The sequence below is a fragment of the Crocodylus siamensis genome, chromosome 3, assembly GCF_052110815.1.
Source record: "Crocodylus siamensis isolate JL-2025a chromosome 3, ASM5211081v1, whole genome shotgun sequence".
NCBI classification, from domain to species: Eukaryota; Metazoa; Chordata; order Crocodylia; family Crocodylidae; genus Crocodylus; species Crocodylus siamensis.
Window position 1 is genome coordinate 11,295,859 of NC_143397.1, and position 143,632 is coordinate 11,439,490.

Sequence of the window (143,632 nt, forward strand, 5' to 3'; positions counted from 1 at the left end):
ATCTTTGTTTCCTTAAGAAGCATTACTGGAGTTACAGTGTACAATACTGTCATGGTTCAAATTGTCCACTGCCAACAGCCAGCTACTTCCCCCATGTTGCTAACCGAGGTGAACGAACGGAGAACATCTGACTAATTTTATTGCTAGATCTCTGTGTTTCTGATGACTAAAGCCTGCATATGCTTTTGAGACACTGGGTGCATCTACACGTGCATTAATGCACTTTTCCTAATGCACATTAAATTTAGTACCCCCAACGTGAGGTACTACATTAATGCACATTGGGCTGCTCTAATGTGCAATAGCACAGGCACACTCTTTTTAAATGACACTTAATCCTCAGTAGCCTACTTTACTGTGCATTAGTGTAACTGCATGTTTTCTTAGATGCCACTTTAATGAGCAGTAAAATAGGCTACTGCTCATTAAAGTGCATGTGTATGCACTGTCTATGAAATTAAAATAATTTTCTTGGTTCTCATCAAATCCAACTTGGGTAATTACAATTTTGGGGGCTCAACTACCTAATGATAGTTATTGGGAAGGGTATGCATTACTTCCTGGCCTCGGCTGTCTTGGAGGGTTGCTATGTGCTGTTGAAGACTCTCTGCATTGTGATCCAAAAAACTGACACTGCAGGTGGATGAAAAAAACCTTATTTGAATAAGTTGATAAGTGGCCTGGGACCCTTTGGGATCCTCTACTTCTTCTTCTCATGTCTCTAAACCATAGTTGACCTGTTACACATGCTTGTTGGGCTGCTTTGTTTACTGTGCTTGGTGAGGTCATTCAAGCAGTAAGCATTGCAGCAGGCATTGCATAGTCTGAGGCTTTGCGGCAGTCACCGGTAGTTGAACCGATTGCATAGCCCCAATTCTTTATTAGTTCCTTGGAGTGTCTGACTCAGGTGTGTAGGCAGTTGAGCTACAAACCATGGCAAAGGTGGCAATAAGCCCCTGGTGGTTAAGATTCAGCTGCTGGAATATCTACTGAGATGAAAGTCACCATGCAAACTGAAGAGTCATGTTATGCTGCAGTCAAACATGGAGAGAGAGATCCTGTCCCAATTGATCTTCCTCCTCTTGGGACTACCTGCTCAGAGGACTCTGAAGAGAGGTGAATACCTGACCCAGCACCGTTCTGCTTCAATTAAAAGTTTCATTTCGAAAGCACTGTTCCTGGTGGAGGGAGCTGGAGGTGGAGGTGGGCTCCGTTCCATGGGGCTGCGAGCTGCTGGGCCCGGCGGCTTGCAGCCCTGTGGGGGGAGGCGTCCACAAATCAAACCGTCCACTTGCCCCCTCAAGTTCCTCCCCGTGGCCCCGCACAGTTTACTTCAAGAGACCAGTGTGTCCTCTTCCCTCGGAGAACTAAAAATATGCCAGCCTGGTTCCAGTTCTGCTAGGTGCGAGACAGGCAAGAGATGAGATCTGCCTCTCAGGGCATGTGACAGCTCATAGAAATTCAGGGCTGGGCTAGTGAAGCAAGGAAGCGTTGAGTCTAAATGCGTCACGCAGTGAACAGAGCACATCTCCTGCCCTTGCCGAGAAGATGAACTCTGTGAACTGCAACGTCTTTTCCATCCCTGATTTTGCTGGCTGGCGTGATGTCACTTGCTCGTTCCTCTCTCTTGGACTGTGCTGAGGTCTCCTCCCCTTTTTTAGGAAGTTTCCAGTCATTAGATTTTCAATCCCATAACCCTGAGACAGGGAAATGACATGCTAAAAGTATTGGAGGAACCGGGGACTACGGTCAAGGGGATCCCCCAAATCTTGCAAGGGCAATTACTTTCCCCCCCATTACCCATTTTGCAAGGAGTTAAAATGCAGGGATTAGAATTGTGGTAAAATCCCCTTTTTTGGCCCATTAACATCAGGTGATGAGCTGCACAAAGAGCAGAGATTATTAGGTCTAAGGAAATACCTTAACTGGATGGCACAGAATCCATTGTGAATAACACACCAGGAAAATGACTTCTACTAATATAACATGCCCACCTCTGGAATGGAGCCTGACAGCTGCTTAGCAGCATGGGGCAACACCACAGCAGAGTCGGGCAGGATGCGAAGGACAGCAAAGCCACTAGAAACTTATTTCAGCAGACAGGAATTGCCCAAACTGCACAAGCTTGCAAGTGACAGCGAGTGCAATGTGCTCGCAACTCAAGCGCGCTCACTCAGACCCATGCTCATCAGCAACTGAAAAAAATTCCAACTGGTTACTACCACTTTTAATGCAAGAGGGAAGTCGCATGCTGCTTAGTGGGTTATCAGTGGCTCGGGTATTAACGGTTCTCTCTCACCAGCTTAAATGTGGCATTGTTCGGGTGACCCATTCTGAACCGTTCTACCTTCCCCACATGCACCCCACCCTGATGCAGCACCCAAAATTTTTAATAAGGGGTTCCCAGAAAATAAATAAAATCCCTTAAAGCCAAAGGTAAATACCATAAGACAAGACAGGGACACTCAGAAAGGCGTGAAGGACTATTTTTCTGGCCATTATTTAAACAGCAGCTCAATTGTAAGCAAGGAAGGAGATGCTACCATTTCAGATATGTTCCTTTGTAGGGCATTATCCTCGTTTGCAAAAGCAATGCTGAACACGACAAGGATCTGGGATGGAAGGAGCTTTGCATCCTTTGTGATAGCAGTCACTACCATAACAGGAGGAGCATGCTGCTGTACAGGTTGAAGGGGGAAGACGGGAGTGGTTCCAATGCTCGCCTCTCCTTTAAAAACCACTTGGGTTGCGGTGAAACTACAGGTCAAAAAAAGTTCTGTGCAGAATGGCAAAAGATCTCAGGAATAATGTGGTTTAGTTGTCAGGGACACAGATGTGGTGATTTTGGTGTGAACTAAAGAAAAAAAAATATGGCGTATGCTCATGAACTGGCCTCTTTACAGAAACTTTGCCCAGGAATTGGTAGACCCTGTGCTCCTCTCTCACCTGATACATATGGCACTTGTTTGTTGCTATAAAAAGGATTGCCCGAATGTAGGCGTTTCATGTTTTCTAGGGTCGGAAGGGACCTGAACAGATCATCAAGTGCGACCCGCTGCCCTGGGCAGGAATGAGTGCTGGGGTCATAGTACCCTGGCTAGATATCTATCCATTGGCAATAGCATACGTGGCAAGTTCTGCTGCTTTCCCCCCCCCCCCCCCCCCCCCAAGCAAACTCGAATCAGTGCTGCCAATCAATAAGTCTCTGTATTCAAGACTAATGTAAATCCTCAAGATAATTATGAGGAGCTGTTTATCATGGCGGTGCCTAATGGCCAACGGACACCGTAGCTGTGCTAAGCTCTGTACTTGTGCAGTGCCTACCATGTACAGACAGGACAGACACTGTGATGCAAGAGGAGGATACACAAGCAAGGAGAACACTGTAATAGCAGCCACTGTTATGTTTAGGATTTCCCCCTCTGGCCCCTTTTGGACTTGGGTATTTGTTTCCCCAGCCACCTTACCCTGAATTCAGTAAGTCTGTGGCCAGAGAACAGGCTTTGAACTGTACAACATGACTCGCTGTGGACACCAATCGGTGAACAGGGAGAAGAGCAGATCAAAAGGGACAGTTCTGTGCTCAGCTGTTAGCATCTCCTGTACTTTGGAGGAGATCAATAAATCATTTGAGCCACAAAGGGCAGGAACTCCCATTGGAGTGCACAAGGCAGGCACAGATCTCAGTCAGCCACTGATGAATCAAGGCTGCTACCACACAGTATTAGTCAACCCAATCCCCAATACTGTGTTAGACTCAAGGCCCCCCTCCATAAAAAACTTTTACAGATTGAGTGGTACCCAATTTCAAAAAACAGTTCATTTACTATCATGCTTACCTCCTTGCAGGGGGGGTTAGGCAGAAAGCAGCCAAGCAGGAGAGCCTCAGCCTACCCATATCTACTTATCTCTTCACACCTCTCGTCTCCTCATACTTCCTGCTATACACCTTTCAAAGGATCTCCTAGTTGAGAAGCCTTGCCCAAATAGCACTGCACATTGCTGGAAAAAAATGTTATCTTAACCAACTGGCACCATCATACGGACAAATCATCTCATTACAATTCATATCACTCCCTGCTAAATCTTTCAGCCCTTCTTTTTACGGCGCTTAGCAGTTAGCATCTACTTTACTCACATGCTCCCCATACAGATGGGGAAACGACCAGCTTGCCCCAAGGTACATGGCAGTGGGAGAGCAGAGCTGATGAATTTAGGAGCATCTGACTTTTACTTTAATGCCCATTCTTATCATAAGCCAACGAACACTTGGCATACGTACACACCCATTACTTATTTGTCTGCAGTGCCTAGGAGCCTGGGTCTTGGACAAGCTGCTGTGCAAGTATAAATCAAAAAAGTTTCTTCGTACCTTCAGATTATGAGGAAACAAAGCTTAGGCTTACTTGCTCTGTGGATACCCCCTTCGTGGGCCGGACAGTTCTGTTTTATTGTCTTTGCCCCCATCTACACTGGGGAGTTCTGCCAACCTAGCTTTCTGGCAGAACTGTATCCACACAGCAGGCTTTGCCAGCGGATGACAACCAGCAATTGCTGCTGTTCAAGAAAACTGGGGAACACCTGGCAGCAGGAACTCTCTTCTGTACAGCAAAAAAAATAACAGAAGCCCCCAAAGCAAATACAAAGCAATGGGGAAAGAATCTAGGAGTAAGGCTAGAGCACTAGACCCAGTGCTCTAGCCTTACCTCGCTAGAGACGTGCTACCTCACTGTATGGTGCACTACTGCAAGATAGCAAATCACACAGGTCTACACATGATCGCCAGCTATGTCGCTGTAGTGGCGCTCTCCCCACTTGTAGCAAGCTGCTACAGCAGCGTAGCGGGGAAATCTAAATGTACACAGCCTGAATGGCACAGTAGGGATGGTTACTGCACTGTGCTTTAATACTGCCAAAAAGAAGTACTAAAGCACAGCACAGTAACAAATCGCCATACGGAGACATGTAGATGCGTCCAATGATTGAATTCCCTTTACTAATGACTTCCTAGGGATACTGAAACATTTGCAAGCAAGGGGAATACAATAGTTGCCATCACATTGCATTAGCACCTGCCAAGTTAGCAGACTTCCATGCTACTAAGTAGCACTATGTATTAGATCTAGCAGATGCATTCAAGAGGCAGGGATTGTTGTGGGCAATGTGTTTTATTGGACCAACTGCAGCTGGGATACACTTGCAAACTTGTCCAAGTCTAATGCAATGCATTCCTCTTCAGGTCTCTTGCTGGCAACTCAAGTTACTACTTCACCATAAAATAGGCTTGACTTATCTTCAGTCCATAAATATTCTGGAATTCACGACTGAGACACCAAAAGTAAAGCAACGTTTACATCATTGATGCAGAACTAGGACACTTAAGAGCCCTTAGAGGCGTCCATCAAGTGCTAAAATAGTAGTACTGATACCAGACATCAACGCCCCTTCAGCAAAAGTATTTACAACTTTCAGTCTGGAGTCAGATGCTCCAACCTGTACTTTTGGTCTTAAGTATTAGCTCTGATCTTGATTCAGGTTTGGAATCCTCTTAAGAGGGATGCCTCCAGCCCTTTCTTTCAAGACCTGAAGTCTGGAACATGCCTTCTATCTAGTAACAGAAGAGCAAGTTTAGGTTAGGATTTGCCCGTGATTGTAGGGCTGAGTCCTCATCTTTCTGCCCTCGCTGGGAGAACTCAAGCCAGGAGCATCTATTCATCCTAAAAAAATCAGGAAAGAAAAATTCAATGCTTCCTTTTGAAGCAGTTCTAGAGAACAGTTACACAAAGTAGGTTAAGGAGGCTGTAGCCAAAATTATCAGGCCCATGGAAGCAGGAAAACTAACCCAGGTTCCAACTGATAATCTAATGATCAAATACCATCTTTACCTGAATCCAAGACTACTTCAGAATAAACACAACTCTCCAATAATGATTCTAGACATGGAAAATGTTATAAATTTTCCACGCCTAGAATCTAATTATAGTAGACTCATCTTAAAATTCACTCCCCTCCCCACCCTAACCCACTGCAGCAGAAAGCCAAACAGTGGCAAGGAAGCAATGGTTCTGACCCCCACCCCCACCATTGCAGCCTGCTCTGCTTGCCACCCCTAATGGGATCAAACCTTTCACCATTACTGCCTGACTAGGGGCCAAAGCCTGTATCTGCTCTGTAGCAGAGAAGTCAGACCTGCTGGGTGGAGGCAGCCGTTATGGGAAAGGAGATGTTCCGGGGTCTGCAGGCAGAAGCTGAACTCTGACTTTGACCCAGAGCTTGTGCAACAGCAGCCACCTGCCCCTGCACCTTATATTCAAATCCAAGACAAGGGTCCTCCTCCCCCATTCAACATAAATGAAAGGGGGATGGGACAGACAACTATTTACTCACATCTGAAATTAGGTTGTCACGCAAAGTGGAACAGCTCCAATGAAAAAAGCACTCCTCCTTGCACCCTACCCCCAGCCAATAAAGAAAGATGCTGGGAAATAGGATTCAAGTAGGGAAGGAAAAAGAAGCCTGGATCCTTCCACATCCCACTGTAGTATGACAATGACTGGCTGGGAGGGCACATCTCCTGCACCATGTGCACGTCTCCAAACAACCCAGCCAGGTGGACCCTAGGGGATGCTGCAGTCAGATACTTAGTTGGTGCATAATGGCACTAAACATGGGCCAGATACCCAGCTGCATGGCAATATTGAAGTCTCTGTGCTAGGCATGTATAAGAGTAGTTTGTTGGCTGGGGAAAAACTTTATTCAAATGTTGGAAGTACCACCCCCCCCCCGCCACACACACACACACACACACACAGGGCTGGATCACCATAAGGACCCCAACCTATAGTCTAAAATTAAAACAAAGTTTAGTTCCAATAATTACCTTGCTGAATTATTTAAGTAGTTGAAACACCTTTGTTATTTCAGGCTCAAGTTTACTGAGCTAAACAAAGCTGAACGATACCCAAAGTTTTTTAAAAAGAAAAGTTTGCTACAATATTGCCCAACTGAATCAAGGTAGCCTTAAAATATTAACTTCAGTTTTTTTTTAATTTTACCTCCTGCTCTTTAGTTTTGTTATTCAACATCCCCTCCCACAGAAGAGGGAGGTTGTTCAGCATTTGAATGCTGAACAGGTGCTGAAGCTAGCTACTTCCACACTGTTCAACTCCTACCTTCAGTTAGTACTGCTGGCAGTACGTACAGAGCAATTTTTTCCTTCTAGGAAGTTATGGAAGAAACAAGTGGATTTTAGAGTACTCTGTTTGCACTTAGTTTCCTGCTGCATGCCCACTGAAGCTTGCGCTATATGTTTACACACAGTCTGCGAAAGGCACATGTGCAAACCCTTTCTGCCTTCCATGAGAAATCAAGCATCCCACTACAGAGACTCTACTTGTATTAAGGTGAGCATAAACCAAGAAGTCTTCATATTTGGTATTCTGATACTAGGGACAGCATTTTCCTTTTGGAAGCAAGCATGATTTAAAATCTAAACACTTAGACAGGAACACCAACAGAAACAGAACTTTGGTGAAAGTTGGGGTATTCTGGGCATGAGACATCCGTCTAATCATGTCATGTCAATTAAAACAAATCCTTAAGTGAAGCTAAGTGTTAATTAAGACTAGACTACTGAAGCTTATGTACATGGAACATTTTATTCAGCAAAAACCTCTGTACATGTGGAGTCACACATACTTTAAGTCTCTAGAGAATGGAGCTGAGCACTAGACGATGATGGCATATTAGAACAGTCAAGAATTTATGCTTCAAAAGTAGCCAGGAAGTTCGTAACTATTTCCTTCAGCTTAGCTTCTGTTTGTTCAGAAATCTTCCCATCAGTCCTGTCGAGAGACAGATCCAGGTGCAGCAGTAAGTAAGAAAGAAGTTTTAACTAAACAGTTTGCTAGTTTAGACCCAACTAGAGAATGGCGATAACTCCCAGTTATTAAGGCATCCAACTGCTAGCCAGCAATGAATTAAACAAGCTTCTGCAAGAACACAGGAAGCTGTACACTTTGAATTGGCATCTCAGTGGAATTTGTATACAGAACAGGGACTAGTGGGGCATGCATCTGAAGCCAACCTTGTCTAGGGAAAAAAAATGGAGGACTCCTGTACACTTTAGTTTTCGTTGCGTTTTTTTGTTTTAAGGTGTTCTTAGCAACACAAGAGCTGAATTATGTCCCAGTCAGACTGGGGGGGGGACAGCACGCAGGGAAACTTCATTAACTGGATACATTAGGTATCCGCCCAATTGGTAAACCAAAATACAGACTAGAAGAAGTCTGTGAAGATCAACACAGTAACAAACACCACAAATCAAAAGCTGACTTAAGGAGCTAGATTCAGCTCCTCATTTGAAAAGGTTTTCCAAAATCAAAACAGGACACCAGACAGACAGTCTTACCTGATTGTGGCAAGGAGGGCCTGATGCTGGCTCAGGACATGGGCCAGGAAAGCACTCTCAAATTTGGTGATTTTGCTGGGCTCCAGTTTGTCCAAGTGGCCTCTTACACCGGCATAGATGACTGCAACCTGCTCCTCAATGGCCATGGGGACTGCACAAAAACAAAGCAACTTGAGTTCACCTAGATTACTCACCTCGAGGGCATTCTATGTCCAGCAAAATACAAGTAAATAAAGTTGCTGGGGTGTTTGTCACATCTACTTTAGAAGGATCACAGAGCAGAGCATGCAGTCTGTGTTTAGCCTGTTCATGTTTACTCAGCTGTCACTGTTGCTGCAGACAAATTGATCCATCAGTTCCTATGGCCTGCCAGACAATTAGAACTACAGGGCGGCCAATAGGAAACGGTAGCTGACGAGTCTCCGAACAGTCAGAAGTAAGACTTCTGATGTCACCAGCCCAGGGTTCTGCAACTGGCATAACTGCCTACAGAGCATCTCATGTTCTCTGATTAAATGGGTACATAAGTGAAAGTGAACCTCACCATACTGTCCTTGTTTGAGCAGCTCAGTTAAACGAACACCACGATTCAGCAGCTGTTGAGTAGCAGCATCCAAGTCGGATCCAAACTGAGCAAAAGCCGCAACTTCACGATACTGAGCCAACTCCAATTTCATGGTACCAGCCACCTAAAATGCAAGAGAAAATGGTTCTGTATAGTGTTCTCAAGCTCCTGCTTTACGAGAGGCCTAGGAACTACTCAAAGTCGCCTGCTACTGCTCAACTATAATGGGAGCTCAGTAAGTTTCACTTCTATATAAAGCATGCACTCATTTTATGCATTTGGAACTGCTGCTCTATTCCAGGTTTTTTGTTTTAGAGAACTATAATATTCTGAAGCACATCCAAGCACCAATACAAGTTTGCTACTCTACAGATATGACTTCAGACCCCTTCCTACAGATGGAAAGGATGTTTTTAGCCCTGGAAACTGCATACCAATTGAAGTGGCAAGGATGGTAGTTCTTTCAAGCAGATGGCTGCATCCTGATGTACGCATGAGGCAAGTGTAGGAAGCAAGCAGAAACACAGACGGGGAGAAAAAGAGAAAGAGAAGAGAGGACACACACACACACACACTTGTAGGCCTGATCAGCGCAGGACCGGAGTTCGCAAATCTAATGCTAGCTTTTAGATCAGTAAGTTTTCAACTTTTTAAATAACCATAGCATGCAGGAAAGCCACATGTTATGGTTGACTCCAGCAAATCCCCGTGTAGTGTTCACAAGCATAGTACTAAATCCCCTTCTAGAAATTCTGCATTAGCATATCTAGGAAGTCAACAGTCACATGTTTAGTCTTAACCAGAAAGACAACACCAAAGGGAGAAAGAGGCATAAAATACAAGACTTCAAATGGGCAGGGGAGACGAGAACCTGTGACTCTTACCCGACTGCTTGCTGCCTTAGAAAATAGTATTGTTTCATTCTCACCTGCTTCATAGCCCTAGTCTGGGCAGCAGAACCTACACGGGACACAGATAGACCAACATTGATTGCAGGTCGGATGCCTTTGTAGAATAGTTCAGTTTCCAAGAAGATCTGCAGAAAACAGATTGCCATGGTTAGCTTTGTTGACAAGACTGAGGCACTCGAAGTAAGCAAGTTACATATTCTTAAAGACTACCTGTCCATCAGTGATGGAGATGACATTAGTTGGAATGTAGGCTGACACATCACCAGCCTGAGTCTCAATGACAGGAAGAGCAGTCAGGGAGCCACCTCCAAAAGCATCATTCATTTTGGCTGCTCTCTCCAAGAGACGGGAGTGCAAGTAGAACACATCACCAGGGTAGGCCTCACGACCAGGTGGGCGCCGCAGGAGCAGAGACATCTGACGGTAAGCAACAGCCTATATAATACAAAGAAGCCTTTAGAAGAGCAGACAGTTTCTCCAGACTTCAGTCTATAAAAGTTTTGATGCTTTAAAAAATTGCCTATAGTCATCCAAAGTCATCTTCTTTAACTAGAGTGTTGTCTAACCTGTTTAGATAAATCGTCATAGATGATCAGTGCATGTTTCCCATTGTCTCTGAAATACTCTCCCATAGAGCAACCAGAATAAGGGGCCAGGTACTGAAGGGGTGCAGCATCTGAGGCTGTGGCAGAAACCACAATCGTATACTTCATGGCATCTAGAAGACATTAAGAGAGAAAAACGTCTGTAACTGTTTAGTAACCTTAGACACTTCCTTCCAGTTACATATAGCAACATGAATGACTTGATATCTAAGGTCTTATCACAAGACTAAACTAGCTGGTAAAGGCAGGAGGGCAACTCAATTAGCTACTTCCAAGCAGAAAGCTACGTAGTGTTAAATCCAGTCTTGGCTGGGATTTAGAAGGCTGCATTTAACTAGAGCCTATGGGGAACTTTTAAAAATTCTCTTTAAAAGCTTAAGAGTTGCCTAATTTGACCGCAAGATTCATATAAACGAACTAATGTTTGGCCTCAAATCTTGGTGTTATTTTCTCCTGAATGGAGGAAAATAAAACCCACTGGACTTATTATGGTAGCAAAACTTCAGTCCTAGCTGCAATTCTCCTTTTTCATAAGTTTTCAGTTTATGACAAACTAATGTCACAACTGACTGAGTTTTTTTTTTTACTCAAATACATACAAGCCAAGGGACTCATTTGGGAAAACACCAGAATAATGGAATTTCTCAGCTTCTGCACAAAACACACATAAATATCACTCCTAGACTACCACAAGAATGCTGCAGGGCAGCAGTCTTTAGGCCATGGACCAGAAGCAACTGTGGACCAGCAAACTGCACTCCAGAAGGTGACCAGCATACTGTGGAGCGGCAGCCAACCCTTCTTTATATTAAAAGGGTTGGCTGCCAGTCTGCAGTATGCCAAATCACTTCTGCACTTCCAGTCTGGCAGCCAACCCTTTGCAACCCAGCAGTTGGGAACCTCTGCTGTTCAGCACCAGTATGCCTACAACACTCAAGTTCAGATTCTAGTCTGCTCTGCCAGGCACTGAGGCCATAATGCCTTATTACATATTTGAGATCCATTAGATATAGTCTTCCTCTCCCCCGCACCAGCAAAAGTAACCTCTAATCTAATTTCAAATGCAAGTAAAAAAAAGAAAAAGAAAGCCACCACACTGACCCAACCTCTGTTGTCTGGCGACCAAGTGCCTTTCCTTAACTTTAGCATCCCCATCCACCATTTCATTATTACACCACTGAAGTTACTTTGTACAACCTCTATTTTTACAGTTGAATTTCAGACAAATTTAGCGTTTATGTTTACTTCTGAGGTGAATGTATCCTAAAGCATAAACTGGAATTGGAGTTCTTCCCCGCAATTAGTTATTAAGTATAGTTCTGCTTTGGAAGTGATCAATTCAGTAGCATTCTAGGAGCCTCAAGCCTGCTCAACCAGGTAGTTTCAGAAGAAACTTGCTGATTCAATTTAGAAGATCTGCTTGGAGAAATATCAAACTATTCTCATGAATCACCACAGAGGTGCACCAATAAAAACCCCCCCCCCAAAACTGATCCTTATCATATCAGTACTAATAAAAGGAACATTGATATTATTGGCAATTGGCCTTTTTTTGCCCGGTGTAGCAGATACTGTCACTGACAAACACCTTTTGCACATATGCAGCTGCATGCATGCGCGCAGCCAGGAATGTAGTGCAGCAGCTTGGAGAGCAGCTTTGGGCCAGTAAGGGGATGGGGATGGGGGGGGGGGGGCCAGTCAAGGCCCCCCCACAGTGAGAGAGGGAGCGGGGCTCGGGTAGGAGCAGGTGCTGGCCAGCTGGGGCAGCGAGCGAGACAGATGCAGCAGCTCATCTTGAGAGCATGGGGAGGGCAGGTGGCTCCCCACCACACATGCACCCCTGGGGAGAAAGCGTGGGGGGCATATGCACGTGCCTCCCAGGTTTGTGTGCAGGGCAAGGGCAAGCTGCCCGCTGCGTGGCCTCTTCCTGCTGTGGGGGGAAGAAGGTTGCCTGGGCAAGGCCTGTGCATGGGGAGGACAGTGGTAGTGCTGCGGGGGGGGGGGGGGGGGGGGGGGGGGGGGGGGGGGCCTGCCCGCCCTCCCTCCCCACACATCCCTGACAAGCCATCTACAGCTCTCACAGCCAGCCCTGGCTGAGGAGCACCCATTCCTGCCACACTCCCTCCCTTACCATGTGGGCTTGGATCTGCCCCACTCACACCCCTTCCCTACAGGCTTACTACTGACTGGACACTGGTTTCCAAGCTGCTGAGCTGCACATAGAGAATTGGAATGGTATGGGCTGATACGGCTCATTAATAATTGGCCATCAGCATCAGCCAAAAAGTCTTTAAAATTGGTGCACCCCAAACACCAGTGGGTTATCAAACAAGCAGAGTTCCACTCTGTGCCCTCCTGTTCCATTTGTTGATCAAGTTACTTGTGTTAGGGGACTGAAGGAAGGAGATTCAGTTTTATTCCTGTAGCTTCCTTAAGTTAAGTAATTTCAGTGTCTTCAGCTTTTTGTACCTGCATCAGTCAGCCTCTTTACCAGCTGGGCAACAGTTGATCTCTTCTGACCAATGGCAACATAGATACAGTACAGTTTCTTTTTCTCATCAGTCCCATCATTAAACCGTTTCTGGTTGATAATTGTATCAATAGCAATTGCGGTTTTCCTGGAGAAAAACAACAACAAAAAAACCACACTCTGCTGGGTCTACCCGAAAATGTTCTCCAACTGTTACCATGCCTCCACATTTAAGAAGAGTGTCTGAATATGCAAACGTCAAGTATCAACAGCAAAATGCCCTTGCAGTGTCTTACCCAGTCTGTCTGTCACCAATGATCAATTCACGCTGGCCACGGCCAATTGGCACCAAACTATCCACAGCCTTGATACCAGTCTGCATAGGCTCACGTACAGAGATCCTGGGAATGATCCCAGGGGCCTTCAGACCAACTCTCCTACGCATCTTGGAAGTAATTGGACCCTTTGAGGGGGGGGGGGGGGGGGAGAAAAGTAAGTAAAAACATCTCATTTCCTTTCAAAAAATTTCCACAACACAATTTCAGAGGGAGCAAGTTTGTCTGACACTTACCTTTCCATCAATGGGATTACCCAATGCATCGACAACACGGCCCAACAGTTCATCACCAACTGGAACATCTACGATGGCGCCAGTCCTCTTCACAATGTCCCCTTCCTTGATCAGCCTGTCATTACCAAACACGACAACACCAACATTGTCGGGTTCCAAGTTCAGGGACATACCCTTTTAAGAAAAGAAAGGCAATTATCAGCAAGTAAAGGGATATAACCAGGAACAGGCCTATCCAAACATGTTATTCAGCCATCAGAAAAGACTACTTTTTTTGCAGTGTGTTCAGTATCTGTTAAGGAATTACTACTAGCAGTAAGTCAAAACTGTAAAATTTTTTGGGCCTGCTCCAAAACAAGGTGACAAGTCATTTTTAATTCAAAAGAAGTGGCAACAAGCAGTTTTAGAAAAGCCAGGGAACTCCTTTCTTTTAATAGAGTTTGTGCGACTGTACTACTTTGACAGCACTGCTCCATTTTCAAATTTCATTGTGTAAAAAAGAATAAATATTGCTTCCTGGGAAGACGCATCGAAGACATTTACTTTCTAAAAATTCGCAATACTCCTTCACTTTAAAGTTCTAATAGTTTAATATCAGAACAGATCTACAGAACTCAAAACAAGGAAAACACAACGAATTCTCTGCTATCCTTTAAAAAGAAGGGATTCAGCATCTAATGTAGCTTGTCTTCAGAGAATTGCAAAAATAAGTTCCAATGGTGAAGAACCACAAGAAAGAACTATTAAAATTTACCTTCAGTCCAGAAGAAAATTCCACCATTTCTTCTGCCTGAACGTTCCTGAGGCCGTATACACGGGCAATACCGTCACCAATTGAGAGCACACGCCCAGTCTCCTCCAGCTCAGCAGAAGTGTCAGCTCCCAAGATACGTTCCTCAAGAATAGAGGACACTTCAGCAGTGCCTATCAGGCAAGACAAATTTTAGATGAGAGTTGAATTTGCTAGATAATTATAATTAACACAAGCTTAAAAGACAACTGTATCTAGGATCTTGATTAGCATATGGATTTAAATATAAGACAAGTTTGCCAGGATGAAAGGTAGCAAGTTTCCCTGCTCCTGCAGCCAAGAAGGGACTCTTATTAGCCAATATCTATGTTTCTGCAAGGCAGCACTGTGATGTTAAAAACCAAAAAAAGAAAGCAACCAATCTGAAAGTATTAGGAGCCTCTTAGCTCACAAAGAGGAAAAAAAAAAAAAAGACTAGAATAAGACTCCCTAAAACAAGAAATTAGATGTTATGAGGCCCTAATATGGATCCAAGCGAAGATCTAGCCTCAGGGAGGCTTCTAGATCCCCATCTCTTCGAACAGATGACTAAAGTCCTTTAAGCGTGGGAAAGCTGAGTTTAAGTCAATTTTACAGCATTTACAACCTAGAATTACAAACCTATATGGTGTTGATGTTCAGAAGCACAAGTGAAAAATGAGAGGAACCAACTGGTTATTTACAAAAAAAAAAAAAAAAAAAAAAAAAAAATCTTGCTTGTAAGCAGCAAAATAATCTGTTCAACTATTTTACTTGACTTACTGGTACTCTGTTACCTGTGTTGACAAACAACAGCGGGGGAGGGGGGGGCGTAAAAATCGATCACATTTCCAATACTGATGAATTCTGAAATTCTAGCCCAAGTTGTGGCAAACCACTTCATGAACTATGCACTGTTTATGTGGCACCTAAAAACAAAATCACCTGGCAGGGAGCAGCAACCAGATGGCGTAAAGCTAAAAGACAGGAACCTGGGCCAAGGTCAAACAAGCACTTCCGGGAAATCCAAGTGTCCCCTAATGCCCCTACCGAGCAATTAAGAAGTTGAGACTTCAGTTTTACGTGGGTCAAGTTAAGCATTTAGCTCCATTTTCCTGCACCAGATTTCATACTGATGGGCACTTATACGCATACCTTTTCATCCCGCAACATGCCTGAGATGCAGCGAGTTGGAGCAGACTCGATTAATCGAATCTCCTCTGCACAAAGCTCATGTGCACTGCGCTGTCTCATGTGCAGATGTGCATTTTACCACTTGTACATCAGAGCATAGAAAATGATGGTGGCGCTCTTTTGAACTAAAACACCTCAAAGGGTGTTTTAGTTCAAAGTGCGCCACCATCATTTTCTGTGTGCTGGCGCACATTTTGCCATTTATACAACTGCATGTAACACTGCCAGGTGCTTTTAAAAGCTCCTAGTGCAAGCGTGTGTACAAAATGCCCTAAGAGCCCTACATCCCTGCCCCCAGGCTTAAGAATGGTCTTGCAGGCAAGCCAATCACTCACAAATACAGAATTCAGCTTAACATCTGTGCACTAATGTGTAGCCAGAGATCAATACGCACAGACCAAGAACAAGTGCCATAATACAGTACAGTATACATCCCCATTTTTATTTCCTGCAGTTCGTGACAATTAGCATATCTGCAGCTTTAAAGTAAAAAGCACAAGAAATTTAAATACTTTTTTCGACTCACCGGTTTTCTGAAAAGATGTTTGGGAGGCATGAATGTTTCTTGAAGCAACAAATGCTGCAGCCAGGGCATTTCTGGAAACCTAGCCAAAAAGGCATTAAGTCAGCAATACCCTGGTATATGCCCGACAAGCGTGCAAAAGCACGACACTTCGCAAACCACCGTGACCTTGCAAGTCTCCTAGACAGAAATACAACACCCAGAGGCTCCAATTTATAAAAGGTTTCTCTACAGAGCAGCAGCACTTTCAACAGGCCACCTGCTGACCATGGTGCATCTACACCAGATGCTTACCAGGTTGACTGATCAGCTGCATGGTAAACATTGTGCATCCATACACATGCCTATTAGGCCAGAAATAAACTAATTCTAATTACCATTGTCAATACAAGTAATATCCCGCTGCAGAGTAAAAGACTGTGGAGCAGCACACACAGTAGACACTGCCCCAACTGACTGGGGTACAAGGGTGCATTAGTGCAGGGGCTGCCTGCAGGCTGGCCCCGCACTGACACACTGCCATGCCCCAGCCATCCCCTCTGTGGCACAGAGCGAGGGGCAGCAGCCCTAGACAGGCAGACTGACCCCCTGGGCTCCCGGCCAGCCAGGGCTGCTCCAACTGGGCTCTATGGCAGAGGCTCCCAACCCCAGGTTGCGACCCAAACCAGGGCTGCCGGGGGGGGGGGGGCGGTCTGCCCCTCTTGCCTACGGGGCTCTTACCACTGCTGCCTTCCACGATCCAGGCACAAGCAAGTTGGCAGCAGGGGGTTGCAATCTGGATTTAGGGTTGCAGCAAGAACAGGTTGGGAGCTGCTGCCCTATGGGTTATATATGAATAAACTCGGGAGAGCTCTTTGTCCGAGTCTATTGCTCCCTGGCACATGTGGGAGTATTAACTGCATGTGCAGACACACCCACAACATACAAGACTGAGCTTGGCGGTACTAGGGGGGAAAAAAAAGTTCTCCTATTTTTTTTCAGTTCGATGCATTTTCCACCTGGGTTTTACACTGCCCTGCAAACCACTAAGCCTCATTCAGATGCACCCAGAGAAACATGACCAATGTCTCCGCCTTGCAGAAAAAGCATCAAAACTATTTCAGGGTTTTGGGGTTTATTTGTTTTTTACTTTTTAGAAAATATTATTTCTTCCAAGATTTTTTTTTCCCTTTTTTTTTTTTAAATGATTATTTTGGGGAGATGAGGCTCGGGACCAACTCCTTTAGCAAGAACAGGGTCAAAAAGAAAGCAGAAGCATTAAAAGGATACTTCAGTACTTTCAAACTCAGTTGACTGGAGTTTCCTTGCCCCCCAAAGGACCCACCACAATAAGGGAACCCCCCCCAGTCAAGGCCCCACATCCTGTCCACCAGCAGATCCCGAGGGGCAGTGCGTCCCCCGGCCCGGCCTAGCCTCCCTCCGCGGGCCCCGCTCAATGTCACCCCCGGCGCCAGCACCAAGATGGCGGCAACGCCGGGCACCCCGCCACCCCCACACCGCGCTTACCAGGACGGCCTGCCGTGGCAGGGAGCGCGCGAGGGCCGCGGCCACACGGACGGACAACATCGTGCGGCGAGAAGAGCAGGAAAAACAGCGACGGCAGCTCGTGCGGTGGCAGCTCCCGGCGCCTCAATAACCCCGCACAAAATGGCCGCCGCCCCGCCCCCTCCGCCGGTAGGCCCCGCCCTCGGCTGCCGCCATTGGGGGAAAGGTCTGCTTGCCCCGGAAGTGCTTCCTCCATTGCCCCACCTCTAGACAGCCAGTTTATCACTCATTTTTCACGTTTTCACAGTTTCCCTCAAAAAGAACGCATTCCCTGCTTTTTTATCTAACCAGAATACGTTTTTAAATTATTTTTTGGTACATCTGTATCGGTTGCCCTTGACACGCTCCCCTCAGGAGCGGCAGGGGTCAGGCGGAGGAGACTAGGGGCCGAGTTTGGTTTTGGCCCCGCCCACCCGCTTCACGCTAGAGGGAGGTGGGGGCGCCTTGTTCTCGTCCGGGAGCAGTTATGTTCTCGCGAGACTGTCAGCTCAGCTCAGGGCTGTGTGAGCTACGCTGAATGCAGAGCCCTGGGGCTGTGCAGGGTGCCGAGGTAGGAGGGCAGCAAATAGCGACCCCATTGTTATTAAATAAAAAGCACTTTTTATTTTTCAGCCAGTCCCATGATTTTTTTAATAATGATTTCTAAACTCTCAGGATTTTTGGCATTCAAGTCTGTGTTTCAGGAATGTGAAAAACTTATATAGATAAATAAATAAATAAATATGTGTGTATATAAAATTAGGCGGGTGTGTATGTGTGTGTGTGTGTATATATATATATAAAAAATAATTTACATATACCTAATTATACACACATGCACTCTGTGTGTGTATAGATATAATTAGGTATAATATGTATATAATTATATATAAAAGATATAAAATTAGCTATATGTTTTTCACATTCCTGAAACAGAGACTTTAAGAACGATGCCAAAAATCATGAGTTGGCAATACTGCAGCATTCATAGATTGATATCTAAATCGCACAGCCATTCGACTGCTTCAGGGGTAGCTGCACGCATTGTTGTTAGATTGCCATGAAGTGATCTAATTGGGCAATCATTCGCAACGTGTTGCACCACCTGAAAAATCGCACCACAATTGCAACCTGGTCTGTGAGGTGGCAACGTTTGCCCAGGGCTGAACGAAGCGTGTGGGCGTCTGAGGTGCCGTGTGCCGAGTACAAAGGGTGTTGGCTGTGAAATGGGTCCCCAGATGTTCGGCCAGCGTGCTGCTGCCTTCCTTCCATAAGGCCAAAGGAAAACGTGAAAGACCCAGGAGCTATTCCTAGTGTCTAAAAGGGACAAAGAATCTGCTCTGCAAGCCACTTTGCCGATTTTCACAATTTTGCATCCATGCTTCATGACCTAGTGACAGGCTTTTACTTTGCGGGGGACTGATTCAAATCAGAGAGTGACATTCTTCATTTTCATTATATTTTATAGTTTATTTACACTGACATTATATTTTACTCAGCAATCAGAAAATTCTGATTGGAAGGATTGCTTTGAATCTTACCGCGTTACCTTTCGGTAATTTGTCTAAAAAAGGCCAGCTTGTTGGGAACCTGCAAAATGTTGATTTGCAACAAACTATCCTTTATACTACATTTTGCATGTGTCTTGATTAACCAGGAGGACACCGATATATTTCTATACAGTCATTGAAGCAACCACATACTTCAAAATACATTCAGACTCTTAATTTTTTGTATGTTCTGCTAGTAGACAAAATGATTCATTCTTTTCCACGAGATGTTTATTCATTTATTATTTTGTTTCAGACTCTTTGAGTCGAAAATTGAATTCAGATTAAAATGCGCAACAACTTTAATGACAAAATTCTGTGGTTAATTCTTTTATTAAACCGACTGAAATAGTTGAAAAAAATCATATTTGCGAGCCTTTGGGGGCAAACAGCCTTCTTCAGGCTGAAGGGTGTTTATGCCTGAAAGTTTGCAAAGAAAATAATTTCCAACTATTTTAGTTGGTCTAATAAAAGGTATCAGATTGACGCAAACAGCCTGGTCTGCCAGCGTCCTTAGACCAACATGGCTACAACCAATACCCGCTTCAGCTTTTCTTAGCAGGGAAGATTCAAACCAAGTTAACAGTGATAGAATTAAAGAATGATAGAAAATGACGGTTGGAAGAAGGGACCTCAGGAGGTCACACCTAGTTCAACCCCCTGCTCAAAGCAAGACCAGCCACAAATAGATCATCCCAGCTGAAGATGTGTCTAGCTGGGTCTTAACAACCTCCAAGGATGGAGATTGCAACACCTCTCTGGGTCACCTGTCCCAGTGTTGTGCTACCCTTGCAGCCATGGCTTTGTCTAGCCAAGTCTTAAAAACTTTCAAGGCAGGGTGGCCAACCCTCCAGGACTGCCAAGGAGGAATTAGAGATAAATCCCCAGAAAGACAGCCGAGAGTCAACCTGGTCATAAGTGAAAGAGCATTCATTAAAATAAATATTAAACATTGAATCTGTTTTATACAGTTGTCCAGTGGGTTTTTTAAATACACCAGTCACGTGCATTTGCCTTCCTGCCATAACATCGCAAATGCTGGGACATTGCACGGCAAAACCTCCCGGCAGAGATTTGAACCGAGTCAGTGACGCTGCTCGGAGGGTGGAGAGGCCTGGAGTTTCCTACGTCGCCTTGCCTCAGACCAACACGGCTGCCGAAAGTAAGTACACCCACGAAACGCACAGCGCATTGAAAACGGGTTTATTAACCGGAGCACGGTTTATCGAGCAGACCGTTTCAGGTTCGCTGTTTTCTCCGAAGCGTTAACGTTCCCCCATCTTGTGTGGACCGGAAGAGGGGAGCGTTTTCCTGCTTTTACAACGCAGGCCCTTCACAGGGAAGAATCACGAAGATGAATTCAATTTAAATGGGGACAGCAAAAAGGACAGGGAAGAATCACGAAGACGAATTCAATTTAAATGGGGACAGCAAAAAGGACAGAGAGAGAGAGACATGGCCTTTGCGGAGGAAGGCAGCAGCGAGCTATGAGACCTCCGCCTTTTGATCCCACACTTGAGGCGCCAAGGGGCGTCTCTCAGCCCGCCGCTACCCCCGGCACGCGGCGGAGTGGGCGGGGCCTCGCTCCCGCCGGCCGGACTACACCTCCCAGAATGCACGCGGCGGAAACATCTTCGGCACGTGCCGGCCCCTCCCCTTCGGTCGTTTAAGGCGGGGCGCGGGGGCTGCCGGGAAGGAGGCGGGAGGATTTCAAGGCGGAATGGAGGCGAAGCTGGCACGGGTGAGGGCGTGGCGTGTCTCGGAGCTGCGGTCTCAGGGCAACGAGCGGAGCGGGGGAAGGCCAGGGAAGGGTGTGGCCGCCCGGGCCCTTGGGGAGCTGAGCTCAGGGCCCCGCTCTGCCCCGTGGGGAGTTGCTTGAGGCCGGATCTGCCAGGTTAGGTTGCTCCCCGGGTCCTTGCTGGGCAGCGTGATCCAGCCCGCACCTGGTGCCTCGGTCGAGTTGTGCCGCTGCAAGGGGCTGGGGCAGAGCCGCGATCCCCTGCTTGCGCGCGCCCTGCCCGGAGCCTGCAGGCTACAGGCTGCGGCCCTGCCCTGCGAACCCCCCCCGGACCCCATAGCGACATCCCAGCCGCTCCGGAGTGGCTGGGGCCGGTCTCCATGGCAACCCTAGCCTCGGGCTTTCCCGTGTGTGGGGACTCCACGGAGACTGGCTCCAGCCCTGCGGGCAGGGGCTGCTGGGAAGTGGAGTCCGGCTCTGCGCCGGATCAGCTATTTTGCCCACCTCTGGTCTTGCCCCTCTGCTTGCGGTCAGAGCGGTTGCCGCGTTTGGAGTCAGGAAGGTATTTTACCTCATGGCCAGATGTGTGTGGACTGATCAGACTGGTTTTGCCTTTCTCTAGTGGCGCGCTGCGCTCACTTCCTGGGATCTTCTGAGCATTTGTTAAGAACCGTTTTTAAAAGCAGGACCTTGGCTGCTGTGGCCTCCCTGCTTTATCTATAGCAGATGAAGGTGTTGTTTCTTGTCGGGGCTGAAAGCAGCTGAATGAAGCGTTTTAGATGATGGATTTGTATAGGGTGGTTTGGATAAGGATATCCTGCTTCAGGCAAAGGGTTGGACTAGACCTATGGAGGTCCCTTCCGCTCTGACTTCTTTGTGATTCACAAGTCCTGCAAGCTGCCTGGATACTGTGATAATGGGGCCCTGCTTGATGTTTCAATTGTTTGGTTCGCTAGTCAGAGCCCAAACGGACTAGATTGTTACACCTGCCTGCAAAGGTCATAGTATCATAGGAAATTAGGGTTGGGAGGGCCCTCAAGGGGTCACATCTAGTCCAAACCGTGCTCAAAGTAGGATCATCCCCAATTAGATCACCCCAACCAAAGCTTTGTCTGTCCAGGTTTTGAAAACCTCCAAGGATGGAGCTTCCCCCACCTCCCTGGGTCACCTGTTCTAGTGTCTTCCTACCCTCCTAGCGAGAAAACTCTTCCTAATATCTAAAACTTCCTTTGCTGCAACTTGTGTCCATTGCTCCTTGTTCTGTCATCTGCCACCACGGAACAGCCCAGCTCCATCCTCATCTAGTTTTCATCTGTCCATATCCCTCATAGCATAACCATTTCTCCAAGGCAAGCAGGCTGTCACAAACTTTCCTGCCACCTAGTAGCAGTAAGAAGCACCTACTGCTCTGAGCTGATATGTAAGAGTCACTCTTTACTTACTCTGGGATAGCTGCACATCTGCCCATCCTAAAAATGATGCAGGTCATGCAAGTATATGTTTGTCTGTCCAGGGCCTAACCCTGCTTGAACCCAGATTGTGCCAGTGCTTCTGTCATTGCCTGTTGTTGGCCTCTTATCACTGAAGTAATTTTCTCTCGAAGTGTGGGCAAGATTTGACAAACAGGACTAGGATTCATAAAGGATTCCTGTTTTCTCCTCTGCTGTTTATTTCCCCTGCATTATGCTGATCTGATTACTTCCTTCCACGTTCCTGGCAGGTTACTTTATGGCTAAAAAAAGTGTATGGGGACCAGCCCGTTCCACAATACAAAGTGAACGCACGGGCTGTTGACATTTTGCACGAACTTGCAGAATGCAATGAAACCAGGGACCGGGACATCTCTCTGCTGATAGATGACATGAAACAGAAGACGGCAGAATATGAATTAGAAGGTGAGCTTGGAGCTTTTGGTTCTGATTACAGGAAATGGACTTATAAAGTTGTTAACTCTTTATAAAAAGATGCCAGTAAGCTATGATTTCACTCTAGTACTCTGTACTGTGTCACACACTACATTTTTAAAAAAATGCTTTCCTCCCAAAAAACTATCTGATGATGCCAGGCTGCCCAATAATAGTTTTTTGGGCAGTTAGTTGTATTTACAGTCAGCTCAAGCAGACTGTAAATACAGACCAGCAGCTTTAGACACTGAACTTTCCCAAACTGCAAGGCTGGATAGTGAAGCTCTGAAATAGCAGTGCTAAAAGCAGAAGGGTGCTGGTGATGGGGAAAATGGTGTTCTCAAGTGCCTGAAACAATGTAAATTTCCTACTAGTTGGAAATGCTTCTGGATTTTTGAAAGAGCAATGCTGCTATTCACTAATTTCTCAGGTAATTGCAGGGAGTGTGTTTGGTAACATGCAGAGCATATATCTCTTAAACTGAGCAGATCAGGCTGCCATCCTAACTTTATTTTAACATTTCCAATGCTAAAGAGACATCCCTTGCAAGGTTTTTACTTGATACCCTTCTCAGCCTAACGGATTATAACAGCCCCTACAGGCAAGTACCCTTTCTACTATCTCATGGCAAGCCAGAGCCAGGCTGAGCCAGGGAGACTGTTGTTCCCCAGAGGACACCAGAATGAAAGGACTGGAGCAATTTTGCTTTCAGGCCCTAGAAACAAGATCCGCCTCAGACCCCAGAATTCTGCAGTCAGGATGAGATCTGGTGTGAAGGACAGTTGGGGAGTGGAGAGAGGGACAAACAGCTGTGAGGATGCTGCAGGGGTCTCTCTGGGGGGCCAGAGCAGCATGTGTGGGAGGCTGCAGGAGCAAAACCACTTGTTGTGTGAGTGAGGGAAGCAAGCAGAGCCCAGAGGCGAGCCCTCTCTCTGATTTAAAGGGGAAGCACCTGGGACTGGGAGTTGGTGAGTGGGCTTAGCCCTCTCCCCTTGTAATGGACCCTTGCATGGGGATTCCTGAGGGGAAACCAGCCTCAATTAGTGAGAGTGCAGCTGAGGACAATGCAGGGGGCAGGGGTGGCATACTAGAGAAGCCTTAAGTGTCAAAGAGGGCCATGGGAATAAGCAACCAGGAAAGTAGACCCACCAGCCTTGTCTGAGGGGCAGAAAGGGGTGTCGTGGGACAGGCTGTTTGTGTTGCAGAAGGCCAAGCGGGGGCATGGGGCATCGTTGGGAGCAGAACCCCAGGGCCATTGAGGGAGCTCCCATTGCACCCACACCTGATTATGCTTGCATGAACTAAAGTGACCTCAAGGCAACAGCAGTCAGCTGAAAGACTGTTATTCTGGGCATCTATGACAGACCTACCTAGCCTGTATCATTTTTTTACAAATGAAGGGGTGGAACTGTTTTGTTTCTTTCTGGCTTTGGACGCACATACAGTTGCTTTACTGTGTGGGGAATAGATTGACTGTCGTTCTATGGGGTGTGTGATCATCAGCATATACGTGTCCTTATGTTGTTACAAAGTTGCATGTATTTGTAAGCATTAAGTTAGTTAGTACTACTTCATAAATTAATGGAGTCATGGATTAAACCTTAGAATAGGTAGCAGTGTATGTATATGAATATAAATGTATGTATGTAAATATTTGAATATAAATTGATGCATATCTCTTTTGTGAATAGTTACCTGTTGTGTTGGAGTGCCGTTACAGGAGGTGTCCCTGCACTGGGATCCTGAGGTTCCTCATTAGCCCAAAGGACTTGTATTGCAAAATAATACACAGAGTACCAGGCTCTTTACTGCATCTTATCAGATTGTGGTCAGGCTCTTTGCTTCAACAAACTTGCAGAATAATGTAGTGTTCCACATCTTTGAAAGAAGAAGGACAAATTTGCTCTGGGGAGCAGTCACTAGCTGTTATATCATAACTTGGATTGGCACACTTCTGTGGCAGTGTAGATAAGCTAAAATACTGAGTGAAGCAGGGTAAAATTGCAATGGTTTGCAATGCATTCATTGCTGCAGGAGCATGTAGAGGTAGCAGTGCTCTTGTAATAGTTTATACCCGTGTAACTGTTAAATCTGTCCACTGTCCTAGTATTGAGTGTGTACAATGCTATGTATGACTTAACAAATAAGTGATGACTGTTGCGTTTTTGCAGCCCACTATCTACAGGATCTTCTAACACAAAGCGTGAACCTTTCCTTGACCTGTCTGTCCAAGATGGGCACCCACTATTTGAATGCACTGGTAGATAGTGCAATGGCACTTGAAACAAAGGACACTTCCCTAGCAAGGTAACTCTTCCCACAGGTTTTGGTGTCCCTAAAAGGACAGTCTAGGTCAGTGGTTGTCCAACCTTTGCAGACTAGAGGCTACAAGCAGAACTCTGGGGCCAGTTCTCTGCCCCTGTACCACTCTTATGCTACCAAAATAGCATCAAGAAAAGGAATGGAAACCATCTGCAAGTCTCGTCCTGGGAGGTTCTGATATGGGGGAGCCTTAAGAGCTGTAGAGATGGCACAGGCTTTTCCTGTGCCTCTCTCTCTGCAGCCCTTGCTTCTGAAGATAGAGTGAAACCAGGCAGGAGGCTGCAGTATCTGGCACTCTGACTATCTCTATCTGGCATATGGTTCATTGGGGCTGTTCTGCCAGCTGGCATATGACAGTAGCTCCCAGGCTGCTCTAACATGGGTTCAGGCAAAGAATTGGGAAGCTCTAATTGACTATTTATTCTCAGTTGCTTCCTTTCCCTCACCCGAGTTGCATTGCAGCGCAGGGGAACGGGAGCCGTCCTTGACCAGTAGGGCTGTGCGAAATGGCACTATTCCGTTTTGCCTTGAGTTTTGACGGAACAGCGTTCAGTTTCGAATTTCAGTTTGATTCAAAACAGCTGTTTCGTTCTGTTCTGCAGAAACAGGCTGTTTTGATGTTTTTGCTGGGGATGGGGAGTCAGCCCAGGTGGGCTAACTCCCCATCCCCAGCGCCGCCATTCCCCCTGTGCTTTTATCGATTTCCCAGCCCAGCAGTGGGAGATGGGGAGAACCAGGGCTGCGCTCCCAGCTTGGGCTGGGAGCGCAGCCCTGGTTCTCCCCCGTCTCTCACCACTTCACTGAGGGCTTTGAAACGTGAAACATTTTGCAGCCCTTCATTTTGTTTCTCAGCCTTTCATTTGATTTGAGTGTTTTGAGCTCAGAATGAGTCTAAATAGTGTTGAATTGAAACAGCTGGTTGAATTTCGCACAGCCGTACTGGCTAGCCCCCAGTCTCTATAGAGAAGCAGGTAAATTTGTATAGCCTGATGTAGACTTAGTTTCAGCCAAGTCAGGGCCTGGGGCCCAGAGATGGGTGGAGGCTATAAGGGGTAAAGCCTGGGGTAAGGGACTGAAGCCCAAGAGAGTCTGATGCCAGAACAGGACCAAGGGCCCAGAGACAGGGTGTGGCCAAGAGCCTGGTGGGCAGATGGCCAGAGGACCCCAAAAAATGAATCCAGAGTAAGATCTGTGAGGCATGAGCATGACAATGGGGGTGGCTGAAAGCCACAGTTAAAGCCCTAAGGCAAGCTAGTGACCAAAGGAACAGAGGGCTGGCAAGGCCTGTTAAGTTAGACGTGCCAGTGAGGCACAGAATGGGATAACAGATTTTGGATGTCGATTGCCAAGAGCCAGACCAAGGGGGTCTGGCAAAGCGGGAGCAGTTGGGTCAAGTGCAGCCCCAGTAGATACTCAGGAACTCTGGGGAACAGCCTCCCAATATAAAATACAGTTGCATCAGGGTGTACCAGGCAGAATAGTGAGGTTGCCTTGAGCAGCAGGAGTGGGGATAGGTTCATGTACCTGGAGGTGCCACAGCTGCCTTCAGAATCAGTCTTGCTACAGACCCCTTCTTCCTTTGTTCTTCTTTTCCCTCCTTCAGCAGTTGTGCTTGGGCTGGCTACCAGCATCCACCACAACATGGCTGCTTTTCCAGTGCCTGTGCAAGTTTGATCGTAAAATACATTGAGATGAAAGGAGCTAGATAAATGTAGAATGCATCATACAGCTATTAAAATGTTAGGCTGTATCTCACTACAGTATTAAGAAGTTCTTAGTTATTTGAGAGGTATTAGGTACCAATCAGTCTGTTGAAACAAGGTAGTTTCAACAGACTGATTTAGTGGCAAACCCAATGGCTGTCATACAAGAGCAAACTCGAGAAATAAAAGGGAGAGAATAAATGATTTTTATAAGCTTCAGGATCACATGATACCACTTTCTAACCATGCCCCTGAAATCTTTTATCTTGTTAGCTTTATCCCTGCTATCAATGATTTGACCTCAGACTTGCATAAAGTGGAATCGAGGAATAGAGAATTGGAACTTGAATTGACCACCTTTAGGGAAAAGCTAACCAAAGCACTGGTGCTAGAAAAGCGTCTTCAGGAGTGAGTAAGGGGAAGCAACGTGGTGGAGGGGAAGGAGGTGGAAATGGGAATTGTTTTTATTGGTCTCTGAAATGTTGTATGTTGACTGTGCTCAGTAAAGAGATCTGAATTTTCAGTTTTAAAACATGCCTGTAGTTTACAGCAACTTTTAAAATGTCAGTTGCAGGACCTTGCAGTAAATTGACTTCAGATAGGACCTAGACAGACAAACATAGTCTAGTATAAAACCAGTTCTGTACACTGTAGCTTACTCTAGAATTGCAGTGGAAAAGGGTGCAGCCATTATAACACGTTAGTAGATGGTAGAGAAGCAAGTCAAAGTTTTTGTTGCTCTGAGAGAGTGTACAGGTGTCCTGGCTTTTCGTGAAGACACCTAGAGATCAATGGGACTATCTCATGACTTTGGGAGTCTGTGGCCATGGAAATATCGTCTTGCTGATGGAGTGATCTGTTGTGGACTGAATTAAACTTAGTTTTCTGCTTGACTTTGGCCCTCTGGGATGTTTATGTGAGGGCTTAATTTAGAGGAAAGTTGGTCAACTGCATACACTGACCCTGGTTTTTCTTTCTGAAAAGCAACTATTTTCTCTTTCTTCTGAAAGCGACCTTAAGAAAACAGAAGAACATGTAATGGTGGAAAAAGCAAAAGCTGACGGCCGAACCCAAAATATGAAGTTCCTGAAGAACAAATCCGAGGACTTCAAATTCAGGATCAAGGCTGCAGAGGTTGGTGTAAAGGAACTTGCATTGTTATTGTGAAAGGTAGGCATTGCCTTGTCAAACTGGGCCTTAACACACAGATTTTTCACTAACCTGCAGATGCATTCCTGGAACTTCTCAGCCTCCCACAGTGGGGAGTCTGCTTCAGCTGTCACACTTTATTTAATGGGGGGGGTGCAGTGTAATGTGCACTGTATATTAGTTCCTTAATTGTTTCTGAAACCCAGTTTTGAGCTAATTAAGTGTTTTTTATGAGACTAAGCTTCCCAGCACTGCTATAATTTTGTCACCTTCCTTTGGGCAGACTGGTAGTGTATGATAGTTGACATCCTACTCGCAGCCTTATTAGATCTTGAGTCATGCTGACTTTTTTTTTTTTTTTTTTTTTTTTTAGAAAGGTATATTGCTTTTCTATGAAGTTTTGTAACAACTAACTCTGTATGTAAAATTGCATCAATATTTGCACTTCACTATACGTTCCTGCTGCCATAAACCATTCTTGTTTCTCTCTGTGCTTTACTTTCGTAAGTATGCAAGTAAGCTGTAACGCATCTCTGTGCACTTGGTGTAATGGAGCCCCAGACCACAGGGCTCCTTGGGGGCTGGATCTTTCAGTAAGGTGATTGGTGGTGGCATTAACTTCCCATTGCTTGTGTCTCTGCCAAAAACACACATCCTTGGTAGGGCTTCATATGCCAGAATTTGATAGTAGGGCTCTCCCTCAACTTCTCAGCTCCTCCAAAAGGCCCGTATGCCACATCTTTGCCACCCATAGACTACCTCAGTGTGTGTGTTTCCATAAAAGAGCAGGATTCACTGCTCAGACTGAAGGAACTGTTGTTTGTTTGTTTGTTTGTTTGTTTGTTTGTTTGTCTCTTGTAGGAGCAGCTTGTTGCAAATGGGATGGACCCCTCCCTGACACATGAGTCATTAGTGAGCCTCTCAGAGGTGGGTGTTTTTGTGATAAGATGGAAATTTGGTCCTTTGGGTAGTTTAAAGAAAGATTGTTATCCATGGGGATACACGCTGCTTTGTGATCAGTCCAACACAATGACACATTCAAATGCTTGTAAAATTGTGGCGGTGTCCTTTCAAATTGCGATCCAAACTTTACATCTCAATTCCTCATCTAGTTCATTTGCATATAATGGTTTTAATGCAATGTGAGATCATGAAGGGCTAACTTGTTAAAAGGACGCTTTCACAAATCATTTTGTTTTTAAACAATATGCTTCCTGTGTTACTTATTAACAATCCTCCAGTTCTGTGATGATGAAGCACATAGGATGTGGCTATTTCTTCCTCATAACAGGACTATCACTATTTAGTACTGTAACACATTTTCAAATGGGTGAATTACTTTTTACCATTCTTGATGTATTATTTCTTGTGTAGTTTGAACAATGAAAACAGCCACATTATTTTTATGTTGTTGATTTTCATGACCCAGTACCCTGGGAAAATATTTGCACCCCACAATATGTCAAGCAAAATTGATTTAAAATGTTTCCATTGGACTTAAATCTATCAATAACACTTCCTCATAAGGTATAGGTAGCTTTTTAACTATAGGCAACTGTAAAATGCAAGTTTGAATCCAGCTTCATAATGCATAATGGTTTCATCTTTTTTTAAAGGAAATGACTGCTCTGAAGAGCTTTGGCTTTTCATTATAAAAAATTAATTCTTCTTCATCCTTTACATGGGTACAGCCTCAGAAGTAACAGCAGATGCTTCCCATGCCACTACAATTATCACTTTGGCCCCGTCCTTTTAGGGGTGTGAGTGAAACAGCACAGTCTTATTTAGTCATTGGCCTCCAAGATTGCTGAAAAGGGGTTGCAGAGCCAGTTGTAGTGGGTTTTTTTGGTAAGAAGAATATCTGTCCTCTGGGCTTTGAACTGAAATTGCCATCTCCTTTCCCAGAGATCAGGAAACTGAGACTGGCTGGGAGTGCTGCCTGAAAGAGGATTGTATGTTTTCATAAGGGAAAATTCCATTTTTCTACCAGTGTCTAATTTCCACTGAGTTTGACTAAATAACGATTGAAGACTTTTAGATTCTTAATAGGACACTGGGCCTCCTTGAAACTTAAACAAAACATCTAGGAGTTCAGCAATGCTTTTGTTAACTTAATGGCTGTGTAATTGATCTGCATCACTAACTCTAAATTAGACTGTAATATAACCATCTGCTTTCCTCTGTTCACAGAAACTAGCTGAACTAAAGCAGCAGACCAGGCCTTTGAAGAAGAAACTGGAGTCCTACCTGGACTTAACGCCTGTAATTACTTCACTATGTTCTGGTTTTCACGCAGTGTTTTAGCTAGATATAAAGACAATGCAATAGCTCCATGTTTAAGTGCTATACTTAGCAGAAGTTTCACTGTCTGCCTAACTTCTGCAATGGCATTTATGTTTAGAGCTGCAATATTATACACATAATTGCTTATGTGGAAGTACATTTTGTTACAATGGCCTTAACAGACTCATAGTTGTGCTGTTTCCAAATCTCTGTGAAGATTCCATAAATAAATTGTCTAGACAGAGGATTGTGCTTCAATAGAAGGTTATTTACACATCGATCGAGGCACATGGAAGTAAGTGGCTCTGCTGGAGTGATTTTCAAATCCTGTTACCATAATGCATAGGAATATGACCCAGATAAAACATTTGGGTGAGCTAGGCATCAAGGAGAATTAGCTGGGAAAGTTTGGAGAAAAATAAAATATCTGAAGACTTATCAAGGTATTTAGAAGGTGTATAAATCATGCTTTGGATCTACTGGTACATTGTACTACTCCCAATGTTCATTTGAATGGCAGTATAAATGGTCACAGTACTTGGAGAACCTTGCCAAGATTTTAAAAACACAAGTCCCAGATGTAGGTGCTTAAATCTGTGTTAAACACTTAAATAAGTGTCCTGACATGTGGAAACATTCAGCACTCCACAACTTCCTTTAACTTTGGTGGGAGGCTTGGATGCTAGTACTTTGTTAGCTGTTCTTTGGAGGGCTGAGATACTAGCAAAGTTTTCCATAAAGCAGTCTTTGTGTATGGAAGAAGTCAGTAGACGTAAACTAGGAAAGATCCTTGTTTTCGGACACCATTTTAATGAACAAGATCGTTGTAAGAATGTCACTTGTTTAAAGAAATTGGAGCCAACTAGTTATCTGTTAAGTCATAAAGTGAAAAGAATCCAGCCACCTCCCTGTGCACGAAGCTGATAGCTTACTGCTTGGCGGACAGTCTGCAGCACTTGCACAGCTCCTTTGGAAGCTGATGAATTGCTAACCTGGCATTCCTTTCTCAAATCAATAATGAAGGATCTTCCCTCATGGATGTAGGGAAAATGCTGCAGCAATTACAGGTGGTGCAGGGATGGTGACCTAGTCTTGGACCAGTGCTTCTCAGCCTTTTTGGACTTGAGGCACCCTCATCAGACTCGAGGCACCTTCCATAACTTCTGTGAGTTGAGTGGTACCCAATTTCAAAAACAAACTTGCATATTACAGTGCTTACTGTGTTGCAGAGGGGCTTGGCAATTGAAGGTAGAAAGTTGTTCAGGCAGGGACAAACCTGGCCTGTGTCTATCTGCTTATTTCTTCACATTTCACTTTGTCTCCTTACATCTTCTCACATGTCACTGCACCCTTCAAAGGATCTGGCAGCATCCCAGGGTGTCCTGATACAGTAGCTGAGAATCACTAGTTTTGAGACTTGCACTTCTGTCTGTCTTGGCTACCTAATATGGCCTCTGTTGGTATAGTACCCAAGTGCCTCACAACACACCTAGAAGGCAGGGAAGCAGTACTCTGACTTTTACATGTGGGAAGCAGAAGCACAGACAAATTTAAGTAGCTCCCCCACCCGAGTCATACAAGTTCAGTTGCATCTCCAGCCTCCACAAATCTCCCACATCCTTGGAGAGGGTTTTGCCTATGTGCCTGCCTTTAGCATAGTTTTTAATTTCAGTATGTCTTGTAAGGTGCATTGACCTTTTTTTTTTTTTTTTTTTTTTTTTTTTTTTTTTTTTTTTTTGAAGATCTTGCATGTGGGAGCTGCATATAGAGATAATTTGTTTAAACTGTAGCCCTCACTTCCCTGTCTGCCTTCATTAAAATTGGGGGTTGAGGGAACCCCTTGATTCAAGCTGAAGAACCACCACCTTTCCTTAACATACCCTTTTTCTTTTTAGAATCCTTCCCTTGCTCGAGTGAAGATTGAAGAAGTAAAGCGGGAGCTGGTAAGGGGGGTTTGTTGTTAATGGAGACTTAAAATGCATGCTGTTGCTTCCAGAACAAGCTCAACACTCCCAATTTATTTATTTTAAATATGCATTTGGTTGGTTGAGGGTTCATTTGTCTCGGATTCTAGTTTTGATGTGCTCCAGAGAATAAGATCTAGATGAAACTGTGGCTCGGATTAAATGGAAATGATGCTCGTCGGTGAGACTAACAGGCTGAGGGACTAATTGTCGGCGTGCCCTCTTGATGTGCTTTTGCTATTTGTGCTAGTGACGGCATTGCCACTCTCAGATTCCTGAAGGGTGGTGGAGGCACTTGATACTTTTTGCAGTCAGGAGCTGGACTGGAAGACAGATGTTCCTTTTTGATTAAGGACCATGCAGATGACATCCGTGCTCTGTCAGCTCCTGGCTTGACTGATGTTAAGTACTTTATTCAGAGCTACCTTTTTGGAGCCCTTATGGGGTTCTAGCAGCCCTGGATACTCCCATGAATATCCAGGGCCACTGTGAACATGAAACTGCCGCTCAGAATCTGTTTCCCCAAGACTATTCATTCTGTGCTTTACTACTGGGGAGACGACATTTCAGATGACCTTTTGTTTCAGAAATATGTCTTGTCTTCAGCAACAGCAGAACTTTTCCCCTTGGAGTTTTGAGTAACCTGGCAGTGTTGAGTTGCCTTTCGGAGAAGGATGTGAAGCCCATGAACTTTTTTCAGCATTTTATTTGCTGTTTTTCCATGTGCCTGATTTTTGTATATTTAATATCAGTTTTATACAAAGCAGAAAGGCGGGGTAGAGATACAGCCTTCAAATTGACTGAATCAGACACACAAGCTTTAGTGAGCAGGAGGTCATTGCACCTCTGATTTAGTCAGTCTATAAGGCATATCTCTACCCTGCTTTTCTTCCTGACTTCAGACTGACGCAGTTAACTACATCTCTTAGTACTATAAAGGTTAAGGAATCGCCAACGTTCCTGTTCTGTGCGTCATACCACAGAAGAATGAGAGATTCTACCATGGACTTGCCCCTTGCCAGCTGCTTGGTTCTAAAAATGTTGCATTCCTACAACCGCAAAGCGGGCCGGCACAGGTCGCTGGTATCCAAGGTGTGAAGTCTGCGATGACTACTGAGATGAATCTCTTTGCTGCCATGGTGACAGACATAGATGTTCATGTAACAAATATGTTTTTGGCTTATTTATCATTCCTAGACAATGGAGGCATAAAATGCCATATTTTTTGATATTTAGGAATTGCCCTGGCAACAAGATTATAATTTTTGAAACAATACTGTGTACCCTTTGGATCATCATGAGAACTAGTAATCCTGACTTCTCGGTTCTTGGACTCCATGCATTTTACTACTTTTATGAGATGATAAATGCTGAACTTGCTCTCACGTGGGTGCTTATAGAACTGAGAGCTGCTGGTTCACTCAAAATCATAGTAACGTATTTGAGTTGATAAATACACAAAACATCCAAATGGGTTTATCAGATGCATATTGATCTAACAGATGTGAAAATTTATTTCCATTCTTACTGACTTCTCTCTCTTTTTCTCTCGCATTAGAATGCTCTTGAGGAGGAGTTCTCTGCGAAAGTAGACTTGATGGCACTTTCAGTCCCAGAACCCAGAAAACACAGATTTATGTAAAGCTGCCTGCCTGGAACAGGTTGGGGGGGGGGGGGGAGGTTGTTGCTTTTTTTTCTTTTTTCTTGTAGATCTTTTGGATTTCTCAACCTATTGGACTTATAAATCTTGTCTTGTCACTCTTATAAACTGTGTGCTTGCAAGCAGTCAAGCTGTTTTTTCAAAGATTTGCATAACTTTGTTCTTGTAAAAACTATATATTCTTGTGGGGTTTTTTTCCTCAAAGCCTGACCAATAAAACCAGGTTTCCTTCCTTTGTCTAATTTTTGCCATAAGTAAGGCATTAAAAACTGTAGGTGACCTCCAGATGGCACTGTAGGCAGAAAATAAAACCAGGTCAGTATTTGGAAAGACTTCTTGGACTACATATACATTATTTTTCACCTGGCAGGCAGCTGCCCTATTAGTCATAGTGTCTCCTTGTCTTGCCTAGCATCTTGATCTCTCTTCTTAGAAAGCTCCTCTCTTTTTAATGTGGTGGGGATGCCTGACCCAACTGCCTAATGTCTCACAAGTTGGCAGATTCTCCTGACTAAATGTGTATGTGTTGAGTTCGTGTATTTTGGTTTTTTTCTGGAGCCAAATCCATCTTTTCCTATGGTCTGACATTTTCATTATGCTTAGGTTGACCATATGGGACCACAGGAAATCTTGTATGCTGCCCCCATCCCCTAAGTCAGTGGTGCTGCTGCAGGCAGAGGCAGAGTGGCATGGTGCGCCAGCCTGCTCTGCCTGCTTCCCAGACTGCATCCCATGCCCCTGTGATTCTAGGACACATGTTTTAATCTTTATCAACTGGCCTATGAAATCTGGGACTACTGGCCAAATTGGGACATATGGTCACCCTATTATGCTTGACCCCAATTCCTTGGCTTTTGTCAGGTAGCACCAGATCCTTAGGCGGTGTCCGAGGCAAGTACTTGCCAGGCCTCAAGTGACTGTTTAGTTTCTATGTTTGGATTAGACTCGGTGTGTTCAGTCCAGCATAGCCATAGATCATTGTATTCTCTGCTTTTTTCCTGCTATTCACATCCTTTTCTGAAATGAACATAACTGATCTATCTTTAAGGAGAAACTTAACTACTTTCCTCACTTAAATATAACTAGCTCCTATTGAAAACAGTAATAAAACAAAAAAAAGGTGGTATGGTTCCTATAGCTTATTCCACCTCCAGATCCTCTGAACCAGTCAGCAAGGGGTGCTTTTTCTAGTGAGGGATACCTGGCTGCCTTGAGGGAAGCAGATTGAGCTCAGTAACTCATTGAAAAATCTGCAGATGGTTATGGCTTGCGTTTCAAACTAAAACTGAAATCTCCCAGTATTACCTTACTAAAGGGGCTGCAGTCTAATCAGAGTGAAAACCATATTTCTTAGGGGTGAGGTTTTGCATTTTAAGGTTTGTTGGTAGATGTTAGGCTGCTGCCCCCTTCCCCCTCTTTATAAGGAATACTTAGTAACTGGAAATACAATGCAACTCCAGAGACATCACAGCAAAACAGTTCAGCCATCAGGTAAAGCAAGAGCTAGGCCACAAGAATAGACATGCAGGGAAGCATGTGGGGCCTCATTTGGACAGCTCCAGGTAGGAAGGCATGGAAGTATAGAAACGGGATTGGAGGGACTTTAATGCCCATGAACAATATGCAGGTACTAGACCACACCAGACATGCCTATCCAGCCTCTTCTTGAAAACTTTGTGAAACATATTCCATGAATTCATGATGAAGCATGTTGCATTATTTGGTTATTCCTGTAGCTGGGAAACTGGTATAATGGGCCTTGATCATCTCATTGTCTCCAGTGTAGGCATACCTGGTTTCTTTAACCTTTCTTCACCATCATTATGCATTTTATTTTCCTGTTGTGGAAATACGTAAGGACTTCCAATTGATCAGGGCACTATACAAATAGCACAAAGGCAGTCCTGATAAAGATAGCTCCTAAGCTCGATTTTTAGGCAACAAATGAGAAGGACAAACAGGAGCCTCCATTTGGGTCCCTGAAGGGCCATTGCTGTACTGGACTGTAAGAGGGCAGGTGAAGGAAAGAGGGGACAATAAGAGAGGAGCTAGTCTTTCCACAGCTTCTGTCTTGTCATTTGAGGCAATATCAGCACAGGTCGGAGGCTGGGGCAGTTGTGTTTAGATGTGGGTTCTCCGGCAGAACAGCAGTAATAGCAGTAGCTCCGTGGAGGCTGGAACGTTTTGCCTTCCACCTCCATCATGACCCTCCTCAAACTTCTCTTCCTTACCATACAAAGGGCTGTCTTGAAGGCAGCATTGAGAGCTGACTCTTGGGTGGTTCTCTCACCTTACCAGTGAAAGATGCTTGTGCTTTTTAAATGGCAGGATGAAATGATATGACTAGGATTCTTCACACTGGTTGCAGATGTTCTCCATTCTTCACGAGCTTTGGTAGGAAGAAAGAGGATTCCTAAAACATCAGTAGTCTACGTGAACTGTACTACTCACTATTGTGGTGGAGAGATATACAGGAACAACACTTCACTGAGAAATTCTTTCAGCTGGGCACTAATTGTTGTAACCTTGTTCCATACCTAAGTTTCCAGCAGCAGAACTGACATAAGTTCTATACGTATACACTGGCAGAAAGCCAGACTACAGTCTTCAGCAAGAGAGGAAGTTTGACTGGAGGGATGTCCAAAGATAGTGGGATGCTACTTGCTAGTGTTAGTGAATGTAAAGGGATTAGCAATTATCAAACAGCTGTCCACCTCTTGCACAAGCTGTGCAAATCAGCTGCCAGCTGAGATGTTCTCTGGATCAGATATCAATAAACATGGGAATTTTTTATCTTAGCAATTAGCTTATTTTTTTTAAAAAGACTTCTTGGCTCTTCAGTTTTAGAGTGCAGGTTTCCCTTGCCCCCCACACTTTTGCCAATCACAGTTTTGAGAATCCATGCTTCAGGGAAGGGGGGAGTACAGTCGGAAAATGCCCCCCAGCCCTGCTTGTGCCTCTCACTCCCCCCCAGCACTCGCAGCCTTTCTAGTGTTCCTTACGTCCCACCCACAGCTCCTGCTCCCCCAGCCCTGCTGGTTTTGCCAATCACGGGAACTTTCAGGAATCTGACCCCCCTGGTTGGGGAGGGAAACCTGTATTGTCATAGGGAGAGAATTCATTATTGATAAGTACGTTCATCATTGGAACTATACAACTAAGAATGACCATGTGTCACCTACATGCAAAAAGTTCTCTGCTCCTCTCAATGTAGTGGACTAAAATGAATCCAATTTCAGGTAAAAGCCTGTCTCTTTCTCTGAACATATGTTGAGCCTAGTTTTCAGACATGGTGAGTACCTACAATTTCAATGGAAGGTCCCTGAGCCTGTTAAAAGTTGCCCATATAATTAGCTTTACATATCACAGTATATGCATTTTCTGGACTTCAATGGGACTATGCACAGTGTATAAAGTTTAGCAGCTATTCTATTTTTTGTAGGATCACGGTCATAGTCAATAAGAGTTGCAGATAACTGTATTAAGTTCTGAGCTATGCTTATGCAGCTCTAAAGATATGCATGTACAACACAATGATCTTAACTTTGACCCCAAATAAATACTGCTTCTCCATCAAGAACAACAACGTACAAATAAAATGCATGCTGTTGATGGGGTACAGTGGTAGAGTGGTTAAGGTATATATTTAATCCCTCCTAAAGACTGCATCCAGTCAACCCAGCTGAGTCATTCAGGCAGGGGTGCTGAAGTCAGCTAGATGTGATATCACAGATTCACAGAAGTTAAGGGCTGGAAGGGACCTCATGAGATCACCAGGTCCAGGCCCCCTGCTCTGGGCAGGAGGGACTGCTGGGGTCAAATACCCCAGCAAGGTGTGCGTCCAGTCTCCTTTTGAAGATCTCCAGGGTAGGTGCCTGCACCAGCCCCGCTGGGAGTCCATTCCAGAGCCTGGTCACAAACTGTAAAGAAGATTTTCCTTATATCCAGTTTGAAATCTTCCTGGAGTTTATGACCGTTTATGCTCTTCCTGGATATATTCATAAGCTGCCACCAAATCCCCCTGAAGTCTTCTCATTTCTAGGCTGAACAGTCCTGTATTTGTCAGCCTTTCCTCATATGGCTTGCTCTTCAGCCTCCGATCATTTAAGTGGCTCTTCTCTGGACTCTCTCTATCAGACATATCACCTTTTTTCCCATGTCATTGGCTATAGAAGCTGGTGTGCTTTATGGGCCTCTAAGCTTGGTAGGGACTTTGACATGTTAGTGACTCAATGGTTATCTTCAAATACTTATTCATATGTATATTGTATATAATTTAACCACAAAGTTACTGTATCCTCTTTTCTTGCTAAACTACACATACAATGCTAGCCTCAGAATACAGATTTTGCTTTACCAAGACAAAAGCAAAAACAATCTGTCAATGTCTGAATGAATGAAAAACTTTCCATAAAGGTAATATATAGATCCCCACATAAAGTTCACAGAAATAGAACACTAAATCATACACCCACATACACATGCACACACTAACGCACAACACAGCTACATAGGCCAGCTTCAGATAATTGTTTTCAATTACAACAATATGCTTTTACTTATGCCATTGTTCAAAATTATTTCAAATAATTTTTCTGCATAGAAAATGCTTTTTTGGACATTATTGCTTGCAAAAATCTTCAATGTGATAAATATTTTCTATTTTTGGAAACAACTCAGTTCTTTCAAAGTTTTCATTTTGAAAAGAACCATTATTTTTTGTATCATTTTTTTATAATAGTTTTGGGAATTATGTTTAGTTTTTATTAAAATACTTAAAGAATTTTTTTTACCAAGACCTCCAATTTTGGTAAGCAAAATGTGTTCACAGTGTTTTTATAACACCCTCTATGAACATTTCTATATATGTAAATTTAGTGGGTTTTTAAATAACATGCTGACCTTAAAAACACTTCAAAGCAAAATCAAATATAGTATTTTAAGTTTTTTGCAAAACTACTTGTGGCTAGCTATAGTCTTGAATAGCAATGTAACTTTTTTATTAGAGGGTAAAAATCACTATTTTTATTTATTGCTTTTAAATTCTTAGGGTTTGTAAAACAAATAGAAAATTGTAGTCTAGGTTTGTCAGATACTTCAGCTGAGCATACGGTATAAGTCAGTAAGCAAAACTTATTTTGGCAGCAATATGTATATTGGTATAGTTTCCTGGCTTCAGATCTCTGCATCCAGGCTATCTTACCTCTTGGATAGCTAAGATGTTGCTATTATACCATTTCTTCTTTATTAATAGACACTTCAAAACTCCACATGTATGCAAACTTCTAACATCCCACGGTCCATATTTCATATTTGTCCAAGGCTTTAGTTTTGGTTTCATAACATTAGTTTTTTCCACGAGATGGGGTTGTTGACCTCATGCCCAGCTCCCAGCCTGGAGGAATAAGGTATTCCTTTTAGTCTGGTCTCTCCCCTTCATTGTGTTTGGCATGGGAGGCCCTGCTGCTAGCTGCACCATGCCACCACTGACATAACGTTCAGGGTTATACAGAAAGATGCAAGTCATTCCACTGCATCAAACTGGTAATACTTTTGGAGTGGAAGCTGATGTGCAGAGTATCAGACCTTGAGGTAGACCAAGGCCACGATGGGAAGATAACATAAAAACTGATCTGGAAGGGACAAGTGATGGCCCAATGAAGTGGAAGGAGGTGGCACAAGATAAAAGTAAGTGGAGTGTTGTAATTAAAGCTCCAGCTCCCGGCTGCCTTTCACCTGCTCCGCCGGCTGGATCTCCATGCGCTGGGCAGAAACTGTACGTGTGCAGGGTTTTTTACGATTTAAATGAGTTTGTCATGTTGCAAACAAAACCACATCCGCACGCAGTTTAATGTGCAACATAGCATTGCAGCCTTCTGTCAACTTGACCCCTCCCTTCCCCTGCCATGGGAGAGGCAGGCTGAAGGCAGAAGCAGCAAGGGGCCCAATCTTTTTTTTTTTTTTTCATGGAGCCTGCCCGCCTCTCCTGCAGCTGGGGGCCGAGCTGCTGGTGGGCCCTGAGCTGCAGGGGTCCCCAGTCCTTCCTACTACAGTGGTGGTGCCCCCCAGGGCTCTCCAGGGGGATGGCTTGCGGGTGGGTGCTGACCCAGCTCAGAGGCAGCACTCAGCCCGATTAAACTGTTCCCCAAGCCTGAACTGGGACAGCACTCACACAGCTAGCAGCCCATCTGGGTGGCCCCAGGGGGTGCCATCGCTGTGGAGGGAAGGACTGGGGCCTCCCACAGCTCAGGGGCTGCTTGGCCCATCAGAATCTCATCCTCTGGCTGCGGGAGATGTGGGAAGGGTCCGCAGAAACAAAGAAAGGATTGGGACCCTTGCTGTAACAGTGATGGAAGCCCCTAAATTGAAATTAATGTCATTTAATAACAGGGAGACAAAGGACAGCAAGTCTGTGGCTAACTGTTATCCCTTTAAATTTCTATAAGCTAGGCTCACCTGTTGTCTTTTCTTGCCCTGATGCTGTTTTTCAGACAATCTCCCTGCAAATTAAGTTCGTCCCCATAGTACATTTCCTAGTGTGATGTTTAAAGTTGTAAACAACAAAGGTTTCACCGCTTCTCTTGGGAGGCAGGTCCCCAGTTTACTGCTCTGTCGGAAAGCTTCTCACCTTGACAAGTCAGCCTAAATATGCTCTGTCTTAATTTCATTCTCTTGCTACTAGTTATATCCAGCACACATCACTAAGTCATTCTTCTTCAACATACAGGCATTGCTCAAGTATAAATCGCTAACAGATTCCTGGCTAATTAACTGAGAAAGCCGAATACCATATGGATGGTTTAGTCAATTTTCCCTCCTAGCCTCTTCCGGCTGATTGCTTTTGTTGTTCTTTCAGCTCCCTCTAATTTGTCACATTTTTGGTACCATGTTTGTACTTTGCATTTGTTCTGCCTTTCTGTATGCAGTCCAAAAGTGCATTGGCTGCTTTTCTTTTGCAGCCATTTCACAACATCAATATAAGTCTAATTGGTTGTTGTCCCTTGGGTTTCTTTTGGTATTAAGGCTTTCCAACTTTCTCCTTCCTTCTGAATATGTATGTTGGCTTGTTTTTCACAGTTGTCAATAGTATTTTTTCTAAGTTGCTTCTCAGACTTTTCTGTTCGTAGATTCTGAAGCCAAAAAGGACCATTATGACCTACCGGCCTGATCACCGGATAACACAAAACTTCATCTAGTAATTCCTACAACAAGCTTATGGCTGTTAGATCTGAAAGGTATCTTTTACAAGGATATTCCACCCTGATTTTAAAGTCCCTTAATGATGGAGGACCCACACATTGCTAGGTAAAATACATAATTATACTATCTAACCCATTTTGACTGTCCTATCTGACTACTTCCAAATCAGCTGTGAGTTTCATTCGTGTCTTGTTTTCTCTGTTTACTGGAGAAAATGTTAAATGATTCATATCCTCAGATCTGAATCTACAACCAAACTCACTAATTTGGTTTTAATCTTGAGGCACTATCTAAGACTCAGGCTGTTTTTCAAGGGAGATGCAGTGTGCTCCAAGAAGGTGGACAAAATCTCTGATACTGCTGGGTTACAGACACCAAGGAGATGGATGCCGCTGTTTGAATCCAGCAAAAAGGAAGAAACCTTAGTGGTCCTTATTTTGGGCAATGTTTTGTTCTGCAGATACTAAAATGAGCAATTCTAAATACAGTACACATCTTGTGATAAATCTGTGTATATCTTCCTGTGCTTGTGCCTCCATCCCATGAAGAAACTCCTAAAGAGAGTGCAAAAAAACCCTCTACAATAAAGTATATCTTCCATCTCTCCTCTAAATATGCATTTAGCAATGCATTTTAATGCTCTCCATTGTGGAAACTGCTGTGAAGGCACACATACAATTGTCTTTGTGTTATCTGCGTGACTGATTCTCTGTTTCTGCAAAACTAACTGGGGAGCAGAACACACTGAACATGTCTCCTACAGTCTGTGTGCCAAGTGCTGTACAAACACAATGAAACAGCCATCGCCTCAAGGCTCCTGTACTCTAAGCCCAGCAGCATTCAAAGGGTTGGGGGTGAGAAGGAAAAATGAAGCAGCTAGTTATATGCTGTGTTTAATGGTGTTGTGTGGGATGTGAAGTCAAGCACTTAAAAACTATGTCGGGAATGGTCAGAATTAAGGTTGCCTGTGCAACCTCAATTTAGCTTTCTTGAGCATATGCATTGTTGGGGTGAGTTTTTTTTCCAACTGTATAATTGCTTCTTCCCTCCCACGGGACCCTTTTTTCATTCGGTGCCCAGAGGATGAGCAACATCCATTCTATGGATTCTCTTACTAATGGCAGATGCTTTTTTGCAAGTGAGATTCATAGACATTTACTAGCAGCAGAGGAATGGTGAGATACAGGGATCTTGAATGAAATTCAAAGTTATGGTTCTGCTTGTTCCCCCCATTCCTACTCAACTGCTTTTGCCTAGTTTCCCTCCCTCTCCACCAGCTCTCCCTGTCATGTCTTGTCCCCACCACAGGTTTCCTTGGTGCAATGGGCCCCATTCTCCCAGGACCTCCAGCTTCTTGACCCCAGTCAATTTTCAAGGCAGCCCCAAACCGCTCCTCCTTTTCAGCTCTTCATCTGCTTTCTGTGACTGCCCCAATTACCGCGTTGAACTGGCTCTCTAGTCTCCTTCCCTCAGCTTCTCATCCAAGTTCAGGTCTGGTCTACACAAGTTTTGGTGTAATAATTATTCCTTTCTTCCACCACTAAACATAGCATCTCTAACTGACATAAGCTCTTGTGTAGATGCAACTGGGCTGTGGGGAAAAATGTCCTCTAGCAGAATATGACACCATTAGGAGAGAGAATTTGCACAATCTTGGTGGGGGTTGGAAGTCCCAAATAACTAATATGCCTTACCAAGATGTGCATTTAAGGATCAAGGAGTTAAGTGAGAATCAAGGGAATGCTATCAGACAGGATGGAAATCAATCGTGGGATCAAACAAGGGGGTGCACTGTCACCAATGCTTTTCAGCTTGACGATTGCGAAGGTTTCAAGAGTTGTTGAAGAAGGAGGAAAAGGTCTGTAGCTGTGTCGAGTATTTACATATGCAGGTGAAATTTGTATAATAAGAGAGGAAATGGAAGTAGTAAAGAAGAATACAGAGAGCACTGAGTCAAACACTGAAGAAGCTGGGTTTGCTATCAGTGCCAGTAAGACTAAACACATGACTGCATCCAGAAATATATCTCAAGATCACAGGAAAACAAGGAATGATGATGTGGAAAAGGCAGAGAAATTTTAAATACTTAAGAGCAATAATCACCGAGGACAATCAAATAACTCAAGAAATCATGGCAAGAATTTATAGGGCTAATATACGTCTGTTGAGCATGGGTAAAATAATGGTATCATGGAAAATCTCAAGAAACTGTAAAATCCAGGTTTATAACACAGTTGTTCAACCTGTCCTTTTATACAAATATGAATCCTGAATGCTGACAAAAGCAAATGGAAAAAGGCTGCAAGTGCTAAATGGAAAACAAAGTGCTAAGGAGAATATTTAGTGCAGTACAAGAAAACTGAGTATGGAGGAGAAGACACAATCAAGAGCTTGTGGACTCTTACAAAAGCCCTGCTGTTTTGAGCAAAGTAAGCATGCAGAGAATAAAATGGGCAGGGCATATCACAAGACCCTACAGAAGAAGACATATGAAGCAGATTTTGGAAGCTGAGGTGGTGGGGATCACAACTCGAGACAGACCAATACAACAATGGGAAGACAGCATAAAAACCGACCTGGAAGGGGTAGGCGAAGATATGACAAGGTGGAAGGAGATTGTGCAAGATAGGAGGTGGAAGGCTGTAGTTAAGGTAGTTTTAGGCCCTTGAGGCCAGAGAGTAATAGCAAGCATGCAAATTATGTTTTGAAAACTGGTATGAACTATACCAGCCGCCGAACTTTTCTGGTATGAAAGGCATCCACTAGGAGGGATTGCGGGCATAGCTCTAGTGGCAAAACTTTTCGGATATAAAGTAAAGTCAGTCTCAGACTCTCCCCTGCTGCTGATCCCAGCTTCTCCACTGCCAGTTCCATGTTACCCTTGCATTTTGACTCTTAATGCGTTTCTTTCTATCCCCGCTGGTTCCCCCTAATTTCCTTGTCTAGGCAGTTCTTCCCCTCTGGCATCCTATGCAACCTCAGGCTTCATGTCTCATGCTGCCTCCTATTTCCCCCTTTGCTCAACCTCTTCCCCAATCTTCTTCTCCAGGGTCTTTGTCCTAATTTACTTACTGCTCACTCCTCTGGTCCGGCTTGTTCTGCTCTTCTACAACTTCCAACCACCTGGGCACTAGCAAGAGGGGAGCATGTTTGAGAGCACTGAAAAGAAAAAGGGCTCTCTGCTCACTGTGTTGATTCTTGGTCCCAAAAAGCAATTGCAAGGGGAAATCATGCTCAGCCACTGTCCTCCTGAGCAGGAATATATTCACTTTGGATGCACTGACGAGAACATGCATAATCTGTGAGAACTGTGCATTTGCATAATCTGGTCACAGGTAGGAATGGAGGAGCACATCCCCGATGCCCTGCCAGGCTTAGTTTTTGCTCCAGATCTTGAATGAGCTTCTTAATGGAGCCGTTCTCAGAAGCCTTCTAACACAACTGCTTCTCTTTTCTTGCACCCCGGCTAACTTGCTCTGGCTGAAACTTTCCATCAGAATACAGTCCGAGCCAAACCCTTCGCAAGGAAAACTGCAGCTGAAAAGCGTCAAGTCCAGCTCAATCTTTGTGGCAGCAGAAAAGAGTCTTGCAAGGGCATGTGTCAGGCCCAGAGAGCTGTGGCTAGTTGTGTTGGTCTGAAGTCAGGGTGAATCTTCACCTTATAGACCAAGCAACTGCGAGGTGTATAACCTGAGCCTTCGTGAGCCTGACTTTGCTTCAGGCAGCCTTTGTAAATCAGCTGAGTCACCAGCACTGCCTATGGGGCACATTGTTTTGTAGGGGTAAGTTATTAAACACAGACGTGGGGGAATACCCCAGTGATACAAAACCCACGTATGAATGTAGAGGAAGCTTTCCCGTGACAGAGCCCTGACTGGCCTGCCAGCTGTGCACCCACGGGTCCTGCTCAGGCTACAGACGGAGCAATAATGTGTGCCCCTTGCAGGACCAAGACTGTGTCACTGTGACAACATGGGAGAAGTAAATGATTTTTTAAAAAAAAGAGGCTAATCCTGTCGTATCCTCAGCCCTAGCCTTTGCTCATCCCTGCTTGTTTTATGGGCATGGCAGCCAGGTGGAAGCTGCTCTCTCTTGGCAGAGGTGGAAAGGAAACCCCTCTGCTTTTCCCAGATGCCTGTAGCTTTCCCTCACAGGCGACACCCTCTCCCCTTGGACTAGGTGGCCTGCCCGGACTTTTTCCCCCCAAAGATGCTCCCAGGGAAGGCTGTGGGATCCCCTCCAAGAGGAGGAGAGGAGAGAGGATGCGTGTCCCAGGCTCGGCTGCCAACCCTCCTGGATGGGCCGGGAGCCTCCTGGCATCGACCTCCTGGTCACCTACTCTGGCCACGTTCAAGAAACGTTTGGATGATCATCTTCTCTTTTCTTTCACCATGCTCTGGTTGAAACTTTGCATCATAGTTCAGCCTGGAAATTTCCTAGCATGGAAAACTTCAGCCCAAAAATGTCGAGTCCTGCTCGACCCCAGCTGACTCCCTGCCCTTTGCACGGGGGGCTGGACCTGTTGATCTCACGAGGTCCCTTCCAGCCCTAATGACATCTGTGAAAGCAATCCTGGAGATTGTCATAGGATGTTTTAAGACAACGACCGTAAGTCATGTTGGAACAACACATCTCCCAGAACAGCTTCGGTCAGAGTTGACATCCTTAATGCACTGGCAGTTTCGCGGCTGGCGCTTCCAGGGGGTGCACGGCCAATCTCGGGGGGTGCGCGTGCACCCCCTCCCTACGCATCGCCCACAGGCTGGGGCACTAACGGTCCCCAGCCAAAGCAGGGGCCTCCCACAGCAGCACCAGGATGGAGGCGCCCCCTGCCCCAGCACCGCCAGGACTTCTGTATGAAATGTTAGCAGCTCAAAAACGATCGTAGTTGCCCAAAAAAAACCAACCAAAAAAACCCAACAAAGATGCAAACGGGGGGCGGGGGGGACCTGCTGCACCAAGCAGATGCCTGAGGCAGGCGGTGCACGGCGCTGCACGCTGGTGCTGACCGCGACGATGCAAGTGCGGCCAGGCGCGGCGCGGTACAGCGAGGCGCCGCCGGGGGCGCTGTGGGGCGCGGCGGCCGCTCTGCCCGCATCCGGCGGCGGAAGTGACGTGGGGCCGAGCGGCCTCCGGTGACATTTTCTGTGGCGCTCGGTGCGGGGACGGGAGCGGGAGTGGTGACGGCTGCGCGGACCCGGCCCGGCTCCCTCATGCCCCAGCTGCTCCCCACCAGGCGCGGGGCGGCCCCGGTGAGTTCCCCCGGGCCGCGGCACCTCGCTGCGGGGCTGCAGGTCGCGCGGGGAGGGGGGAAAGACCCTCGGCCCCGTCTCCCGGGCCCGTGGCCGGAGTCGCTGCTGGGGGAGCCCGGGTGCGCGGCGGGGCCTTCCCGCTGCTGTGTGCGCGGCTTGGGGGTGGCCGGGCCGCGACGTGCGGCCCTTTTAAAGTGAACATGAGGCTCAAAAAATTGCCCTTTATTTAAAATGTCCTTTCCTGGGCACGGCGCGGGCCGTAGCCGTGTGGGGGTTAGTTGCTTGGGGTGAGTCCGGTATCTTTTATTAGACCAACTTCAAGACTTGGAGGGAAAATCTTTTCTTAGTGAGCTTTCGGGTTTCAAGAGACTTTGGCCACCACGCGTACGGGGTGGGCGACTTCAATTAGCCTAGTGGTCCAAGCGTGTTTTTAAATGACGTTCCTCATTCAAAGTAATAAGGCCGGACGTGTTGGGAATGCGAGAGGCAAGCAGCGGCGCTTCCCTGTTTTGTTCGTGCGAGTGTAAAAGGAGGGTATCTTGAATCCTTTTCAACGTGCTTGACAAATGATCTGTAACGAGCTGGCGGGGACCCAGAAAAAGCGGCGCGCCATGGAAATCGGGTGATGCGTCGTCCTCCTGATCAGTGTTTGTGGTGGGACGCAGTGGTCGCGGAGGTGGGACTTCAGCTCATTGGAAAATATAATTTGTTGATTGATAATATATTAATATATATAATACTAAAATGCATGTAAATGTAAAAATACACTTCCTGGGAAAAGTGGGGTTTTGTTTTTATTGTGCGGGGTGGGACTGGATTTTTTGACCGAGTGGTTGGTGGGACGTATGGTGCAAAAGGCTGAGAAGCGCTGGTGGTCTTGTCCCGCCCAGGGTTTCCTTGCCAGCGTTGTTCCTGTGATGCTCGAGAGCCGGGCTTGGGTGTAGGATTGCTCAGTGCCCTGGAGAAACTACCAGGGCTCGTGGGACGGGTTCTCTCTCTTATTGGACCAACAAGATTCTTTTGCAAAAAGAAATTATTTTAGGCACAAATGCCTTTTATCGGGAATCAGAGAAAAGATTGCAGAAGTTCTCCTGGGTAGAAATGAAAGTTCATATTTCGTAGGATTTCACAGAGGAGCCAATAGATGGAAAAACCCTCTGGGCAGCACTTCTTAGCTGGTAAGGTCATTGAGGCATCCGGGTGCTTCTTCCTTGTGCCCAAGAACTGACTGAAAGTGTTGGGAACCTTGTCTCCTGAGAGCTGCAATTGCTAGTCCCAGAGCCCTTTTCACTACATGGGCAGTACTTCCCCGAATTAATAAGTCAGTATTACAAAAGTAACAAGATGAAAAATGAAATTAGCTGTTCAAAGAAGTAGGGTCGGAAGGGACCTTGTAGATCTTCTAGTCTGACCCCCTGCCCTGGGGTCAGGAGAGAAAACAAGCTCAAATGACCCCAGCCAGATAGACGTCTAGCCTCCTCTTAAAGACCCCTAGGGTAGGAGCCAGCACCACTTCCCTTGGAAGTTGGTTCCAGATGGCCCATTTGTCAGTGTTGGTTCACGCAGTGGTCATTCCTAAGACTGGGAGTGGTACATCTGTACATTATCTACATGGGATAATTATCTTGAAGAGGTAGGTGCTGACCAAAGAAACTGATCCTAAGAAACTTTTTCTTACGTGGAGACTTGAAGGGCTGGTAAAATGTCACTTTTACTGGTACTAGCGCACTGGTCGTTCATGCTTTGTTAGGTGACTGGGGAGCAGAAAGGATGGTGAAAGGTGGTGATGTTTTAGTGTAAACAACTGGATATGTGCTGAAGCATGAGGATGACCATTCTAACTCCCTTTTTTTTATATATAGGGAAATAAATATATATTTTATATACTATAAATGTCAGTCAGTCAGAATGGTTATCCTCATTTCAGCACACATCTAGCTGTTTACGTGCACGCACAAGCAATAGCAGCATCTTGTACAAGTCCTCTGTCTCTCCAAAAGAGTGTATGGACTTGTTCAAGATGCTGCTTTTGTTTTCTTCTTTCCTTACTCAAGTGTAGTAATGCAGGTAAAAAGATGATTTTGTGTGTGTGTGTGTGTGTGTGCGCGTGCGTGCGTGCACGCGCACATACACACACGTGTATAATGAGCTTTTCCTTGATGCCATTATAGATAATTATAATTTCTCACCTCTGTCTATTTGCTCTTCACAATAAAGATTAGTTAGCTTACTTGCAAGTAGTACAGCACAGATGTGCCATGAGGTGTGAGCTGAAAGAAGAAAGAATTGTGGCTTTACAGATCAGTTACATGCTGTATTGTGTTAGTAACTAGGCCCTGGGATAGGCTGTCTTTGTTCCATTTGTACGAAGTCTGCTCTGAAGAGCTTACAACGTAGGATTAAGTGGAGAAGCAAGTGTGCATAACAAACAGATCCGGGTGGCAGGGAGGTGTGATACAGAGCAACGAGGCACTTGAGAACGTGCTGTGACCGTTGCTTATGGAACGCACAAGGCAAACTCTCCTGTACAGCTCTTAAAAGGGGCAGTGTGGCGGGAGGCATTGGCACACTTGTGTGAAGCTGACAAATGGACCAATCAGAATGTGGAGGAGGAGGGGAATAGTGAACTAAGACAAGTGGATGAATAAAGTGGATCTAGCAACTTGAGAAGGGCTTCAGAGACTAAGTGAAGGAGACAATGCAGTGGGAAATAATTTGATCAAACAACAAGAATCTCCGACTGTCTTGCCTTTTGCTTTGCCCCTATCTCCCTTTGAATACCTTCATTCTCTTTGCCTTCGTGAAGCATCAAATTTAAACTTTTTTGTCCTTGTTCTAAGACCTTTATAGTTCTGCTTGCTCTTACTCATCCACCTCCTTTTGTGTTTTATGGTGTGCACTCCAACCACCTCCTGCTCCACCAGTAATTCAAGTGTTGTCTGTTTTAGTTTATTAGCTTCTCTCATGCAAATATCTTCCTTATTTTTAGATTTTACACATCACATTATTGTGGGGGAGTGGCTGCAGATGGGATTTACATAAAGAGGAAGGTAGTTAGAAATCTGTTTTTTCCTCCTTTTCCTGATCACCCTGTAATAGGGTAGTCATGAAGGTTTTTGAAAGTGTATTGTAAGCTGTAAAAGAGCATAGCCAATTATATACTTGAACACTTCTTTACATTCGCTTACAAGTAACCTCTAATACTGCTAAAACTGTTTGGTCACAATGTTCAAGGATTTGAACAGTATTTCTTTGACAGCACCAGGCCTATGGTGCCTCCCTCTCTATGTGCTTGTATCCAGAAACTGCGGAGTGAAAACATCAAAAATAAAAATGCATTTTATATTGAGGTGCACCACCGATACATCGGTAGTTTATCAGATCGGCACTGATCTAAGGAAAAATGACAGTTGTATTGGCAATTGGCCTTTTTTTGGTCGATGTGGCCATTAATGGCCACCAATAAATGCCCTGTGCATGCACAGCAAGAGTGCAGTATGCAGGCAGCTAGGAGCACAGACCAGCAGTATGGAGAGCAGCCAGGTAGCAGCTCATCTGTAGGGTGCAGGCTGCACGCACCCTGAGGAGGCATGGGGGGCATTGTGTGCCCCTGGATCTGCATGCGGCGCGAGCTGATGCTGAATGCTGAGGCCAGGCTGGGCTGCTTTTGGGGTGGGTGGCAGCAGCGCTGGGAGGGGGTGGAGGGGCTGCAGCGAACTTTCCAGTGGCTGCAACTCTCCTCCCCCAGTAGCCCCCTCCCAGTGTCACCTCCGCTCACCATGAGCATAGCCTGACCCAACAACCGGCAAGGAAGAGCTCAGTGTCGCCCTGGTCCCAGCTCGCCCTTGCCCTGCGTGCAGATCCAAGGGTATGTGTTCTCCCCATGTCCCTTGGGCTGCGCACAGCAGCAGAAGCCGCCCGTGCTCCCTGGACAAGCTGCTCGTGGCTCTGTCCTGCCTCAGCCTTACTCCCTTCCTCACCACGGGCACCTCAGTCTACCCGCACTTCCCTCGCCCTTCCCCCACAACAGACTTACTAGCCAGGCGTTGCTCTCCAAGCTGCCCAGCTGCATATTGGAATCGGATTGATGTAGGCCAATATGGCCGATTTAAAAATTGCCTATTGATGTTGGCCCCAAAATTCTCTATTGTACACCCCTAGTTTTATAAAACTGCAAGCATTAGCAGAAAAATCTAAGCAGCAAGTGTGGTATAATAACTTACTTTCACTTTGCTTAAAATTGGCTAGGCTGGAAGCTGACAGTTTCTTTAACAATTTATCTCAGTTTTGCAAAACATATATCCATGTTCAGCAGAGAGCTTTCAGTTTGTGTTTAGTGTCATGTAAAATCTTGGAGTTATTGCACTGTCACAGCACCGGCATCTGATGCAGTGGAATATTATGCTCACATTGAGTCCGTCTTTAAGGCCAAATGAACCAAAGACTAAACCAATTCGGATTAATCCTAAAATTAATCAAATTCTGATTAATCCTGAGAATTTGAGTCAACCTAGCTCAGTGCAGTTTTCAGCTAACTACCTGGTTATAATTGAGAAATGGAGGTTTTAAATGTATAAAACATGCAACTAAAATGCTTGGTGTATAACACAAAATAAATATTGGTCTTTGCAACACATGGTTCATAAGGAAATGTTATCTCTGTTCTGGAGGAACTGAGTTGTAGCGGGTAAGTGACTGAACTCATGGGGTAGATTCAGGATGTTCAAGTCAGAGCAAGGATTAAAACCAAGCAGTTCCTGTCTCCCAGTTCTGGACTTTCAATTTTCAGTGTTTGTCCTTTCCTCACCCTGATATCTGAAGAAGAGGACACGCTTGATCTATTAATGCTAACTACTCTCCCTGGAGCTGAGATATTTGACACTTGTAATTTGCTCCTTCGAGATTAACAATTGGATGCAACATCTGAGTGTTACGCTGAGACAAGTGCAGATGTGTTGCTGGAGGCACAAGGTCAAGTAACATGCCCAAGGTCATATGATGAGTTGGGTGTGGATTGGGATGATTCGATGTAATCTTTCATTTGATGTAAAAACTAAACACCTTTCCTTTGCATTTGATTAGTTATCTGTAGAACGGAACCAATGTAGAGAAATGCAAAGTGCTGTATCTGGGAAGGAAGAGCCCCCAGCACACCTACAGGCTGGGCATCACTAACCTGACCAGTACTACAAATGAAAGGGATCCAGGCGTAACAATAGACCCCACCATGAATATGAGCCAGCAGTGTGACACAGTAGCCACCAGGGCCGAAAAACTGGCATGCTTCAATCAATGCATCTTCAGTAAATCCAAAGAAGTGATTTTCCCACTTTACTCAACATTTATGTGGCTGCAGCTGGAGTATTGCATCTAGTTCTGGGCACCGCACTTCAACAAGGATGTGCTAAAGCTTGCGAGGGTCCAGAGAAGGGCCACCGTATGATCAGGGACTTGCATGGCAAGCCATAAGAGGAGAGGCTGAGGGATCTCAGACTCTTCAGCCTAAAGAAAAGAAGGCTGAGAGGGGACCTGGTGGTGGCTTACTGCTATATCAGAGGAGTACATCAGGGTATTGGTGAACAGCTGTTCACCAGGGCGCCCTGGGGGAAAACTAGAAACAACTGCCACAAATTCCTGGAAGATAGTTTTAGGCTGAACATTAGGAAAAACTTCTTTACAACTAGGGTGGCTAGACTATGGAACAAGCTTCCCCCAGAGGTGGTACAATCATCTACCCTAGAGGTCTTCAAGAGAAGACTGGACAGTCACCTGTCTGGGGTCGTCTGATCCCAGATGTCTTTCCTGCTCATGCAGGGGGCTGGACCCGATGATCCTTCAGGGTCCCTTCCAGCCCTATGATTCTGTGATCTTTCAGACTGGATGTGCTGTAGCTAAGTTAATGAGCATGATAGATACTTGCTTTGCATTCACACTTCTTGTTGTACTGCTTGATGTTTAGGAAGAAAGGTGCTTGCTTACAGATAGATATAGGTATGGCTATAGATGGTAAGGTACTTTCAAACTTGCTGTAGCAGTGCCAGAGATCCAGGAAACTTTCTTCTATGAATATTGCTTATAATGTTGTCCTGCTTTATCTTAAACTTCCAAAAATGTGAGCATGTAGAGCCTAACCATATGAAGATAATGCTGTTTTTATAGCATTTGAACATAATGGCAGTTACCAGAGAATCTCTCAGTGCTTTAGTTACAGATAAAGCTTTGCAAGGCTCCGTTCAGAGAAGTCAATGTTACAGTACTCATTTTGCTTCTCTGAATTGAAGAAGCCAAGGGACTTGTTCAGACTGATAGTGGCAGACCTGGGAAAGGACCCAAGGAAGCTCAATTCCACTTACTCTTCAATGACGGTTGTGACAGTTTGGTAATTCTGTTTTGTTTAGACAATTATTTAAATGAAGCCCCAATATTAGGCTGTCAGATACTTGGATATCCAACTCTGGTAATACTGGCGTTTAAAACCAGGTTATTTTCTCAATGACCAACAAACAGCAGTTTTTAGGCTCAACTTCTCAGCTTTATTTTGGTTTTTTTAATCAACTGTCAGTTTTCAGGCCACACAGTTTGCTGTGCTGGTTCTTGCTCTTCTGCAAATGCTTACGCAGGGAATTTTGAGGTGTCTCTACAGCAAGTGCCAGCAGAGTTCATTGAGGCAAGTGTTGGTGAGCGTAGGGGGTGGATTTGGAGACTACTGTGGCTGCAGTTGAAATATTTAGGTAATTGAAACTAATAGCTTCTATAAAATATGTGGAGTCAAAACACTGATTCTTAAGACTTAGAGTTTTTCTGAGTAGGAGCACTTGCCACTTTATTCAGAGTATTTCTCATTGTCTTCTTTGGCTTGTCACTGTAAGAACTGTTGACACCAGGTGTAGGTACAGAGCTGTATTTTAAGTCCTAAACATTTGCGTAGAACCAATAGCATGGACTGTTACTTCAAGTAAGAGAAACCTTGCATAAATAGGTATAGCTAAATACAAGATTAGGGACCTTTGACCAGCCTAGAGCTACTCAACAAAGGCTCAGCTTCATCCCTGTTGTAGCATGGAGTGGTATTTTGAATAAACAAATGCTCATTTTACTTTTCCTTGAAAATAAAATGTATTAAATATCAGAATAATATCATGTGAAAGGAATGCATGGTCAAGGACCAAGTTGGCTAATATAGTGTGCCCATGCCTGTCATGATGATGACTTAACAGTCAAGGCTAAAGCCATCTTTTACCTGCACTAATACATCCGAGTAAGATGGTTAAGTAAGGAAAGAAGAAAACAATAGCAGCAAACTTGCAGGTTTCTCAGTGCTTGCTAATTTAGCCAAGTAGGACTGAATTAATGTGTTCTTAATAAATTTTGTAACTTGGCTTACGGGTACTAATAGTGACAAAAAAAACATGGATGCTTTTAAACTTGGTTGTTTCTTTCCATCTGCAAAACACCTGTAGTTTTCCACGGTTGATTGTACAGTTTGATTAGCAGCATGTAAGCAGGACATTTCATAAGCTACAAGCAGGAAGTTGAAGCCATATAGCATAGCCTGTGTCTGCTTCCTCCCATGACTTTTCAAAACATGGCAAATTTTACTAGCTAAAGTTGACAATTTGTAGTCCAGGTTATGCAGTGACTTTTGATAGGGGCTTTAGATTAAGCTCAGCCTGGTCCCTGTTCAGTTTGGGCCAGAGAATCCTGGCATTGTAGGCAGATGCTGTTCAAGGCATGCTGCAGTAGTGTTAGGGAACTGACTGATTCACTATGTTTCTGCAACCCAACCAAAGAAACCCAGATAAACTCTAGGGTTCTAATGATGCAGATCTGATTAACTCCATTTCAAACATTGAGCTTAGGATACATGATGAGAAATGTTTGTTTTCTTCTGCTTTTTTCCAACGTGCAGTAAATCTCACTATTTATTTGTCGAACTATAGCAAAGAAATACCTGGGCAGTGGCTTCCAGTAAGAGTAAGGATGTTATAGCCAATGTGGAATTGAAGCTGTTTATTTAAAGGGACTAGAACTGAGCATTGTATAAACATTGTAGACCCAAGCGTCTATTCTTCCTTGCCTTGGGAAGCTTATGTAATTGTCTGTTTCCCCTACTGCTGCTAAATGTTCCTTTTCCTTTATTCTGGGACTAAAAATAAACCTAGGCAGCCAAGCACTCATAAGAACAATCATAATAATCACTAACTGCTTTGTGGTGCCTTTCGTTTGGAAATATCAGTGGTACCCTTCAGTAGGTGTACATTTTCCTTCTATTTCACTATTGCTGTGCTTTACGTGTATTGTCGGGAACCCAGTATCCACTTAGGTGGTTGATGGGCTGACTCATGCAGTAATACACATAGAAAACCTTATATTTATCTTCATATGGCAATTACATATCTTTCCTAGTCCAATCATTGTCTCAAAGAAGAGGTCAAGGGTTTATTTTTGTTTTTTTTCCCCCCCATGTGTCCAGGTGGCCTAGGGATCCATCGTTGGGACACCCTGAAGAGTCATGGGCACATCTTGTTGCTCGAATATCTGGGGAGTGAGTTGTCTATTTGTGGGAACACTGTATGGTACTTTAAATGCCATAGTCAGCTGTTGTCCTTTGCTACTACTGTGGTCCTAAAATGCTCTCTCCCCTGCCTTGCCCTCACAGATTAGCATAATTCACTCTTTATCTACAGCAGATAAAGAGGAAGTGCAGTGTATTCTTGGACTCCCGCTAATAGCCACATAAGGAATTGTACACAGTAGTATTTAGGGCAGTTGTGGAAGATTCTTTTGACCTATTTCACAGCAGCGTCTGCAAAATCTCAATTCATGCTGCGTTTTGCCACCTTCAGAACAATCTCTCTGACTTAACTGGTCTCATCCCTCTTCTGCTATAAAGAACAGTAATGCTATTTTATTTGTATTACTGTAGCTGAACTAAAAAGGGTCTTCATCACTGCAGCCAGATTCTATTTATTTCAAATTCAAATGTTGGCTCTAGGTCGGGTTGGCAGTCATTTTGACCAGAGGGCCACTTAAGGGGTTTTGGTGGGCTGTTGCAAGCCAAGTCGGCACTCTCCTCTCCCTTCCCCCCCACAATCTGTAACTGTTCACCAGGGTTCCCGAAGTGGCTTGTGCCTGACACTCAGTTGGGTGCAGAGTGGCATCCAGGAGCAAGACAGGCAGGGCCGGGCCAGGATCATGGGGCAGTGACCGGATGGGGATGGGCCAGGGCAGAGATGCAGCAGTGTGCAAGGAATGGACTGCAACAGACTCTGTTTTGTGGGCAGGGGTGTGCAGAGAGCAGATCACAGCTCTGTCCTTAGCTCCAGCCCCACACTGTCACCATCCAATGATCTCGGGGTCTTGGGCAGGGCGTGTGGGTAGCCAGGTGGGATAGGGCTGCAGGTGGGTGGAGAACCATGTCCAGGAGTGGGGTGGGTGACTGGGGCAGGGATATGTGAGCAGTGGATCATGGCTCTGCTCCAGGCCCCAGATCCATACTGTCACTGCCCCGCAATCCCAGTCCTGATCCCAGCCCCATCTGGCTCCCGACACTTGCTCCCCACCCACCCATAGCCCTATCCCATAAGCCCAGGCTGATCTCCATGGAGGACCCCCTTGCTCACTCCATCTGGAGCCCCTAGCAGTGCAGGGTGGACAGATCAAGGTGCTGGAGCTAGTAGCTGAGATTGGTGGGGGCTGCTGGGAAGCAAGTCCGGCCACCACGCTACTCCAGCCCCACTGTATGCCCAGGGGTGGTGAAACTGGCTGCAGGTGCCACAGCCTGTGCTGGCCACTGTGCCTAGGCTGGGTGGGGCAGAGGGACTCGCTGCATAATTTTATAGTTTCATAGTGGGTAGGGTCAGAAGACCCGAGTAGTTCATCAAGTCTGACCCCGTGCCATGGCAGGAAAGAGTGCTGGGGTCAAATGACCCTGGCAAGGTGTTTATCTAGCCTCCTTTTGAAGACCCCCAGGATAAGAGCTAGTAACACTTCTCTTGGAAGTTGGTTCCAGATCCTAGCCTCCCTGACAGTGAAGTAATGCCTCCTGATGTCTAGTCTGAATCTACCCTCTGCCAGCTTGTGACCGTTATTTTTAGTCACTCCTGGGAGTGCTTGGGGGAACAGGGACTAGTCCCCCTGACTAGTTGTAACAAGCCACTAGATCTCCCCTTAGCCTTCTCTTGTGGAGGCTGAACAGCTTCAGGTCCCGTAGCCTCTTCTCGTAGGGCCTGCCCTGCTGCCCCCGATCATGCGAGTGGCCTCCTCTGGACCCTCTTCATGTTGTCCACATCCCTTCGGAAGTGCGGCGCCCAGAACTGGACACTGTACTCCAGCTGCGGCCTGACCAGTGCCGCATAGAGGGGGAAGATCACCTCCTTGGACCTGCTCGAGATGCATCTGTGGATGCATGACAAGGTATGGTTGGCCTTCCTGACGGCATCCCCACACTTTCAGCCCATGTTCATTTTGAGATCAATGATGACTCCAAGATCCTTTTCTGCCTCTGCGCTGACAAGAAGGGAGTTCCCCAGCCTGTAGGTATGGTGCTGGTTGTTCCTCCCCAGGTGTATCACCTTGCACTTGTCTGTGTTGAAATCTATCCTGTTCTCATCTGCCCACCCCTGTAACCTGTCTGTGTCTGACTGCAGCCTATTCCTCCCTTGTAGCGTGCCCACATCCCCCTACATCTTGGTGTCATTTATGAATTTGAACAGGGTGCTTTTTACCCCCTCATCCAAGTTGCTGATGAAGATGTTGAACAGTGTAGGCCCGAACCCTAGGGGACCCCACTGCCCACATCCCACCAGATGGAATAGGACCTGCCCACCACCACTCTCTGGGTGCGGCCCTCCAGCCAACTAGTGACCCATTTGACTGTGTAGGTGTCGATGCCACAGTCCCCCAGTTTGTTAATGAGAAGGGGGTGAGAGGCGGTGTCGAAGGCCTTCTGAAAGTCCAGAAAGACTACGTCCACTGCTACACCTGCATCCAAGGATTTTGTGACCTGGTCATAGAAGGCCACCAGGTGGGTCTGACAGGACCTGCGTCTAATGAACCCAAGTTGGTTGCCCCTAAGCATGATCTCCCCTGCTGGGCCCTTACAGACATGCGCCAGGATAATTCTCTCAAAAAGCTTCCCCAGGATCAAGGTAAGACTAACTGGCCTATAGTTTCCTGGGTCTTCCTGGATCCTCCTGTCTCCCTTTTTTTGAAGATGGGAACCACATGGCCCTTTTCTAGTCCTCTGGCACCACGCCAGAGCACCGTGAGTGCTCGTAAAGCTGTGCCAGGGTCCCGCAATGACCTCTGCTAATTCCCTCAGCACTCTGGGGTGGAGATCGTCAGGACCAGCTGATTTAAATATGTTCAGTCCCTCCAGAAGTTCCCTGACTAGATCCTCACTGACCCTAGGCCTGGGTGCACCTCCCCTGGGGCCTGTGGGGGTCCTGTTGGGGTGGGGGGAGGGTGATCCGGTCCCTGCTCAGGAAAATGGAGGCAAAGAAATTGTTAAATAGGTTAGCTTTGTTGTCTGGTGCGACAACCAGATATCGTAGCATGCCTTGCAGATGCCCCACATTACCCAGTACCTTCTTTTGTATGAAGATGCTACCCTATGTATTTAAAAAAGGACTTCTTGTTGTCCTTGATCCGGGTAGCTAGTCCCAGTTCCATCTCCGCTTTGGCCTTTCTGATCGCCCCCCTACAGCCCCGAGCAATCAAGGTATAGTCCTCCCTGGTGATGGACCCTCCCATTGGGTGTACGCCTCCTTTTTAGCTAGGAGATGTTCCTGTATGTCCTCTGCAGGCTGGACAAAATCCCTTGGCAGGCCGGATGCAGCCTGTGGGTGGTATTTTGCCCACCCCTGCTCTAGGTGTTTATATAGAGAGAGGTTAAAGTCGTGCAGCATTAACAAGATACCCACTACTCATACTTCCTTATTAAGTAGTGTAAGATATTGGCCTGGGATTTGGGTGATCCAAGTTCGAGTCCCACCTTCTCTAAAGAATTTTTGAGTGAACTTGGGCAAGTTGCAACTTTGTTCTGTTTCAGTTTCCCAATCTCAATGTCTAGTTGGCATGTGGTATCAAGTGGAGCTCCTGAGAGGTTGGTCCTGGGGCTGATTTTGTTCAATATCTTCATCAATGATCTGGAAGATTGGATGGAGTGCACTCTCAGTAAGTTTGCTGATGACACCAAGCTGGGGAGAGCAGTAGATATGCTGGAGGGTAGGGCTAGGATTCAGAGAGACCTTGACAAATTGGAGAACTGGGCCGAAAGAAATCTCATGAGGTTTCATCAAGGACAAGTGAAGAGTCCTGGACTTAGGACAAAACAACCCCATGTACCAGTACAGGCTAGGGGCTGACTGGCTGGGTAACAGCTCTGCAGAAAAAGACTTGGGGGAGGGGGGTTACAGCGGACAATAAGCTGAGTCTGAGTCAGCAGTGTGCCCTCGTTGCCAAGAAGGCTAATGGCACCCTGGGCTGCATTGGTAGGAGTGTTGCCAATAGGTCAAGGAAAGTGATTCTTCCCATCTATTCAGCACTGGTGAGGCTACATCTGGAGTACTGTGTCCAGTTTTGGGCCGCCCACTACAGAAAGGATGTGGAGAGAGTCTAGCAGTGGGCAAAGAAAATGGGTGAGAGGGCTGGGGTACGTGACTTGTGAGGAGAGGCTGATGGATCTGGGCTTATTTAGTCTAGAGAAGAGTGAAAGGGGACTCAAGGGGACCTTCAACTACCTGAAGAGTGGTTCTAAAGAGGATGGAGCTGGACTGTTCTCACTGGTGGCAGATGACAGAATAAGGTAATGGCTCCAGCAAGGGAAGCTTAAATTAGATATTGGGGAAAAAAATTCTTACAGGAGCTGGCGAGCATCATAGCCCAGCCCCTGGCACGGATCTCTGAAAACTCCTGGTGCTCTGGTGTAATGCCCGAAGACTGGAAGAAGGCCAATGTGGTTCCTATCTTTAAGGAAGAGAGGAAAGTGGATCTGGCTAACTATAGGCCCATCAGCCTGACTTCTATCCCGGGGAAGATCTTAGAAAAGTTTATTAAAGAGGCCATCCTTAATGGACTGGCTGATGCCAACATCCTAAGGGATAGCCAGCATGGGTTTGTTGCGGGTAGGTCTTGCTTGACCAATCTCATTTCCTTCTACGGCCAGGTGACCTATCACCTGGACGAGGGAGAAGAGATTGATGTCATATATCTTGACTTCAAAAAAGCCTTTGATCTGGTATCCCATGATCACCTCTTGGCGAAACTGGCCAATTGTGGCCTTGGGTCCACCATGATCCGCTGGCTGGGAAATTGGCTCCATGGTCAGAACCAGAGGGTAGTAACTGACACAAGTTGATCATCATGGTGTCCTGTGACCAGTGGGGCCCCCCAAGGCTCTGTCCTTGGACCCATATTGTTCAACATCTTCATTAATGATGTGGACATTGGAGTCAGGAGCAGACTGGCCAAGTTTGCCAGCGACACCAAACTTTGGGGTAAAGCATCCACGCCAGAAGACAGGCGGGTGATCCAGGCTGACCTGGACAGGCTCAGCAAATGGGCGGATGAGAACCTGATGGTGTTTAACACCAAAAAATGCAAGGTTCTCCACCTTGGGAAGAAAAACCTGCAGCATCCTTATAGGCTTGGCAGTGGTACGCTGGCTAGCACTACGGAAGAAAAAGACTTAGGGGTCATCATTGACCACAAGATGAACATGAGCCTGCAATGCGATGCTGTGACTAGTAAAGCAACCAAAACGCTGGCTTGCATCCATAGATGCTTCTCAAGCAAATCCTGGGACGTCATTCTCCCCTTGTACTCGGCCTTGGTGAGGCTGCAGCTGGAGTACTGTGTCCAGTTTTGGGCTCCACAATTCGAAAAGGATGTGGAGAAGCTTGAGAGAGTCCAGGGGAGAGCCACGCACATGATCAGAGGTCAGGAAAGCAAACCTTACGATGACAGGCTGAGAGCCATGATGGCCACCTCTAAGTTTATCAGGGGTGACTACCAGTATCTGGGGGAACGTTTGTTCACCAGAGCGCCCCGAGGGATGACGAGGTCGAACGGTCATAAACTATTACAAGACTGTTTCAGGCTGGACATAAGGAAGAATTTCTTTACTGTCCAAGGTCTGGAACAGCCTGCCATTGGAGGTGGTTCAAGCACCTACACTGAACATCTTCAAGAGTAGTTTGGATGCTTATCTTGCTGGGATCCTATGACCCCAGCTGACTTCCTGCCCTTTGGGTGGGGGGCTGGACTTGATGATCTTCCAAGGTCCCTTCTAGCCCTAATGTCTATGAAATCTATGGAAGTAATAAAGAATTGGAAAAGGTTATCCAGAAAGCATGTGCCATTTTCATCCTTGGAGGTTTTTAAGACCTGGGTAGACACTTTTGTGTAAGATGATCTACTTGGAGATAGTCCTGCTTTGAACTACATGACCTCCTGAGGTCCCTTCCATCCCTGATTTTCTATGATTCTAAGCTCTATCCAGGTAAAATGGACAATGCTACTAAAGAGAGGAAGCAGTAAAGAACTGGCCAAAAACTATATCCTATCCTCTGAGGGCGTACGTCCTCTGAATGCAAAGCCTTGTATGTGTTCAGTGTTGTGTGGCACTAATCACCAGGGATCCTGGTTTTCTCCGATTTTATAAAAAAAAAAAAAAAAAAAAAAAAAAAGTCCCAATTTTCGGATTAAAAAAGTAACCCCAAAATCCACATTTTTCCGTGATCAAAATGAAACAGCATAGATAGGTAGATATGTCTATTAGTGCTAGTGAAACACTGCTGCAGATAGATGTATTAGCACTAATAGACATATCTATCTATCTATGCTGTTTCATTTTGATCACGGAAAAATGTGGATTTTGGGGTTACTTTTTTAATCCGAAAATTGGGACTTTTTTTTTTTAAATCGGAGAAAACCAGGATCCCTGCTCATCACTGCTTCTTGACTTGTTGATAACTGTAGCAGAGTAAAGATTGCTTTTCATTTGCACGTGACCACCATCTTTAGCTTTGCAGGAGATTGCACTTTTTTCCCTTGGTTTAAAAAACTATCTAAGTATGGCATTATTGTATTGCTTCCTTGTTAAATTACTCTGAAGTTTCTTGGGGCTATAGGTAAAGGCTGCATGGGAGTCTCATGGTTTTGTCGGGCAGTCATCAGAAAAGACCACAGAGATGTTACACTGGTACTCAGCTCTACAACGGCTTCTATTCAACTCCACATTCCAACAAATGCTCCAAACTTAGTTGTAATGAGATTGTAGTTGGTCATCTTATCAGTCAGCTGCAAGGGCTGTAATTAGCTAGCAGTGATATTTCAGAGGTCATTGCATTAGTTTGTAATTTTCTGAGTACTTCAGATAAAGAATTTTTGATGGAAACCTCTCCTCAGGATGAACCTAAGTGCTAAATCTAGTAAGGCAGGGTCAGTAGTGCACAAACCAGATCTGGCCCATGGATCCATTTTATCCAGCCTTTGGAGCTGGAGACCTTTGCGAGGGCCTTTGCCTGCATGGCAAGTGGGGCAGTGTGAAGAAGCCAAAGTGGTGACACTGGAGGAGAGCAGTAATTGGCAGAACTGGTGGAGGTGGGGTTGGAGAAGGATCATCATGGTGCTAAGCTTTATTAAAGTGACCCTTCCCTTCAAAATGTTGCTGACCCTGCAGTAGGCTTTCTGGTGCCAAAGTCTAATTTTTGGGTGCTTGTCCACCACAGCGGGATCTAGACACGAGAGCCAGGTGCCAAAGCTGGATCTACAGTGTATGGGCAGAGTTAGGGTGATTCAAAACACGTATGCTGAGTTTGGCTGGGATGATGTAGTTGGGGATGGTCCTGCCCTGAGCAGGGGGGTTAGACTAGATAACCTCCTGAGGTCCCTTCCAGCCCTAATTTCGTATGATTTGATGAGCAAGTAGCTGGCTAGGGCTAGCCAACAGGAAAAACTGAGTGCACAGTTTTGTCTGAAATCCTCCTCCAGAGCTTGGGTATCTGGTGGAGGACTAAGGAGCTTACTTTAGATCCACAACCTAGACTCCATTCTTAAGTGCAGGCGCCTGCAATTGCTCTTTCAAAGAACAGAGCAGGGCCCACTCTGTTTTAAAATATGAATAGAGGAAGAGGAGGACTTCTGTATATTGTATCTTCTTACATGCGCACAATTTTTGAAGGGCAGAAAGTAGGAGACAAAAAAGACCTTTGAGTTATAAGCTAGACCTGGCCCTTTTTTTCATGGACTGCAAGATGGTTGCCAGCTTCTTTCTGGTACAGCAGGTAGGAGGGGCAGAGTGTAGAGTTTAACCCCTTTCACAGCTGCGCTTAAATTGGCAAGTTGGCCAAAACCTGTTGCCAATTTGAAAGTGGCACATTGCAAAGGATGTTTCGTAAACATTTCTTACTGGAACACTTGGCCTCATTTTACCATCTTGGGTGCTTGGTATACACAGCGTGTTTCAGCAGCTAAATCGAAACAGTCTCTCTCCTTTTTTTTTTTTTTTTTTTTAACACTTGTTTATGCAAAACCAGATGAAACAGCTTTAGTTTCATCCTTTCGTCTCTGTTTCACACCTTGCTTCTCACGCCATATTGACTAGGGAGGGTGGGGCATCCACCCTTTTAAGATTGCCACTGGGCCTGCTTTGTGACTTGCCAGGTCCACTCCTAATCATGTTTCTTAGGTAAAATAGTACACCAGTGAGTCGGCTTTTGGGCAGTAGTTTTCAAAGGACCATTGTACAAAATAGTACATTAACCCAGAAGGAGCTCACTTAGTGGTGTGAAACTTGACTTCAGAGAACCATTAGTTCAAATCCTCACAAAGCTGCAAATTGAGTTTGATTCACAGAGTGGTGGTTGCATATACATGGGTAGATCCCTATGTATGCATGGCACTTGTAAATACAGATGAAAGGACTTGGCCTCGGAGCATGCCATTCACCAGCAAATAAGATCAAGTGCACAGTAAATGGGACTGGGCTTGGTAAAGAAGAAAAATATCGGAGCTTGTGTACTTGCTTTGTGGGAGGCTGATCTTTTGGCAGAGAACGGATCATTTGAATTTATTGGTTTTGCTGGTTTCCTTTTACTTGAATATCTTTATTGTTGAACACATGTTTTGTTCAGTATTAGATTATCACTGATCAGCTCCACGGAAGGATTGAAGAGGGTTTTGAACTGAGAAATTGGCTTGTTAGTTCTAAAGGATACGGAGGGAAGGTACTGAGTTTATAAGATAGCATGTAAAGCCATATGCAAGTCTTTTGAATGAGACCTTAAAAATGGGAGGCCAAGTAGGCCTCACAGATAAGGCTCCTGTGATTCTTTTTTGTAATAGGAGGATCTTGCTTCAGTGCCCTCTGCCAGAACTTCCCCTTTCTGCTCTACTGTGTAATGGTGCATTTACTGTACTTCAAAGAGTTGCAGTTCAGAGGTGGTTGGAGTGGAGGTAGGTACTTTGAGAGTGTGTGTGTGGGTATTGATTCACAATGGCATTCATTGCTGTGTACAAAATATACATAGTAATAGTTTGGACTTGGATAAGGAGAATATCAGTTTTCTTGACACGTGATCCAGGAAGTGGTATATCCCCTGACAAGATCTCTGATATAAATGCCTGCATTGTAAAGGGGTAGCTGGCTATGCAACGGTTGGAGTTTAGTGGCTAATGGACACAGTCTCAAGGTCTAAAAGAACATGGCTAGTCATATGTACAAAAGTGCAGATTTAATTTTTCTAGATTTAGTTGTTTTCAAATTGTGATGCCAGGGCTGCTGGTGGCCTGTGGTGCTGAATTTAGTGATACTATTTTCTGAATTCTAACAGTGTTAAACTACAATAAACAGTATATTAAAAGACAGCTAGGACTATAACCCATACTTTATTAGTGTTACTTTTGTTGCAAGCAGTTGCTGTTTATTAGCACTAGAATGTTAAATGGGATTTTAAATGGGAAAATAAATGATCCAAAGGATTATAGATAGGAAGGGAAGTACCTGAGACAAAATCTCTCTCATTCCTGTACTGTTCTTCTGGGTTCAGGATGAAATCTCTCTTGCACCCATAAGCAGCCATTGTAATTATTTGGCTTATGTATCATGAGAAGCACTTCACTGACATCTGTTTATTAACTTATAAAAAGGATGCTTGTATTTAAATAAGGGGTGTTGTTTCCAGTATTTCAGACTCTGAAATCACTTCATTCTGATGCAGTAGGATTCATTCATACTTGGAAAACTGAAAATGTTCTTGAGTAAACTTTTGACATTAGTTAAAGTCAGATTGTCAGAGGATTACATGGGTGCAGCCTATGAAGCAAAGTCTCTTCTTTGTGCAGTAACCAACTAGTAACAGACGTTCAGCAGTTCCTATCTTTTTTTGTTGGATTATATCTATATTAAATCTTTTTTTTGTAATGAAAATGTACTACCTCACTTGGGAGCCCATTCCAGAGCCTGGCAGCTCTGACTGTAAAGTAATGTCTCCTGCCGGCACCATACCTACAGGTTGGGGAACTCCCCTCTTGTCAGCACAGAGGCGGAAAAGGATCTTGGAGTCATAATTGACTCCAAGATGAATATGGGCCGGCAGTGTGGGGAGGTGGTCAGGGGGGCCGCGGTCGTACCTTGTCGTGCATCCGCGGATGCGTCTCAGGCACGTCCGGGAAGGTGATCCTCCCCCTCTGTGTGGCACTGGTCAGGCCGCGGCTGGAGTGCTGCGTCCAGTTCTGGGCACCGCACTTCAGGAGGGATGTGGACGGCATGGAGGGGGTCCAGAGGAGGGCCACTCGCGTGATCGAGGGGACAGCGGGGCGGGCCCTGTGGGGAGGGGCTACAGGGCCTGAACCTGTTCAGCCTCCACGGGGGAGGGCTGGGGGGGGATCTAGTGGCCTGTTACAAACTAGTCAGGAGGGATCAGCGGGCACTTGGGGAGTCACTGTTCCCCCGTGCACTGCCAGGAGTGACCGGGAGTAATGGTCACAAGCTGGCAGAGGGCAGGTTTAGGCTAGATATCAGGAGGCGCGACTTCACGGTCAGGGCAACTAAGATCTGGAACCAACTTCCAAGAGAGGTGGTGCAGGCTCCTACCCTGGGGGTTTTTAATAGAAAGTTGGATGAACATCTTGCCGGGGTCGTTTGACCACAGTATTATTTCCTGCCATGGCAGGGGGTTGGACTAGATGATCTACTCAGGTCCCTTCCGACCCTAGAAACTATGAAAATTAACAGCTTGGATATTCAAGTGTTGTTTTGTCCACAAAACTGATATAGCCCTAGTAGCATCAGTTTAGACAGAGCAATGGGGATGCTACTGTGCCTCTACAGTGTGAAAAATGTGTTCACCTTCATGTCTTTTTTTATCCCCCTGCTGATATGACGAACCTGATTGCCAGTGCTCCAGAACCTATGATGAGATGGCTGAATACTTCTGATCACCTGGATCTGATTTGAACTGGTGACCTTAGAGGTGCCAAACTGTTGTGCTTATTATACATTGTATACAGTACTTCCCAAACACCTTTCATTTTAAAGAGGTGGCATTTACTCTTCTAATTAAGACTATATTTCCGTGGCTCTCTTTATTCTATCACTGTGTATTCTTGTTTAGACAACTTTATCCATTTGTGAAAGGAAATGGTAATACCTAATAAATAATAGAGTTTACGTGAGGCATTATTACACTTATAAAGTGCTTTCAGTGAAATGGAGTAGTTGTGAAAGACGTGTTTTGTAGTAACTTGTGTTTGCAGCAGTTGGCGCATCGAGGTAGAACTTGTAAGCTTCACAGCCTTCCTGGACCAGTATCTAAACTGTTGGTTAGAAATATTGTACTATATAAGTAAAGGGGCTTCTTTGATAGGATATAAAAGAGTATTTCATAGCTTCTTATCAAAATGAGTCCATGACTTGATTTCTGTTAAGGTATTGCCTTTGTAAAGACAATGTTGGGTATTAAAGAGTTTCCATATACGTATGTTCTATGTATGCATGGGAAAACTGTAACGGTAGCGCTGCCCGGATTCTGAAATATTGCCCTGGATTCGGCAATGATGTTCTTACAGAACAATTTTCTTAATCTTCAAACATTTTTCACTAGGAAAAGAGAGAATGTTATTTTAAGCTAAATAGAATTCCAGAACACTGTATAAGTAAACCCATTTTAGTCTGCGATGCTTCACAAGCTACTTCTCAGTGCTGCGATTTTTCTGATACAAGTAGCCAGCTAGACTGTCTCTTAAGGTTACCTTGAGAACTCATCTAGCACTCTTTCCAGGAAAGTAATAAATGGGAAACAGTGTGAGTATTTCAGTATAATCTTGTTTTTCCTTTATGTACTTCATTGCATATAATGAAAAGAACATTTTCCCCCCCTGCCCCCCAACCTGTTTTTCCTTGGCATAATGTCTGAACAGAACTACCCATCTTCTCTGTAGGAGGGTCTTTGCAGCTTTTTTAAAGTATGAGTATACCCTAAATGTGTATGGAAACACCATCACTGGAGGCTTTTAAGACCTGGCTCAACAAAACTTGGCTGGGATGATATAATTGGGGTTGGTCTTGCTTTGAGCGTGGACTAGATGACCACCTGAGGTCCCTTCCAACCCTAATCTTGTATGATTCTGTGAAGTGACTTTGTTTGTTCATTTGTTTGTTTGTATTTTTTAAATTTAGTTCCACTAAAAGGTACAAGACTGAGAAACCCAAAGTCTCCAAGCCCTTCTCCACAGAACAGATTTCCTACGTAGCTCCTGAATGCATGTCATTCAAGACCCTCTTTTCTAGGGCTGATGAGGCTCCAAGCCTTTTCAGGAGAGATGCACCAGTGTGTCAGTTGCCTGTGGGATCAGCACTGAGAAAAGGGAAATGACGTTATTGGCTATCAGCTTCTTTTGGCCACTGTAGCCAATGAATATATTTACCGATAATTCTGCCGCCCTGGACACTCGGGTTCCCTCTTCCCCATGGGGCTGGTGCCCCTGGATGCCTGGGTTCCCTCAGGAGACGGCAAGTTTCTCATTACAGGCAGGCAGCATTCTAGCCTGCAAGGGGTCCTGCTTAGGCTGCAGGGGGTGCCCCATGCATGTGCTTTGGGTCTTTGGCAGTCTTTTGTTAAAGAAACTAAATCAGCTGTTTGTTCTGCATTTTGAGTATAAGCGATTGTAACCAGCCAGATGACCAGAGCACAGAACAAAAATTGTGTGTGCAGATGGGGGCATTGCTTTTGCTTGCCTGAGAGAGCAGATATATAGGAAGGAAATGATATTGTTCACATGAGCCCGTTCCGAGCTATACGGTGGATTCTATACTCTGATAGGATGTTTACCAAAACTTATAGTTCACCTTGGCCATATTTCATAGCTGCATTTTTGCCTGGCATCTCCTTGTACCCTTCTGATTCCCAGATGAGTAGGGCAAATAGTATGCAAAGTGTTTTGCAAATACTGCATTGAAACCTTTACATGGCTTTGGGCCACACTCATCCTTTTTGTATTTACTTTATGCAAGTGTTTGAACAGTCAAATTTTATTGGCACAGAGAAATTTCCAAGTGATCTGCATCCATGTTTGTGGGAAATGAATTTTCAGTGTGGACACCCAAGCACTTGCACAGGAAGGAAGCACTTGCTCTGATCATAGAACAGAAATAGTACAATATACTTTGCTTTTCCACCACTGCCTGAACTTCTGACAGTTACTGGGAACTTACTCATCCTTAGCCTGTGAAGTAAGTAACATTCATCAAGGATGTGTTGCTCACATTATTCAGCTGATTTGAAGAAGGCACAGTCTGTTTGGGAAAGTTCTATGAGCAGAGAACCAAGTGAACTAGGCCACATGCAAGGAGTTCATTATTTCTTAAGTTGAATCACTAAATTGTACTCTCCTTACCCTTCAGCCACTCTTGGGAGAGGTGCTAATTCATATCTTCTTCTGGTTTTAGTTTTCTCCTCTGTTGCACTCGTTTTCCTCATGACACGTGGAATCATTGTACGCTATGGTTATCCATCAGCTGTCTGCTTTCATCTCTTAGCCTCTCCCCGATGTGACCACTCAGTGAAACTGCGAGTATGCATGCCACTGATCCTCCCTGGAAAAATGAAATCCCATTAAGGAAGAGGCTGCTTTCCCCACCCTCTGTTCCTGTCACTCTAAAGTGCCACTCTTCAGGCTTCTAGCAGAAGAGGCATTTGGCTCAGTGGAGGTTACTCCGCAGCAGGTTTCAGAGTTTGAAGTACCTCTCTTAGCATATAATAATACTTAAAATCACCACTTTGGAAAGCATGACTTCTGCTCCCTGCATCCGGAACCATAGATTTTTGTTAACACCAACTTTTCAGTAGGCCCCAGAATTCATACATCTGCCTGCAAAAGTCAGATGTCAGAAATCTCATACCTGTGCTGGAGATATCAATGGTGGCACATTTGCCTGGGGCATTTTCCTTCTTGAACTGAGTGGGAAGATAACAGAAAAAAATTGTGGGAGTCAAGAAAATGGAATTCATATTATTCCACACACTTCTCATAAAAGCCATCAAGGAATCATGAGCACACCAGCGCGTTGCCAGGAGTGCAGGCAAACATTGGAGAAGTAACAGCAGCGCCCAGCATCAGCAGCTAAACATCAGCTGCCTGTTGCCCTGGTGACTCCTGTATTCATGCTGAGCTCATGCTCTTCAGGGCACCCTGTTTCCTTTCTGACTCTGTCCCCAGCTGATTTGGGTGTAGAGAGTTTGTCTTCATGAGGATTTCTTGGGTCTGTAATTTCCCAGTGGTGTAACTCCACCAGCTGTGGCACTGGTAACAACTAACGTAGACAAACGTTAGACAGACTCATGGCTGAAAATGCCCAACCCCATGTACCTTTATATATCACAGGTACTTCCAGAGCTATTACCAGTGAATTGTACCCATACACAAATTACAGGCCAAGATACCTAGTGCTAACAAAGCCATTGCCTATTTGCCAGACATAATACCATACTGTATGTAGCCTTAGATAAGACATTCAATGATGCTTCCATTTACTCAATGTATAGTACAGAGATTGTTCAGTAATAATGATTTGCATATGAAGTTACAGGAGTGTTCATTGCACCGTGGGAATGCCTGTACACCTCGAGCTATCCACAGTTGTAATTCTAGGTTTGCTTGTTGCTGAGGTGTGGACTATAGTTTTGAACCTAAATTGGCTCTTGAAGAGTTATGAAATGCCTGTGTAAGACTGCTGTAGAAATTACCAGCTTCACAAAGGCCTTTCCTTGTTTTAGTTTTAAATTTAATTTTACTTGGTCCAAGTGCTAGCAAATATTTTTATATATACATTTTTCCATTTTTTATCTTCAGCATTCAGTTTCCTTCTCAAACTTTAAAAACACAAATTTTCATAGCTGTCTTTCCTGATTCTTCTTTGACAAATCTTAATTTGTCATATTTGTCTGTTAACGTTATCGTATGGCAAGTTTATTTCCTTCTTTGTGTAACCAGTTTATTAAATGTTGGCCCTGCACTGGAAATGGATTGTTAATTAAAAATTTCTTGCCTTCACTGGTGCCTAAGGTAATTTTATGGACTTTCTTCCCTCCCCTAAATTGCTCTAGTATCCAAGTACCTCCTTCACGATGCTAAGGAAGCCATGAAAGGATATTAATGAAACCTTCTAGTTTCAAAATGAATCAGGATTGGTAACAGAACTTTGAGGTTTACATGGCGTCCTGTGCAAGCTAGGGAAGTTTTACAGGGGGAAAATCTGAGGTACAAAGCCACACAGGAAGTCTGTGATGGAATTGTCTACCCTTACATATGATGATTGAAAAATTTTCCCCAGTATTATTCTGCCCTAATTCCAAATTAAAGGGAGAGGGAAGAATCTGATAAAAGGAAAATAACATAACAATTAACTGTTATTTCTATTTATAAATATCCTGTGGGTGCTCAAATCCTACAGTAATTGACACAGTGCAAATTACCAGCTTACTGAATAGCTTATTTTTAATGTTTGAGCTGAAACAGTGCAAATAATGGAACCAACTTGAAGCAAAGTTGGGACGGAAAGTGAGTGGGTGGAGAATTTCTTACCTGCAGCCATGCCATCCTGTGCAGTTCTCCCAACAGAATTCATGAGCTAAACCAAATCAGGATGGGTCAATACTTGTATAAGAGACCTGCAAGGCAAACTTAAATGTTACAAGAAGTACTGCTGGTAATTCTCTGTGAGTGAATCATCGAGCAGTGTTTCTCTCTGAATCGGTGTCCTAGCATAGCTTGTACTTCTGGAAGGGTTGTCTTTTGATGAGCTGTGAAAATGAGTTCTTGATCCCTGGGCTTGATACGATCTCTGGGTGCATGAAACCACCTTCACAGCTTTCAGTTGGATGTGGTTTATTTAATAATGTGTTTGAAGTTATGATGTAGTGTTGCTCTGCACAGTTAAACAGCTGCTTTGTCTCCGTCTAGTTGTGGCTGTATACCTCCTGAAGTCTGTAGATAGCTTTGGGATGGAAGACACTCTATTTACTGTGATTATTACTTAGTTTTAGAGACTTGCTTAATAGGAGGTAGACTTGGAGCACTTGCTTATTTCTCACTTGTATAGAAACTGAGCTGTACTATAGTTTTTTTCCAGAGTATTGGACTGCAGATTTGGGGTGTTTTGATCAGATTCTGTTCATGAGCACTAAAGTTTCCTATAAAGGAATATTAAAATTGCTTTAAACATTCCAGGTATGTTGTTTATATTCTATTAACTTAAACATTTCAGAGTAAGAGTTTAGAAATCCTTTGTCATTGTTTCCAACTTGTTGTGATAAGAGTGAATTCAACTGCATTTTTCGTAATTATAGTGCTGTCAGCTCTAGGTACTTGGAGAGAGAGGATTGAGCACATTGGTATAGCAGACTTGAGTTCATCTAGAAAAAAATTAGGAGTGAAAGAAAAATACTGCAAACAAAATGGTGATGTAGTATGCTGGCTAAAACAGAAGAATGAAGTTGTGTGAGTCGGTAACCTTGTGGACACTACCAAAAAATGTAGGTGTGACTGCTATTTGAGTAAATTGTCATTACTGTTTTGTTTTTGTGCAGGTTGCTTCACTGTTGAAACCCTAATCTAGTTCCCCCAGTCCTCTAGACCACGTGCTCCATGATTTGAAACCAGGAGGAGCTTGGAACTCTGAAATGAAGATGGAGGCAGTAGGAAAAGCAGAAGAACTCATTGACACTGAAGTCCCACCAAAAATCTCTGCAAAACAAGAGGCAGCTCCTGATGAAGATGGACCTATAGAATTAGAGACACATGCTCAGAAAGATGGTGCACCCATTGTAGCAGATTCGACAGTGCTGTCTTCAATGCCTTGCTTGCTGATGGAACTGAGACGAGATTCCTCAGAGTCTCAGCTAGCATCCACAGAGAGTGATAAACCAACAGCAGGCAGAGTTTATGAAAGTGACTCTTCTAATCATTGCATGCTTTCCCCTTCTTCTAGTGGGCATTTGGCTGATTCAGATACACTGTCTTCTACAGAAGAGAATGAGCCCTGTCCAGCAGAAGCTACTGTAGAGGGAGACCCTTCTGGAGTGTCTGGGACTGCAGTTGGGCGGAAATCCAGACGATCCAGGTCTGAAAGTGAAACGTCAACAATGGCTGCCAAGAAAAACCGACAGTCTAGTGATAAACAGAATGGTCGAGTTGCCAAGGTGAAAGGTCATCGGAGCCAAAAGCACAAAGAGAGAATCCGGCTATTAAGACAGAAACGGGAAGCAGCTGCTCGCAAGAAGTACAACCTGCTGCAGGACAGCAGTACCAGTGATAGCGACCTGACCTGTGACTCAAGCACGAGTTCATCAGATGATGATGAAGAGGTTTCAGGGAGCAGCAAGACAATCACTGCAGAGATACCAGGTAGAGGATGTTTTTTAAACTGAACTGTAAAGCACCTGACATCGTTTCTCAGCTGTCATGCTAAGTTTGATCAGTGACACTTGAGAAAAAGCAAGAGAACTGCAGCTCTGTGTAAATTTTGAAGACTGCAGTATATTAACAAGACATGGCCAATTTTAAAATCTGAAGTGTCTGTGCACTTTTGCACACGAGCAAAACTTAGAAGTGGTAAATTGTAGAAAGGACTAACTTAAATCTTGGCGTTTTCAGAATTATTTTTTTCACTTGTAACGAATTCTATATGAATGGCGATCAGCACTGTCAGTATTGGTTAGATGGTAGTAATCATAACTGCCTAATTAACAAGTATGTTATCATGGTAAGCGGGCAGCCTTGTTTTAATATATTAAAACATACCTCTGCATTTCTGTTTGGAATAACATGGCACATCTCTTGCCTGTATTACAATAAGGCCTGGCGCTTCACTATTGCACTTTTGCTGTGCTTTCCAGCTCTACATGTGCATGTCAAACCTACGTAACCTTATTGTGCATCACATTCATGCAAATTGCAGATCACTTATTTCAGAGTATAAACGAGAATTGTCTTCACTCCTAATACCTTAGGATAATTTGAGGAGTAGAAAAATTTCATTCTCCTGTGTCCTATGGATATATATATCTCTCTCTCTCTATATTTTTGAATTCTTTCACACATCCATGTTAACAGGCTGGGTACAGCCAATTACAGGGGCATACTCATGATTTTACAGCAGAAGAAAGATGTGTTCTTAAGTTTCTTGCCTGATGAGTTTTCATTATATAATTGGCCCACAACAATGTGTGAACTATGCTTGCAGCATATAATATCTCAAAATCTTCATTTTATGGCAACCTTAAAGAATAAAATCAAATTTAAAATAAAGTTTTTGGTTTGCCAGTCTTTCCTGAGTGATATGCATTTCCCCCCTTTGAGCGTAGAGGATATTTGGATGATAAACTGCATGGTGGATACTAACACATTTATGTAATATAAGAGAGAACTTAAAGGAAAGCTGCAGTGCACAGTCCTAACAACTAGGACAGCTATATTAATGTTTTTCAGGTAAAACTGATGCATAAAAGAGGCCTTTACACAAGATTTTACAAATACCTACCACTGTCTGTAGTCCATGGGCTACGTAGTCAGACCTGGATAAAAAGCAGCTATAGAGTTATTGCGCATTTTCATGCACTAATTTTATAGCTGGTTGGCTCTTTTTATAGTTGGACAGTTATTTCTGTGGTATGATAATTACTTTCCGTGTGTGGCCAGTCTAAATTTATTGCATGATGAATCAGTTAATAACATAATACGTGTAATCTGTAGCAGGGGTCCAGGGTAGTGGACAGTTTTGTCTTTGTTTGGGAGCTGATATTTTCCCCATGATCTGCCAGGCTTAGGACCCTTTGCTTGAAAGTAGTTTAGTTTAAATGTTGGAAAACACACTCGTCTTCTCTGCAAGTATTGGAAGGAACATACCATGTAAATAATTATGGAACAAATTCTGTTCTTTTTTAGGGTTTAATTTTGACAGTGGTTCAATAGGTGTATTTACTGTTTTAAAAAGTATCAGTTACTTGCTTTACTATTAATTTTCTTACCATAATCTAGGTAGTTGAGTTCCAATTAAACCTGTTGGTTTATTTCATGGAGCTTTAGAACAAGCTCTCCAAAGTGAAAAGATTAGGGACAGCTTTTCAAAGAGGTTTTGTACCTTGAGTAACAGAAAGGTGCTAGTAGGATTTTCAGAAGTGCTTTGCATGCCTATATTTCACTGAATGTGTGAGAGTTAGGGGTCTGTCTGCTTCTGGGTGCCTAAGTACCTTTGTAAATGTGGCCCTTGTTCTTGCTCTGATCCACTGCCTGTCAGTCAAAGGAAGGACCCAGTTGATTTTAGTGGACTTTGCACCAGGTCCTAAATTTTGCATGCGACACAAGATGGAAAGCATTTGGAAACAATAGGAGGCAATGTTGACCTGCAACTTTTATATCATAACCATTTCATCTGACTGCTGCTAAACAATGGCTGGTTTTTAAAACTGTAATTTGTGGACACACACAACCTTTTAAATTAATCCTTTGTAATTGGCTACAGTGGCTGTTCTGGATCACATTGCAATTTTCCTTTCAAAGGGGGGGAAAAAATTGTGGAAAAGTTTCCAGAGGCCTATACCAGGGGTTGTCAACCAGGTGTATGCATCCCCCTGGAGGTACTTGGACTGGTCCTAGAAGGTATGTGTGGGTGGGTAGGTGGGGATGGAGCGCCTCTACCTCCCAGGAGCAGGACCAGGGCAGGGCAAGGACAGTGGCACCACTCTGCAGGGCAGGGAAGCTGGAACGTAATATCTGTCACTGCCACACACCAGCCTGGTGAGCTTCCCCACCCAGCGGAGGGGCACTGCTGCCCTCACCCCAGCCCAGTGAGCTTCCCCACCCTGTCCCTGGGAGGGCAGTGGCACTCTGTCCCTGGACGCTGTCCCTGCCTCCCTGTTCCATGTCTGGCCACTTGCTGTCTCCTCCCCACCACCCTCCTGCCCCACTCAGTGTCCAGCTACTGGGGGTACTTAACTAAAAAAGTAGCTGGACAAGTAGAAAAAAAGGTTGAAAGCCCCTGGCCTATACCATCGTAAGGCTAATGAAGACGGGTAGTTTAGGATGCCTCCTATGCATTTCAAATAAAAGTAAAATTTTTCGGATCCTGCTTTTGCCTCGAATGAACTGATTATGTTAACTTCAGAATTATTTGGCCGAGGAGAGAGCTAGTTTAGTAGATCTTGCACTAAAGACTTTGAAAAAGACCAGTCCAACCCTGGAACGGGACAGCCCCAACCTGTAGTGTGAAGGCCATGCTCATGCCATAGGACTTCTGCTTGTCATCAAAGAATGAGGGTAAGCCTGATCAGTAGAAGTCTGCCCAAGCCAAGGCGGCAGCTGGCTGATATTGTGGGCAGATTGAGGGGCAAGCCACCATTTTTGAGGGCTTATGCAACAGAGCCCTCCCCATGCCTCTGGCTGAGGGGCTTTGGTGGCCCCACCTCTGCCACTGGTTGGTGGAGAGGGTTGTCTGTCATGTAGCCCCACTCCTTGCCGCTCATTGGTGGAAAGGGGTGGAGCTATATGACAGGCAGCCCTCAGCCAATCAGCAGCAGGGGGCAGGGGCAGTTGCTACCTTGCCTCCTGGCTTCTTGCTGGTAGCCCCTTTCCTGCCAGGCTGGGGGGACTGCTGGCTCCCACTGCGGGGGGGGCAACACCAACACTTCATTTTAAGTAGGGGCTCCTGCCCCCTTTGTTCCCCCTGCAGATTTTGCAGAGAGAGCCCAATTTTGTGATTTGGGTAGGTCCTTACGGACTGGTTGCAGGATACTTGCTCCTGAACCCTGATATTAAGAAACTGCTATACATCTATCAAGGAAGATATAAAGGCATACAAATTTGTCTGCCATTGTGTTTTTGTTTTTTTAATCAGTCAGTACATCTGTGTGCCAGAGTTGTGGGGCACTAGCAAATACATAGCATATCCTTGTGGTCAAGTTTGGACACTTTCACTAAAAATGTTATTGCCCTAAGGTTGGCCCAGTTGGGTATCATGGAAACCAATTTCCAGACTTGTCTACTGGAAGCTTGAAAAATAGGTGTGCCAACAAAGATGCTCTAAAATAATAGTATTACTTGCTATAAGTGTCTTTTACAACATAGTGGTGTAGTGATAGAATAAAATACTTTGGCCTAATCTGTTAAAGCATAGAAATTCTCATTAATGTCTATGGAAAAGTTTGTTTCAAACCTGCGCAGTTTGTCAATTAGTGATAGTTTAATGAGGTGATACAGGATTTCTTTTTCATACTAAAGGAATTCACCAAATCTATTCAGTTTTAAGAGTGTAGGTAATTAAGTCTTTAATTCTACAATATGATTTACTTTTGGAATAAGTTTAGTATGAATGGTAAGTCAAGTAGAAAAGTGTCCTATGGAGTGTATGATGATGCCATAAACATCAACAGAATTGCTAGTTTTTTTTCCCCTTGCTCTTGTGCACAATTTATGAACCAAGCAATTATGTAGTACAGTCTAATTCTCACTACAAAACTCCCAGCCTAATTATATTCATTAAAATATTTTCAGTCTTATTCTACTTTTCAGCAAAGAATGAATAGCAGTCAGTTATGAGGAAGTTTCATTACTGATGCTTCATTACAATTACAGTTAGATCAGTGGGGATAAATTACAAAAATGCAATGTGTGCTTACAGTATTCTTGAATATTTAATGTTGTGGGTTTATTCCTGATTTACTAAAGGTCCTGTCCAGCATTCATTGAAGTTAGTGGTAATTTTCCATTGACCTCATTGTTTATAAATTGGCCTACTGTTCAGTGAATCACAATAGTTTGATAACTAATGCAAATGAAGAAGCCCCTTTTATATTTTAAAGATTGAGCCTCTCTTGGCACACAAGCTTCACAAAAGAGGATATTCTGTGTCAGGTACTGATGGAATGTGATACACCATTTTCAGCAGTTACTTGCTGAGTATTTTATTCCTCATGGATTTCAAGCAGGAGTGTACAAATGAGCTGTGAATGAAACTTGGCATGGTAACTGTGCTTAAGAATCAATATTTGGCTTAAAAACTTGAATTTTTTTTAAGTATATAAAAAAGTAAATATAGAAAAAAACAATTTTGTTGTATTTAGATACTATTGTACTAGTGTGCTTTCCTACAACTCAAAAATGTAGAAAAACAGGTTGACCATTTATAGGCTAATATACGTGAACATGCTGTAGAAGTGACTGAAAAATTGAAGTTGGAAAAGTTGTCATTTTGCATGGTTAGATAACCACTATTTCATAAGGATTTTTCAAGTGCCAGAATTGGACAGAGGTTGGAGTTCACACCTTGGCAGAAGGCCAGCAGGAAGGTTACAAACCATTTCAATTCCACTTAAGCTTTGTATACAGGCCTTTTTGGCCATAAGGTATGAATTTCATTCCAAGAAAATAATTGGAGGTGATGATTACTCAAGAGGTACATGGGGAAGAATTTTAGCAGTAAATCATATGGGCTAGCACAGGGGTGGGCAAAATGCGGCCTGGGGGCCAGATGCGGCCCGCCAGGCCATTCTATCCAGCCTGCAGGGCCCCTAAAAAATTTAGAAAATTTAATATTAATGTGCCCTGGGCTACTTGTCATGCAGCCCTTGATGACTTACCAAAACTCAGTGAGTGGGCCTCTGGCCAAAATAATTGGCTGCCCCTGGACTAGCGCATCAACAAATAGGAGACCCCCCCCCCCCACCATTAGTAGCTAGGAAAGATTATGCCACTCAGTATTGAACTTGAAGGGAAGGGTGTCAAACTCATGGTCGTGTGGGCCAGGTGAATCCTGCAGGGTTGATTCACAGGTCAGATGAGTTGTGCAGGGCTGTGCCATTTGGCCTGCAAGGCTGGCAATGTTAATTGCTGTGGGTTCTGGAGTCAAAGCAGCTGCCGCTCATACCACTGCCAGATTTCCAGCCCCACAGGTGAACATATGGCCCCATGTTCCAGGTCTGGATATTTGGCAGTGGAGTGAGCAGTGGCAGTGTTAATTGCTGTGGCTCTGGGAACCAAGTAAAGTAATGCTGCCACCATTCACTCTTGCCAGATTTCCCTGTGGGTGTTCCCAGGGGTCAGATCTGGAGCACAGAGCTGCAGCTGCAGAACTGGCAGTGGGGTGAGTGGGGGCTCTCAGTTCTGGAAGCTGTGGCAGTTAACACCTGCCTCTGCTTTCCCTGTCACCAAATTTCCAGGCCCGTGGGGAGCCCCACGGACTGCATGACATGGCTGTGTGGGCTGCATTTTTGACACCCTTGCCTTAAGCCACTGACATGATAATACTGGACCTAGCAGTTGGGTGGAAGGAAGACCTAAGGAGCTACATATGTAGGTAAAATTGGTGATTTTGATAAGATGCCATGAGGCAGAGACGGCATGACATGCAGACCATGACCCCTTTTGTGGCTGTTAAAGATTCCAAGGCTGCCTATTTTTTTTTTTTTTTTTTTTCTTCCATGTAAGGGGTATTGATTTGGCTTTGGCTCAGTGGTTTTTCAACCTTTTTTTCTTTGGCAACCCCTCCCCTCCCCCCCCCCCCCCCCCCCCAAAACAATTTTGAATGGAGGTGCCAGACCCTTTGAATTGTAAGCATGGGTATTCATATAGTCCTCTTTTGTGGACCCCTTAGACATAGTCTGCAGCCTGAAAACCACTGTTCTAGATGCATTCAAAAGGTATGAAGTTCTAAATCCTACGAAATACTAGGAAACTCATTTAAAACATTGTTATTTCTGTAGTAGTGCATAAAGCACTTTGAAGCTAAACTGGAGCACTCAGAACCATCCACAAAAATGAAAAGTTGTTTGGTATATGATAAGCTGATATCTTGTAGTATTTTATTTTAAAAATTGGTAAAGCAGCTTTCAGTTTAAGTGCAAAGAAAGCATCTGAAACTGACTGTATTTGCTGCTACTATTATTTTTAATTTGCTTATTCTGAGTAGTGCCTTTTTAAAAAATGGTGTTGTATGATTACATATTTATGCCTCAACAATTTTTGCATTTGAATTTCTTTGTTTATAAAACATATTAAAAGGTATTTTTAAAACTAACTTTGTCTTACACATTCACCCTGGGGTTTAAAGTCAAGCTGGGTTACTTCTTACATAACTTAAAACTATTTTGCAGTAAGAATATAGGCAACAATACTATAAGGGGTGTGCTCCAAAACCCACTGAAGTCCATGGAAAGATTTACATTTTATTCTTAGTGCTTTGGATTAGGCCAGTGGTTTTCAATCTACTTAAGACATGAGGCAACCCTGGATAGTCTTGAGGGACCCCTAGATAGACTTGAAGCGTCTCTTGGAAAATGCTGGGTAGTTTTCAGACTACAGAAAAATAATAGAGCTATTCTTTCATGGCAAAGAACTCAAAGATCACAGTAGGTCAGAATGTTTTTAACAGTATGGATTCCTATTTGAGATCTGTGCTTATCTTGTAAATCATGTTTGCACACCTAGCAGCGCTAACATTGCGTGGCACCCCACAGCAACCTGGAAAGGATCTCGAGGCATCCCAGGGTGCTGAAGCACCCTGACTGAGAATTGCTAGATAGGCCTCTTGAAGAGGGAGCTCACTGTATTACTATATTGACCATGTGGGTGCATCCAGATGCGTGGATGTTTGGTTCCCTGGAGACAAGTAGCAGCAGCGCACCTTGCGCCACAGCTGCTTGTCCCCAGGGAACACCTGTGCAACACACACTTTGACATATGGCAAGTTACCCTGGTGGGGTAGAGGAGGCTGCAGCAGTGGTGGTCCTGCTGTGCGGAGTCTGGCTGGCAGCCAGAGAATGGATCCAGGCGCTGCCGTGCCTTTTTCCCCCCCCACAGGTACTTTTTTTTAACTCTGTATCTAGGAGTTAAAAAAAACCTGCAGAAAAAAATGTGGAGCAGCGCACGCATGGGCAGCACACTGTTGTAGCACACAGAACATCTAAATGTGCAGTATGCAGTGCCGCAGGCGTGTTTGTGGCACCACATACCACGCAACCATGCGGGTCTGGACGTGGCCTGTGGGACTAACCAGAACCAAAATGAAAACAAAAAGCTCCTTCTGTCAATTAACAGGTACGACTGAATATACATAGTGAGCCAATTAGTTGATCAAAGGGATGCCATTTTTACCTAGATGCTTCCTAAATGACCTTGCTTTAACTCAGCCATTCGGGCTGAAATAATTATGAAACAATTTGTTTCTGAGCAAAGGATTTGAATGCTGTGTTTCTGCCTGCTTAGCATGACAACAGATGAGTGATAAAACTTTTAACTAGTGATAAGACTTTTTAACTAGGATTCATAATGGAAATTGTGCCACTTAACTATAGCATGGCTAGCTAGGCATTATTAGAAAATAAGAATGGAATAATCTTAAATCTTCTGTCTTGCCATTTATTAAAGGGTTTTTTTGTATATGTCTAATTTAACTGACTCTTCAAAAAGAATGTATTGTCTAATGACACTGTAACTTCCCATTAGCAATAACCCCCCAATAAAGTTTTAGTGCCTTATCCCTTTATCTGTAAATCTGTGATTTAGGTGGTCCAGTGTTTTTTGGTTTTTTTGGGTTTTTTTAAATGGTTTTTCTAATGCTTGTAGCTATGATGGCATATGGACTTTTAGAGGTCTGGACAGGCTCTTCCAGAGTTTGGCTTTATGGAGAAAAATCCCAAACCAAAAACAAAACAAAGAAAAATATTTATTTGAAGCAAAAGTTTAAATTTCACACAGTGAACTCAGCTTAATGAATGGTTTTGAATAGCTTACTATGATTCTGGTTTAATTTTGAAAACCTATGAATGACTTAATACTTGATGCTTCAGAACAGTGTTACAGTCTGAGGTCCATGGTGTTTACAGGTTCAGGATTTAATACTATTCCCCCCTAGCCCTTTAACAGGGTTTTTGATGGGGCTTTCTAAGCCTTGGTGCATATTTTACCATTGACTTTTCTTACTGAGAATATTTTACTTTTTAAGATGGACTTCTCCACTAAAATCATCTTTAGGAGAGCTAGAAACATTTTATTTTAGTACTGTCCTGAGAAATGGAAGCAAGCAGTTTCCTTCTAATGCACCCATTCCCATTCTTTTTGCATGGCAGCCCTACTTGTGAACTCACAATTGTCTCCAGTCAACTTGTGACCAGACCTGTAAGCACCATGAGCAGATTTTGGGGTTGTGAGGGCTAGTTTGGAAACTGCTGTCCTAACAGGACCTCATCTACCCTTTGGTTTCGTTGAGAAGAGTCTCCAAGTAACAAGGTGCTGCTGTTCTGTTGCTTTGGAAGTTAAAGGCTCTGAGTCGATGGGAGTTTTGCCGTTGACACTAGTTTAGGTAGGGTCAGATCTTGTGTGGATTACTCCGGGGTGTGTATGCCGATGTCTTTCTTCCTGTCAGACTAACAGATGTTGCTTTCAGTCCTGCTTTGCCCCATATTGCAGCATCATGTGCTACACATGGGGTTTTTGCTTTTTTTTTTTAACATGTATTTCTGTAGAGTCCAGTATTCTCTCTATGCTGTCTGGGCAGCGGCTTAGGGTTGTACCACTTGAAATTTTGCAATTGAAGTATCAGTCCTTATCTGTGGTATCTTGTGAACAATTGTGAAGGTATCTACCCATCCCTTAGTCTAAACAATAAAATTAATTCATATATAATTGTTGAGGTTTATCAGTTAAAAATGGTGGCATTTATGTATTGCAGTTTTATAGAGGTATGCATTAATTGTTATTGTATGATGTTTTGCTTTGAATCAACAGCAAAGGCATCTAAAATTTTGCTGTGGGAATGGGACTAAATTTGGTTTCTAAAACATGTCTACTGTGAGAGCAGAAATGCTAGAAAAATCTAATATATATAAATAACATTCTAGTAACTCTGTGACATCTGGTGGGTTTTTACTTTGAAGTAAATGCTTCTGGTTTTCTTGGAGGTCACAGATTCCTCCTCCAATGTTGTATCCCCTTGGGAACCACAAGAGAGGTTTTTTTTAATGCTATTTTCCTGCGTTAACATGCCTGAATAAACAATGTACTTTTCTAACTTTTAATGATGTCTTATCAAATGGCCTCAATGTCTTTAAAGCTGGCTTCAGTCGTGCTGGGGGATCTGGAGGAGCGACCAGGGAAATTCCAGGATTGCTTGACAGGGGCACCGTGTGGGATAGGAACTGCATAGGCAATGTCCTGGAAGAGGCCATGAACTGCTTTGCCGAGATGCAGAGGCAGACAGAGGAGAAATTTCGCATGTGGATAGAAAAGCTAACCCGTCTTGACACGGACGAAGAAAGCAAGCAGCAACTGGAGCCCAGGGAACCTAAAATGCACCTAGTTGGCCAAAGAATTCCCCCTACCACGCAGTCAGGGGCATTCATGCAGATGCCTGATAGCCAAGTACTTCCTCAGCAGTCTTTTAGTTCTTATGCGGGCTATCAAAATGTTGACACTACTTTAGAGTTTCCAGTGACTTTTAATAACAATTTTCCACCTATCTTTCCAGAAAATGGAAATATTGCAGAGCATGATTTGAATCAATCATAAACTTAAGGAAAGGCTTTAAAATTTTGATGTTAATGTGGATTGTGCTGAGAACAAATTTTTCTTTTCTGTCCATGCACGTTTCTTTTTTTTCCTCGATGGGTTTTTAACACCATAACACACTTGTTTTATTTACAGAAAAGTTTTATGTAGCGTAAAAAAAACCCACACATGCATACACACACAGACAACTAAAACAGATCCAAACTCTCCTCACGAAAGCTTGGTGAGATGCAACTCCGAATCCTTGTTACATACCCTTGAAATGGTAGAGCTGTGTATTATTACTATAAGAGCAACTGGACTATTGCATCTATATGCTCCTCTTGCATGACAAAAAAATTATGTAGGGACATAAACAATTTTTAAATGTGATGGTTTAAGGAAATGTAGATCCCTAATTAGATATTGAATAATCAGTACTTCCTTAAATATCTGTTCAAGTTTGACAGCTTAAACATGTCTACATATTGATTGTCCTTCTTTGCTTTTTGAAAGAAGTCATAAATGAGTCGACCCCGAAAATTAGCTATGCATAATGAATGTGCCGAATAGTTGATAACCCTGTCCCATTTGACAATTAGTTTTCAGTCTAGAGCTTTTAATAATGTTGTTGCTGTGTTGCAAATGACATTCATACTTAAGGGAAGCACTGGATTTGTTATTTTTGCTTATATGCCCGCATTTACACACGTAATTTAGGTGCTTTCTTGTGTGTGTGTGTGTGTGTGTGTGTGTATAAATATACATATATGAACAAACTGTCTTTTATGCTGAAATAAAAATAGTAGTGTCGGTTCTGAGAGGCAACAATCATTAGTTGGCCCAAGAATCTGAGTCTTGGCACAAGAACTTTAAAAGTAAATGCCTGATGTTGAGATTAGCAAACAGGGCATTAAGTGTTTACTAGTCTGAGTAAACAAGTAGGAACGTTTTTGAGCCACCATTTTGAATGCCATTGAAATTATTATTTACTTGTTGAGAATGCCATAGCATTAGTTTGGTTAAAGAATATAAAAACTTGCTACTATGTGGCTCTTGTTTTAATTGTCAATAATGATAATTAGTTATCCTGAGTAGCACATCTGAAATATTTGTGTTTAAATTGGAATTAAGCTGTATAACAGAAAAAAACTGATTCCCACCGTTGCCGGCTTGCTTGTTTTCTGTTGCATTCCACTTGGGCCTTCATATGTGAAAAATTTCTTTTTAGTTACCAAAAATGTGTGTTTATATGGCTTACTGTCCCTTTAGAATTTGTGAGATGTTTCTAATATGACTAAAATCAAAATTGTAGTATGGGAAATTCAAAGTATCTACCTAGATAACTTTTAGGTAAAAAGAATGGGACAGGTCTCTCAGCTTTTATAATGTCATTTCTTCTGTAACTGTAGGGAGTTATTATTATTATTTTTTTTAATCCAGCTATTTTCTTCCAATCGGGAATATCATTATAATTTCTACAGGTCTGCTTCAAGACCCCTGTCATCAGTAAGAGTTTTCCCCCTCAACTTGCGTGAGTTTTGGATCAAACTGAAAATAATTCGGGAATAAAGTTTAAGTTTTAAAAAATAAAACTAGCCCATCCTAGTGTTTTATATCTCTTCAAGTAGAGTATTATGACAACTTTTTCGTTTCTTTCTTTCTTTCTTTTTCTAGCTTGGAGATCTGTATATTTGCTGAGTGACTGTTTGAAAGGCTATGCAGGAGATGGTTTTTAAGTACCCAAGAGTAATTCCTTATAGATATATAATTTTGATATTAACTTGAATGATGTGTATATTTTTTATCTTAACTTTTAAATTTACCTATAGTTTTAACAGTGTAATTGAGTTATTTTATGTTGAAATTTTAATGAACTTGTTCTCTCTTTACAAGTTAAGATCTTTCAGGGAAGATTACTGTTTTACAAAAAAAAAAAAAAATCTTTTTTTAGTGTCTATAGACTACATAGATAAACAGTTAGGCTGGTAATCTGAACAGCGTATTTAGAGCATGACAACTCCCACAAGTCTTCCCCCGCATGCAAAAGTTGCTTCTAGCTGTGACTGGGTTTGTTTTATGTATGAGTTGGTCATTTACTCAATGTAAGCATGCCCTGAAACATTTGAAAAATATATATGGAGCAATTAGACTCTTAAAAACAAATTGTCTAAAGAGTTGAGCTGAATTTGTTCATATCTCACACCTCTACAGACTAATGTGTACAATTATATATCTCTTGTAACTGGTTAACAGCTCTGTTAGGATTGTAGTCAGTGACATTTCTAATTTCTGTGGTTTGCCTAGGTTATAAGAACCCTAAAAAATATAATAACATTTGAAACGGGAGATTTTTTTTCTTTTTTAAAGTGAAACCAACTATAAGTTTTACTGTTTATAGAAAGCGATCTGTAGTTTATAGTTATTAACAGCAACAACAAAATAAAGTTTTTTGTTTCTAAAAACCTTCCCCCTCCCCAACACATTACTTATTGGGTTTTTTGTTTGTTTTTTTATCTTGTAAAGTACTGTGAATGTTAACAAATAATCAGAAAGGACTAGTGGTGGAAGATGTAGAACATATTTTGATGTGCATGAAGATGAGGCTTTAAGATTGTGCCTTCTTTAGGGCAAATTAATTTAAAGGCAGCCAGATAATTGTTGAGAGAATATTTCAGATTAAAGGTGAATTTAACTGTATTTCCAAATGTGAACTGCATAGTAATGTGAATATTTCTCCAAGGAATACGGTTGTAAATAGTTTTGTAAATGATAAATTAGGAAACAATTTTACTTTGGTTATTTTTTCTGTCTGCTTTCAAAATGTTGAGCGAGATATTCAGCTGGTGTATATAAGTATAGCTCCTATAAAATCAGCACGGGGACAGTTTATACAGGATGAGAATCTGGCCCACAAGCTCTTCTGGTTCAAGCTTTATAGTCCTTCTTTTAAATAAATGAAATCTTCCATAGCATTTGTTTTCCTGTAAATGTGTCAGATGAAGAAAAGTCTGTTTTTTCTACTCTGAGACCCTTCCTTATTTTCCAGGTTTTACAGTTGAACATCAGTGTCTATTTTACTGCTCTGTACTAGAAATTAAAAAGCTAAGTGTGCTGTAGAAAAATCAACCTTTTATGTTGACACGAGCGTTGAGTCTATATTTAAAATACGGGTGACAGCACTTGCCCATCTTCTCTACAGAATGAAGGTTTGGCTTTCTGTTACATAATTCAGTTTGAAAAGATTTCTGAAAAACCGCAAGTATTTCTGTTATATGGTGGTGTGTTCATGCAGTTACTGTTGAGGTTGTCATGGTTTCCAAGATAAGCTCCTATTTTCAGAAAGTTTTGACTTGATGTTAAGAATGTCAGGGAATTAAGTCTCCTTGCAGTTGAAATTCTAGCACAGTTAGAGTTCAGGACTTCACCCCTTCATCCTTTTTTAATAAAATGGTTAATGCATTTTATTAAAAAAGATTATAAGAGCCTAAATCCTCTGTTCTCTATCCCAACATTTTGATTTTTGAAGAATATGTTCATATACCTCAGACCCTTACTTTAAATCTAGCACGCTTGCCAGTATACAGTAAGTTTCTTCGTGTGTCAAACAGCATGAGGGAATAAAGATTGCCTCTAACTACCATGCACTTTTTCCTTTTTTTAAATGGAGAAAAGAACATTGTAGTTTCCTAAAGCTGTTGCTTGCAATCTTGGAGGGTCCTGTGAAAAGTTAAAATGTTGTGTCAGAGCTTCAGAAAGCTGTAAGTTAGTGTAACTCCTCTGAAGTTGATACCAACTTAAATCCAACTGTGAAACACTGGCCTGTTTAAATTGCTTATATGCTTTTTGTAAAATGTTGCAGTGGACATCTAGAATACTGCAGGCATGCTGCATGCAAGTAACAAGACTACTTGGGTGATTGCAGATTCAGGGTTTAGAAGTCACTGTTTATGTGCACTTGAAATTCATTTGCTTGATATTATTGTACAGCAAGTACGAATGAAGCAAATCTTTGCATTCACTTGATGCTGAGGATGTGTGTCCAATTGGCGGACCTGGAAATTCCAAGTTACAGGATCTGATTCCAGATTTGGTCTGTTTGTACAAGTCCCTCAGATTCTCAAGGGGAGTTGCAGGACAATTTTGACTGTGAGCTTAGACTGTGCTGAATGGTTTTTACTGGCTTTTGGGTCACTTCTTAGCTTTGTGGGAGGTAAGTAGAGAAGTGAATGTGACCTTTTTTACCAGTGCATTAGACAAGCATTTTATTTAAATAGAGTTGATTTTGTTTCTCAATAAAGTAATATGAAAAATAGTGTAGTCTGTCACTAAAGACCTGTTTTAAAAGGTTAAAACTTAAATGTGTATATATATTCCAAATAGTACATGGCATAAGAAAATCAATGTGACCTTGCAACATATGGCCTGAAGTCTATAGGTATGAAATGTCGTATGACAATTCTCATCTTCGTGTTAAAGGGAAAATATTTTTAAACAAGGTAGCTTAATGCTATCCAGCTACTATAATATAGCTTATATACTTTTATACTGGGTCAAAACTTATGAAAATAACTGGGAGCAGTTTTCCAAATATTTACTTGGCATTAATTTTAGTACATGGGTTGCAAATAAAATCATTATTAAACCCCATTTTTATGCTTTTGCTCAAAGGTTTAATAGCCAAGAAACTAAAGCCTGATGCATGGCATTGACAGACATGGACACGCAGGCTGCTTACAGACATTTAAAAAAAAAAACAAAACAAAACCAAAAAAAAAACCACCCACCCCCACAACCCGCTGTGTTTTACTTTAAATTCGGTGCTCTCCCACACCAAGCCCAGCACATGTCCAGGAGAGTCATTGCATTAGTTGGACCTAGCTCACCCAATGTATAGATCATGCATTTTAGTGGGGGGGATTTTAGCACTTTTATCTAATAGGTGATTGAATTAGATAAAAGCACCCCACTAAAGCGATTGAGTCATCTATTATATAAAAGTGCCGAAAAGCTCTGTTGAGTATACAGACGCTGTGGAGCTAAGTCGAACTAACATGCTGCTGTTTCTGGTAAAGCATGTTTTCTTTTAACATCTGTAAGCGCCACAGACGCTATGCTCCTTGCTGCTTTTTTTTAAAGAATGAAATTCCTGTGCATTTTTAACACAGTCCCTCCTGTGAGTCTTGTAGAGCTGAGCTGTGTGAACACTGGTACTCTAAACATGAGTAAGAGTTTGAAGTCAGAAAGGCTTTATGTGGGTTAAAGATTTGCCTTCACAGTTCCACTTGCATGACCTAAAGCCTAATTATTTACTAAACAGACAGCAGGATCTCCAAATGAGGCACTGTGATGTGTATAGGCAGCATTTAAGAAATGATTGAGGTGAACTGAGATTGCTACTCAAGATTTCATGTTATGAATTCAGTTCTGGTACTTGTCTGTTTTTGCTAATGAAAGGAAAAGGAGAGACTCCTGCATTCGGTTGTTCCATGTTTCTTGCTTGTCGTACCAGCAAACATTCCTAAATGTACACCTATAAGAGCAGAATGCCTTCAGAAGCATTATTTCAGTATTTTTCTATATGCATTTTATTGAAAGGCATCATCAACTTGAAAACTAGCTATTTTAAAAAAAAAAAAAAATCGGGTACTGCATCTAGAAAAAGTCCCTCTGAGTTTCTTGCAAATTATATTCTTGTAACATATGGTCTTCTAGTTTAAAACAAATGGCAGGGGAGGAGAAAAAACAAACCCTCTCATGTTGCTTTTGTGAAAGATCTGCAGAGGGAAAATTAACTGCTTAATATGTTCATACAAGTGAAGACAGAGAAACAGATTATACAAAGAGTACTCAAATGAGCAAAGAAACTGAAGAAATGGAGGAAAATATTTTTCTCTTATATCTTTCATTTATATAGCTCCTCAGAAATAGTTGTTAAATTCAAGTAGAAGTGTTATTTTTCAAGTTGATGGTGCCCATTTAACATTGTTTTGGGTTGTGTTTTTTTTAAGCTGCTGAAGTTAAAAATGGAGGTTCTGTTTTATTTAAGATTATTTTTGGCAGTTTATTGGACATTTTAAATTTGACTTGTGATTCATATTTTAGTAATGTATATCATCTCTTCCTGTACTACAAACTGGAGGTTGTCTTTTTTGACATCCTAACTCCTTTATGGGTGAAATCTTGGCTCCACTGAAATCCGTGGAAAAACTCCCATAGACTTTACTGGGACCTGGATTCCACCCTTAGTTTTAATTAGAATGGTATCATTTACACGTTTCTCGGTCGAGGACAATTCCCTCTGACTTTAACAAAATCTCTCTCTGATTTAAGATCCATAGGTCAGATCCAGGTTCTTGATTTAGATTCAGCATAACCAAGGTCTTCAATGTGACAACTCTGGTTGTGAGAGCATTCAGACTGAAGTGCTGCATGTGGTGTACTGTATAAACTTAATAGTCAGGCTAATTGATAGAGATGGATGCTACCTTCAAAAAAAAAAAATAGTCAGAACCCTTTTGTTTCATTCAAAAGTTGTGAATCCTGTGCAGCACTGGCTCACATGGAATGAAGGCAGGTGGAAAATAGTCTCTTCAACTAAAGAGGCTGTAAAGGCCATGGTGAAGTTTTACAGACGAGTTTGCTAGGGGTTAGTTCATCCTCCAAAGGCTTTGCTGTCATTGCTGTACCGACTGGCAGAGCCCCATAATGACAGTGCATCTCTATGGAATTTATGCTGGCATAGCTGCGTTGAGTACAGCATGATTGGTGGCAGACTCCTAACCTGACTTAGCTGTGCCAGCAAAACACTGTAAGGTAGACCAACTCTCATGTCTGATGGTTCATTTTTTGAGTGATAGGTTAAGAGTCAATATTATTGAAAATGTTACATAGCATGAGACAATATGCCTGGAGTAGAAGAATACACTGTGCTTCCTAGCATCCCCAATATGTTCCATCTGCCTTTACTTACAGCACAATTAAGACATGACCTTGTTGCACTTCTGTTTTTAAAAAAACGAAAAATAAAAACAAGGTATTTTCCATCTAGATGTCAAATAGCCTGAAAGAGAGAATGTTTATAGCTTTGTCTTTCTGAAATAACTTTACGCATGGTGTCTTCAAATGATCATGAATCTAGTCTCAGAACAAATACTAATTTCCTCTTGTTATGATTTATTCCTGTTGTATAAGCCTAATTAACTATTTTAAAATGAAGGAAAAATATGGAGAACACTAATGTTAATAGCAATTATTTTTTTGTTCATAATTATTTTTAGGAAGATTGTTACACTATTCTTGTTTTATTGTATTTACAGTATGTATCTTTTTGCCTCACCCTGTAAATTTTGAAATGTAACTATTGTAACCTAGAATAAATAAATATACATAGTGATGAAATGTTTCATGTTACTAAATTATAGGCATCAAAAGACGAGTTGTTTTTCCTCTCTCTTTTTTGGGGATTGGCCTAGAGTTTAGGTAGTTTCATTCAATGCCACTTGACTCGTGCACTGCTTATGAAACTGTTGCTCTGACTTTGCTTTATATAATATGAAGTTTGCATTTTGTCATCTTAAAAATATAAAATTCTTTGGAGTCAAATATCAGTGTATCTTGCCTAAAATTTTAATTTTGCAAGAACTTTAGAGCCAAGTTCTTCCTCCTATATTTTTCAAATTGAGCTAAATTATAGGGTGAACGTGCTGGACTTTAGGAAAGCTGATTTCAGCAAACTCAGGCGATTAGTGAAGGATGCACTGCAGAGTAGTAGTTTTGAAACGATGGGAGCCCAAGAAGGGTGGCTGTGCCTTAAGGAAGCTATCCTTCTCGCACAAAGCGAGACGATCCCCGTGCGAGGTAAAAGAGGGAAAGGGGCCAGGAGGCTTCCCTGGCTGACCAGAGAAATCCTGGGGAGACTAAGGGCCAAAAGGGGAGCACATAAAAAGTGGAAACAGGGAGAGATCACCAAAGAGGAATATACCTCTTCTGCTCGTGCTTGTAGGGAGGCAGTTAGACAGGCCAAAGCTACCATGGAGCTGAGGATGGCAACCCAAGTAAAAGACAATAAGAAATAGTTTTTTAGATATACAGGGAGTAAAAGGAAGGCCCAGGGAGGAATAGGACCCCTGCTAAATGGGCAGAAACAATTGGTGACGGACAGAGGGGACAAGGCTGAACTCCTCAACGAGTTCTTCGCCTCAGTGTTCCTAAGCGAGAGGCACGACAAGTCTCTCCCTGGGAGTGTAGGGAGGCAGCAGCAAGGCACCAGACTGCCATGCGTGGACCCTGAGGTGGTGCAGGGTCACTTGGAGGAACTGGATGCCTTTAAGTCGGCAGGCCCGGATGAGCTCCATCCGAGGGTACTGAAGGCACTGGCCGACATCATTGCAGAGCCACTGGCGGGAATATTTGAACGCTCGTGGCGCACGGGTCAAGTCCCGGAGGACTGGAAAAGGGCCAATGTGGTTCCCATTTTCAAGAAGGGGAGGAAGGAGGACCCGGGTAACTATAGGCCAGTCAGTCTCACCTCCATCCTTGGCAAAATCTTTGAGAAAATCATCAAGGCTCACATTTGTGAGAGCCTGGCAGGACAAATTATGCTGAGGGGAAACCAGCACGGGTTCGTGGCAGGTAGATCGTGCCTGACCAATCTAGTCTCTTTTTATGACCAGGTCACAAAACGCCTCGACGCAGGAGGAGGGGTGGATGTCGTATACTTGGATTTCAGGAAGGCCTTTGACACGGTATCCCACCCCATACTGGTGAACAAGTTAAGGGGCTGTGACTTGGATGACTGCACAGTCCGGTGGGTGGAGAATTGGCTGGAGGGTCGCACCCAGAGAGTTGTGGTGGATGGGTCGGTTTCGACCTGGAAGAGTGTGGGCAGTGGGGTCCCGCAGGGCTCAGTGCTTGGACCGATACTCTTTAATGTCTTCATCAGCGACTTGGACGAGGGGGTGAAATGTACTCTGTCCAAGTTTGCAGATGACACTAAGCTATGGGGCAAAGTGGACACGCCGGAGGGCAGGGAGCAGCTGCAAGCAGACCTGGACAGGTTAGACAAGTGGGCAGAAAACAACAGAATGCAGTTCAACAAGGAGAAATGCAAAGTGCTGCATCTAGGGAGGAAAAATGTCCAGCACACCTACAGCCTAGGAAATGACCTGCTGGGTGGCACGGAAGTGGAAAGGGATCTTGGAGTCCTAGTAGACTCCAAGATGAACATGAGTCGGCAGTGTGACGAAACCATCAGAAAAGCCAATGGCACTTTATCGTGCATCAGCAGATGCATGACAAATAGGTCCAAGGAGGTGATACTTCCCCTCTATCGGGCGCTGGTCAGACCGCAGCTGGAGTACTGCGTGCAATTCTGGGCGCCGCACTTCAAGAAAGATGCGGATAACCTGGAGAGGGTCCAGAGAAGGGCCACTCGTATGGTTAAGGGCCTGCAGGCCAAGCCCTATGAGGAGAGATTAGAGGAACTGGACCTTTTCAGCCTCCGCAAGAGAAGGTTGAGAGGCGACCTGGTGGCTGCCTATAAGTTCGTCAGGGGGGCACAGAAGGGAATTGGTGAGTATTTATTCACCAAGGCGCCCCTGGGGGTTACAAGAAATAATGGCCACAAGCTGGAGGAGAGCAGATTTAGATTAGATATTAGGAGGAACTTCTTCACAGTTCGAGTGGCCAAGGTCTGGAACGGGCTCCCAAGGGAGGTGGTGCTCTCCCCTACCCTGGGGGTCTTCAGGAGAAGGTTGGATGTGTATCTAGCTGGGGTAATGTAGGCCCAGCACTCTTTCCTGCTTATGCAGGGGGTCGGACTCGATGATCTATTGAGGTCCCTTCCGACCCTAGCATCTATGAATCTATGAATAATCATTTTACAGCTGTTAAACCTATAGCTTTGTGAAATTCCCCCTTTTTTCATTTAAAATAATTCTGAAGCAAATCCTTTGAATAAATGGAGTTGCCTCCAATGCACATCAGATGTAAATGATGGAGTTTAGCTTTTTTTGTTCTTGTGATATGTCCTTTTGAGTTTTTTCATTAGTTTTCATAGATACAAACAGATTCATCTCAAGTTAGACTCATGCTGTTTTAAATGCCAGACAGTATAGGTGTCCATAAGAACAATCCAAAAACAGTGCCTGTAGTAAGAACAGATCAATCCTTATCCTTATAGATTGGTTTGCTAGTAACTGGGTGCCCCATGTCAGCTTTTCAGGAAAACATTCTGAAACTGCTTTTTTAACCTATTAGGAATTTACATACAGAAATAGCCCAGAATCCCAACCCAGAGCACTAGGGTGGGATTTGGGAGCCCTAGAGTCTATTCCCACCTCTGCCTCCCTTCTGTTGGGTGACCATGGGCAAGCCTTTTGATCACCTTTTTTTTTTTCCCCCTCAGTTTCCCTACCTTGAAAATGGGGTTAAATACAGTTAAACTCCTTTGTAAAATGCTTTGATATCTCCTGACCATACCTTATTCATGTATAGCACTTTTTTTTATTATATCTCCTTTGGAAACATTGGATATGTTTGCATGGCTCTACCTTGCACTGTGTAGTAGACTCCTGTGTATGAGCTAATACATTTACAGGTAGCTTGTGGTGACCCTGCCCAGAACCGTGTTGTACCCTGTGGACACCCTTCATCACTAAGTGCTCCATGCTGCCTTTATGGTATGGATATGCAAACAATTTCTTGCACCATAAAAAGGGGCAGGACTTTACTGTGCTTCACCCGCTCTGCAGTGGTAGCTGCTTGTGCTGGACTATATTCCATGATAAGTGGAAGTGGAAACTGCAGCATGTGAAAGAGGGCAAAGTCACTATGGCTTACCTTCTTCTTACCGCAGGTTAAGAATATGCATGCAAGTAGTAGTTTCAGAGCAGTTGATGCCTAGAAGAGTCTTGCTACCTTTTACTCATGGTAAATTATGTACAATGTCCTTTGTTTCGTATCCTGAACTTGTGCGGTCTAGTTGATGTTGATGGACAGCTGCTGTTTTACCACAAATGTGGCTGCATTTCATATGCAACCATCACTTTACCTGCAACTGGAACTTTTAAAAGTTCATATCATACTTCTCATGTTGAATACTGTTTTAGCAGGTCAGAGGATTAGACTACTGCTAAATGGGAATAAACTGCGTTTGGTCTTCTGTGTTCGGGATCTGGTAGGATGTTAGATATTTAAATGGTTAGTAAATCTGAGGAAGTGAGTTAACTGCACTGCAAACTTGAGCTAAAAGAAAGAGGTTTAGGGACTAAATCTAATAGCAGTTGCCTTGACTGCAGTAGCGTTAATTCTGATTTACACTGTACAGTTGAGAACAGAACGGGACCCTTGATGGTTTTTGTCCTAGTGATGACCTCTGTCTTTGAAAGGAAAAGTCTTCATTTTTTTGTACTGTTGACATTGAATGTCAACAGCTGTATTTTGTTGTTGGTATATGTTAATGTTCAGCCTTGTCTTTTCTCACCTTTATTGCTTCAGTCATGGATTTAAGCCTGTCACCAATGTAACTTTTCACCAATTCACCTAAATCACGTCTCAGCAGACCTGATTTTTTACAGAGAAAAGAAAAACTCTTTTGTTTGTCATGTTGTCTGACTATAAAAAGTCTCCCGTCTCATGTATCTAGAATGTAATTTCTGATTGCGTCATTGCCTGCTTCAGTTTCAGTATCTCTTAAAATCCAGATGAACTGTCTAGTTTTCAAGACAGAATTAAAAAAAGAGTGCTGATTTTTGTTTCACAAATTCTTTTATCTCATCCATTTCATAGTAGGGGAAAAAGAAATCTTAGTCCTTACCTAGAGTCAGTAGTCCTAATTTGTTGACAATGTATGTTCCTGTTGGTTGCAGCATCAATGTAAACCTGTCCAAAGAGTAATTTCTGCAGAAATCAGTCATGTAAAATAAGCGTAGGAGCTTGCATGCAACTTCCAGCCCTTGTAGGGGGAAAAAAGAATAAGACAGGAGGGTGTGGTGAGGGGGTGCACAGCTTTGGACCTAGGTAGGTCCAGTCATGGCCCTCAGATTTAAAGAGCATTCACATAAGGTTTGTGAAACACAAGCCTTTGAAAGGGGACCCAAGTGGTACATAGACCTTATTTCCTACCCTTTTGGACAGAAAGGAATCTCTCGCTTCAGGCAGATCAGGTGTTTAGCTCATAATTACCCAAAGTGTAGGATTCAGATTCCCAGTATGGAAACTAGCAGAGATGTTCCATTTGAAGCAGTGTTTTGGTGATGGGGTATGTCTATCTGCTGGGAATCAGATTGAGAAAACCACCTTTTCATTTGACATAGTTCCTGGAAAGCCATCAGATTGCAGCATCTTTTAGTCTCCGGTGTTAAGATCTGGAGGTAAAATTCTGGGACAGTAAAAATATTCAAAGTGCTATAGTCCTAGTATTGTTTTTAAACAAAATCTCAAGTTCCCTATTAATTTTCTTTGTTCATTTACTTTCATGACTACATCGCATGCAGGCATCTATTGCTGATCACCACCTTCATGCATGCTGACAGTTTTCAGGATTTTGTTTGAGCATTGCAGTCATTAAGGTGACATAATGAGTCATTTGGTGGTGATAGGTTTAGATAGCTCTGATATGAAAGGCGTCTTTCATTTCCATATATGATTTGAAAGGCAAGGCTGAGAAAAGCAAAATTATTCCTAATATGTGACTGGTTTGTAAACATTCAGCTTCTGTTAACTTGAGTTTTCAAGATACTTTAAATTTAAAGTGACAAATGTAATGACAGTATGTAAATTATATTGAAAATATTGCTGTCTGTTTGCTGTATACTAAATTTAAGCTAAGTTATAAGGTGTGCTGTTTGGAAGTGTGGAAGATACAAGAGTGGAGCTACAGATAACAAGTTTATGCTTGTATTTCCTACTGATGAAGACTTTCACACAAGTTATTTCTATGGGTAGGTGATGAGAATATCACTCTGCATGTATATACATTTATTATACATTTTTTGCATGATTATACATGTAGGAGTGGTACAATTTTGACTTGAGACTGTTGATGCCTTTTGTTCAAATATAATTTGATTTGTGTAGGCGCATGCATCTAAATTTGGCTTGTACTGTTAGAAAAATTAGTAATAAAAAAAAAATCAAATGCCACACGAATTATTCACAGCTCCATAAATTTCAGTTCATAAACTCCTGAAAACATGGTCAAATAGTCAATATTGTACTTGACCCTCGTATCTTCTGCACTCAAGTATTTATTTTATAAACCATAAGATATTTATACCATATCACAGTGAACTCTGATGATAAAAAAGACTGTGAAATTATTCCCCATATTGTAAATTTTGCATATAATCTAGGTGTAAGTCTGTAAAAAATAATAAACCAAGTAGTATGCAGCTTAATCCAAAAGTTGGTAACCTTGTACTTTCTACTTACCTTCTTTTTAAAAAGTAAACAATTGTCTTTCAAGTAGAGATCAGGATTTTTTCCAGTTGTAATCATCAGTGTTTCACGTTGTGAAATGTTTGCTCTTTTATACATTGACATTTAACCTACCCATTTATTTTTATGTTGTCTGTTTTAAGTTTGTAATATAACAACAGTGCTTTATTGGGGGACAGGTCAGACCTGAAACGATTTGTGAAACACCATCCTGTTAAGGTGCAAAACTGATCCTCACTGGAGTTCAAGCTCCATAGTGTCATGCTTCAATGAAGTGTGTTGCCACCTGCAAAACAATTCTTTAAAACTGTTGTATTGGATTATCCATTTCGTAGAATCAAATAAAAACAAAACGGACCCTGGTGGAAACAGCTGTGCAGTGACCCAAGTTTTAAGCTTTGATTGTACAATGATTCCCCCGCCCCGGTAACAAACACTTTTTCATGTTGTACCCCTAGAAGACGCTAGTGTTTCCTGAATAAATGTTTCTTTTGGAGAAGCGCTTTTTTATTTGTTTTATAATGTAGAAGGTTCTGTGCTACAAAATATGTTAGTAGAAGCTTTCTTTGAATAACATGCTGAAAATGAAGGACCAGGTACTCCGATAACATTACCCATTAAAACTCTAGTGGAATTAAAATTTTCAGCAATTGAGGCCTTGGCTTAGACTATTTTAGTCTATCTCAAATGTATAATTGCATTAAATGAAATCCTGGACCCATTGAAGTCAATGGGAGTTGTACCATGGACTCCAGTAGAGCCAGAATTTCAGTCTTTCCCCTCTGCCCTCTCTTGACTCATAAATTAGAGCCGTGGGGGGGAGGGGAGGGAGAGCTACTTTGAATGAAAACATGGACCTCTTCCAAATTACATTCTTTATTGTTTCTTCTTTTGCTTTCCAATTAACTTTTTAATTAAATTTGACCTTAGTTTGAAGATGCTAGTTCTTTCAAAGAAAGTTGTTGCCTTCAGCACAAAAAAAAAAATCAAAATAACGTTCTTTTTCTTGTTTATCAATAATATGATGCAAGATCCTAAAAATCTATATCCCTCTTTTGGTGGGAGCAGATTCATACTGTGAAAATACCATGTTAAAAGCATATTTGTCACTATGTATCACTTTTATTAGAAAACTACATTAGAAAGTGTATTTTCTTGTAAATTTTTATTTTGTTTTATTGCACTTAACTATGGAAAAAAATACACTGCAGGTTTGAAAAATTCCAGTGTCCTTGGCAGGTGAATGTTATGCAAGGAGACTTGCCTAGTGTTAAACTTAACGTAGTTGAATCAGTTACATCAGAGAGAGTTTTTCTTCTAAATCAACCCCTAAACAAGGTTAAGATGTCATTTGAATTATTTAAAGAAAAAAAAAAGAAAGTAAAGACCTCCGTAAATATTTTCTTTTGCCAAATTTAATGTCCTGCCAGAATATCTTGGAATATTATTTCTTACTTAAGCCTTCTTATCCTTTTAGAACTGTGAGTGTAACATTGTCAAATATGGAGACTTGACTGTGCCAATGTAAAAGATAATATATGAATAACTGATAGACAATGACAAGGCAAGCTTACATGTCTGTTTTTAGTATCTTCTTATTGTATGCAAAGCTTAAAATGTTTTTATGGTCTTAGAATATCTTCCTCCAACTGAAGCTGAATCATGGCCCTACCTGTCTCTGACAGTTCCTTGAGACCATTTAGGAGAATGCAGTCTTTCTAGAATTAGTGATTTGTGTTCTAAAATGTCTTTCCCAACATGAATACATCTAACATCCATTGCTTTTCTTTTCCTCCTCAGATGGACCTCCAGTTGTAGCTCATTATGATATATCTGACACAAACTCTGATCCAGAAGTGGTTAACGTGGACACGCTTTTGGCAGCTGCAGTAGTTCAAGAGCACAATAATTCTGTAGGAAACCAGGACACGGGACCTACCTGGAGGACCCGAGGGATGCTGGAGGAACTGAATGCTGATGCAGGTTTGTCCAAATTACCTTTGTCTGATGTTGTGGCATACAAGTGGTCTAACAGTGGCTATAGTATTTATGGTACAGCCAGTCATATTGAAGAAACTTTAATCTAGGATGGACCTGGCTCTTATTTAGACACCAATTCTGCCAGCCTGTATTATGCTGAGTATTTTCTGGGTCCACAACTAATTCTATTGAAATAAATAAGACTCCTAATACATGGGACAATTCAGAATGAATAAAGGTGACAGTAGCAGGCCCTCTGTATGTAACAGCAACTAATAAAAGAGTAGATGTTATAGTTATAGTTAAATGTAAGGTAAGATGTGACCAGCTAATACTGAGGATAACTGTAGTCTGTTTCTAATGAAAATTGAATCACTCCCATAAGTGCTTGCTTGCTTGTTTTTCAATACACTCCTAAAAGCAAAACCCAGTAAGGTTAACTTGCCTCTTCATTTGTCAGTGGCAAATAAAGTGAATCTAGTACAGAGTAGCATGTGTCCCTCTCTTGGATGAGACCTTTTGAAAGCCAAAGACTTGAATTCGGCAATGCAGTAGGCATTTTTGCACCAGGGTCAACAGAACAAGCTAGCACATGCTTAACTTTAAGCTCTTAAGTAGTCATGTCAAAGGTAATCATGGTTAAATTAAGTCTGTGCTTAAGATGAGGGAGGCTAGGCATGAGGGGCAGGAAAGGTGTTGTGTGTCTTCAGGCCACTGACCAGGAAGAGCGGCTTGCTGGTGAGTGATGATATGAAAAGAACAGAGTGGAGAGCTTGTTCTGCTCTCAGAAGGCTTGAAGACTCTCGGTTTGTTGAACCATTTGTTCAGGGAGGAAAGTTGTAGGCGCCACTGAGAGTGGGCTGAGCAGTTTTTGCCAGTTCTGTTTGCCATATGGCTGGGCTACATCAACTGAAGTTTCATTTAAAAAACTTGCGAATTAAATTTCTCTAGGTTGTTTATGGTTGCAACAAAACTTTGCAGGATGAGACCTAAGTGGAGCTGATGACGTGCCCTCTGCTTTACGGTGGAAACAGATGTCACCTTTCATTGCCTTTGTGCTGTCCTGAACACTTTTATGGCAGCACAAAGACCAAGTAAATAGATGTCCGTGCCCCTTGCAGTGTCGCAAATGCCCAAAATATGTGGCTGTGGCAAAGGTGGTATCAATTTGTACCACTACGTAATCATGTGTGTCTGTTCACTTTTACGGTGTGAGTGTGCCAGCAGTCTGAAGCTGCCTGCCCTCTCCAGCCACCCCAGGCAGGTGTTCTGGGGGCTTGAGGAGCTGTTTCCTGTATACCCTGGAAATTCCCACCCAGGATCAGGCCCCAGAGGCACCTGCCCAGAGTTCCCTGCTCACAGAGGAGCGCCTGGGGATTCTTGGGGTAAATTTCTGAGAGTGAGGAAAGGCAGAGGTTCCTGGGGTCATCTCAAAGAGTGGAAAACCAGGCAGATGGGCTGGAGTTCCTGGGGCACCTAGGACTGGGCCTCTCGAGCTCCTTTGCCTTTCATCCCACCCATTGATGCTGTGTGATAACAGCATCATATGTTTCACCCAGTGAAATGGATTGACTGTGGTGTGGCGCATCCCAGCAGAGCTGTTCTGCTTCCTTGACATCTGTTTCTAGCCTCAGTCTGCCTTCCTCTTTGTTCTAGGTACTGCTGTCTATATTGTGACAGTTCAGTAGGGCATCCAGTTGCTCTCAGGGTTTGCTGGGGAAGGTTGCAAGTAATTCATGCATTTCTTATTAAATGTAAAGTCACCATAGCCATAAAATGGAGATCCAAGGAAGACAAGTATTCCCTTCCAAGTGCCAAAAACCTCCTGTAATTGCCTCCTGTACGCAGTGCCAAATCTTCCTCTGTGCCAATAGCCTCAGCCGTCCCTTGTTGGTTACTGAAACCTCTGGCTTTCCCCACACAGATTTATCGTTGTCAACTTTTGTTAACCTATAAGTGTGCAGCATGTTGAAATATTTAGGGCTACATAGAATAAATTGAGTCCCTTGAAAGACATGAAGTGTGTAGTGTACTGGAATTTAGTTGCAGAAGAACAGAGAGGGAAGCAGGTGCAGGGTGAATAGTATGGCACACATCCTGTTCGTATTTTTAGGTCTCTAGCTCCTTGGGGCAGGGAGCCTTGGTTATCCTGATAGTTGGAGAGCTGGGAGTTTTGGTTTTATGTGGCGATTCTAAAACTTATTTTCAAGGCAGATGATTATAAATGGTTTCTGAGTACATTCAGGGTGCAAATACTGTTCAGCTTTTTAATCAGTCACATGTGAAGATGAAATGAGGGAAACCTAGAAAATGTAGCAGTGATGTTGTCTCCATTCAGGTGGAAACAGCCCCATAATTGCGTATTATTTTTCTGTATTTAAAAAACAGAAGATACTCTTGGTCTGATCTATGCTGAATCTGTGGGGCTTTCTTTTCTGTGACCTAATAACATGGGTGAAACCAACACTGCACATCCTGCCATCCCTTGGCAAGTTCTGAAGTATTCTGCAGTGTTTATCAGGCTCCAGGAAAAGCAAGTCTTTGAAAATTCTCCAAATAAGTGGGAGCAGCACAAGTGCATACAATCTAGGCTGATCAACATAACTCTAGGTCAGTGACTCGCCATAAGATCCTTTGAAAGGTGCCAGGGGTTGTGGGGAGATAAGCAGACAAGTACAGACTCAGGCTTGTCCTTGCATGCCTGATTGCCCACGCCCACTGGCCCCTCTACAAGGAAGTAAGCAATGCAGTGGCCAGCAGGGCAAACAACACTGGCATGCATCAACCGATGCATCTTGTGTAAAACTAAGGAAGTGATACTCCCGCTGTACTCAGCGCTGGTGAGGCTGTAGTTGGAGTACTGTGTCCAGTTCTGGCTGCCGTGCTTCAATAAGGGCGTGGAAAAACTTGAGAGGATCCAGAGCAGAGCCACCATATGATCAGGGGACTTGCAAGATGAGCCATACAAGGAAAGGCTGGGGGACCTGGGCCTCTTTAGCCTGAAGAAGAGAAAGCTGAGAGGGGACTTGATAGCGGCTTACTGCTGTATCAGGAGTGCATCAGGAGCTTGGTGAACAACTGTTCGCTAGGGCACCCTAAGGAAGACCAGGACCAATGGATAGAAACTCCTGGAAGGCCGCTTCAAGCTTAATACCAGGAAAAGCTCCTTCACAGTCAGGGTGTCCAGACTGTGGAATAAACTCCCTCCAGAGGTGGTGCAATCACCTACCCTGGAGGTTTTCAAGAGGACACTGGACAATCACCTTGCTGAAGTCAGCTAACCCCAGTTGTCTTCCTGTTTAGAGTAGGGAGGCTGGACCCGATGATGTGCAAGGTCCCTTCCAGCCCCTAACAATCCATGAGTAAGCACTATAATGCATGCATTTTAATTTTGAAACTAGTTGCCACTCAATTCACAAAAATTATGAAGGAGGTACCATAAGTCCAAAAAGATGGAGAACCACTGCTCTCAGTTAACTGAAGTCAGGGATATATAGTAAAATTCGAAGTATTGTGAATGCAAGGCAGGTGAGGACCTATGTGAAATGTATTTTTCCTGAACTTGGTGGAGAGTTGCAAGTTCCAAAGCTTGTATAAACTAACTGCTGTTTTCTAGTCTTGCTGCCCTTTTCTGTTGTGTCCAGGACAGATTAAGTTGGAAACAGTATTTTCAAGCCCCTTAAGTAGCCTTTGTGTTCATCCAACCTCTTTCTAGAAAACCACCAGCTTTCTGGGTAGTAATCTATACCACCTTCTGTTCAGTTAGTGTTGCTGTTTTAATGAAGTGCTGCGGGAGGACTAATAACTGCAGGCAGTAATAGCCACATTCATGCACATGCGTTCATGCCACAGTGTAGTGCTACATGTGTTGAGAAGCAGATCTCATGGCTGTCCCCCCAAACAGAAAGCAGTATAGCCACACTTTGTGTAGCACTGTGCTGTGTCTCCGAGCAGATCCAACAGGACACTGCCTGGAACTGCAGGAAAGTCTTGGTGGGGATTGGGGGAGCGGAGACAGTTGACCTATTCAGGATTAACTTTCCAAATCCAAAACAAAAGAGTCTTTGGGAACACTAAGACACAACATTGAAATCCTGGACTCTCCTGAAAAATCAGGACAGTTGGTGGCTTCCATGTATTCAGGGGCGTAACTGGCAAGTATTGCTCCCTGGAAAGTTTCGTAGATTCATAGTAGCTAGGGTCAGGAGGGACCTGAACATATAACCTAGCCTGACCGCCTGCCACAGGCAGGAATGAATGCTGGGTTCACGAGACCCCAGACAAGTGATCATCCAACCTCCTCTTGAATTTGCCCAAGGTAGGGGCGAGGACCACTTCCCTGGGAAGTTGGTTCCAGATTTTGGCCACCCTAACTGTAAAATATTGCCTTCTGACCTCTAACCTAAACCTATTCTCCATCAGCTTTTTAGTGTTGGTGCACAGTTCAGATCAGTGGCCAGAGCTTTATTTCTGCCTAGGGGTGGCATCCTCGCCACCATGACGCAGACCACCAGTTTTTGTTGCAGAAACAAAGGAGGTGATATCCCTGTGTCCGGTTCCTTGTCACCACTCTCTCACAGCAGTGAATCTCTGGCTGCTGTTTCTCCTACACCACCACCTCCTCCCACTGTCAGGGCCACTGCAGGGAAGGTACAGGACTATGTATGACGCCTAGGAAGTTGTGGCTAAGCAAATATTTTGGGCGCTTCTGCAAGTGCTGACCTTGGGCGGTAAACAAAATACCTCTTGTGCATGTCCACCTGATGCTAAGGAAAGCAAGACATTAGCAGACTAGGTATGTTACTGGGCATAGAATTTGTGTGCTAGACTTGGGCTTCCTAGATATGGTTTATCCTGTTTGCCATAATCCTGATCTGTCCCCCTGCTTCTGATGGAGGTGCATCTTTTTCTGTTGCTTGTGCTAATCATGGTTTCACTGTTGCCAGCTTCTTTCATGTCTGTGTGTTTGGAGTTGTTAAGCAGTGGTCTTATCTAACCCTGTTCCTTGGCACTTCCATTTCATGCTTCACAACATGCCAGCCACTTTTAGCTGAAAAATTATGCATTTACAATCCAGTATTTGGGATCGCTGGCAATCTGCTAACACTTTCTTAGGGATGCCCAGTTGGACTTGAATGAAGAGTTTATCCAGCCTTGACTATTTACTCATTTATAGGCAGCTCACAACTTTGTCTTTTTTTTTCTTTATAATTTATACATTTATGAGGTGGAAGCCCCCCATATGTATCAGGCCAGGACTTTCCTTCCCTTTCTAACCCTATTCGCAAGTCATCCCAAAAGCAGTGACCAAGGAAGCTGGGTCAGTCTCATTAAGTATGGTGAGGTAGCCACCCAAATTCAATCATAGACATGAAAGATAGAGAAACTTTATTAGGTCATCTAATCTGTTCCCCCCCCACACAGAGCAGGGTTATTTCCATCGGTGTATTCTCTGGCCTTGTATTTTGTCTTGGCCACTTTTTAAAAAACTTCCAGTGGTGTGGTTTGCAACAGACCCCCAAGATGTTATTCCACTGTCTTAATAGACTTCACTATTAGCAGGTTTTCTCAGGTGTTCATCCTAAATGTAGTTCGTTCTTGCTCCAAGCTTATTTACTTCTTGCACCACCCTAAAGTAGAAGTTCTACGAGTGCTTAGGCTTTCTTATTGGTAAAAGTTATGATGTCTCGTCCTCTTCCTGCCCCTCCTCCATTTTCCTTTTAGCTGGTTGTCAGCCAAGCTAGATATCCTGTCTGATTAGTTTTCCTTTATATACTCCTCTTCTTGAATGATACAGTTGTGTGAGCTACTTCCTTACACAATAGAAAAAGCAAGCTTTTTTTCTTCAAGTCTGTCCAACATCCTCAGATCACCGCTAAGCACTTAAGAGATACAGACTTTAATTTTACTTGGTGACTGGGAGTAGTTGATCTTTTATGGGATGTATCACCATAGTACCAAAGGCTTTTTGGGTCTGATTATCTCTCTTAGGTGTTTCTGTGTGTTTGTTATCTAATATCTCTAAAACAAAGCTTCACTGTAAGATTCAGTGTGTTCCATTTAGAGTTAGGGCTTTGTCTGCTGTGCATTGTTAATGTAGCACATGGCAGGGGATGTAAAACCTCACTGCTTTCTACTTATGGTCTCCTTAATGAATCCCTCAAATGAATAATCCCTGAGGGAGCCTATTAAAACAACAACTCTGCCCTACACAGATCTTTACAAAACTTGTATAAAAACACTTGTTTTTTCAAATCGAATCCCCAGCAATAGCTTTGTATATTGCATATTTCTAATGCATCTCTTGCCCTATATTATTCAGACTGTTCTTCTGAAGTCTACAGGGCCATTTGTAATAAAAATACCAGAATTATTTTCATGCAGGCGTGACGCCAGTAAAAACTACTACTGTATATTTAGCATTATGTTTCCTCTTAAATGCCTTTAAAATAAATTCATTGCTAATAACAAGTTCTGTAACGGTTCAAATCTTCATTATCCCCTTGGAAGATGCAGGCAGGTGGTGGCCATTATAAAAGTGTGTCTGCATCTCTACTCTCACGGACCCAGAGGGACAGATTTACCTCTTCAGCTTCGTCTGTGCAAAAATGAAGTTGGTTTCCTAGATATGGGGACTTTGCTATCTTTAACTTTCCCTGAGCCTGATGAAGGGCATGTGAGCCCGAAAACTTGCAGAAAAACATATATTCTTTTGCAGTTTCTCAGTTGGTCTAATACAAGGTATCATCTCTGAACCAAGAGTTCTAGAGTTTTGCATTCCGCATCTCCTACACATTTATGTTAGGTCACCTTTGTGGATAATAATTCAGTTTTCATGTCTGTGTCTTTGGTAAGACTTATAAAGGTCAAATATGGTAATTTGTTTTCATTAGGAAGACCCCTGTCTCCTAGGAATAGCTATTTGAGATGACCATCTTTTCCTAAACCATCAGATAGTCTTATATGGAACGAGTCCTGGTTTCTGCTGAGCATAGCTGGTTTTGTAGCAACAGCTTAAAGATGGCAGAATGTGGTGGAGTGGCTGGAAGAAAGTTTTCAGCACAAAACTGCCTGTTTGTTGGTTAGGTGCCCCAGGTTAGGTGTTTAGCTTAGCTGACCACCAGCTAAGGGGGACATGGAGGAGGAGGAAGGGGCAGCTAAGCTAAACACCTAATCTGGGGCATCTAACTGTACGGTTTAGAAAACCTCTAAGCCCTTGGAGAACTGGTTATACCTTAGGGTGGTTCAAACGGGCAGGACAGACTACTAGTGGCATCCTAGAGAAGACTCCTCCCCAGTTGGACGGTGGAATAGAGACGTGGGGTGAAATCCTAGGAGATAGTTTGAGACCTAGCCAAGACGGCTTTCCTGCTGGAAGGCACTAGCAGTCGAAATCTTTCCCTCCTTTAGCATAAGGTACAGTTTGGCCTGGATGTAGCTTGTCTCCAGGTAGTAAGGGGGGTAAGTATTTGTAATGTATTACAGGCAAAGAACCTAATTCTTTTAGAAGTGGGAAGCTTTTGATACACTAACATTAGGTATTATTTATGGTTATGTGACGGCTTCATTGCCTAAATGGGGATGTCCAACTGGTGGCTTTTGGGCTGAATGTAGCCCCCAAGGGGTTAATCTACAGGCCCTGGGCTCCCCCTGTACCCCTATAGCTCTGGTTGCAGTAGGTTGGGGTGGGGAAGCCCCACACTGTCTGTGTACAGTGCAGTGGTGGGGGATACCCCTGTGGGAGGCACTTGGCTCACACTGGTCCCTGTACCAGGAGAAGTTAGCCCTGGCCAAAACCATTAAAAACCCCATTGGACAAATCCTGTGAATATCCAATATCAAAGCTATCCTGCTTTAGCAGAGAACAGCACAGGCTGATCTAACTGGTTTTTCCAGTCTTAGATACTTTGATTTGTGCTTAGTTTGAGGAGAAATATTTTTCACCAATGGATTTGCAAGTTATGAAGTATGTTAAAATTCTGGGTCTGTTTGTATTTTCCTTCTGTACAGGCCACTTGGATCCAGGATTCCTAGCAAGTGAAAAGACCTCTTGTGGCAATGCCCAGATCAATGAAGAAATTAACATTGCCTCTTCTGATAGTGAAGTGGAGATTGTGGGAGTTCAGGAGCATGCAAGGTACTCATTTTTTTTTTTTCCTTTTGATGTGGAGTCCTTCATTTTATCATAGGACTTGAATAGGCAAAATAAATGAGGAGGGAAAATGCAGGCTGAATTGTAGTGTTACAGCTCTTCAACCATGACTGATGCCAGAAGTCCAGAAGATATGCTGTTCCTGTGCTTTGCCCATCACTTTGATACTAAAGTGCCTACTTTCTTTAGTCTGGTAATGTTTCCACATTAAGTGTTTGATTTGATATAAGATACACTAATAGGCTAAGTATTGCTGCTACTGGAATCACTTGCTTAATTCATCTCTGTGCATATAAAAACATTAATAGGCTAGACAATGTTTTGTGTTTTTTTTTAAGGGCTTCCCGTGTGCAAGTATGTATGTGTGGTTTTGTTTTGTTTTGTTTGTTTGTTTTTTACAGTTGGTTCCCTTTAAACAAAGTATATTAAAAGTTGTCAGGATATTTGATTTCATTCCTTATTTTAAGAAGGAGGAAGGCTGTATGCACTGTAACAGTTAATGTTGTAAATGTAAGGAGGCCTGCTGGATCTTAAATTTAACTAACGCTTATGGATGTTAATTTTATTTGAAGATGCAGGCCAGTCCCACCTGGAGACTAGTGTTTAGGATCATAACGTTCCTCAGGTGGCCTTGCTGCCACATTTGTATTTAAGCTTCACTTATCCCTTTTCTTTTCATGCTTCCTTTCACCATTTAGTTGGTTCATGGTGCCATAAGCCTTTTAAGATTGGGGCATAGACATGCCTTTTTTCAGCCCATGGAGCTGAATTGGTAAAACACAATTGCGGTTGTAGAGGGAATCAGTTAGGCAGGCTGAGGCAGGACTGGAGCGTAGGCTGGCTACAACAATCAAGGACAATAAAAAGTCCTCCTACAGATAAATAGCGAGCAAAAGGAAGGCACAGAGTAACATAGGGCCCCTGCAGGACAAATCAGGCAGGACAGTTGGTGGTTGACGCAAGAAAAAAGGCAGACCTCTTCAATGAGTTCTTTGCTTCAGTATTCCTAAGTACTGACCAAGACAATCCTCCCACCTTGAACATAGCCAGATGTCCAAAAGGCACCAGACCGCCAAAGGTTAGTGCTGACTTAATTAAGGAGCACTTAGAGGGGCTGGATGGGTACAAGTCAGCTGGCCCGGGCTACCTCCATCCACGGGTGCTGAAGGACTTGGCCAGTGTCATAGCTGAGCTGCTGGCATGGCTGTTTGGGCACTTATGGTACTCTGGCCAGGTCCCTGAGGATTGGAAAAGGGCCAGCATGGTGCCCATTTTTAAGAAGGGATCAGCTGGGTAACTTTAGGCCAGTCAGTCTTACCTCTATCCTTGGAAAAATACTGGAAAAGTCATCAAAGAGTGCATTTGTGAAGGCCCAGCAGGGGAAATGATGCTGAAAGGAAACCAGCATGGGTTCATCACAGGTAGATCCCGCCTGGCAAACCTTATAGCTTTAATGACCAGGTCACACATTGCCTTGATACAGGAGCTGAGGCTGATGTCATCTACCTGGACTTTAAGAAGGTCTTCAATACAGTTTTGCATCCTATTCTCATAGGAATAGGAGCACCCTCTCCCAAGTTCACAGATGATACTAAGTTATGGGGCAAAGTTAACACACGGGAGGGCAGGGAGCAGAAACAGGCCGATTTGGACAGGTTGGATCAACGGGCAGAAAGAAATAGGATGCAATTCAACAAAGATAAATGTAAGGTACTCCACCTCGGGAGGAGGAATCCCCAGCACATCTACAGGTTGGGGGAATGACCTCCTCCACGGCTGAGAGGGATCTTGTAGTCATAGTTGACTCCAAGATGAACATGAGCTGGCAGTGTAACGAGGCCATCAACAAAGCCAGTTGCACCTTGTCATGCATTAGCAGATGCATGGCCAACAGAGCAAGGGAGGTGATGCTCTGCCTCTATGCGGCACTGGTCAGGCTGCAGTTGGAGGACTGTGTCCAGTTCTGGGCGCCGCCCTTCAAGAGGGACACGGAAAATCTGGAGACGGTTCAGAGGGTCCTTTGCTTGATTAGTGGCCTCTGTGCAAGACCCTACAAGGGGAGGTTGAGGAATCTGGATCTCTTCAGCCTCCGCAAGAGACATCTGAGGGGAGAACTTGTAGCTGCCTATATGTTTATCAAGGGAAGACAACAAGGAAGTGGAGATGCGCTATTTATCAGAGCACCCCTAGGAGTACTAGGAATGATGGCTGCAAACTAGTGGAGAGTAGATTCAGGTTAGACATTAGGAAGACATTTTTTACAGTGCGGGTGGCCAGAATCTGGAACGGGCTTCTAATAGAGGTGGTACTATCACCTAACTTTGAGGTCTTCAAGAGGAGGCTTGATAGACACCTGGCTGGGGTCGTTTAACCTTGGTCCTCTTTCCTGCCAAGGGCAGGAGGTCGGACATAGTGATCCTTTGTGGTCCCTTCTGACTACAGTCTATGGATTGTGTACACAAAGTGCTGCCTGGAACATGCATAGGCAGCCTGTGGCCGGGGTGGGGTGGGGTGGGCAGGGATGTGTCGTGGCAGGAGTAATATAATCAGAGCTCTGTACCCTGCATACTCCTTCACAGGGCTGGGAACGAAGTATCCAATGTGGAGCATCCACATTGTGTCCTTTATGGTCCTGGACACAATGTAGCCCTGTGGCATTTGGGGTGGGAAGGAATATGAGGATGACAGAGTCTTATGATGTGTTGAGAAACCTTTTGGGGTCTGTCCTGCTTGGGAATAGATGAATTCAGTAGGCACTGTCCCAGTTGAATGTCATCCAGTACATGTACTCTATGTGAAAACTTACTTGTAGAGGACTTACCAATGCCATTTACTCGTTTGCATCAGTATTGATAAATGCCATTGAGACAAAACAGTGTGGGGATTCCTGTCTTGATTCAATACGCAGCTACTGGTGAACGCTATGCTTAGTGGGCATCGGGTTGTTCAAGCAGGGGTGCAATTCCAGGCTCTTCAACAATAGAGACTGGTTAGAAACTCATTTCACACTTCTTTTTTACTTGAGTCATCTGCAGCTGCATTTTTCCTTTGTGCTCATCACCATTCTGCCATATCTGGGGAGACCGTATCTCATCGGTTCCTCTTGAAAGTTGCCTCTTGTGGTTGTTTGTATCCTGTTTAGAATTTTATTTCTCTTTCAGGTCTAGGCTTGCAGTTACGAAGTATTGATGGGATTCTGGCAGGGTTGTCATTTGGAAAAGGTTTTAGGTTTTTGATCAGTACTTTCTGCATACTTCTTGAGACTTGGATTCAGTTCTGTTGCTTGCACTGTTTATTTTTATGTGCTCCATCTTCCATGTTGTTGCTGAATTGGTGTGGGATATTGAACTCCTGAGTTTGTGTCTCCTTCATTTGTCATTTTCCAGATTCTTAGCGAGTTGGTGGTGATTTTCATCATTCAAAACTATTGGGCATTTCCTAGAACACAGCCCATTTGATAGTCATGTGCTGTTTTTGTTCAGTTTTGTTTAATTTTGTTTAATAGATTTTATTTTCATGCGTGTATGTAAAACAATCTTCCACTGTTTCTCCCTCTTCTGGTTTTGTTGCCTTTTACTTGAAGATGTCTCCACCTTAGCCACAGGTTGGAAAGCATGTTTCTTGAGCTACGTTTGATTGAGCTACTTTTGCTCTTGGCTACTTTGTGTGAATTGTTCAAGGGTATGACTTTTTTTGTTTTGTTTTGGTTAAGTATCATTTCCATGCAGCATTTCATAGACAGATTTATCATCTTCAGGGGGAGAAGATACTTTGGGGTTTTAGGTGTCTAAGAAGCTGTTGTTTTACACCAGGATGCTGCATTGTAACGGTGGTCCTAGGGACACGTTCCAGTACCATACAGTACATTTTCTTACGTCACTATGTTATGACTAAAAGCATTTAAAAAAAATCCTAAATACTGGATATGAACTCAAATCTTCCACTGCAGACAGGGAACCTTAGATAGATATTATTGGTCCCCAGAATACATGAGGAAAGCAATAGCTTGAGAAGCCATCCTGAACTTTTATATAGCTAAATAGCATATTAAAAGAAGAATAGGGTAGATGAATGCTGCGTTCTGATATTTTAAAGAGCGGTAAAGGAGATCTGATTTATCTTAAAATTATTTTGAGCAAAGGAAGATTGTCACCAAGCAGAATTAGAAAAATCTCAACCTCCCCCCTTAGAGAAGAGGTGGGAAATGTAACCTGAGCGGTTGTGAGAATTTTTTTCCAAACTGCATCATTTAAAATTGAAAACAAGCATGCATGCATATGCATGTCTGTACACACACGTTGTAATAAACAGCAGGATGGGATGAAGGTTTTACTAGCATTTATTTAAGAACACTGCCAGTGAATGATGTGACAATCCTAAAAGAGTGCCAATCGCATATCATCCGTTTTCTAGTTTCTTCCTAATTATGAGCACTTCTCATGACACATACCCATATGCACTATAACAGTGAGAAGTAAGATGCAAATTAGCATAATTTAAGTGTGATTTAAAGTGTTCAGGCATGTATTTAACTTTAAACACGATGAAGTCTCATTTATTCAGATGATTACAAGCAGAAGTGATTTGCTGAATTAGGACCTTAGGTTTGTTCGGTACAGTAAACTGGCATTTGCCCAGATGTTGGCAGTCTTGAATTAAGCTGGACAAAGGGAATGGCTTTATTTTAAAAAATAAATACAGTACATAGTTACTTGTCATCTGTAATAATGGTAATATATGTAATATAAAGACAATTATGTCCTCTGTTAATAGGGACCTGTTTTCATAAATGGAAATGTTCTTTCTTTTTCTTGTCATGGTTTGCACCCTAGAAAAATTCCCCTGAAGTCCAGGGCCAGCCCCCAGGCTGGAGTTTCCAGCAGACCAACTGTTTCTTTGCCCCAGGACTGGGTAGGTTTCTGACTAGATCATGATGCCACGTGCTGTTGGGCAGGTAATCTCTTGTAACAGGCATGCATGGTTCCCAGTGACTTTATCAGGGCCTCAGTCATATCCACTGGCAGCAGTTATTTATTTTTTGGTCTCACGGTCAAGGGCTTTCAGGTCAACATGTGTTGAAAAGCTGTAGCAAGTCCTGTGAGCGAGCTCACAAATGGAAAAGCTTGTGATCAAATTTTGGAGACAGATGTATATTAATCATGTGTAAATTAACATTGCAGCTGAGACTTGCATGGAACACTGATAGTAGTGCTAATATTTGTGCTCTTTGTTTTGCTGCAGGTGTGTACACCCTCGGGGAGGGGTGATTCAGAGTGTGTCTTCCTGGAAGCATGGCTCAGGCTCGCAGTACATTAGCACTCGGCAAACACAATCATGGACAGCTGTGACTCCCCAGCAGAATTGGTCTTCGCCCCCAGAAGTAGTTGATCTCACATTGGATGAGGACACCAGGCGCAAATATCTACTGTAATGCAATGTCACTGTGTTTTTGCCCCTGCCCTTCCCCTTTGTGGCCCAGAAGTTCATTGTTATAGCTTCAGCTTCAGAAGCCTTGTTCCTGGCGTTAGGAATCCAAACTCATGGAGAAGTTGGTTTTCCATAAGAATGCAGTGTAATTTTAATATCACTTACCTTCTCAAAGGAAGATTTTTCCCAGTATGAAAACTTGGTAGCACTGAATTTAAATGACAACTACAGATATGCATAATGTGTGCGTGTGAATCTGAAGAAATAATTGTGTATACAGTTGCGGCCTCCCACCCTCTCCCATCTCTGACATCAAAATTATTTAAATTTATCGATCACACTGATTTTTCTTTGTAGAAGTTAGTGGTTTTGCTGTGTGAGCATCGGTAAGTTTAAGCAGTGCTGGGGCCCTGTTAACTTCACTGGAACTGCAGGTGCTCAGCATTTCTGAAAATAGGGCCAAGAGTATTTTATATCCAGGCTGATTTGGTCGTTTGATACAAAAGGCCCATGACGTGCACTGAAACAGCTTTTTAATTAAATGGAGTTTTTATTTTCTATGTAATTTATAGTTTACATGCTAGTCAGTGCTTTTAGTCTTCTGTCTACCTGACTGCTGTGCTTTACTGGTCATTTCATGCCTCTTGTGTATTTTTTAATAGTGACTTCAGAGCAGCTGATCATCACAAAGTATAAGAAAGTAGAGCATCATAAAAAGGCTGAGCCCTCCACGCCCATTTTTAAAATAGCCGTATACCTAGCATTTTAAGATCTTTCTGGAACGTTTTCTCGTGCTTCTCTCTTGTTTCCTTTCCCTTTCTTCAAATCCTGTAAGGCCCCATTCCAGCCAAGTACTTTACCATATGTGTAACTTGAAGCCCTGAAGTAACCCGCCTTGGAGTCAGTGGCCTGCTCAAATGTGTGAAACTGTGGCTGATACTGAAGTATTTTGTAGGACCGAGGCTAAAAGTTGTCATCCTTTGTTCTAGGCAGAAGTTGTCAGCCTTTGTTCTAGGCAGTTCTGCCCTGTTCTCCTAACCCCCTGGCCAAGCCTCGGTAGTCTTGGAATCTCCCTTCAGGGTCTCATCCTGGAAACACTTGCTATTAGATTGTGGAGCTTACTACAGCAAAAAAAAATAAAATAAAAAAAATGGATAGTTCATTCTTCAGCTGTAGTCCTTGTAGTGAGTATTGGCATTTTGGCCCTTAATCTGTTAAAGTGACTCTTGTTCAAGGCAAAAACCAAAGACTGAAAATAAGAAGGTATCCACCTTAAACATCGCCTGTGCAATTAAAATGTATCATTTTCTGATCAAAATGCTTTAAATGCATTTTTTACAGTGCAGACATGGGGGTTTTTACCACCTGGGGGTTAAACCATATGACAGATGGGACAACTTGCATCCTATTTTCATTTAGCATTAATTTGGGTAGGACACAATTTGCTTGGCTTGGAAAAAGCTGCATATTTGACAAGTTTTCTTTTTGGTGGCACAATTTCTTTTTTTTTTTTTTTTTTTTTTTTTTAGAGCGATTGAATATATTTAATAACAACATTTCTTTGCTTCAAAAAGTGGAAAAGTTATGATTGCACTTTAAAGAATGTCTTGGTAACAAATTTGTGTCCTGGCCTAATGGTTTCTGAAACAATTATACTGTGATCAGTGTATTGCATGCCCATAACCTGAAGTACTTGGTACTTCTCACTTTTGTGTCTTTGTTTGGGGCTGGGAGGGAGTGGAGTGAATGTGATCCCTACTCATTGCAATAGAGAGAAGTCTGTAATCCCGGCACACCATAGTAATAGTGGCTATTGATCTTTTTATGCTAACTTGCTAATTGCATAACTCTTCCATCATTTTAGCAAACTGGCATCATAAAGTAAATTAACTTGGGGGCTGGACTCGATGATCTCCCGAGGTCCCTTCCAGCCCTAATGTCTATGTAATGTCTACGAAATTTAGTTTGGCTGCTTTTCACTGTTTCATGAAGTTGTCTTTTAAAGCTCAGTTTCTAAGAAAGCTGCAGGGACCTATTCATAGTCCTTCCATTAAAAAAACAAAATGCAAACTAATTCTGTTTTCAGTTTGTATATGATATGACTTCCATGTGTATATAAAAATGACTGCGTCCTAACTAAACTTCCTCCAATTGTGCACTGTGTTTGTTTAAACAAATCACGTATTTTAGCCTGATGCCAGTTTTCTTTTATTTAAGACACTACATATTTCTTTGACTCTTAACAAATTTTAAAGGGTATTGATCTGAAAACCACAATCACTGGATAGCTAAGACCTGTTTCTTTTTCTTGTTTTTTTTGGGGTGGGGGTGGGGGAGGGATGGGATTATTTTTTTAGGGGGAGCAAGTTGTGCCTCGACATTTTTTTGCTCCTCTCAACAGGAAAGTGAAATATTAGCCATTGTATGGCTAAGAACCAGTGCACTTGGGGCCTGATCCAAAACCCACTGAAGTTGATGGTGAGCTTTTCCATTCATTTCAGTGTGCATTGGCTCAAGCCTTTTATGGTTCAGCAGTTCCTCTGTTGCTGGAGTTTGAACTTGGAATCTTCTGTATTGAAGACAAATCATTGCTTAGAGTTAAATGTTGAAATGTGCAACTCGAGTTAAAAATTTGGTTCTTCTTGACACTCATTATTTAGTTCTCTTTTCCATCTAGTATTTAATGGTCTTTGGAGAAAAAAATAATAATAAAAGAGTGTTATATATATAAATATATATAAATATATATATTTTTGGTGCAAGATGAGACCTTCTGTTTTTGAAACAAGTCTGTAGCATAAAGGTTAAACTATTTTAAGACAAAATAAAATAAAATAGAGTGTATTATTTAAACAATATTATCTTGTGTGGTATTTTTTTCTACTTTCACTTAACGTGTTGATACTTTGCATGTCCATAAAATAAAGACTAAGCTCAGAAATTTGGTTCTATAGCTTCAGAATTCAGTCCTATTCCCTCCTTTTAACATCTTCCTTGATAGATAGATGTATGTTGTGGTGTTTGGGTTTTTTTTTTTTCCTGATCCCAAAGGCATCTCTTTACTTCAGATGCAGTCCAGTATGACCATTATGGATTATAGCATTGGTGGAAGTTGATTTATAGCAGTGGTCTCCAGCCTTTTTAGGTAGATACCTTTTGCCATTTAAAAGCAACCCAAGACGCACACAGCAGATAAGTCTGTGGAGGGGGAAGGGTGGGGGGCAGATGAAGGCAGAGGGACAAAAAATAGTTTGGGGGTGTGCCTCCCCAGCAGGTAAGTCCAACCCAGCTGGGGCCTCACTCAGCTTACCCCAGTCCTGCCTTTGCAGCACCGTCCCTCACCGTGGGGGCCTCAATCTAGCCCCCACCCCTTCCCTCCCCCACGGACTGACCTGCTGGGTTGGGGCACACATGTACTCAGCCCCCAACCCCAGCCTTAGATAGACTCCAAGATGCTCCCAAGATCTACTGGTGGATCAAGATCCACTGGTTGGTGTTCACTGATTTACAGGCACTGGATACTAAATACCTACAGGACCTAGCTAGATATGGGTATTAAAAATGCAGATTTCTACCTGGCCATGTGCCTTCTACCCAACTTCAAATTTATCTGCTGAGACTCCCTGTATAGATGAAAATACAGCTCAGTGTCTCTTGACACTCCAAGATACAAAGCTGATACTCCATGCCTTACCCAGGACTGTCCCCAGCTATCTGAGAGCACATCTTTTCTTCTGTGGCTGTGGCCACCCATGACAACATCATGTTGGACATGTGAAACTGCAGGAACTTCCCTGGGAATCAAATGTGGCCTGTAGAACTTATTCCAGGAGGAGATAAATATGTCTGGGACTTCTCGCCCCTTCAGAACTAAATGCAAAGGTCTCTTCTTTAAGTGAGCTGCCTGTACTTAGGCCTGGCCACACCTATGAGGTTTTGGGAGACAGGAGAAGACCTGCTGCTTTTACAAGTCAAATCATGCAGTGGAAAGTTCTGTTTAGTATGGGCATCTATATCGGATGAGGAGGTTCCTGGGTAAAGTAGTGATACGGACCAGGCCCATTAAATACCAATGAAGGGCATTTTTGCATGTGTTCCTGGACGTGGCACTCAGCCCTTTAATTAGCAAGCCACTCTAATTAAAAGCGCCCACACATCATATGCATCAGTGTTGCCACATGTCCCTGCACTGAAAAAACGGCAGCAGGGCACTTTGAACTGAAGCTCATTGGATGTGTTTTATTTCAAAGCGCCCCGCTACCATTTTGTCAGTGCAGAGACACGCACGGCGACACTGCCGTGTGGTGTGCGAGGCTGCGGAGACTGTTAATTTCTGTGTTCCAGCAGACTCGATTAATCGAGTCTTAATTAACTCCATTAATGAAGTCTGCTCCAATGTGCTGGATTTCCAGCGTGCCAGAGCGAGCTCCCTGCATGCGAGTAGGAGCCCACAGGTACCGTCATACCATTTCAGTTCTTAACCTTTCTGAGGCTTGCACCAAAACAGTGCGATGTCTGTGAACGTCTGTTCTAACCACTTCTCTCTCTCAGTGTTTTTTTTTTTAAATTTACTTTCTTCATTACCAGAAGATGCCCAAAGCTTAGCCTTATGGTAAGGCATACAGCACTGGACATACCACCTCCATATTGAACTCTTGCCTTCTGTTTCAATTTATGTTGCCACTAGGCTTTACAGAAAACGTGATTCCTGGGACACGCAACATCAGTGAGAGCTAACAGGTCAGCTCCAATTTGGGGGAGGGAGAATAACTTGGAGGCAGAATGATTTCTTAATTTCTGAAAATGTTTCATTTGTGCTTTGGTAAGTGGATTGAAAGGTTGGTTTGTTTCACTGAGGCAACTGTAAATACGTCTGTGTCTTGCTGAAACGCTGTTTGTTCATTTTTCCCCAGTCTTGTGGCCGCAGTCTATGAATGGCGACTGCTATTGCTTTGTCTCCTAAAATGTCACTGAAGCATGGCTGCAATTTTCTTTTCTTTTTTCCAGGTAGAGGAAAGAGCAGCTTGCTCCCAAATGCTGAATCATTAACAACAGGTTGTACACTCAGTGGTCTTAGGTAAAAATAGGAATAATTTCCTCCTCGTGTTGAACTCAGACTCTGCCATGTATTTCCAAGGACCCACGTTTATCCGGGGAGCTGGGCTTAGCAAGACTTCAGCGTGTTCCTGTGCAGACTCTGTTCTAAAAGACTGCTTGAGACCATTGACTCACTGACACCACCCCCACATCCTTTGGTTGTGTTCTCCTGGAGGTGATTAGTCATCTGTGTTTACAATTTGCCTTAAAATTAAGATTAAGCCAGCTACTGGGGGAGGGTGTGGTGCATTTGTGAAATGGTAACTTAAGGGAGGGGATGGAACGGATCCAAGAGAGCCAAGCAAAACAGTTCAGCTCTGAATTGCTTGGGTCTGCTGCCTTGATGTGGCTGTTTTGAGATCTCACACAAACCAGTGTGCAAGAGGCAAGTGAGAAACAACATTGGAGCCAGAAAGATGATGTGATGAGAAGAACATGTGTCATTTCCATTCAGTTGTTCATGGAAAGTCATAAATCTGTTTAATATGCTTTTGGTGATTTAGATTGAAATCTAAAAAAGCAAAGCATTGTGGAATCCTGGGCTGCCCCTCAGTGAGTAACTATACATTTTTTTTTGCCTATTTAAGGTCCTGGTCTGTGCATCACTTTACACCTGCTATACTTCCCCTTTATTTTATAGGAGCACAAGACTGGGAGAACCCTCCTCAGTCATTGGGTCCAGCCCCCTGCCATCTCAGACCCTGTGGCATTTAATTCATAAACTGATCCCACTCCCTGTGAAGTCCATTCTGGTTTTCCATCCCACTGCTCCTGTTGGAGGCCTGCATGGCTCTGAGGTGCCAAAACTTCTTAGTTTCTAAATCATCGTAGCCATTCATACCCATGTGCTTTTGTATCAGTATTGTCCTTTAGCTTAAATAGTCCCTTTCTCTCCTCTGTTTTAAATATGAGAACAAACCTATCCCTTCTCAGCCTTCGCTCTGCTCAAACATGCCAAGCAATTTTAGTTTCTTCTCGCAGATTGGTCCGTCCGTTCCCCCGATCATTCGAGAAACTTTTCACTGACTCCTTCCATTGTGAAGGCATCTTTCTTAAACATAGCTCACCAGAACTGAAAATAGTGTTTGTGGAGGTCTGACTAGTTCCTTGTACAGCGTCATTACTGTCCCACTATCTACTAGAAATACTTTGCCTGATGCATCCAAGGCCACATTTGCCTTTTTCATGACCTATATATACCACTGGTGGCTTTTAGTCAGGTCATGCTTGACACCCCCCCAGGTATTTCTAGTCTTTTTAACTGTTTCCAGAAGATGAGCTCCCAGCAATTCTTATTACTCGGTAAGTGCATGACCATGAACTACTGCATGTCCTCCTGCTTGCCTTTTCCCAGGCTTCAAGGTCATCTGATTCCCTCTGTCAAATATTCCCGTCCTCCTTATTCCAACTTTGTCATCAGCAAATTTTGGCAACAAGCTCCACCTTTTTGTAGCCATGTCACCTTGTGAATTATTAAATATAAGGACAAATGTATTAATAACCTCCTTCCAGCCCAGCTAAAGACTGGGTTTGTCTTCTCTTCAGTTGTCTTTAAAATGATTTAGGCCAGCGCTGCTTGACTTCCAGCTTGCACGCTCTGCTATCGGGCCTGTGGGGCCTGAAAATTTGGGAGCAGCGAGTAATGCTGCCAAATTGCCTGTGGGCTGGACATGGCCCTGTGCACTAGTCCACAGTGGGGTTGGCGCATGGGCTCATTCCATGACCTAATCTGGTTTATGGGGTTAGTCCCATTCACAGGATCACACCAAAGTGCTGACTCCACATGTGGCATCCAGCCTGGACTAGCCCCGTGCCACTCACCTGACATACAGGGACAGAAGGCTGAACATGACTGACTTAAGCAATAGACTTTCCTCCCTTTCCTGGGAAAAATTCAAATTACCAGACTTCTGCTTTGAGCAGGGGATGGGAGTAGATGAACTTCTGAAGTCCCATCCAGCCGTACTACTTTTTCTGCCATTCTGTTTTTTACTATAGTTCACTTTTGGCAGATTTTAATGATAGCCCTAATAATGGCCCTTTCGGTCACCTTAAAGTTAGGTAAAACGTAACCCCCAGAGAGTGGTGGATGTCTTTAAAACCAGTATATATTTAAATTCTCCATCTGGAGGTCTGAGGTATGTGGGTTTTATCCTTTATATTACGACTGGTGATGCTGTCTTATAGAAACCCAATGGGAGCTTTAATGTCAAAGGGATTTGGGTTGAAGCGATGCTTTTAAGACCCGGATGGGAATTGCGTTGCTGCTGTACTGCTTTGTGAGAGGTGTTTTTATTCTAAACTCATCTCACCTGGCACAGTGGATGCACAGGATATGACAGAGATTCACGAAGGTGTAATTGTATTGCTTTTCCACATGATTACACTTCCCATTTGAGTCCATTTATTAACACTCTGTCCCTGGGCTCCATGTGACAAAAGGCCAAATAAAAATACCCCTCTACAGGATCTGAGCAGGTTACAAATGGCAAGCTAACCACTGCAGATCTATTTTCTGACATCTTAGTAACACCTTCATCCTGCCAGCCTTTTACAGCTTTAATAGGTTCTGTCATCTGCCCAAATAACCACAGAGAAACCCTGTGCGACACTGCAGAGAGCTAGTAAATGACCCATTGCAAACTATTTCCTTTGCTGTGGAGGGGGAAGGAGGTGGGGGAGAGGTTCTGCTTGGAAAGAAGCTCTGAACAGATCATGATTTTTATTCCCCTTTGTTTGTGATTCAGGATAGTTTTGGTGATAGGTGGATATTCCTCCAGCTGAGGGCTATGACTCAGATTTGAGGGAAAGGGGCAATGGAAGAAAATCTGCAAAATCTGCTCTGGGCCTAAATAAGGGAAAGTCGAGCAGTTCTGTGTGAGGGCTCTTCAGAGTATCCGGGACCGGAGGTTCAAGCACTGTGACCAGTAATTTTCAATCCAATGATTCCTGGGTCTTAAAGATCAGTAGGGATGATTGTGACAATCCAGGCTGACTTTGGCATAATGCAGGCCACAAGGCATCGCCCAGCAATTTCTGCATCAAGCCCAAGACTTGTTTGTGCTCCAGCATCCCTTCTGAAAAGACCCTCTGCCTTGCTCTATAGGCTTCAAGTGATGGAGCATCCCTCCCATTCCCGGGTGAGTGGTTCTGGTGGTTATTGAAACCATCAGGATTTCGGCAACTTTATGGCTAGAACCCTCTTGATTTTGGAAGCCAAAGGGGTGACAAGTATGTGTGTTTGTTGGGAGGCGGGGGGATCTGTTTAGTCCTGGACTTATGAACTCAACTACTGGTTGATGGCACCAGTGAATGCCTTCCAGCGTAATATTCTCTCCGTCTTCAGTAGGATTTAACATTTGGAAAACCAGATACCCTGACTGACTTCTTAGCCAAACAGATGATAATGGTGGGGAGATGTGTGCACAGCATCAGCACAGGCTGGGGAGGATCGAGAGGCCTGCAAAAACTCCTGGCAGGAGACTGTGTGAAATTGGGAGACCCTGAGTGCACCTGAAGCTTACTAGCTCGGCAGGATGAAATGCCCCTATTTTGTACAGATAGTAAGGCCTATTGGAGAACTTTGCTAGGGTGCAGGATGAAGCTCACAGGAGACTCCTGAAGGCGGTCTGTCGAGAGCTCAGCTCCCCCCAGAAGCACAATGGATGACTTTTCACCCTGAATACTCTGCTCTTTCCAAAACTGGGACCATTACCTTGGGAACCATTGTGAACTGGGCCTGACTCTTGCCCCCTCTAAGGTTCCCCAGTTGCTCAAGGCTCATGGTTACCTTCTATACATGCATGAGTTAAATTACCATATTTTCTCACATACAACAGTCATCCCACCCCCCATCAATCCCCCAAAGAGGAGCACATATTTTAAGTGGGGAGGCTGTTTTCTTCACTGAAAGAGAAGCAAGCTTAGAGATGCTATGCATGGCCTGTAGCTGCCAAAATGGCAGAGTCAGTCTTAACCCTCTCAGCTATTGGCTGAGCACTACAGCTTCTGCCTGAAGCAGCAAGTGAGTAGCTGGTAGTAACTTGATGAGGCTTTTGAGGTGGAAGGACTTTATTTGCAAGAACTTAGATAAAGAGCTAACAGTACAGGTTTCCCTCGCTCTACGTGGCTTCATGGCTTACAATTCGCAGGATGCTGTGCTGATGGGGCTGGACCAGGCTGAGCTGCAACGGCCGGTGCTGCAGCTGGGCATGGGCACTATCACCTGGCTCAGCCCCCCCCACCAAACAATTTTTTCCTCCTCTGCCTATGGTGTCATTCCCACAATGCACTGCATAAAGCAGTTGCCTATGGGCTTCCACCATACTGAGCACATAAGAGTAAATTTACCTCTCGTAACAAATTTTTGGTATAAAAAGGGCATCACGTAAGAGTAAATTTGCACATACAGAATCTGCACAAGGTGAGGGGAACGGTCTGGGTGAGGCTGCTGGAACCAGGAACTTCTTGATGCCATGTTTCTTGGACCCTCTGTTCCCAGGAGGACGTGCTCTGTTGCACAGTCAGCCATGACTTTGCAATGCGCTTTTTTTTTCCCCCTCCCTACATTCCGTCTCTCATAAACAAGGTACATGTTCTATATTTCAGGGCGTGTTGTATGTGAGAAAATATACCAACAATCGACCTAGGTTCAATTCAACACTGCAACCACCCTTGACCCGGACCTTTGCAGAGAAGCAAGACCATATAATGGACTTCTTTTTCAATATACTCATGGCATCTGGGATGGAAAGCAAGTATTGGGCAGAAAAGGCTGTTTAAAGCTCAGTTAGGCTCCGGAGCGGTGAGAGATGCATGGGTGAAGCCCGCTGTGCCCCCGCTCCCCTGAAGCCCCCCAGACACCCCCTCAGCAGCCGCAGAGCCCCCTGCCGACCCCCAGCACAGCCGGAGGTAAGCGGGCTCATGGTGGGAAGGGGTTAACTTCTCGGTCCCTGGGAGGAGGCAGCTGCCTGGAGCGGGGCCGGGTCAAGCCCCCACCCAGGCCCCTACTTGGCCCAGCCCCCCAGGGAGCCCCGCGACTGGAGCCGTGCGAACAGGCTGCATAAACAGGCACTCGAGTTAGCGCGGAGTTCGCGCAGGGGAGGGCGTGGGAGGGCACGAGACCCTGCCTGTGACCCTCCAGAGTAGTCGGCCCCAGCCGTAGCCAGCCTACCAGAGGCATGACACGGATGGGCACGTGCCGCATCCCGAGGGTCCCCTCGGGCTCTGCGGCCCCCCCATCGGGCACCTCAGAGACGGCCACCCAGACGGAGCCTGTGGTCCCGGGCTTCACGCAGACGGAGCCCCTGGCTCTTGGCTGCGGGGGCTGCCTGTCCCTTTTTCAGGCTCTGGGGCCCGGGAGCATGGCCACCTCCCCATGTGGGGTCTGCTCCCTACTGGGGTCTCTGGCACGCCAGCTGGAGGAGCTCCAGGCCACAGTTCAGGGACTGCGAGCAGGAGATAAACTCCTACTGCTATGCCCTTCTCCCTCCACAGGGTAGAGCACCGTCTCCCTCCAGGACTAAGGAGGACTCTGGGACCTCCCGCTCTGCCCAGTCAGGGGCATGGACCAAGGCGGTCAAGGGCCCCAAGGCCCGCCGCACCAAGGCCCCTCCCTCGCCGGAGCTTAGCAACAGGTTCGCACCTCTTGCAGCCCCAGCAGAGCCTGCTCAGTTGCCAGCTCCCGCAGGCAATCCAGGCTCGACCGCAGCTACTGGCCCCGCTCTCCCCAAGACAAAGCGTAAGGTGTTTGTTGTGGGAGACTCCATCCTGCGGGGGACTGAGGGGGCAATCTGCCGCCCTGACCCCTTAGCCCGGGAAGTCTGCTGCTTCCCGGGGGCCCGCATCCGAGACAATGTGGAGAGGATCCCACAGCTCCTCCGGCCCACAGACCACTACCCCATGCTCCTTATTCATGTGGGCACCAATGACACAGCTCGGAGCACCCCCAGCCAGGTCATGAGGCGCTACAGGGATTTGGGAGCGGGGCTTAGGGGTCTGGGAGCTCAGGTGGTGTTTTCGTTGATCTTCCCAGTCTCGGGCTATGGGCTGAGGAGGGAGAGGAGGATCCACGCAGTGAACCAAAGACTGCGGAGCTGGTGTCATCGGGAAGGCTTTGGCTTCCACGACCACAGCCCGCTCTTTGGTGAGAGAGGCAGCGAGCTGCTGGGAAGAGATGGCCTCCACCTCTCTCCCCTGGGGAGGAGGCTCTTCTCAGCCAGGCTGGCTGACCTGCTCCACCGGGCTTTAAACTAAGCCCGCTGGGGGATGGGGGGACTACTGCCACTGCTGGCCCACTGAGCGACCCTTGCAAAGCCAGCAGACCAAGGCACTTAAGGGGGCACTTAAGGGAGCCCACCCCTGCCCCAGCCCTGGCACAATCTGTGGGCAAGGCAAGAGCCCCCAAGGGCACACTTGCCTGCCTGTACACTAATGCCAGGAGCCTGGGCAACAAGCAGGACGAGCTCATCCTCCTGCTCAGTGCAAAGAAATATGATGTCATTGGGATAACGGAGACCTGGTGGGACTCCACCCATGACTGGACCATGGGTATAGAGGGCTATACCCTGTACAGGAGGGATCGTGTTGACAAAAGGGGTGGGGGTGTAGCTCTCTATGTGAAGGAAAGCTACATGTCCCTGCAAGCTGATGTTGGCGGGAGTCTACTACAGACCTCCCACTCAAAGTCCTGAGCTTGACCAGGAGTTCACCCGGGAATTGACTGAGGCCGCTTGCTCCAGGACCTTGGTTGTCATGGGTGACTTCAATTACCCGGACATCTCGTGGGAAGATCACTCAGCAAAATCCGAGCGGTCGCAAAGCTTTCTCTTGTGCGTGGATGACCTCTACCTGACTCAAGAAGTCTATGGGCCAACAAGAGGCAAAGCGCTGCTCGACCTGGTACTGGCTACGGGGGACGACCTAATCAGCGACCTAGTGATCGATGGGAAGTTGGGTGACAGCGACCACGAGTTGATCACCTTCACCATCTGCCGTAAAGCTGGCAAGTCAGTCAGCAACACAGAAGTCCTTGACTTCAGAAAAGCCGACTTTGACAAACTCAAGAGGTTTTTTGGTCAGGCCCTCAGGGACCATGACCCCAGGGAGATGGGAGTTCAAGAAGAGTGGTTGCTTCTCAAGGAAGCGATCCTCAGTGCACAAGCTAAATCTATTCCAACACGGAGGAAAGGCAGCAAGAAGGCACAGCAGCTCCCCTTGGCTCTCCAGAGACCTAGCGGACCTCCTGTGGCTAAAAAGGAAAGCCTACAAAGGATGGAGGATGGGATTCACCTCCAAGGAGGATTACTCCGCGCTGGTCCGGTCCTGCAGGGAGCAAACCAGGAAAGCCAAGGCTGCAACTGAACTCCAACTAGCTTCAAGCATCGAGGACAACAAAAAGTCCTTTTTCAGATATGTGGGGAGCCGGAGGAAAAGCAAGGGCAGTGTTGGACCCCTGCTGAACCAGATGGGGCAACTGACAACTGACGCCCAGGAAAAAGCCAACCTATTAAATAGGTACTTTGCGTCAGTCTTTCATCAGTCCCATGGGATGCCCATGCCTGCTATGGGACAGGGAGATCCGGGTGATGGGGATCCCCTACCCTCCATCAATGCTGACCTCGTGAAGGAACACCTTGAGAAGCTGGATACCTTCAAGTCAGCCGGCCCTGACAACCTGCATGCACCCCAGGGTATTCAAGGAGCTGGCGAGCGTCATAGCCCAGCCCCTGGCACGGGGCTTTGAAAACTCCTGGCGCTCTGGTGTAGTGCCCGAAGACTGGAAGAAGGCCAACGTGGTGCCGATCTTCAAGAAAGGGAGGAGAGTGGATCCGGCTAACTACAGGCCCATTAGCCTGACTTCTATCCTGGGGAAGATCTTAGAAAAGTTTATTAAGGAGGCCATCCTTGAGGGACTGGCCCAGGCTAACATCCTAAGGGATAGCCAGCACGGGTTTGTTGCAGGTAGGTCTTGTTTGACCAATCTCATTTCCTTCTATGACCAGGTGACCTATCACCTGGACGAGGGAGAAGACATTGATGTCATATATCTTGACTTCAAAAAAGCCTTTGATCTGGTATCCCATGATCACCTCTTGGCCAAACTGGCCAGTTGCGGCCTTGGCTCCACCATGATCCGCTGGCTGGGAAATTGGCTCCGTGGTCGGACCCAGAGGGTTGTAATTGATGGCAGTCACTCATCGTGGTGCCCTGTGACCAGTGGGGTCCCTCAAGGCTCTGTCCTGGGACCCATACTGTTCAACATCTTCATTAACGATGTGGACATTGGAGTCAGGAGTGGACTGGCCAAGTTCGCCGATGACACCAAACTTTGGGGCAAAGCATCCACGCCAGAAGATAGGTGGGTGATCCAGGCTGACCTGGACAGGCTCAGCAAATGGGCAGACGAGAACCTGATGGTGTTTAACACCGAAAAATGCAAGGTTCTCCACCCTGGGAGGAAAAACCTGCAGCACCCTTATAGGCTCGGCAGTGCTACGTTGGATAGCACTACAGAAGAAAGAGACTTGGGGGTCATCATTGACCACAAGATGAACATGAGCCTGCAATGCGATGCTGCGGCTAGTAAAGTGACCAAAACGCTGGCTTGCATCCATAGATGCTTCTCAAGCAAATCCCGGGACGTCGTTCTCCCCTTGTACTCGGCCTTGGTGAGGCCGCAGCTGGAGTACTGCGTCCAGTTTTGGGCTCCACAATTCAAAAAGGATGTGGAGAAGCTTGAGGGGGTGCAGAGGAGAGCCACGTGCATGATCAGAGGGCAGGAAAGCAAACCTTAGGATGACAGGCTGAGAGCCATGGGACTCTTTAGCCTGGAAAAGCACAGGCTCAGGGGTGATCTGATGGCCCCCTATAAGTTTATCAGGGGTGACCCCAGGATCTGGGGGAACGTCTGTTCACCAGAGCGCCCCAAGGGATGACGAGGTCGAACGGTCACAAACTCCTGCAAGACCGTTTCAGGCTGGACATAAGGAAGAATTTCTTTACTGTCCAAGCCCGCAAGGCCTGGAACAGTCTGCCAGCGGAGGTGGTTCAAGCACCTACATTGAACACCTTCAAGAGTAAATTGGATGCTTATCTTGCTGGGATCCTATGACCCGAGCTGACTTCCTGCCCTTTGGGCAGGGGGCTGGACTCGATCTCCCGAGGTCCCTTCCAGCCCTAATGTCTATGAAATCTATGAAACAGGACTTTCAGCCTAGTTCTGGAGGGCTACCAGGCAGCACACACATTTGAAGCCACACCACTCACTCTCTGACCCATTGGAGGCTCATCCAACATGGTGCAGCTGTCTTGTCTGTCTGTCCACCACCTTCACCTGGAGACATCTGAATTGTCATGAGGTAGGGCAGGGATTAAGAGGAGAATAAAAGGGGATTTCAAACCATCTGCTAACTCAAAGTGATGCCTCTTGTTACCCAGACAGTCTCATTTTCACTGTTATTCTCTACGAAGTAGGAATATCTTTTTGGAACCCATCCTCAGAGGCCTCTGCTAACCAGTTGATTTTGGTGAGTCACCCTGTACTGACTGAAACAGCAGGAGAGGTTTTGGAAATACCGGAGGTCTGCTATTGCTTGCATTGAAATCCATGAGCATTGTAACATCAATTTCAAAGGGAACAGGCCCATATTCAGTAAGGATGATCAGTGTCATAGACTTTAACAGTATTTACTGTCTTGCTTATCCATGTCCTGGAGTCATGTGATGTGAAATGCTCACTTTCATTTTTAAGAAAGTTATGTCTTAGCCCCTACCACTTGTGGGGGGGAAAAGCATGAAAAAGGCATGCAAATATGACTGAGTGCTTCCAAACAGCACAAGAAACAAGACCACGGCTGGGGAGAAGGGGAGGGGATTTTTTATTTTAATCTCCTGTGCTTTTAAGTGAATTTCATGATTTTTGAAGGACTGTTTCTGGTGGTTTTAGTTGATATGAGTCCCTTGCTTTAACAGTATAATACAGCCTTGGAGCTTTTTGGTATGTATTAACTTGGGAGACTCTTCAGGCTACTCAAATTATCATGCATTACTTAAACTGGAGAGAGTAAATAGATGCTTGCTCTTGAATAATTGAATATGCAGTGTCCTTTTCCTATGGCATATGCTACTCTAAATAAGTCACCAGACTTGTTATGTGCTTCCTTGTGGAACGATTTAGCATAAACTCATCTTTAACTAAAGAGCTGAAATGCACACAAAAAAAGGAAAGCAGAAACAAAGAAAATGTGACCCATTCAGGCATTAACCATCTCATATAATGCAATCAGACTAATATGTCAATGTTTTATTTTAAACCAAAAACCTTAAATTAGGGTTAAGTTTGCAAAATGCAGTTCATGAAGAAACGTTGCGGTGAGCACCTAAGTTTAAAAAAAAAAAAATCACTACATTTAGAAATCAAAAGCTAAGCTTGCTGGCACTGGTCAAAATGCCAGATTTATACTCGGTCCCAAACAGACCAGTGCGAAAACAACCTTAACTCTGCCCCTCAATTTCTGTTGTACAATTATAGCAGCGTTGGGATCCTCTGGCTTTTTCATGCAAGCTTTGCTAGCAAGTGCTAACCGAGGGCCAGGCCTGCTAACATCATTGGATAGAATTAAATCACCAGGGCAGCAATCTGTTTGCAGTACCATAACTTTGGATGCTATTTGGATTCACCTGCTGAGACATCTTCAGGATTTGGGATGATGAGGTTGAGCCTGTTGTAAAGATGAAGGCTATTGATAAAATGTGAATCTGGTTTTGAGTCCAGAAGGCGATTGCCTTCTGAAGTGGGTGGGTGTTCAGATCCTGGTTTGGGTGGGTCTGTCTCTGCCTCTCTGCCCATGTGATGTGAAGAACTTGCTGGACAATGGCTGTTGGTCACTTCTCCAGCCAACTAAGCCAAGGTCCCACATTATGATCTCAAAATGAAAGGCTTGGCCCAGACCAATGACCTGGACCAGACTGAACCTTAGTTTTTGCATTTCTCATACACTGCATGCCACTTTTTCATCCAGCAGTTAGCACTATTGTTCATCTCAGAAGCTGTGGCCTGTGTTTCCTGGTTTCAGTACGATGGTTGCTTTGGGATCAGAGGATGACTCTCTTTTCTGTACTGCAGGATGGATTTTAAAGGCAAAGCTGTTCTTTTCAGAGATTGGGAAGAGCAGTTCATTAGGTCTGACACTGCCTCTTTAAGTGAACTACCCACCTGAAGGAAGCAAATCTGTAAGCAGAGATGAATTGTCTGTTTAGGGATTATTCAAATCTCCAAATCAGATTAGAAAGGCCATTTGAGGGTCCAGGAAGTTGACTTCGTTCCTGATCCACTACGAATCCACTTTGCACGTGGGTGGGTTTTGTTACCTGATGATTTCTCCACCCACTCGCAAGGAGCTGATTCAGTTCCAAATTTAGGCTTTATTTCTGGATCCATTTTAAATCTTCCTCTGATCTCTTCTGTGACTAACCTGAAGCATCGTCTTCCTGCCCCTGCCTATTGGTAAAGCTCTTTCTTTGGAATAACTCAATGTGATTCAGTACTGGGGGTTTATCCAGCCCCTCCTGCTGTGGAGAGAGCTCATGTGCTTTAAGCCAGATCCTGCAAGGTCCTGTGAAGCTGTGCATGGTGTGGAAGGGAGCTAGGATACTTTGATCCAAAGGCAAGTATCCATCTGCACTGTTCACACTCATGCAAGACGGTCTGGCAAAGCACAGCAGCAGTATTACCTGTAGCAGACAACTCTCTTGCTCACTAGCAAAGGACTATTGGAAAGTCTCTTGTGGTGGTGTTATTACTCCAGCAGGGCCCTGTACCATGGCCTGGTGGTCTAAATCTAGGAACAGGAGCCCAGCACTCCTGAATTTTGGTCTCGGCTCTACTGCCAAGCTGATGGACATCTCAAGTCTGTCACTTAACTGCTCTCTCTCTCTGCTTCCCCGTCTAGAAGGCTGTGTCTGCACGAGTGAAACGTGTGGTCGTCTGTGAGCAAAGAGACTCCTCCACCGGCTGGACTCAGACACAGTGAGCCAGAGCCAAAAAAAGGACAAAGTCTCCTACACAATGATTGAGGCAGGAGCCCAAGGCTATGATCCTCCTTGTTTCACTGCTCCTAAATATGGTGCCAGCTGCACTCCACAAGCTCCTCGGTTTTTGCCATTCAAGTTCCCCATGTACCTCAACTTCTCAACAGGCCCGAACAATGCCTTATGCTGGCAGATCTGTACTGCTTGCCTAGCTCACGTCTAAGCCCAGGTAGGCTCCAGTTTGCAGACATTGCCCGAGGGGCTGGATCTAGGGGCGGTTCCTGGAGCATGCTGTGGGATGGGGCCCACACAGTGCAGCAGCAGGCACTGCTTTCTTTTAAAATGCAGGTAGATGAAGGGTGTTCTCCTTGTATAGCTCCGGCAGGATTGGTTCAGATTTACTCCCCCCCCAGACTATCCAATAGCTTAACGATTGCAGCACATGCCAGCAGTTGTGAGATAAAAGGCAGAGACTGGGGCTTAGGACTCATCACTCCCAGCTGAGTGCCCCAAGCCCTAAGCCAACATGCTGTGGGCTCACTTTTGCTCCCTGCCCACAATGCACCTTAGGCTTTTGGGGACATAATGATAAAGAAGGTATCTTTAACCAGGCTCACTTGTACCCTGGTGGGAGCAGCTAATGTCCTGTTTGTCTTGAGAAAACAGCTACTTCAGGATAGCTGCAGGCAGACACCACTTGCACCACTGTAATAAGCACATAAGGAGTGTGCATCAGGATCTGGGGGAACACCTGGTCACCAGCGCGCCCCATGGGATGACAAGGTCAAATGGTCACAAAGTTTTCCAGGACTGTTTCAAGCTGGACATAAGGAAGAACTTCTTTACAGTCCAAGCCTGTAAGGCCTGGAACAGACTGCCGCCGGCGGTGGTGCAAGCACCTACTGTGGACTCCTTTAAGAATCAATTGGCCATTTATTTTGCTGGGATCCTTTGACCCCAGCTGACTTCCTGCCCCTGGGGCAGGGGGCTGGACTCGATGATCTCCCGAGGTCCCTTCCAGCCCTTACGTCTATGAATCTATGAACTTATATTGGTCTAGTTTTAGTCCTTGGGGTAAATTTACACTGGAGTCAAGTAAGCTGCAGTGATGTAAGACTGTACGTGTGTCCACCCCTTGCTTACACTGGCGCAAAGGCTAATTATACTGGTGTTTAATGTGCCATGTATCTAAGTCTTTTGGCTAATCAAGCTTTAGCCTCAGCGTGGCTCACTGCTGGACTATCAGAAGTGTTTATGAATCTATATTGTGGAGTTTTTTTGTCTCGCGTCAGCAACATACCTCAAGATTATCCGTTTCTCTGGCTTTATTTTGTGCATAGAATTCAGTGGCAAGTCAAGTGTGCTGCTATGTCATGGGAGCACCTGACCAATTGCAATTACTCCTAATTACTCAATAGTAATTAATACAGCTACAGCAGAGGGAGAAAGCAATCAAGAATGAAGTCAAGAGAACCATTGCACGCATGTTTACAATCAGGAAGTAATATGCACCAGTGGTCTTGGCACCACATCTCAACGGAAAGCCATGCTCCTATATACAGAGCCCACGAATTGCTAGAAAGAGTGTTGCATGAGCTATTCCTGGCTCTTTCTGTAGGACTGGCTGATCTTTATCTTTCCTAACAATTCTAAGATTGGACACAAATTAGTAAGATTAATTAAGATAATTTTATAGCATCCAGCCCCACAGGTCTCTGAGAATTGCAAAAGCAGAACACTAAACATATAGCAAGACTACAGGGCGTCTACCTTATGGTCACCCGCCCTCTCCCCCTCATCAGTGTCTTTCTGCTTAGATAACTGATCCACACTATAGCGTAATAATGTTTGTCATCTGTAACACTTTCCATCTGCGGAGCGCAAGGCGGTTTTTCACAAACTAATGGGATAAAATTTTCCTTAAGTGTTGTCATAATACAGGATCTCTACCTGGGCAAATTGAAGTGCAAAGAGTTTAATGCTAAGATTTTTGTTCAAAAGCGATTCATGGACTCTTTAAACATCAGATCTGAGATGACTTGAAGGGGCTCATTCAGAAAGGGATGAAAATCAGGCTGTTAAGGGACCTCCAGTTTGGTTCCCCAAAAATGGAGGCACCCCAAATGGTAGTCACATCTGGAAATGGTGGTGATACATGTCTTGTCCAAGGCTACTTGTTTCATCAGAGAAGATGGGAAGCCTGATTTTTTTTTTTTTTTTAGTCCCAACCAAACTGCCCAACAGTGATTGCTCTGTACTGTGCTTCACTACAACTAATAACTAGGGAAAATGAAGGATTAGGAGGAAAAGCAAGGATTAGTTGTGAGGGGTCTCAGTCATGCTCCATGACCTACTCTTTATACCATCTTCTGCGCACTGCTGTCTCTTAGGAAGCTCACCTAAGCCCAACACCAAATCTTAACAAGTCAAGGCTGCAAGTGGAGGCTATGGGTATCTATATGGTATGGGGAAGTGAGCCTGGCAAATCTCAATTCCAGCTTGCCTGCATGGTTTCCTTTCCAGCCACTAATCACAATGACAGCTCAACTGAGGTATCACCAGGCAGGGTCTCCTGCCTATTCCTGTGCACTTCAGTGCTCAGCACTCGCAGGCAGCCTTGTGATGCTGGATACTGGACCGTATTCCTGCTTTCCTGTTGCGCTGCCCCTGAGTAAGACATTTCCCTTCATCCTCACTATTGGGAGAGGCCTTGGATTTAGCCGTCAAGATGCCATATTCTCAGCTTAATTATCCTTAATGGTTGCCCGATTTGTTCCTCCTCCCTCTTGGCTGGAGGAGTGATCTTTCATGACTCCAAAGGCCCAGTTGGGGGTTTGCAATGGTGCCCCTTTCCCTTTAATGGACTGCTTAATGCTCCACCCATTGCTTGCCATCCTGCACCTCCACTGCTTTGCTGGCCCATCCCTCTGGCACCTCACCAGTGCAGCTGTGGCTGGACCTCCTCACGCTTTGCTGCAATACGTTATTTTTCCCCCAGAAACATCTGCCTCAGCAGAGAAGGGGACACAACTTGGGTGTGTTAGGAAGGAACATCTTTGCTGAGACTGCAGGACCTGCTGTGTGGTTCCCTCTGGCGCCTGGTTAGATGCAGCCTGTGCTGCCTTGTGTAAGTCCTCGCTTTTCTATTTTAATTGCAGGGGTAATTGTTAGCACTGGTTTCCTGTTGTAAGGTGGTCGCTGATGCTGGTTTGTTAATGTATGATTGCTCGAAACCTCATTCACCTGTATACCCCAGCCTCTCCCCTCTAGCCAACGGGTGTCTGAGACCAGTGGGGTGGGACATACATAGTGGAAGGATCTTGCCTCCCTCGGGCCACCGGCAGCACTGCAAGCAGACAGTGATTGACGCCCTTGTGTCTGTCCACTACTGGACAGTCTGTGTTAAGAACTGACTCAAGACAGCATGAGGCATTGGTTCATAGGTGTCCTGGACTGCCAACCCAATGTTCACTCCTCCAGCCCATGCTGCCTCTTGCAAAGTTCACATGTTTGCTAGACACAGACATAACATTACAAACAAGAACGGTCAGTGGATCAGTTATTTTCTCCTTGGAACTGGACAAAATCCACCGTTTTGTTGGCTCAGAGTGTCTAGCTTCAGGCAGTAGGGTCTCAGTTGCACCCTGCAAGAGTGGAGGGTGCAAAGGAGGGACACAGAAATGATGCAGCAGGTGCAAGACAAGATCACGAAGTGAGGCTTAAGGAGAAAAACTATTCCATTGATCAAAAGGAAGGCTGAGAGATGCTTTGATCACTGCATGTAGCCACTGACACATGGAAAAGAGATCCCAGAGTGGGGGTGGGTTCCCATCTTGCTGACCAAGTCAGAACTAGATCCAATGGCTGGAAGCTGAAGGTATAGAAATTCAACCTTGAAATATGGCTCAGTTCCCTGGCAATGGTGGTAGCACAGCATAAGCAGCTTAAACACTGGGACAGCAGACTCACCTCTCCGGGGTGTCTTTTAGAGTGGGAGCAGATATTCTTCAATGCACTGGTAGGGACCAGTTCTACCACCTGCGCCTGGCAAGGTCGTCCGTCACGTTACCGGCATTCTGCCCCGCTGGAGTCCTTCTGAGTGCCTTGCAACACAAGAACTGCTCTGTTATTTTTCTGTAGACAAAAAACAAGAGAAAACTCTGAGCTGGCATTTTCCGAGGGGTTCCTTGAGTCTAAATACTGACTTACCCACTGCCACTGGCAGGGGTGGACCCAGAAAGGGGTGCACTGGTGTGCTTCTCCCTTCCCCCTACTCGCCTTCCCCCTGGCTTTGATTTCTGGTCCGCCCAAAGTTTAAAACCAACTGCTTGGCAGTGGGAGCAGCATTTCTAGTCGGGCAGTGCTGAAGGAGTTAACTGACTTACTGGCTCATTATACTCTACCTGATCCCTTCTAAACTCTTCATTCCACAGGTGTTAATGGTTTACTCGCCTTGCTAATTCCCGGGATGTCCCACCAGTCAAGCTATCCTTTGTTCTGCAAGTCTGCTGCCTGTTACCTCCTCCTGGTAATGAAGCTCCTATTTCACAGCCCTGAAGACTGGTTTTTTTAACTCATTCCAATGAAGTTATATTTGTTGGTTTTTTTCCTTCAGTCCTAAATGGAATAATACAATCCTAGCCCCAAGAATAGTGGTAAAGCTTCTAGTTGATTTTTAACTGGGCGAAACGTGTTGTGTTTTATATGATGATGCACCATACCGTCTGCAAGCCCCTTTTCAAAATCCTAGGTCTGCCCATGGCCATTGGTGACGGGCTCGGTAGATACATAAGCCCTCCTTGTTCGTCTTCCTTTCTACACGGGGTAGAGGGAGAATGAGATTCCTTGACTTGCCTTCAGTGTGCTCATTACCCATGCGGCTCTGCATTAGCACCATGAATATAATCCAGTCTCATACTTCAGGGTATCTGCTGGTCACATGTAGAGGTCAGGAAGGAATTAATTTCACCGATCCATGATTGACCTGAGGGAGTTTACTTCGCTTCACTTTGGTTTGCTTAGCTTTTCTTTCGGAAGCTTGAGCAAGACGGAGACCAACCACAGCTGGCAGGCACTGGGATACTTGGAGATGATTGCAAGAGTTTTCCTTCTCAGGTGCCTGCCTCATGGCTTTTGCTTGCAGACTCAGGAGCAGATTGATCATCTTATTGGGGTTAGGGAAGGAATTGCCCCTGCCCTTCCCCCCGCAGGACCAATTAGCTGGTTCCATGGTGCTTCCATCTCTCTCTGAGACATGCAACCATTCTCTTGAGGACTGAATTTCCTTGGTCTAACTAAAGCAGGGGCGGGCAAAATACAGCCCGCGGGTTGCATCTGGCCCGCCAGGCATTTTCATCTGGCCCGCAGCACCCACCAATGAATTGCACCCCACCCAGTCCTTCCACTCACGGGGTGGAAGCAAGGTGGCCGCCTGTACGCACCTCCAAACATACTCTATTGCGCCTTGCTCCCACCTTCATGCGTGGAAGGGCATGGCCCGGCTAGCAGTAGCTTTTGGGTAGTGCTGATGGCACCACTGCTGCAATCCCTGGGGACCTGCTTCGCTGGCTGTGGACAGCAGGTAGGGAAGTGGCAGGGGCAAGGGCTGAGCTGCAGCTAGGTGGGAGCATGGAGCATGGGGCTGGGGCTGGGGCTGGTAGCAGCGCCAAACCCGTGCCCAGGGGCACAGCAGCATCATGGAGCTTGGGTGGGCAGCATGTGCGTGTAAGGGAGGGTGGGGGGTGTGGGCTGCCCCCCCCCCCCCCCACACGCACACACTCCACCCATGGCCCACAGCCCCAGCAGGTGGTGGCAGCAGCAGCAGCAGCAAGCAGGGGAGCTCAGAGCGCTCGTGCCCAGTGCAGGAGCTGGTGCCTGGCAGCGCACGGCTCCAGCCAGCGCTGCACATTGTGGCGAGGGGCGCAGCCTCCACAGGGCGGTCTGTTGCTGACACTCCCCACCATGCATGCGCAGCCCCCACACTTGCAAGGCACTGGAGGGAAGCCCCATGTGCTGGAGCTGGCTTTCTTCCCTCCCAGGGCTGTATAGGGGTGGGACTTCCAGTCCCAAGATGGTGACCAGGGGGTGGGGCACCTGTCAAGGGGCGGAGCTACCCATGCACTCCTCCACAGCTCACCAAAACTCGTTAAGTAGCCTCGAGCCGAAATAATTACCCGCCCCTGCACTAAAGGAATTGCTCCGAATTCAGCAGGTGAACTTTAATACACAAGATTGTCATTGTAGATTGGGGGTGGGCGGCATGGGGCAGCCCGCTGTTTCTAGAGGTTGCCAACCCTTATCCTAAATGATTGAATGGTCCTCCTCTGCCTTTACATTAATTCATACCCTGTGGCATTGACAGCAAATTTGCCAAAGAGACCAAGCCTCAGGGAAAATGCTTTGGATATGAAGAGGGGCTTGTGCGATACATTTTCTAATTGGAGACACAGACACATTTAGGATGTTGCCAAGTTTCACTGAGAATCAAACAACTTTGCACATGTCCTTCTCCATCACTTCAGTGCATCGCAGCATCTTTAATTTAACACGGGGATTCTCAGCCAGGGTGTTGCAGCACCCTGGGGTGCCTTGAGATCCTTTCAAGGGTGCTGCAGGGTGCCAGGCAATGTTAGCACTGTTAGGTGTGCAAATGTGATTCCCAAGATAAACTCAGCAATTTCCAACAGGAATCCACCCTGTCAAAACCAGTCTGCCCCGGTGTTCGTCTTCCTTAGTTTCTGGCAGCGGAAGAATGGCTCTAGTATTTTTCTCTAGGCAAAAAACAAGTGAAAACTAAGAGCTGGCAAGAAGGCTGGGAACCACTGATTTAACCAAACATTGCTGTGGACAAGATCCTTCCTGTTAAAAACCATGATGCCAAGTTTCCAGCAGAGCACTCGTTGCTTGTGAAGAAAGAGAATCGATCTGGAGGTCGCGAGCGTGCCCCACCCCCAGCCAAATCCATTTGCAGCACTGCAAAAAAGTCCACTGAGCCTGGGCGCTGTGACGCATTAAGGGGAGTGCAAGGGTCCGGCAAGGCCCTGTGTAGAAAGCACATCAGGATCATTGCCCGCCGATGCGTGTAAGCCTGTTGCCCCCTGGCGGTCATTTAAGAGACTTCATACGAGCACTTGTCAGAGGGATGCTCCTATATGAAGGGGCTCGGCCTGTACCTTGGAAACCGGTAGTCTCAAATACCCATCTTGCTAGCGTGCAGGAAATCCTTCGCCGCCCCAAAATGGTTATGCTGGGAGTCTTTGCAGACTAAGGGGAAGAGTCCTTTGAACAGCCTATATTCCTCAATGCCATATATCCAGGGTGCAACTTTCCTCCTCCCCACAAGTCTTGCAGGTAGCTTCAGCTCTAGATTCTGCATGTGATGGAGACGCTGCCTCTGTGCCCTGTGCTCTCTGGGCTCGCCCGTCCTGCGGCCCTGCATCTGCGGACCAGTGTGCTCGAGGGCTGGGCCTATATCATTTGGGAGGAAAGGAATGAACCTGGATGACCCGTACCAACTTCCATCTAGTCGGATCTTGGAGGATGGGGCTAACTCGGCTGTCGCCCACTTCTGGCGGTGCTCACGGCCACGATGAGTTGCTGATATTCCAGCTCAGCATTGCCAGATCTTAAATATAAAATGATCACATTGGAAGCTCAAAATGATGATATTTGCTGGAAAAAAAACTATTGTACAGTGAATGCAAATACGTATGCAAATAAGCCTTCTTATTTACTTTATATTGCTTACTGTAAGCCGGTGAGTAAGTGACAACTGGGTAAGTTGAAACTTTTATTTTAAGGCGAGCAGTCAGAAGAAAGTGCCGACAGCAAACCCCAACCTTCAGTGACGATTCCCTGAGAGTGACTTGGGATTTTGCACGTGCTACACTGATTAGCTGCCTCAAAAAAACTCTTTTCGTCTCAGTCCAGCACAGCTACCGAGTACAGCCCCGAAACATGGAAGATGCCGAATTTTAGCCGACTTTAGATTTTAAACTTTATTGCTGAACAAGAGAGATTTCTACACCTCCCTGCTTTCCATGTGACACCACCGAGGAAGGATCCTGCCTGATCTGCACAACAAAGACGCTCTCGTGGACCCAGAGGGACAGATTTCCATCTTCAGCTTCCTCTGTGCAAAAATGAAGTTTATTTCCAACCTATGGGGACTTTTGACCATCTTTAATTTTCCCTGAGGAAGGGTGAGAGCACCCAAAAGCTTGCAGAAAAATGTTTTTTTGTGATACCCTTGATTAGACCAACTAAGAAATTATCTCTGAACCAAGAGTTCTAGAGTTTTTTGCATGTCAAAAATGACCGTACATTTTGAATGCTTTTATTATTATTGATCGTACATTGTACAAGGGTTGAAAATATTGCGTACGTACGATAATTATCTATCATACACCGGCCTACACTGTTCCAGCTCAAAAAGTCTCCAGCTAGAAACATCCCAGAGAAGGTCACTAGATGGCACCAACGTTCCCGGACCCAGTTCAAACAAAACCCAATAAACACACACGAGACCTGTTTCCAAATGCAGTCTGCAGCTGCTTGTCTCCTCCGGATTAGGATAAACTGCTGATTAACAGCAGGTACGATGGAGCCCATCACAGGCTTGGAAGACGGGAAGAGAGCTGAACCACCTACCACCACCATGGCAGCCAAACGCTACTACCCTAGCCCTAGCAGTGCGGGCTAATTAGGAAAGCAAGCTGCTAATCTCACCAGGCTGGTTATGGAGAGAGAGGTAGCCCTGGCAGCGTCAGTCGGCAACTCTTAGAGCAAGCAGCATGGCTCTGCTGCGCGCAGCGTGAAGCAATTTGTTAACAGGTTGGGATTTGGCCTAGCAGTCTCCTGGCTCATTACCTGCCCATCATTTGCTCTGCTGCGTGGCACGGTAATAGCTACCACAAATGCCAGGCTCCATAGCCCAGTCTCCTCTGGCATCCGCAGCTCCATAATGAATCCATCTGCTGCAGAAAATAAGCTCAGTTAGGAGGTGAATCACACGCTCGTTTGGGGAGCTGGGATTAGCACTGCACTCTCTACCATTAACAACACAGGCCTCTCACTTAAGTAACCACTGCTACCCGTCAGGTTTTCCCTCCCGTTAACCTCTCCAGCTTTTTTCTGTTCCTTTCCAGGCCCTTTTTTCCCCTTGCCTGTGTCTCCCCTCTGTGATGTTTTTCCATGCCGGCCTCCAACCCCGTCCTGCTGGAAGGTAGCCCTGGGAGGGGCACCTGGGCACCGAGCCCCATCATCTGTGGTCACAGGCATCGCTTCACATCGTCCTCTTTATAAACTATTAAGCTTCTTTATACAAGCAGCTCAGGTTTTAGCCCCCACTACTCTGCGTAGGGTTTGGTGACCCAAATTTCAGTTTGCCGAGATACCGCCCCCCACCAAAAACAGCCACTTTCCTTACAGTGTTCGGCTTCTAGCAGCTTCTTTTGAGCTTAGGGATCAGACCCGGGTGCCAATGGTGCCTGGTATCAGCGGTTCAACATTTCTCCCGGCAAATGTCACCCCTTTGGAGAGCCAGTTTAGAAACGGGGATTCAAGAAGCGTGTGACACTCGGGGCATGAACCAGCCTGCAAACAGACTGCACTGATCATCTGCAGACTGAGGAGCTGAAAGACATCTCTGTTTTCCTCCAAAGTCATCTTTCCACATCATTCCCACCCTCTGGCCCTGAGCTGTATTCCTTCCCTCGAGGCACCCATTTGGGGATGGAGGCAGGCCCAGCAAATCTAGGGACGTAACAGGTGCCCTGGGAGACTGAGCGACTGCAGGAAGGAAAGCCAGAGGGGAAAGCAAAGGAGGAAGGGCCAGGTTGGGAGAGAGAGAATACGTCTGAAAGAGGGAAAGGGAACTGCACAAGGGCAATTAGCTCCGCCACAACTTGAGAAACTGTGACCTGCAGCAGACACGCCAGCACCCTGCATTTTGTCCTCCCCCCGGTGACATGGCAGTCGCAATCCTGACCCACTTCAACTTAAAATGGACGGATGCGTTAACATTCATGTATTGCCATGCAAGTGGAGGGGATCGGGAAGCTTTGTCGCCTCCAAACCCACATCGGCACAAACATCGGCCCACAGGCTGCCTTACAAGCTGGTATCCAAATAGCTGTAGCCTTTGGAAGCTGTTGGCAACCTGGTTTCAGGACCAGATATTACAGCCTATGCCTCTATCTCCTGCACCACCAACCGAGTGGTAAAGAGTGATAAAGATAAAAGTGGTGAAGCAGGAAGCACGGCGCCCAGCAGATCGAGGAATTGAGGCTGGGGCTGTAATTTTAAAATTCATCCATGCCTTTTCCTGCAGATCCCTCCGTTTTGTGATGAACAACCTACATGAAAGAGCTACAAAAGAAGCCCACCCTGACAGTGAAATGAAAACCATTTTGTTATGATACAAAATAACTATAGATGGGGAGAAACCCATGACCATTTATCCAGAGGCATCAGTCCCAACCTTTGGATAAAGTGGGTGGAAAAGGATTTTTGTCCTTTCAAAACTAAAACCGCCTGGAGTTTTCCCGTCTTTCAAATAGGTGCTGGACAGAGACCGAACCAAATATAGTGAAATCTGACTTCGTTCCTTTAAAAATCTGGATTTTTGGATAAAGTTGTGACAAAAGGTGTTTCCACTAGAGGGCTAGCTTCTTATTTCTATCGAAAGACGTGAGCATTTGCTTAAAGGTCAACATAGGGTGGCGATCGTCTTCCCAAACAATGCTTCAAGCATGGGGAAAGAAAACAGCTGCAAGGAGCTTGTAGGGAGATACCGGTCAAGTTATACCGCTGGTTGCTTTCCCCCGTTGCACGGATGTCGCTGTGTCATATATTAAAGGCCTTTTTGCACTGAATGCATCAACTGGGAGCTGCGGTGGAAGAGGAGAGCTGCATCAGTGGAAGTTGGTGTAAGCCAGGGACGGCCGCTGTGGCTCACGAGCTGCATGCGGCTCCGGGGCTGTTCAGATGCATCTCTTGGAGGAAGTCATTTAAACTCGACCTGTCACTGGAGCTCAGGCTGCGTGTGCAGATCATGGACTTTGGGAAGGTAGCTCCAACGTTGTATCGCGCCGCTCTTAGCTGTCGATTTTGGTTTGCGGTTATGCAGAGTATCATTCCCGTTGGCAACAACTGGTATAAACCCTGGCGAGCCAGTGATCTTGTCACTGGAGTGGGACTGGGAAGAGCTGGGTTGTGTTTGAACTCGGTCACTGCCCTGCTTTGTAGCTTAAAGCAAAAATGAAGTTTATTGTCTATCGATGGGGACTTTTTACCCTCTCGAATTCTCCCCGAGCCTGAGGAAGGGCGTGTGCCTGAAGGCTTGCAGAGAGAGATCTTTTTTTTTTGCAATTTCTCAGTTGCTCTAATCAAAGGTATCATCTCCAAACAACAGTCCTGGAGTTTTTGCATTTCTTTTTGTCTCAGACCAATGTGGCTCCCAAATACACAGCTTAAAGCAAAGCACTTCACCTCCCTGAGCTTCTGTTTCCCTCCTACCTTTTCTCTGTCTGGTGTATTTATGGTGTAAGCTCTCTGAGCCCAGGACTATCACTTGGGCTGCCCTATATGAAGCAAAGTGCTCCCCGTGGAGAAACTATTCGTATCCTTCAAGTGATGCCTACATTCATGGGATTTTCTAGACTAGGATCTTATTGATGTGCCACTCACTGGGGTTGTCTCTGCCTCTCTCGTACTACATGCAACCCACCAGCGAGCATGACATCTAGGCTGTATCCTCAAAGGGCACAAGGTAGCTACAGTGGTAGTTGGTGAGTTTGGTCTCTTCACAGGAAGTGTAGCACCTCACGCTGTTGCACTCCAGACGTCCCTTGTTGTAGGCCAGGCCCACATCGGTATACCAGGAGACCAGGGAGTTTAGCCATGAGATGCTACTGGACGGAGCAAGGAGAGGATATTCCCATGCTGGACTCTCTCCTTGGGGTCAGGGAGAGAAGTTGCATAAATTGGTTTGAGCTCTATCAGTCCAGTCTGATACAGCATTTAACCAGGTTTGTCTCAAACCAGTTTCAGCCCTTTTGCAACTGGTTGATGTTCACTGAACGCCTGTTCTGTTACAGCCGGGGTTGTCAACCGGGGGTACGCGGACCCCTGGAGGTACTTTGAAAGGTCCCGGGGATACATGGGGACAGAGCACGGCCACCCCCCGCCACGGCCGCACAGACGCTGTGCTGCCCCCACTCCGTCGCTTGCCGGGGGATGGTGCACTTCTTAAAAAGGGGGCCGCCAGGGATCCACTTCTTAAAAAAAAAAGGATGAAGTTACAGGTTTAAACCAGTTTCTGATCATTTGGGATCCTATGACCCCAGCTGACTTCCTGCCCTTTGGGCAGGGGGCTGGACTCGATGATCTTCCGAGGTCTCTTCCAGCCCTGATGTCTATGAAATTTAAACCGGTTTATGTGCAAGTCCCTCGCTTGGGCGCTTTGTATTTCCATGTCAACTTTGTCATCTTTTTTCTGGATTCCCCATCCAAAACATCTACTAATAAAAGTCAATCTGTCCCTAGCCCTAGACACAGTTGAACTGGTTCAGTTAAACTGGTGTGACATTGTGTGGAAGCACTTATACTGCCTAAAAACCCTTGCAGTCAATCTGAGATCAGCCAAGTTTAAACCTACAGAGACGTTCCCTTGCACAAAATCGTACTGGTCTGACTTGAGCAGGGCAACCTAACGCCGCCATTAAGCCAGGACAAACTTGGGTACGTATCGGGAATTCAGGCCTTATTGTGAGATCGTGCATTCGTAGAAGCTTGTCTGTAGCGCAGGGATAATGACCGTCATTCCTGCTGTGAAAATTGCCGAGGGACTTGCTCTGAGGTCTGTGTTGCTGAAAGGAGGCAGTGGCAGACTGTAGGGATAAGGTTAGTTCCTGTTCTCCTATCATGGAAGAATTAACATGCAAAAAGCTGCCGCAATCCTACCGGGGAACCCAGAAGTCCCATTAGCAAGATGAGGAGACCATAAGAGCACAGTTGGGTGCCAGATACTTGAGCTAGTCAGAAAATTTTCCAAGGCAACGCAATTTCCATTGGAAAATGCTGATTCAACAAATTATAGGTTCATAGATGTTAGGGTCGGAAGGGACCTCAGCAGGTCATCGAGTCGGAAGGGACCTCAGTAGTCATTATTAAACCCATTCTGTTGGAAAATGTGCTGTTTTCAATGCAATTACACTTTGAAAAAAAATCAGAAAAGCCACACTATTCCATTTCAAGTTATTGGGGTAAAATGATTCCTTTTTTCCATTTCAAAATGTCCAAATAATGTTTTTCACTCTTAAAAACAGCATAGATGTTGCAACCCAAACGCATCTTTCCATTGTATCCAAGTGTGATGCTGCAAGTAACCCAAAATAATTTTTAAAAGGTTTCATGGGGCACGTTGAAATTTCGGGGTTTCGTTTCAGTTTGGGATTTTTTGGAAATGTCCCAACTTCCTGTTGAATGGAAATCTCAGGTCGTTGTCAGCTCTAGACATGAAAAAAAAATGGAACGTTTCACTCTGATACGTTTGAAACGGAATTTTTTGGCATTTCTTGAAATGCTTTGTTTTGATTTCTCCCCCCCCCCCGCCACACACACAAATGACCATGTGTAATAACTGCATGCAAACATGCAAGACCACAGTGCAACCACAGTCAGCTGCTTTATTAGGCTCTGATGACTTTTGCAATGGAATATAGGGCCCGGTGGAGGGCTTCCAAAGTATCTAAAGGGACACGGCCCACTTCCTATACACTCCAACATATTTGCAGTGACGACAAGCAGCATAATCTTATGTAAAGATGAGCAACAGATATAAAAAGCAGCCACTAAATGCATAAAAATGTTAATCGGGACTCGTAGTAAAATAAAAATGTTAGCCCACATCTATTCCAGGCGATGCTACTTAGTGATACTATAGATTTTTTTTTTTTTATAAAGCAATTCCTATTCAATACTGTACAAGGCCAAGATGAATTGCAGCAAACTAGTCTCAGTTCTTTTAGTTTGCTCCTGGAGGTGCTGATAGCTTGCTGCTTTTTCACTGTTTTTAATCCTCTCTGACAAAACACAGAACAAGAGGGAAAAAAAATGTGGTTTCTCCGTGCTAAAAACCGTATTAGAATATTTTGATCACTTAGAGGGATGGTGATGATTGGTACTGAAGCTCTTACACGTTGCTACTTGAGCTGATGCCCTCCTTCAGGAACTGATACCTCCATACAATAGCCATGCAGGTACTCAGAAACCCTCTTTGCAGCCCTCAGGATGACATAGCCGCCCATCAGGATTCGGCAGGTGGGGGCCACATTATCCCCAGAAGTTACTCTGGATTTATGTTGGTTTTACCAGTGTCAGCACATAACCCAGCCACTTGCTTTTTATGTAAGGAGATTAGATGTAAAGACTGGTCTCTGAAATATCCTTGCAGACCCAGAGCAGCTGTAAATATCAAATTATATCCTAGTGTAGCAACAAGCCTGCAAACAAAAGCAGGCTCGCCCCCTTCTCTCTGCCTTTGCACCCATTTTTTTTTTCTTTTATTTCTCTGGCTAAAATGGTTTCCGCATACCTCATCCCGACCTGTTGTTGCGGCCTCATCTGTTGACTTGACCTGCCTGTTTTTGATAGCGTGTTCTTTGGAGGAGGGAAGGTGGCTGGTTATACCTGTCCAGCTATGTGACGTCCAACACTGCAGCGCTGTCTGCAAAGGATGCGGCAGTGACTAGGTCAGTGGGGGAGGGCCAGCATGCCACAAATTAGCCCTGCACCCTCCCCGAGTGCCACTCTGATCCCTTTCCCTTACCCAATCTATTGCCCTACTTTCTGCTCCCTGCCCTATCTGCTGCTGTCCTGTCTGTCCCATCCTGGGTCTGCCACGTGCCACACATGCAGCTTGCCCATGCCACACGTACTGCAAGTTGGCCCTCCCTGGACCTAGGCCATTGGGTTGCTGAGATTCAATTTGCTGCTGCACCACAGACTCTCTGTGTAACTCATCCATAAGGCAGTGCCGGGCTGAACCCCAGGGCCTGTGCTTCTTCCCCAGCAAGGAGCAGAGGCAGGTGGTGCCACCATCAAATGCTCACCCCCAACCCCTTCTGCCAGGTCTCTGGATACACCTGGCAAAGCCAAACTGAGGCCAAGCTCGCTGTCGTGTGTACAGGGGCCCACTC

At 44.5% G+C, this 143,632-nt stretch overlaps 3 protein-coding genes across 5 annotated transcripts; 2 read left to right on the forward strand and 1 right to left on the reverse strand.

The window, feature by feature from the left end:
• Nucleotides 1-7,639: 7,639 nt before the first annotated feature.
• On the reverse strand, nt 7,640-17,681 carry ATP5F1A (ATP synthase F1 subunit alpha). Its single transcript, XM_090037734.1, has 12 exons — nt 17,525-17,681; nt 16,022-16,100; nt 14,287-14,456; nt 13,533-13,706; nt 13,258-13,424; nt 12,961-13,109; nt 10,453-10,604; nt 10,097-10,321; nt 9,904-10,011; nt 8,955-9,099; nt 8,411-8,561; nt 7,640-7,844 (listed from the first exon to the last, which is right to left on the reverse strand). The coding sequence occupies exons 1-12, from the start codon at nt 17,582-17,584 to the stop codon at nt 7,763-7,765; spliced, it is 1,662 nt and encodes a 553-aa protein (XP_089893860.1). The 5' UTR covers nt 17,585-17,681; the 3' UTR covers nt 7,640-7,762.
• A 3,025-nt stretch (nt 17,682-20,706) lies between these two features.
• Nucleotides 20,707-34,047, forward strand: HAUS1 (HAUS augmin like complex subunit 1). 2 transcript variants are annotated; one of them, XM_090037735.1, is made up of 9 exons: nt 20,707-20,833; nt 22,551-22,725; nt 24,906-25,041; nt 27,033-27,167; nt 27,770-27,893; nt 28,770-28,835; nt 30,099-30,170; nt 32,087-32,134; nt 33,714-34,047. In XM_090037735.1, the coding sequence occupies exons 1-9, from the start codon at nt 20,813-20,815 to the stop codon at nt 33,795-33,797; spliced, it is 861 nt and encodes a 286-aa protein (XP_089893861.1). In that variant the 5' UTR covers nt 20,707-20,812; the 3' UTR covers nt 33,798-34,047. The 2 variants fall into 2 exon arrangements, with proteins under 2 accessions (XP_089893861.1, XP_089893862.1); XM_090037736.1 differs by lacking the exon at nt 20,707-20,833 and adding an exon at nt 20,867-20,986.
• A 12,086-nt stretch (nt 34,048-46,133) lies between these two features.
• Nucleotides 46,134-114,149, forward strand: ARK2N (arkadia (RNF111) N-terminal like PKA signaling regulator 2N). 2 transcript variants are annotated; one of them, XM_090037737.1, is made up of 5 exons: nt 46,134-46,267; nt 71,359-72,175; nt 97,547-97,729; nt 105,737-105,863; nt 111,120-114,149. In XM_090037737.1, the coding sequence occupies exons 2-5, from the start codon at nt 71,452-71,454 to the stop codon at nt 111,307-111,309; spliced, it is 1,224 nt and encodes a 407-aa protein (XP_089893863.1). In that variant the 5' UTR covers nt 46,134-46,267; nt 71,359-71,451; the 3' UTR covers nt 111,310-114,149. The 2 variants fall into 2 exon arrangements, with proteins under 2 accessions (XP_089893863.1, XP_089893865.1); XM_090037739.1 differs by lacking the exons at nt 97,547-97,729; nt 105,737-105,863; nt 111,120-114,149 and adding an exon at nt 81,873-89,662.
• The last annotated feature ends 29,483 nt before the right edge of the window (nt 114,150-143,632 follow it).

Excerpts from the sequence above, each read along its gene's own strand:
- HAUS1 (XM_090037735.1), top strand. The coding sequence starts at position 20,813 with ATGGAGGCGAAGCTGGCACGG. Across the intron at positions 22,726-24,905 it reads GGCAGAATATGAATTAGAAG|CCCACTATCTACAGGATCTT; the intron begins GTGAGCTTGGAG and ends GCGTTTTTGCAG. Across the intron at positions 27,894-28,769 it reads TCAGGATCAAGGCTGCAGAG|GAGCAGCTTGTTGCAAATGG; the intron begins GTTGGTGTAAAG and ends TGTCTCTTGTAG.
- ATP5F1A (XM_090037734.1), bottom strand. The coding sequence starts at position 17,584 with ATGTTGTCCGTCCGTGTGGCCGCGGCCCTCGCGCGCTCCCTGCCACGG. Across the intron at positions 10,322-10,452 it reads ATGACGATTTATCTAAACAG|GCTGTTGCTTACCGTCAGAT; the intron begins GTTAGACAACAC and ends TGTATTATATAG. Across the intron at positions 8,562-8,954 it reads GCTCAAACAAGGACAGTATG|TCCCCATGGCCATTGAGGAG; the intron begins GTGAGGTTCACT and ends GTTTTTGTGCAG.
- ARK2N (XM_090037737.1), top strand. The coding sequence starts at position 71,452 with ATGAAGATGGAGGCAGTAGGAAAAGCAGAAGAACTCATTGACACTGAA. Across the intron at positions 72,176-97,546 it reads AATCACTGCAGAGATACCAG|ATGGACCTCCAGTTGTAGCT; the intron begins GTAGAGGATGTT and ends TTTCCTCCTCAG. Across the intron at positions 105,864-111,119 it reads GGAGTTCAGGAGCATGCAAG|GTGTGTACACCCTCGGGGAG; the intron begins GTACTCATTTTT and ends GTTTTGCTGCAG.